Source organism: Papilio machaon, chromosome 2 (genome assembly GCF_912999745.1).
Source record: "Papilio machaon chromosome 2, ilPapMach1.1, whole genome shotgun sequence".
Classification (NCBI taxonomy): domain Eukaryota; kingdom Metazoa; phylum Arthropoda; class Insecta; order Lepidoptera; family Papilionidae; genus Papilio; species Papilio machaon.
Genome location: NC_059987.1, coordinates 1,531,620 through 1,666,511, shown reverse-complemented (window position 1 = coordinate 1,666,511; position 134,892 = coordinate 1,531,620). Strand labels below are relative to the sequence as shown.

Sequence of the window (134,892 nt, the reverse complement as noted above, 5' to 3'; positions counted from 1 at the left end):
ATGTGATACAATTATAGTGGGTTTTTTTAAACCAAAATGTCTCAACGGTTAAAAATTAAATGTTACCATTAGTTCTGAATTGTTTTAAACAATATATAAATTTATAATTTACTACTTATAGTAAATGTCTCTATTACTGTATACTCTCTTTCTATGCGTCTACTCTTCCGTCGATTAAAGGCAGCGGTCGCTTCACCATTTCGGCGAATTCAGATGGCCGCTTTCTCTTTGCCACCTTTTTAAAAAAAAACATTCCTTATGTTGTGACTTTCATTTCTTCATGCTGATTAGTCCATATTATGTGAGATATATTCGTCGATCTTTTTATAGGTTATGAAAAAAATTGTTTTTAAATAGTTTAAGTTCTAATTAGGGCATTATTTAATTATTCTTGGATGGGAAATGTTTCATGATTGTGAATATGACGAACAAAGCGAGCTAATTAATGTTAGGAACTTTTGAAGCATACTCAAGTATTCCGTTGTTACTATTCTATTGTGATTACAGTGCAATAATCATTTTGTATGGGCAAATGTAGCATTGCGAAACTTATTTGGAATTATAGCTGACAATTTTTTCTACTGAACACTGTCTTGTATTTTTTTTCTACTCTTTTAACATGATTTGATTTTTCAAATACATCCTAAATATTAGATTTAAAGATTCATTTTGAAGTTAAAACCCAAAAGATGTACTAACACGGTAATCAAGTTTGCTTAACAAAGGCTTAGAATAACATCACAGTCTACCTAAAAAACAAATTCTATTGTTTCAGGTTCAAAATAAATTCAGTGCTACAAAATTTTCTGCGAATGTCTTAAAGGGTAAGTTGGAGAATATGTTTTTTTTTAATTTAAATATGTTTTTTCTGTGTTATCTTACAAGATAAATCTTGAAATCTAAATTTAAATTTATTTTATATGGAGTAATAGAAAAAATCAATCAAATCAGTAATCTACATATTTTTGACCAATAGAATTTGGCTTCAAAAAAGTAATATATACCGTTCGCACATAATATTTAATAGACAAATAGAGTAAAAGCTAATTAGAGAAAGTACGCAATTAAAAAGAATTCAGTGGATAAAATGTGGTAAAAATAAAAGATAACAAATGAACCGTGTATCGAATGAGACATTGCAGAAGAAGCAATCTGGAATCGATCTCAAGGATTAGGTGAGAGGTCTGAGAAGCTTTAGTACACCGCTCTGAGATTTGCCAGCATTACTCGCAATCTCACAACTCATTTATGTTATGTTATTAGTTTCATATTGTGGTGTGTTTGTGTTTACACTAATGTTCATTTTCTCTATGTGAACTGTCACTTTCCGATTGAACGCTTTGAGGAACTAGTTACTTAATAATAATAAAGCGTAGTATTAAATATATACCTCAATTACTCTCCTAAATTATTACCGCTACTGTTTTGTTACTTCATTGTTTCCGTTGTTTTGTGAAAATTATGCAAAAATGTGTTTCTACAGAAAATCATTTGATTTTTTATTTACGAGTTATAGCTATTAAAATGTCCAGTTTTCTCTTGTTTATTAGAATTGTGTAATTCAATAAGAGTCAATGTCAATAATGATTAAGGGTTTCACATTCCAACCACGTTTATTGGAAAACGCTCGGCCTCGCATTCTTGTATTTGTTATACCATTCTGCCTAATGAAATGGACACCGCAATGTTACGTTTGTGTAAAATTGCCTATATCTTTTTTATGTTACTGCGCTACTTGAAGTGCAAAAATGTAGGCATACTACACACTATTGGCCTATTACAAATTGTTTATGTACAAAAGCTCATATTAAACAAACCAAAGTACGTTTTTTGCTGTAAAAAGTAGAAGTGTACGTAACATTTGAACTATACGTATTTATTTTTATTTTTGTATAGAGGGTTATGGCTTTCCATTAACCTACTTTATTATAATTCTGTATATGGCTGTTCAGTACCTTAATAAAATAAAATAAAAAATAAAAATAAAATAATTACTTATTACAATTATTCGTACTTCTTTCATTGCTTTAGTTTTATGTACATGTATAATTTTTATTGAACAAAGAGTTTGTGCATGTAAAATCTTTAATCCTCGTAGTCTTTTAACAATATGTTAAAATGCTTTCGGTGTATCACAAATTCTAATTTGTTCAGGTTCAAATTTGCGATTCGTAAATAATGTGGTCTTAACACCGTTAATCTTCACAGAAGATGTAAGAAATTCCTGAAATGGGCACTAAAATGTATTCAGACACCGGCAGTACAAACTATTTGAAAGTCATTAGCGTACATTTGTTGAGCTGAGGAAAATTCCAATAATTGCAAGAGCTTAACATTTTAAGCGGTTTGCAACTTAGCCAATACTTAACTCTGTGCTTAGTTCTTCAAAATTCATCTTTAAAAAATTAGAAAAAAGGAAAATTAATAACAAAGCATTTCACAATCTTCAATGTACGGTTTACATCTAATATCAATACGACATGCCCGCGAATAGTAATTCATGTCTCGCTTTCAAGTTAATTAATCTTTTTCTAATGTAAAACTTAGTTATATATTTGAATTTAGCCTACTTGAGAGCTTATGAGGTTTAAAAACAAAAATAAATAACCAACAGGTGCTAAATTACGTTAAAAAAAACTGAAAAATCTCATCGTTATGTACATAATTCGTAATTACTGTCCACCATTCTTGCCTTTTTATTATCATTAATTACAGACTAAGCCCAAGCTTACTCAGGCACGTATTGAAGATATATTTCATTACAAGCTTTTAATTAATACTTAGAGCGAAGCCTTTTTGACCCTAATATTAATGATAAATTCCTTCATCCAATCAGAGAATATTTTCAAACGACCTTGATACACTTTCAGACAGCTTCGTAAGTTTTTGGAAGTTGAGATGAGATTTAATTTGATTAATTCTCTGCGTTATTCAATTAGAATTCGCTATTAATTGATCTAAATGGAGTTAAAAATACATTGGTAGAATTGTGTATTATTCCTATGGCGCGAAAATGTTTTTGTAGAATTATTAATCAGTGTTGACGTAAAACATTATGTTGGTATGACCTTTACATTTTTTATATCATTCCGTTTTACATTAAATCATTTTTTTAATACTTCTAGCTGAAAATTTAGTAGGTACTATGATAGAAATACGCAATTAATTTAGTTTTGTTTTCTGTATTTTGTGGATTATAAATTTTAAGGTTTATAACACCTTGTGTGCTAAACCCTCGTGAGTTGGAAAAGGCCAGGGAGATAATGGTCTTGTAGATTATTAAGGATTAATATTTTAATCCAACGATGACACTAAATAAATGAATTGTGTCCTGGCAAACGTTGACGTGTCGGTTAGACTGGGTCTGAACCGAGCCGGCTGTGTCTAGGCTGCTTATAAAATATTCATCGCTTGAAACATGCCTAACGCTTGCTACTTCTATACATATTTTATGTAAATATAAACAATAATTGTAAACACATAACGTATGTTTCATTTATTGTGACATCTAAAAATCTGAGAGCAATATTATAAATAACTTAAATTGACTGCTAAGAGCTAAAGTGTTTTAAAATGATTATGGACTAATTGGTCATGATAAAATAAATGCAAGAATATACTTATTAAAAGTTTGAGTAAATCATGGTCACTCTAAATCAGTAGGCGGCGATTATCGTGCTTTGTGAGCTACATCAACGCTATATCGATAATTACATAGCCAAGTAAAACTTGCTAATGTTTCCAGGTGACAGTATCACTGGAATAGGTCATTAAATTGTAAAAACGAATTTCCTATAGGCAGATAAACTGGGAATGACATAATAACCACCTTTACGACCGTGTATTTTAGTAGGGGATAGTCCGATGAAATATTTTACGGTGGCTCTCCTCGTAGCCCGCGGCGCTGCCTTGCCCCCGCCATTCCTCCCCGCAGCGGTAGCGTTAAATTCTCGTAAATGTCGCTGTAAGCTCTGCTCTTCACTATGATTAAGAATTTATGAGAAGACATTTTAGAGAATACTTGTAAAATACAATAGTTTGGAATAATATTTTTAATCTATACTTAATTTTAAGATTTTATGTTAAGGAGAAAAAAAAAATAAAGAACGTATGAGGTTTTCTTCCTTTCTTCCTTTTTTTCTATTTTTCCATCTTTCTTTAAAATTTCCGAAGTAACATCAAAACTGCTTGTTATAGACACACTAGTTTTTTTAAATAAAAAATAAAGCAAAACTTTTATTCGCCTAGAAAAAACTGAGTTAATAATATGTTTTTTTTTTGGAATTTTTACTTTGTACTTACAGTTAAAAAAAGATACAATAGGATGTTGATCTCATGCGTCCTCATAGTGAAAGAAAATTGCGGAAGGAAAAGCACATTTCGGAAAAAAGATAGTTCGTGATATTTCGAAGACATGAAATATGGATGTATGTCTAAGGAAATAATATAGCATTTGTAATGCAAAAGATAGAAAGATACTATATTGTGAAAGTAAACTTGAGGATAGATAGTCCTTTGTATACCATCGTCCTATTTTCCGTGTAAATGAAAAAAGATCAAATGGGAACATCATTATACACACTGGCAAGCGCTAGCTTATTCAATATAAAAAGGAATACATATACTTTATTTATACACGTTGTAGTAGTATTTATAAAAAACCAAAAGTCAATTTTACTTGGTTCCTGTCTTTAAAGCTGAAAGATGATTATTTGTCTACGATAGTGCTACGTGAATAAGTTCTACGGAAGTTTTACGAAAACAAGTTATTCCGAAGCCGCTACGAAAGCTCGGTCTTTGGTGATTTTCATTTCAAACAAATTATCACTTAGATAAAAACCATGCAGAGGCACATAATTACGCGATTGATTTAAAATTCGTATCCGTTCTTACCTGCTTATAAAATTTATAAATATTTATCTATCCAACACTAGGGCTTTTCATTCAATCACCCAAGTATTACTGTTATGTATTAACAAGAAGAAAATTAAAATAATGAAATCTATACGTTCTTGATTTTACGCTACACTGGGTTGGCATCTGTGACTGTATTTGGAATACCTAAATGTAAAGTTCAATAAAACTATAAATACATATACATACGTACGTAAACTACAAATTGATGATATTAGGTGTGTATGTTGTCGAGCTTAATTTTGCTCGAGCCTCAGCTCGGGGCCTCTCGACGCCGGACATCGCTTATTATTCATGAGAGTGCAGCTTCGTTAACAATTCAACTGTGATTCCTTCTATGTTTTCTAATTTGTCTTGTTTCTTTTAACTAATTAATGCATTAAAATTAAAATTTTGCGAAATTCAAAGATATATGTGAAGTTATCCAATGCGCACTGGGCCAGTTTATTTAACTAAGGTACTAGTCACACCTAATTTAAAGAGGCTCGAATCCACTGGGTTGTATAACAAAACAATTGAAAAAAACGTACAAGAGAAGAACGTAACATTGTCTATGTGGGTTTCTTAAACCAAAATCTCCGTTTAAAACATGTTTTTACTTCAGTTTTGTCAAAAGGGATGATGATGATGTTTTATAAAGAGATTTTACTCTTAGAAATCCACAGTAAATAATAGTAAAGTTATGTTATTTTACTGTAGGTGTGCATGTTTATTTCTCGAACCATTAAAAACCTTCAATCAAAATTTTACGATAAAATCAAGCGAACAACACGCGACAAAATATAAAAAGGTTTAAAAGGTATGAGGATATTTTATCGTGTTAGCTGCGGTGGTGTGGGCGCCAAATGGAAAGGTTACAATCGATTATACACACAGGATTACCTTCGTGTTAAGTGAAAGTAGCTCAACTATAGTTAACATTTTTTACGCAACATTAATGATGTTTCTGTCAGATTTTTTGTAAAACGAGAATTGCGGTAATTAAGTAGAGAAATTCGAAGTAGGAATGAGAACAAAAATTGGTTATTATATTTTGTCGTAAAATTAGACAAAGGGTAATTCAAACATCAAATTTGTAATGTTTTTAATCTTCAAATATTATAAATGCAAATTTTAGTTGGATGGATGGATAGTGTACATGACTGGCCAGAGCCAGTCAAAGAGGTTTTATATATATACTCTTTTATATTGTAAAATGTCATCGACTTTCAATTGTTATTTTTGACTTCTTGCTAGTTCTTGCTTTGTGTGTTACTGTTACGGAATTATACATGTTTTTCGTACAATCTTTTATTATTTAACACCACAATACAGTTCACTCGATAACAGATAGTTTGAAGGTATTTTCGAAACGGTTGAACGGATCTTGATGAAATTTGGCACAGGTGTAGAACATAGTCTCGAAGAACACATAGATTACTTACTAAGTTTTTTTTACTACGCGCGGACTGATATGACTTCTATTTTTGTTATAAAATCGAGAGCATAAATTATGAATTTCATTCCGTAATTTTATTAACGCTTAGTCACTTACAAAACACATATGTACTGAATGTTACGATAAATTTAATATAAAATTACTTCAGAGCACTTTTACGTTTTAATGACATAACTTGAAATTGAGAAAATTGAGTAAGTTGATTTACGAGTGAAGATTGCCTCCAGCTCCCTCCCCTCTCTTAACCCCCTCAACCAGTCTCGATTATTTACGGCGCGATTGCTAGTCACGAGTTTATAAAGGTGATTGTAGCCTTCAAAATAAAAGAGTACCATCTTTTTTGTATCAGTTTTATCTGCCCACTGCTGGGCATAGGTCTTTCCCAACCTTCCACAGTACCTGCCTTTTTTGTATACCATAGTTTTATTCAACTGTCTACTTCCTTAAATATGTGTATTTTATTTTAATAAAAAATATTTAAATAAATATATTGTAAACACCCTGAACATTATACTGGGTTATGTAGATAAACGGCTACGAATCAACATAGTCTGCTATTCAGAGAATTAACCGCAAGGCATGTGTGCGGTTAACTCTAACTTCTACAATAGTAAGTTTCAGTTTAGTACAAGCCTATAAAGATGTAACTGTTTCAATATCTCTTAAACTAATCTCGCAATGGACTGCGCTTACCTTTGACGTAGTAAAGCAATAATACCACTTTCTAAAAAACAAAAAACAAATGAGAAGCCAGTAAAATGCAAAGTTATTACTAAATGTAATTGAAAACATTATGAAAATTAATCAAGACGACTTTCAAATTTGTATAAGTTTGTGTTTATTCAAGCCAACGTAGCATCGGGTAAACTAGAACTTTCCAGACCTCAAGTGAAACTTATGAATTCCAGTATTTGTTAAGAATACGAGCCGTATGCTTGTTTAAATACTAATTTGAAGCTTCCGTTGTATTCTAGATCTAAAATAAGACATGACAACAGAACAAATAATTTTTTTTACAAATGTTTATCGAAATATGAAAATACAATGATAAGAAAATCTTTAAATTTCTAGTTTGTCCAAAACATGGTTTTCAAAAACTTATGGTTTTGCGTCTTTGAAATTTGTTTTTTTTTTAAATTATCCAAAAATTAATTTTATAATCAACAAATTTGATATTTTATTTAAAATAAATATTTTTATATATAAAATATAGCAAACAATAATTTTAACAATAAAAAATTATTAAATAAACACAACGTATATAGTTTTGCAATTATTATCAATTTTAATTACTCCATTGGGAGTTAATGATGTGAGTTAATTGCTCTTCAGAGCTTTGATCGTGCGGCAAATAGTTTCAGGCAAATATCTGAATAGTACTATTAGCACTACTTCATTATTATATTTATTTTCTGCTTTTAATCTTAACGTTTTGAAATACATACTAATGAAAATAATAACTTGATTTGATTCTAATATAGAAAAATTACCTAAATAGTTTGTTGTATGTTGAGAGAAATATAAAGAGTCTGAACTATGATTAAGTAAGCTTCATCATCATCATCAAGCTTAACTCAGGCCACTGTAAAGTATAAAAAAAATTGGGAGGAATATGTATGTATGTATTGTGCAGGGAGTTGTTGGTGTAGGCGAAGGGCGCTGGGGGGCGCGGCGGGCGGCGGGCGCATGGCGCTGCTGTACCGGGCGACGCGGCTCAAGGACCGCGCCGACACGCACGTATTCACCTTTGTGGTGACGCGCTCGGCCACGCGCGAGCCTGACCGCGACGTCACCTCTAAGGACTTCTGCTGCTCGCACCAGCGGTGGGCAGTCGCCTTCAGTCGCACCGATGCCTCTTTAGGTAAATACTAACCCATAGGCATACTATGACTTAAAAATAATACTTCGTACATCCGAAATCCAAAAAAATCACTTTGATCACAATAGTTTTAGTAATAATGAAAGAACAACTTTGCTTTTTAGCATAAAGAATTTTATTTTTAGCATTTTGCTTTAGTTAGCATAAAGAAAACACTTAACGATGTTATAATTTAATATACTTACCTAAGCTTATTTAAATCTCAAAGTGTAATAAAGACGCATGTATGTCAAACTGAAATTTAATTCGTTACTTGTACTTTAAAATATTTCAAACACACGAAATTTTACCTACTGTTCTTATACGATCGATTGCAATAAGTAAAACATGATGAAAGTTTGTACATTACTTTAACAGGTGTGTATCTGGTATGGCGCGGTGCGTGCGAGGGCATGCGCGTTTATGTAGACTTCACGTTCACTCTGCTGAGCCGCGACCACTTCACTGCCAACGAGGGCTTCTCCGGCAAGCAGGTGCGGTTCAACGCAGGGTGCGCGGCGCAGGGCCGCGGCCGCTGCATTACGCTCGCCGAGCTCACTGCCAAGTTCGCGGATGCGCGTGGCGAGTTCCAGCTCGAACTCACTATGTCCAAGGTCCGCACGTTGTACTCATGCGAGTTGCGGGCGCCTCGACTCGACACACCGCCCATAGCATTCGCAGGCTTCGACTGGTCAGTGTCGGCAAGCGGCGGGAACAAGGAGCCTCTTACGCTGCGTCTGGTGCGTCTGTCCGGGGAGGGACAGCGCTGCCGGGTTCGGTATGCCCTCGCTTTGGGAGAGGGTGAACGGCGCTTGCATTCCGGTCCACTCGAGTGCGTATGCGACCCCGAGGGTCGAACTCCGCCCTGGAACCCTCGCCCTCCGTCTCGTATTCTACATAAGGGTGTTCGGTTGACTGTGGAGCTAGTATGGGCGCGCGCACTTGCGGAGCTGGCGGTGTCAGCGGCCGGGCGTGCGGCCACGTGTTACGACCGTGATAAGCAAGCATGGGCGCTGCGCTGCGACACTCACTCCGAGACTGTGCGCCTTCATATGCTGTACCGCGACGTGCACAACGTGCCGAGAAATCACTTACGCTACGTGAGCTGGTCGGCGTGGCTGGTGCGCGCGTCGCCTGCGCCGGGCGAGGCCGACGCCGACGAGCTGCCGGGCGCACCTTTCGAACACTATTATGCACAAGAGAGTGCTGACGAGGGTCTCATGATGGAGACCGCACTTCGAGTGGAGGATATTTCGCGAGCTGGGTGTGCCTTTCTGCATGCGGGCGGCGAGCTCCGCGTTCGTCTCGAGTGGGGCGACACCTATCTACTTTTCCAAGCTACATACCACGTCTACGACGACCTTTGTCGTTTGCACGCTCATCAAATGAGGTCGGTATAAACATATTACTGCAATCACAATTTGCATCTTGTACTTTTGCGAAATACTGTATCTAAGGAAATTTGCTAAACAAGTATATTTGTTGGCAGGCGCGAAATAACAGCGTTGCAGGCGGAGAACTATTCGCTGGAGCGGCAGCTATTCAGCTACCAAAAGAGCCTGGCGTACGCGCAGGCGCAGGCGGGAGAGCCGGTGGGCGCGGAGGGCACGGGGCGGCGCTCGCCCGCCGAACGCTCGCTGTCCACGGACACGGAGTACGCGTGAGGCGCGTCCGCCTGCCGCCGCACCCCGCACTGCGCCGGCTGTCTTCTCATGTGTTCTCCACTCTTCTATCTTCTTGACTGACTCTGACGTTTTTGAGCGATTTATCTATTTTTCTAAAAGTTTTACGGCGAGCCGCGCCTCGTCCGCACGCTTGCCGCCGCCCGCCGGTGTCCCCTGCCGGCTGACGCCCGCATTCTCGCCGCTCGACTCTATCGATAGCCGATTATTATATTCGACTACTTTTCTATTTATCTGTACATAAAATATATTTAGATATTATATATTATGTATATTTCTAACTTGGATCTCGAATTCATATACTGCAAACAGTCGATTGACGATTAAAAATCTAAAAAAGCGTAAAATCTTTTATTCCTTTATGTATAGCTTTGAATCATATTTTATATTTCGTTAGTTTTAAGCATTTTATTATAAAAAGCCTATCGGTAAAAGGGATTTGTAATTAATATTGTAGATAAAAGTAGTAAAATAGTAAAAATGTATATTTTCTACAATCTTCTTTACACTTTACGCAAATTATTTTATAATTACTCTATATTTAATTCACATTTATTCTAGATTTTAAATCTTCACAATCAATGCTTGTAGACAACAATATACAAATGAGAATAAAAATAGGATATATCAAACACAACAGTTTTCTTAATTAAATAAAAAACGTATACTTTTAACAACATGTTTATCGAATATTTTCATCAAAATTATCAAGAATTAAACACCAATATTTCAACGGAAGGTGAGTAAGCTTGTGGTAAGTATTAATTAAATAATGTACTAAACAAGTAATGACTAGAATATACGGCCACATGTTGACCATCGCTCGGAATTCAACTGTCTTGTTACATTACACAATATATGTATTTAATTATGCAGAACACGAGGTCAGTTAAGGTACATAACGACAGCTTTAAGACATTTCCAATGTTCCTTACATTCATATGAAATGTCTTGATATAAGCTTCCACGGCCTAAATTTCAAAATTAATAGTACAAATATTATAATCCAAACCGTTAGAAGTTGAAATGGTAAAGTAATTTATTTCTTTCTTCGATTAAACTGAAAAAGAAACGTAAATAAATTATGGAAAATGTACTAATCAAGCCTTGCTTCTTATCTATACAGTTTATTAAAATTTTAATTTTGATTAAAGTTAAAGTATCACTAAAAAGTTACAAAGGTTAAATTTTTTAAAGAAAATGCTACTCTTTAGTTTCTTAGTACTCTACTTCTGTTCTTATAGTCAAAGAGTCCTTAACATTTTATACTTTAGAACTAACCTACTTACGACTAAACTTTCAGCCTTAAGGAGGCTATAAAACTATTTATACAACTTAGTATTATACTTACTGAAGAATATTAGGGCAATGATATTTTCATTAGATTATTAGTGGCCTTAAATTCAATCTTTATTAATATATACTACCTTAAAGAAATCAGATTTTATATGTGTACTTTATACGTGTGTAATATTCTAAGATCATATAGGTTAGGTAATAAGATCGGGGTGCTTACATTTCTTCTCACGTAACCTTTTATATTAAGTTTACTCGTAAAAAAGTATTAAACAGAACTGAAAGTCGTGAATACGTTGACGGTAACAAAAGGCGTGTAATTCAATCGACTAACGAGCCGAGAGCTGTGAGCCACGAGCCGGGTGGGTGCCAAGTGCTTCAGCAAAACTAGTTACGTCTGTCGCCTCTTCAATATTCCTTTAATGAGCTCCGATTCTTTAAGTGAACTCAATAAACAAGAATCAAGTGTCCTTCGTTAAACAATAGTTTTGAATACGTGACGTCATTTATTTACTTTAATTCTGTGATGAAACAGACAAGATAGTAAATCAAATAAGTTCAGGCGATGAAATAAATTTGCTTGGTTTTTGGAAATTCAAAGACAATCTCCTGTACCTTTTGAATATTTTAACTTATCTATATGAACGTTAATAATAATTATCTATGAATTTCCAAAAAAATCATAAAAATAAATTGATATATTACTCGGTTACAAAGAAAACAGTCGTGAAAGCCATTAGAACCATTAGCGAGGCGTATGCATTAATCAGTAGTCTGTAAACTACAGTTATAAATTATTACAGACAGCTTTGAAAGTTGTCATAAACAAATATTCTATAAGACATATTTTTAGGTAAATGTCGAGATATTAGAAATAAACACACATCTAGAAACGTTTAATGTTATAACAAACCATCGTGCGTTTTATGTCTATTATTGTCATGTTACTGTTGTAAATGCTATAAATGTTATAAATGCGAATGTTTGTTTGAAGGTATCTTCAGAACGGCTCAACGGATCTTGATGAAATTTAGCACAGTTATAGAACAAAGCCTGGAAGAACACATAGGTTACTTATTACGTTTTTTTTTTATTTCGCGCGGACGGAGTCGCGATAGCTAGTATTATATATGCGGATATTTGGATGTATGGATAGATGTTTGTTAGAAGGTATCTCCAGAACGGCTAGATAGTTGTCGCAGAAATTTGGTATAGTTGTAGAACATTGCCCAGAAGAACACATAGATTACTAATTAAGTTTTGTTTTTATTTCGCGTGGACAGAGCACGGGCGACAGCTAGTTACTAAATAAATACCCATATACTTCAGCTAAAAAAATGGGCAGAGAATTATGTACATAAAATAAAATAAAAACAAGGACTAGGACCGCACTGTCAGAATATAAAAGACAACATCCTCTTTATTCATCGTGTCATGTTTGAACCATTATTTTTTTATAGAATATGTACTATTAGAATATTTGAATTGAAGTTTACAACGCAATTGCTCTATAATAGCGGTATGTCGTTCAATTTGCTTCTGTTAGAGACAAAAATCAACACTCTGCCGGTGTATCGGCGCAGTACTAGACATGTCAAATATCAACGCTTGCGTCGCCTCACTACAGCTATCTGTCACTTGGTTTTGGGAACTTTAGCGCGCAATACGCTCGAGATGATCTTGACTAATAATTCTCTAAAACTTCACTAATGCCTAATAGATAATTGACAGTAATTGACTTAGCATAATGTCAGTAAAATTATCAAAATTTGCTGTCAATATTGTTATTAAGTTATTTGACTCAATTATGGATTAAATTCCGAAGCTTTGATTTAGATTATGGTGTTATGTGTTCGGATTTCAATCGAGATAAAATAGTTTTTTGTCTAAGCAATATATGAATACTATTAGTAGTTAAAAGATGCTGTTGAATTTGCATAAATTATAAAAGTAGATGTCGCCCGCGACTCCGTTCAAGCAGAATTAAAAAAATCGTAATAAGTAGCCTATGTGTTCTTCTAGACTATGTCCTACATCTGTGCCAAATTTCATCAAGATCCATTGAGCCGTTCCGGAGATAACTTCAAACAAACATCCATCCAGCCATCCATCTAAAGATTCGCATTTATAATATCCGTAAGATTGCAGTTAAAGAAAAAGTAAAACGCAATGGAATAAAAATTATTAAACAAGCGGTCTGCTCTATCCTGTACTCAATATTCCTTTTCACATTTTGATATTTAAATGAAAATTTATTTTTAAGATAAAAAATATTATACTGCCTGGAATTGTCGACACAAAAGATTCCATCTCAGAAAGACATTTTCTCTCCTTTGTTTGAAGTAAATAAATTCCAATGATCCGTAACAAAAAGCTCCGAAATGTGAAGCTACATATTAAGAAGTACTTACCTAATAATCTCCTCATAAAAGCAGAAATAATATTTTTAAGAAATTACTCCGAAACCTTGATTGAAAATAATGTTACTTTTAAATAACATGTCTCGTGCGCTAGTACTTTTATTATTTAGTAAAACTATAAACATATTAGAAATAATAAATCTTAAAAAAAATCGTTCAGTAACATGCACAGATTTCAAACTAGCGTAAAATTTGATACCCCGTATTTGTGTATATGATTGTATAACAATGTAATCCGAAACAGAAATCGCTATCCTCGTTAATTACCGCGTTCGTTTTACATTCAGAACTTAATTAACCCAGTGTATAGTAAAATAAACAGTATTTTGTAATTTTGTGTATAACAACACTATATTCTTTGTCCCTCGGGACATCACGATGAGATTGTTTGCTATAAAACGAACCAGTCTGTATGAAATTTATATACTTTAATACAATTCATGATTAAAAGGAATAAAACATGTAAAAGTTTGGTATTATAAAACTTAAATACTTACCTAGAAGAGTTATTTGGTTGCGACAATTAAATCTATATATATAAAAGAAAGTCGTGTTAGTTAATCTATTTATAACTCAAGATCGGTCGAACTGATTTAGCTGAAAATTGATGGGGAGGTAGCTTAGAACTAGGAGACGGATATAAGAACTTTTTTATCTTGTGCATTTTTTTATTCCGCGCGGACGGAGTCGCGGGTAAAAGCTAGTTAAGTATATTTCTTAAGTCTATCAAAAGGTAATATTACGCACTGGTTTGAAAGTATCAAATTTATAGTAAGAAAAAAAACTTATGGCAACAAAATAACTCTCTCTCCAGCTTTGCTTCAAATTGTTTACTAAATTAAGAAACGTAAGAATATTAAATAGTCATAAAGAGTCTTCCCTAGCGTATATATAGAATGAGATGTACAATACTAAGGGACTCCCTAAACAACACATAAACGACTCTGAAAATGTCAATTAGACTAAGAATAGTTAGGCTATTAAATAGACTATCTGGACATAGTACATTTATAACAGTTGTATTGCAATAGTGTCGTATGTTAACACAAAGCCATTTATTGGAAAACGATCGCAATTCGTTTGTATTTTTTGCGCCATTGAGATTAATTTAACGGGATATAGGAACGACTGTGAAACATTGCGTGTAGTGTTTGGTTGTAAACATAAAAAAGCTTGTATTTACTTAATCGCTTGAAATTTTTAAATCGTATTCTGTATATTGTGTTTATAATTGGTTATTCCTCGTTTAAAAAAAGAAATAACATGATTTGTTTTATGAGTCCAAAGATATTAAACATCATCGTCATCATCATCATCAGCTCATTATACGTCCCCACTGAGGGGCTCGGTGGCTACCCTAAGTTAGATGTGACTAGGTCATAGTCAACCACGCTGGCCCAGTGCGGGTTGGTTGAATTCACACATATCTTTGAATTTCTTCTCAGATATGTGCAGGTTGCATCACAATGTTTTCCTTCACCGTAAGAACGTCGGATAAATGTACATATGTAAATCGAAAATCGAAAAACACATTGGTACATGGCAGGATTCGAACCCATGACCTGTAGATTGCAAGTCAAGTGCTTAACCAGTGAGCAAATTTTAAATATAATTTCTATTTATTTTGGTCGTAAGACGAATAATGAAACGCTAATTTCACAAAAATATTAAAACAATTTAAAAGCATTATATCGCTATTATATGGTATGGTTAAAAGCATGATGGTTGTGCTTTCTCAGTTAAGCGAAATATTAAATGTATACAAAGGCGGCGCATGACATTGTTAATTAGCGACTACCTGTGCCGCATACATTAGCTTGAGTCGGAGCAACTCAAAGAGGATTTAATGTCGTGATACATTCACACGAACACAGCGAGGCAAAACAGTAAACAGTGCAGTATTGCTAATGTAGCACAAGGGGAAAACAGTATACAGTTCCTTCTCTGGGTCTGCGTTCAATAAACAAAAGCAGTACTGTTCTGTACGACTGCTCTATATCATTGTGCTTTCCTCGTGTGAAACGAGCATCAGGAAGAAACGCCACGGTGCTATGCGAAGTGAGGCGACGCGACGACAGATTGTGTAATCTGAACTGCCTGCATAATGTTCCTCTGCTGAAAATAACTTAAACATTAAATTGAAGTGGTGTTTTACAGTCTTTTGTCTATTAGTATTTTGCATTTAGTATATACATTTCATTATTTTTTTGTTTTGGATATAATATATTTGGCCGTTTTTATTTGCGAAGTATTTTAAAGTAAAAACAATTTAGGGTCCAAGTTCTTACGTATTTAAAAACACAACTAGGATAATCGGAATAAGTGGAGCTATCATTTCTCACACGTGAATCATTTTTTCAGAAGCAGTATGAAAAATCCGTAAGTAATCTTCAGAAAATCGTTCTGAATGAAGCTTAACAGCTACTTACGAACAGACTTTCAGTGAATAGAAGATAACAAATCTTGTTAGGAGTTAATAATTGCTTGAATCGTCGACTATTATGTATATAGTTTTTATTCGATGAAAAATTAAATTCAAATACCTAATGAAAATATAGATTACAAAAACTACAAATAATTTACAGCAATCAAACCTCACAGACTATGATTGCGTGGTAAAAAAATAACACCGTAATACAAAAACTCTTTCGATCTTTTTGGCCACAAGTTGGAAAAAAGTATTCATAAAAAGTTTAAAAATAAACAAAGATTATTTTCTGGCACCTTCAACGTAAAATCTTTAATGGCTGAGAAAATAACTTAAAAGGTTTTATCCATTTAAATTCTTCCAGAAATGATATTTCTAGACAATGCTTCGAAGGAAAATGCTCTACTAAAAATTCATTGAATTCCAAAGACATCAGAGCGAAGTATTTGGACAATGAAAATAGATTTTTATCATAGCGCAGATTTATTCCGAGACGCTTCCTAAAGAAAAGACGAAAGGTTTATTTTTGAAACGCTTCTTTCGATCTACAATATAATTTATAGTCAGCTTCAATTACATTTTTGGCACAAAGATACAAAAATTTAATTAAAAAGCTAACGAGAACAAAAGTAGAAAATACACAGCTATATTTGAAAACGTGACTTGACGTGTCTTCACATTTCCAACATACAGTTTACTTTCTAGTAGAAATAAAAACGTACTTCTTATATTTCTAACAATTTCTGGTAGTAATCATTTTCTTCTTTATAATAATGTAACAAAGAACAAAATAACATCAAATTAGTTGGAGAGGATAGCGAGTGATGTTGACAGTGGGGATAAGCGAAACCATTATCCGTTTCTAATTACGTAAACATTGAGACGGAGCCTCTATTGGTGGTTTAATTAAAACGGCTATCCTGCAGCGGAGACGATAATAAAGTTATTTCCTAACCTGTTTATTAAATAACGTAATTTAAGAGCATAATATAAAATTGTAGTGAAATCAAAATTATTGAATAAACGCAAATTCATTTTATTTCCTTAACTAAGGAAATCCTTAATATTCATTACTAAATTACGCTCAACACAAAGCCATATAAGCTTGAGTAAATAATACCTAAAATAGATTGTAATTTTCCTTTATCGAATAACTGGATAAAATAATGCATTCCCTGTATTGGTATTTTTTAACATTTGTAAATAGAGAATTTTTCACTTCTTTTATCTTCAACGTTTTATTAAAATCTCTCTCACGTGAAATGCTATTCTCACTTTTATAAAATCCTCTTTCATCTTAAAGCCAGTATAAAATATTGCATACGCTGAACGGTTTTTTAATGTCATATAAGTTCATGCATTTAATGCACAGAAAGACGAGAACCTGTCTACTTAAGAGATCTAAATTTAAATCTTTCGAATAAGATGATTTGCTTAATTCTACTACCTTCAAAAAAATATCCATCCATCCATCTAAACTTCCGCATTTATAATATTCGAATTAATAATGTTAATAAGTATACCTCTCATGTATGTAAAAAAGTATATGGATTCGAACCTGGAGAAGCTAGAAACTTCTATTAGTGAGAGTCACTGTCCCGTTCTGACGGACAACTTCCATGAGTTCCTTGGGTTAGAAACTTCTATAAGAGATAGAATCGCGGTCCTTGGACTCTCGTTTATTCAGATAGGACTGTATACATATATGTTTTAACATAAATATTATGAAGATGGAATTTCACGTCAATCACTTGTTAAGCGTTTAATACGGTCAAATAAGTTGTATAATATAAATCAATGTCCCACGTAAATCTACGCTTAGCTCGAACCCCATTAGCAGCAAGTAGCTGCTAGCACATGATGTATTACGACCAGCCGATACAATGCCTATTAGTTAATCCCAATGATAAATGGTCGTTTAATCCATTAAATATGGTTTGCAGGTTAATTCCAAATTCAAAAGTGAGTATAGTAAAGTCACTAAATAATTTTAAAAAAAATATTTAAAAATGAAAAGGGAGGGAACAAAATGGGTAGGAATAAAACAGAGATGAAGTTTAATAACTTAATATTGCAGACAAACTGGATTATTTCCAAATTGAAGGAACCGCGTTTCGTACAATGTCTTGCATATTTTAGCTCATAGCTAGATCAATGTTATCACTTTTAATAGCTCACGCTTCTCTTTTGTTGGGTAAAATAAGGAAATCTTTTGTTTTCAAATTGAATAACCGACCTCACGAAAGTCGATGTTAAAGCGGATACCAATTAAATTAAGAAGATTCTGCTTTATTTTAATATCGCTGGTTCATTGTTTATAACATACAGACTTTGAACTTTAGAAACTTTTTTTATATCATAAGCAAACGAGTGAGCGGTCACCTAAATTCACCGAAATAACAAAACGACCGCTGACATCCATAATTGCGTTGAATACCTTTTATGTATAGAGGAGGGGACGCACAGAAAGAGGATATTTCCCCTTCCTATGCGTCTCTTCCTCCGTCAAATTCACTTTTCGTTACTATGGATAGTAATGAAAGGGTGGGAAGGTAAAGGGGACTAAAATTAAGCCCCCGGCAAGCACACTCAACAGATGAAACGCAGATGGAAAATATTCAAAAAATGTGTTTTGGCTCCACCTGAACAACATTTCAGTGGAATCGTGGAAGGTTGAATAAAATCTTAGGAAGAGAAACTTTCTTTAACAAAGCATTTGTGAAGATTTTCTTAAATCAATTTAAGAAGACCGTCCTCGTTAGATGGGATGCAAATCAATTCGGCCATACTTGTTATCCTCGCAAGGGACCAAATCAAGATAACTTCGTTCGTTATAAGAAAAAGTTTGAGTAACATTCTACAGATACATTTAGAAAAATGTTCATTTTTATGTTTTCACCTCAGTATTCTACGGTTAATTAAAAAATATAATTTAAAAGAAAGTCCTTTTTGCTCCTCTATATATTAATTTCAGATTTTCAGATTTCGTAATCTGAAGATACATATTTTAGAATTACACCTGCCTTGTAGTCATTTTAAAGAAAAGAACTCACAAAACTTTACCTCCATTATCGAATATAAAAAAAAACTTTAGTACCCAGTAAGTGTCTATCATTTTATAATTACAATTTCTCAAGACTGTAAAGTTGCCTTTATATATTAGCGCATGTTTAACTTGTGTTTAATAGATAAGATAATGTAATAAGATTCTTGGAAATATATTACTTCGTGAGTTCTAAACTTCAATAGTTTTGTAGGTTTATGTTCCACGTCTGAATATTAATTAGAAAGTTTTACTACTCTATAGGAGTTTTTATTACGATTAAAAAAAAATCGGAATTGTAGCCTGAGGTAGCTTTAAAAGTGCGTCAAAATAAGTAATATGAATACTTTTTTATAGGTTAGTAAAAGAGCAGCAGTAATGCACTTTAAAGTAGAAATTAATTTAATTTAGTAGTTCTAGAAGCTGAATGGCTAAACCGAGTACTGAAAGCGATACACAAAGGAACATTGCCTCAGGTCGCTTTCAACGTATTTAATACTTCTTTTCATTTATTTTTTAAATCCAATATCCTTGCGGTCAGAATGAACTCTGTACTATTTTGAAATACCTTTTTGTATGCTACACGTTTAATTACTTTTGTAGTATTTGTAGCGCAGATTGTAATAGTTATAGCGGTGAGATTTTAGTTATTATTTCTTTTTTTCTAATTTTATAGCAGACTCATTCAAGGTTGTTGTTACATTTTAAGATGAAATTATTAACTAGATACATGTATATTAGGTTTAACTATACATAATCTTATATATATAAAGTCGTGTTAGTTACACTATTTATAACTCAAGATCGACCGAACTGATTTAGCTGAAAATTGGTGGGCAGATAGCTTAGAACCAGGAAAAGGACATAGGATAATTTTTACTCCGTTTTCTATTTTTTATTCCGCGCGGACGGAGTCGCGGGTAAAAGCTAATATTATAAAAAGGAAAGACTTGATTATTTGTTTTTATGCATTGAAAAGGCTCCGAAACTACTGAACCGATTTGAAAAATTTTCTGTTGGGAAGCTACATCTCCGAGTGACATAGACTATATTTATTTCCAGATGTATTAATTCCGTGCGGACGAAGTTTCGGGCAACTGCTAGTTAGTAATATTTTTGTGTACATTGACCATAAATTGAAAAGATACACACAGGATTAGGTACCTGTCATAACAATAACAACGTATCGTACATTTAATATCAAAAGTATCACAAGGTACAGTAACATGTTCTCATAAAGTCTAATCACGGTATAGAGAGAAGACATTATTGAAGATTTTATGTGATTTTTACGACTGAGTATACGGGAGTGAGGAAGCGAATTACCTAAGCTCTTAAACAACTTCTCATAACAATTTCCCTTCTCTATCTCAACAAGATACACACCCGCTCAACTTGATTTGAAGTACCTAGACCATAAAATTACAATGTACGATAAGAAAGAACTTTTTAAAGAAGATTTTCTATTTTCCAAGCTGTTCTAAAAATTGAAATCTCGTATAATAGAATAATTTCACTTTATATAAAGTTAAAAGTCAACTGTTTTTAAATATAATTTCAAACAATTTGTAGCTTTATAAATTAAATTTTTAATGAGTACTGGCCTAAAGTATTCTATTTAAAAAAAAACTGAAGTTTTTTATTCGAATATTAGAACATAATTTCTCGCTTAAGTAAAAATTTTATTTCAATAATCTTTAAATACTAGTAAAAAATTAAACATTTCGTAACTTTAACAGCAAAGCATAAAAGTAACTATAAAATGGTATAGGAAGAAATTACATTCCATGATTGTTTGAATGTGAACAATCTACTAGTTAGAACACAAACTAGTAAGAACAATTTGTTCTAATGTTGTTTTCAAACAGTGATAATGTAATTAATATTGTTCTTGTTGTTTGACATTGTATGTAGTATATAGTCTTCAGTAATCTATACCTTTACTATCTGTCGCGAGTGACTCCGACTATGTTGTATATCTGTGCCAAATTTCATCAAGATAAGCTACCACCCTACCTACCGTACGATCTACTAACATCCATCCATTTAAACTTTAGCATTTATAATATTAGTAAGATTACAGTTAAAGAGAAAAAATTGAATATTTCTGTGCAATAAATTTAAAAAGTTTGGTTGATTTTAAATATTCTTCCATGGTTAAATCAAAATAATCAAAGTGATTCTATCAGTGGGCTTAGCACGAATATTTGTGACAATCGCCATCGTATTGTCATCGTCAATTATGTCAAAATTAGTATGAGTCCAATGCCTAAATAAATTAAAAAAATAGTATGAGATTTTTGGTGTATTTCACGCCCGATAATCCGCTCACCGCCCACTGTGGACTGCATAAATTTTATCGTTGACGATAAGATGTCGATTGTCACAAATATTGCAGCTAGGCCTACTGATGAAATCGTTGCCAAGCGTAGCCTTATTCTTATTAAAAAATGTTGTCATTCTAAGTTTATCCAATAATCCAAGCGAGGCTAGAATAGTTTGTTATGGTTAGTATTTTGCTGTACATGTATGTACAGCTTTGTTTTATTGTTCTTTGCTGTATTGTTTAAAAAAATGTGTGACAGTTAATTACAATTTCAGAGAAAGGATACACGTGTTTATTAAAGTCCGGAATGTGAAAGCAATCGAATGTTAATTGCATCATCAAGTGCTCGAGGCCAATAAAAGACAACCGTTTGTGTAATTAGGAACGGATTATGACTTAACTTATCCCCTATATCAACGTTTATTCTAACGCTGTTATTATCTTAGCAAATGTTTGCAATCTCATTGAATTTTATTGAAACGTGTGTGTTTGTAATAAGTATTTACTAAAATAAATAAAAAGCGTCGGTGGCTTAAGTACTTGACTTGCATTCTGGAGGTTCAAATTCCGCTATGTACCAATGTGATTTTCGATTTACATAAGTACATTTATACGCCGTTCTTACATTGAAGGAAAACATTGTGATGCAACCTGCACATATCTGCGAGGAAATTCAAAGTTATGTTGAAGTCAACCAACTAGCACTTAGCAAGCGTGGTTGACTATGGCTTAGTGATGACTAGGGGTGACTAACTTAGTGTAGACGCCGTGCCCCTCGGTGGCGATATATAGTGAGCTGATGATATGAAATTAAGGAATATTTTCGATTTTTTTTATCATATGAGAAAATGTTAGTGTTGTGAAAGTGTTATTAAAATGCTTAGCGTTAGTTATAATAACAAAAAAAAGATAACTTACTTTGGCCTAAATGAATTCTAAATTATAAAAAAATGAAGGAAAGGAAAATTAGGAATGTTACAACAGTATGAGTTGCTAAAGTTATTTCTGTATGTTGTTTTTTTATGTTAGTGGTTATGGAATATAAAAGGCTAGTTTATTTTCGGGTAAATTACTTTCTCACGAACTTAGAGCTACTATAATATAATATGAAAAATGAAATGTAACATTCCAACCCTCCTAGCGTGAAACGACCTGCCCTCTTTTTATGTTCATATAAATTTTTTGACCTTTAGAAGAGCATAGAAAATTAAGTTTATCAATTTTATTATTTATAAATAATTTTTAATCGCATATAATTTCAGTGAATAACATCATATTTAAATTATGTTTCTATTTGATAATGTTCTCATTTGATCTTAAAAAAAAATTATCATTTTTTTTAGGAGAAGGGGGCTAACGAGCTGATCGCATAATATTAATTGAACCGGTTCTTATGGACATCCCCAACTCTAGAGGAACCGTAGATGCGTTGCCGTCGTTCAATGTGTTGGTAATGGAAAACTAATTAAATATAATTAAATAATTAGAAATTATATCAATACTACGTTTATAATTAACAAGTTGATCTCGTCGTAGAAAGGTATAATTACAACATCCCTTCCCAACATTCAAAGGTGAACGTAAACCGAAAACTTTTACGAAATTAAAAAGTTTTAATTAAAAACCTGAGCACACTTAACGTACCTTTCATTTTTAAATAAGGTTACTTAAACATCGTAGCTTCAAACAATGCCTCAAATTTTCGGTCTGCGGAAATAAAGTTAATATAAAATTGTGTGTTTTCCGCACAATTTTTTAATGAAAAAATGTCTAATTAGTGAAGCAGAGTAACCGTTACAAGCGGTCACATGAATTCGCCGAAATGGCGAAGCGACCGCTGGACATAGAAATACGCAATTGCAGATGCGCTGCCTACGACGAAGGAGGAGACGCACAAAAAGAGAATATTTAACCTTTCTATGCATCTCCTCTTCCATCAAATCCACCTTACCATCCTTTCTTTATAAGAAAAGGGTGGGAAGGGAAAGAGGACTAAAATCAGACCTCCGACAGCACACTCATCAGACGAAACGCGGAATTACTTCCACTTCACGCCTGTCTTCTATGTGGTCGTGATATTTCACCGGGCGAGCCGGCCAATTCGTACCACAGATGTTGTTGTTGCTGGCGTCTACCACTGTTGATCTGATCAATGTTTTGGGAACATAAAAAAACAAATGTACATCTGTACCCATTATTTATGCAAAATGGTACAGCTTCTGTGAAATAAAATTTATTGTTGTTTATCGATTATTTCCTATAATAACACTTGAATTATGCTTGTTTTCATTCCATTCGTAATGTATCAATAATAAACAATGTCGATGCTACGAGAGCTCTACAGCCCGTAGCACGTAGCAGCTCTCATTACTTAATTAAGTTCAAGTGTAGATGTATTCAATGATAAATATGTATATGGGTAACTTAAATAATATAAATATGCACATATATTTCCTTCTCGGATAATATTTTGTTTTAAAAGGAATTGCATTTATTTAAAGGTTTCTCATAAATATGAAAAAAGTATCCATAAAAATACACAAAATAACACTGTTTAATATTTAAAAATTAAAACATATTTATTAATAACTTTAAAATAAAAAGAAGCTTTAAGTAAAGATACACATCTGCATTGTACGTGGCAATGATTACCTTGAGATAATTTAGTTTTATATTTGAACGTAAAATAGCTAATATAGTAAAGAACAAGTTTGTATTAAACAGTATTTTTGCAGTGAAAACTGTTACATGAATTGGTGTGGCAACATGTTTCAAAAAAGCGCAGTGCGTGCATTAACAATGTTATTTACTTTGCTCTCTATTTACATGACATTGATTTGTTAATTTGAAATGTCAACAATCAGCAATTTGTATAATTTAATTGACAATTCGTACAACAAATAACGGAAATGTTACATAACTCATATTTTAATAATAAATTATGATATACCTTAAATCATAACGGATAGTTAGAATTCTTTTTACGATGTCTGCGAAACAGATAAAAAAAAATCTGCCGTCTTCTCACCCCAATTTAAACTCTCAGAGTTTAACAACTTCCAAAAGTGACAATAAGTACGGCCATTACTTTTCGGCGGATACGAATTTTTGCCAAGATACCTTTTGTTTTTATCCTTTTGAACTTATGTAAAAAATATGAACGAAGAAATATTACTTATTTCTCAGTGCTTTTGACTGAAACTTCACGCACTTTCTTAGTTTTATTTCTTTTTTATGCCAGTGTTATTTTTAAATAAGTTTTTCGCTATGTAGTCAAAACTGCTTATAGTGACATCGAAGAAATCGGCGCTATTCAGTCGCAATAACTGATAGTCTTAATAACAGATATGTCTATAGTTTTTTCTATAAGGCGGATAATATAAAGTAAACAAATTGTTCGCTACAATTAATACTGCATTTTAAAATAATTAACTGGTTTCTACTGTCTTCTATATATTCAAAATAAACACGTCTCTTAAATAACTTCAACACAAACTCGAAGTAAACAAATATAAATTTTGCGAGTGAGATGAAAATTCCAGCTAAGATCAATATCAGGAGCAGGTATGAAAGTTCGCTCATAAATTGCGAGACGTGTCTTGGGAAACATTGAAACACTTAGGAGAGCTTAACGATGCATGGAGCGAACTATATTAAGATCCTAATACTTCATAAATATTTCTTTATTTTTTTCTTTTTAACGTTTTTATATATACATATAATTAACTTGATGTAACTTAAAGAGCCTGTTATTTTCCGGTTTATCGAACGATTTATGATCGATCCACTGCTTGATTAACTTAATCAGAATATTAACATAAACTTCATATATTTCTGTGCACCAAACTAGTAGTATATTTGAATATTTTTATTGCCATATGACTGTTAGTAATTAAGGTCCAAGGTTCATTATTATTAATTAAATGACCACTATAAGTTCTGCAAGCCGACCCACATTGTTAGGAGCACGTGCACTCTTTATTAGACCGTTAGGCGGGATAACGAGCTAGGTTCATACTGGACATTCTAATTATGCTACCGGTTACATTATAGTGTTGTTGAATTCTCAAATATTATTATCAACTCTTCTAGTTAATTAATTGAGGTATTATAATAACTAACAATTTTACCGACCTTATTCTATCAGTGAAAGAAGAAAAAAGTTGTTTTTTATACTACTCTTCTATTTTAGATGGCACTAAAAGAAGAAATACTTTCGGGAATACGCAGAAAAGCAGAAAGTCTTAAATAAAAAGTCAGATAAAGGTAAACAAATAATTTCCTTAATTAAACGACCATCAAATGAACACTAAGAATTCTACGAAAAAGAATGAACCTATAAACAATTATAAACAACAATGATTAGTGATTTTGCCTTGATGAATATAAATCTGAGAGCGTCAATTGTATGTTGTTACAGCTTACAGTTAATATTTTATAAAATAATAATGTAATCTCTTGTGCGCATAAATAGCAATTGACTGGATGAAGAATTTCGCACAGCAGCGCTTTTGGCACATTAATCTCAGAGAAACACCGACGAGGAAATTAAACCTAGATAGAGCCAGGCTTGGCGTGCTTTTTTTTTTTACTAATTTTATCAAAACATAATTGTGAAATTTTGTTCTGAATTTATGAAAAAGTATTTTTAATAGTTCACTTTCATGCATTGTTGGCGAATTATTTTTGGGCGTTTATGAAGCTGGCTTGTCATCATATTTTAAGACTTTAAAGGCTTGAAGTTTGTCGTCCCTTGCTAATATTACAGTAAAATTGCATTGCCGTGACACTTGTTTGTTATATTGTAGTGCCTATTACGTAGCTGAAATGATTTGTTTTAAGTTATTTAACAAATTATTCAAGTGCTAGTAAAGGTTGGATGATTCCATTTCACAGAACATTAATTGCCGAGTCGAGTTGCCTGTATAAAATTAATTGGTTCGTTATTGTCCATTTATTTTTATTAATTCCGCATAAATATGGCGAACGGAAAAACTGATGAGGTGAAAATGATTTTCTGCTTTTTAATCATTTTCGTTTTCAGACATGATTCATAAAATTTTTAATTGGCGGTAAATACGTATGAATATTCTTAATATGTCATTCAATTTAGTATAATAATTATGTAAATTCTTTCATTTAAATTTTCCTCATTTAATAGTATTTTAAAATAGGTACTTTTTATATAATGTTCTTGACTGGGAACTTTTAACAAGAGAATGAAAAGATCGATCGAGATATTTTTTTCGAGGATTTGCTCTGATTGTTGAAACAGGCGCATGAAATAATATGCACAATGTTCTTGGGTTATTTACTATAACATTGCATCATTCCAGGTTCAATCACAGAAATTTCTTGTAAGCATCTACTGTATTTTATTTATGTATCGTTTTAAATGAAGGAGCATAACAATATTTTTCTAAATGTAAACCTGAACCTAACTGCAACTTCTCTGGAAAAAGACTTTTAGCAAACATATTATTGAACTATTTACTACCTCATTTTCGTACAAGCTTCGTGTCGCTAACGTAAGAAGATGAACGGATATTACCCATAATTCTTTGATAGAACGACGAGATCAGTGCTAAAGCGCCTTTGAAGCTTTACGTTATAGACAGTTTAATACAGAGTGATATAGCAGATTTATTTAGATATTTTATTTTTTTAATATGTGTTATTAATATTAACGTGGTGTTTATAAAAGATTTAATAGGATAATTTTTTTTATTAATTATAAAAAATATCATATTCAATATCGATTTTCCACAAAATCAACTCTCAATTATTGTAAAAATTTGAATCCATAAATAATTATATTTCTATTTTGGGATTATGAAAGATCATTAATTATTGGTCTAGTAAATTAATAAATAGCGTATTTATAGCTTGTAGGTAAAATAGAATTATCCAAAATTAAAACACATAATGATCAAAAGAATCATTCGATTTTATCGATTCGATTGGACTTTTGACATTTAAAATTTATTTGTAGGGCAAGTTAAACAGAGAACGTCAATGTCAAATGTCAGTGTCACAGTCACGTTTTTTGAAGTGGTGTTATTTTATGGGTTATTTTACTAATTTCGTAAACTAGTTATATAAAAACAATGGCCCAAGGAAAACTGAAAGTGAAAAGTAAATTACCATCCGGTGTTAAAGTCAAGAAAAATAAAGGGAAAGCGGTGACAAAACGTAGCAACGCACCAGTTCGGAGTAAAAACAATGCTGTAGAAAAAAATAAGATGAAGGCAAAGGTAACAAAGATGGTGAACGCAGTGGCTGAACAGCAACTTAGAGCATTAGCTACAGACACGCCTAAGTTATCTGATGCGCAACAAAGGGTGGCAGCAGCTCCTACTGCACCTGTGCCCTCAAAATAACCTAAATATTAAGATCCAACTTGTTTATAACCAAAATCGAAATTAAAAAAAACTGTGTAATTTTTCAAAATGAAAATGCAATTTAAAAAAATTGTCCAAATTATATCTAATCCTTGGATGATTGTTTATATAGTGAGCATGTAATTCACTAAAATAAGCAGGAAAAAAGTTAAAAATATGCTATAAAAAGAATATAGCTGACTGTTTCTTACACCTGTACATGTTGAATTTGCAAATAATACTAGCTGTCGCCCGCGACTCCGTCCGCGCGCAGTTAAAAAATGGGGGGGGGGGGGTTATGAAAAATAGATGTTGGCCGATTCTCAGACCTACTGAACATGCTCACAAAATTTCATCAAAATTGGTCAAGCCATTTCGGAGGAGTATGGCAACGAAAACTGTGACACAAGAATTTTATATATTAGATAATGCAAGTGTATGTCTTACAAGTGACTATAGAATTGAAAATTATAAGCATGTTACGTATTGCTACATAACTGAGTTGTTTCCAGTTGGGCTGATCAACATGTCAATCAATGTCATGGTCCTATAGGATTTTTTCCCCGTTATCAGCAATAGAGTCCATATGATCAACAAATATCCATGAGTAGGCTTACCATAATTAGGAAGAACCAAACCGGGACGCAGAAGAGAAAGAGGCTCATTTTCATTTTGCTTTTCGCTTAGTGTTTTTCATATTTGAAATGCAATCAAAATTATTATGAATTGAAAATGCGGAATTATATTGAAAAAAAAAACGGCGCGGGGGAACGATTGGTTGGGGTGTCAGTGCTGTTCAAGTTTGACCAGGACGCCAGGACTGGGATCTCAAACCGGGACTATCCCGGTCAAACCGGGGCGTATGGTAAGCCTATCCATGAGGCTGATTGTTCGGTAGATCAATTGGTCCGAGATACATTTTCCATTGAGTTGATTGAGTCCATACATCAAACAAAAAAATCCCATTGGTCCGAGTGATTAGTAGTTTGATCTGTCCAATGGGAAACACCCCATAACTTCAATAGAGACAAAAATATGTTTATAATACAAGTGTTAGCCCAGAAAAGTTTAACAGCAAAGTGAGTTATATTGATGTATGTAACATATAGTAATTTTGGAACAATTATTCAAAAACAATAGTTTTTACACCACTTTGATATTCCTCTGAACAGGATCTTGTCCCATATATTGTATACCGTTTTTACCTTGGAGTGCTTTCAAGGATCAATCTATGTAATGCAATATGCTTACACTCCTAGTGTTAAAAGTTAATCTTTGTTTATATTAATAAGTAATTTTGTGTATTTCATTAGGATGTAAATAATAAAGTCAAATAAATAAATTATGTTTTTCATTTATGATGTTTATATAATTTTTTGAACTTATTTTATATATTATTTTTTGCGAAATCCAAACATTAGAAGGTATTGCGCACAGATTTTATAATCAAATAACTTTCAGTAATGTTATGTGGAATAGTGGTATATGCATATATTGTTTGTCTTTCTATTAAGTTGTTTGAGCTCCAATTTTTTTGATAAAGTTACATGCGCCATGGCGACATGCTGACTGATATTGTACAATAGAGTGAAAAAATGTTAATTGTGATAATCATGTTTTTTTATGAACACTATATTACTGTCGTTTTTGATTTTGACATTTATACTAATATAATAGATTACCTTACTGATATTATAAAAAACTTGAGAGGTGTCAAGGGACACCCGGATGGAACGAAGTTCCTTTAGATTAATTAGTGAAGGAACCAATGTTTGTTCTATGAATAAAAAACTTAAGTCTTCACAAGAAGTACATTTTATTTCTATGAATTTTCGTTATAACGACCATGGCAACGACGTGACAATATATATATTGTGAAGTAGCGCTCATTTGTCGTCAACATACTTACTATAGCAAAAAGTGTCGTTACAACTTTTCGTAAGAATTTTTCCGTCTAGCCCCCTTTCACAACGCGCGATAAGGAACTTCGTTCCAATAAATGTAAATGTTTAGATTGATGGATGGATGTTTGTTACAAAGTATCTCCAGAATGGCTGCATTGATCTTGATGAAATTTGGTATAGATGTAGAACACAGTCTGGAAGACCACAAAGGCTACTGTTCATTCCAATGATATTTTATGTACGTATAACTTTTTTAAATTAACATTTAAGAGGCAGATAGTAATTTCGGTTCTCAAAATTTACGTATTCACGCATACAGGCTGTTCGTTGAAGTGTATTCCTAATATAGACATTTTAATTTATCTGATGACGCATAAAAAAAATAAAAGTCTTGGTACAGAAAAACCTCGGCTAAAGAACATTAAATCAGATTTAAATGGAAAACTTAAAATTATATAAAGACTTCAGCTTTAAATATCAAAAAAAAAACCTTCATAAATATCCAATTGCCATTAATTCAAAAATACGGTTATTTTGTCCAAACGTAACGGTATTGTGTTACATCAGAACACATCGATTGGCGGAACCAATTCGTTTACGTCGTCCATTAAAAATAAGTTTCGCTGCGAAGAATTACCCAAATTTATATTCACACGGCTTTTGCTTCAAAACGAAAAAATAATAATAAGTAATTTGTACTAATGATTAGAATTTTTTTTTAATTCGCGCGTTCGGAGTCACGGGCAAAATCTATTATTGAATAAATGTACCTTCCATTAATTATTACAACTGAAACTTATCGCGAGTTTCAACTGCCGAAATACACAAAGATATATTGTTATCTCTTTCATTCTCTTAAAAAACAGAGATAAAAATATTTTACAGGTGTTATGCAATAAAAATTTAATACAATAATAGAACCAGAGCTCCACTGTATTTTAAAAAAGTATAAAGAAATGAACAAATATTTGTGGATATACAAAACATACAATAATAATCAATACATAGTATAAAACAAAGTCGCTTTCGCTGTATGTCCGTATGTATGCTTAGATCTTTAAAACTACGCAACGGATTTTGACGCGGTTTTTTTTAATAGATAGAGTGATTCTTAAGGAAGGTTTGTATGTATAATAAATGCATAATATAGTAGAGAAACACTGATAAATTTAAAGTTTTCTAATGTGATGTCGTAAATAAGCACGTTTTTTTGCGCTTATATTGCAAACGCTGGCTGAACCCTACGAGATAGACCAAAATAATGTACTACAGTATTGTTCACCTTAAAAAGTTCAACAAAAAAGTCCGCGATGGTATATGTCTATCTCTTAGGGATAACCCAGCATAACCATTTTTATTCTTTTACGAAGTGATTTTAAACAATACAGCATTAATCCTTATCCATTTAAGTACCTTAAATAAATTGTGCATTTATTCTGTAGTAGGTATATTTTGCATTGCACCCGTGCGAAGCCGGGGCGGGTCGCTAGTAAACTATAAAAAGTAATCAAAATAAAACTAATGACAAAATAATGTCAAAAATTAAACGCGACATTGAACAACGCTAAAATGAACTTGTGGTCAAAATATTACAGTAAATAAAAAGTCCCTTTTGAGTTAAGTAAAATTTAGCGTGGTTGGGTCTGGTTTTTATTAAAAATTTATAATACCTGCATATCGTATTTATGTATGTAACATATTCAAGGTAATGTCGCACGGTGAGTGAACGGACATGAATAGTGCTGTCCTATGTAATATCGATAGTTATTATTGTCGACAATAATTTAAATTAAACATGACAAGCTGACTTATAACACGGTCTTTAAATATTTTACTGTTTGAAATATTCAAGCGAGTAAATATATTATTTTAGGTAAATAATAACTTGCAGTGGAACTCTATATGTTGACAAATTCATGCCCTACATAGTGTACTGCTATTATTGATAATTATGTTATGCATAGTTGATTAACGTAATTTGCCCAAGTTCTGCTTATTAGCCTAATTGACTACAACACGGCATCTTCCATCTTAGTGCCGTGTTTCTAATCAATGCTTAACATCCGTTAATAATTGTGTTATTAATAAGATATAATGTAACAGCCTAATGGAACATATAATAATGTATGTTACATTGCTGATTTGAAAAATGAGATGAGAAAAATGATGTATTTTATTCCAAAAATAGTAAGATGAAAAATCTGCAGGGAATTTAAAAATGTATTATAGTAGTAAGATAGCTTCGTGACTTGATTAATTTTATTTGGTCATAATTTATGATATGACAGACTGGTCGATATCTACGCCGGTAATTTAAGATAAATATCTAGAATCGTAACGAATGTATGTAACTTTTAATTCACTTCATTACTTTTGGAAATACAATGACTATAGCAAATTTAATTTACTTGAGCTCTATTTTTGGAAACAAAGTCGCCTTTATTTTGATACATATTTTTTTTATAGGATAGCTAATTTTTTTAATCTATTTTGAGGCAATTAAATTACTGTCACCAAAAAAATGTATGTACCTATCATAATTTGCATCTTCCTCATAGACTTTCTGTATTTACTTGCAGGTGTATAACTAAGCAAACGTAGAGGTAATCGAATGTTCAACATAATATGCAAGCTTCGTAACTAAGCTTTGCAAGATATGTTTCTGTTAGAAGGGGCATGTAGTCTAGAGCTCTACTAGAGTAATCTACGGAGGCTGTATCGTGCCAACTGTTTTTGGCAATGCCACGTAATAGCTTCAACATTGCAGTGCATATCGTATTGTCGTGGCTTAAACAAACAGTTTGTCTCTTGTTGACATATTTAAATAAGTGGAAAGCTATAATATTAGTTATAAAGTAACTGCCTACATATGTAAGGTCGTCTGCTTCGAACAGGTTTTTCTGTCTGAGAATTTGAATATTATAATAATAGTCTGGGCTTTTGACCTATCCAGCTAAAAAGAAACTTGTATTTTAGAACGAATTACAAAATTTATCATGCGTCTATTTATACTGTAACTTCTTTGTGGAGGGCTGTAATAGAGATATGAGTATGAGTATTTTAAAAATTTATCGATGTGAACGGTGCATCCCTACTGCAACAGGACATGTGGGTATCGAGGGGTGAGGGGAGAGGGGATATGCGCCGATTTCTCCGAATAAGATTAATAAATTCAGGCGGGGCGGGGGACACCGTTCGGCTAATGACACGCCGCTGCAGATATTTTTTATCGCGAATTTAAAACATAAACTGGTTGCGGCGGTAGCTCTGACTTCCCCCGTCCCATGCCCCGCTCTCCAGTCCCCCGCAGCCCGGAGCCTGCACTCTGCATAGTTCACCGCTCCTGTATGAGCAGACGCAAACACCTTCATATGAACCAACTCATTTTATCAATGAAAACTAAATTATGACAGCCCTAAGTGATATGTTGACTAAGCTGTCACTCTCAGAGGAAAATAGGTTAAATAGAAAAAACAATTACACTTCAAATAGGTTTTGGGAATCCGCGATTAAAAAAGGTAATGGGGACGATGCTTGGATTTGATAGATTTCTATGATTTCAATAGTATTAAGTAAAGTTAATTAAATAAACAATAAATTTACTCTTCGCCTAGGTTTATCAAATTAGCTCAAATGAACATTGAAAACAGTTGCCAGATGCTTTGTTGTTAGATATTAAATTCGACCAAATAAATGGAGCGGTGACAATCTTTGTCGAATACTAAACATGCTTTAACCCTAATAATAGTATTTTACTGAACTAATCAAAATATGGTAATTAAATTTGCCTTTAATAGAATATGGAGTGAATGGCTTACAATATAATTTTGCCACTTTTTATAAAAATAAAAACTTTCTGTCAATCAAGCAAAAAATAAAATATCACCTTTAAAACATTCCTGATGTGTTTGCGTTGTGTAAGTGTAAATAGTTTGATGTCGGTGACAGGCACCACGCAGTCTAGCTTCAGGCCTACCAACATTCCTGTCCACAATCCTTCACTATAATTCCCGTCGCGATCACCACTCAATCAACTTGCAATTAATACTGTGCTTGTAATGTTTTTCTTATTACTTTCTGCTAGCAACCAACGCGATTTACTGTCTTATATATTTTAATCAAGTGAACTAAATCATACTGATTTTAACAGTTACCGTGAATGGTTTTGTGTTGCCGAAACACACATGCACAGCACAATATGACAATATTATGTTATTTTTTCTTAGACAAAACAGACAGACAGTTAACTTTTTTTTTCATGTGACTTGCGATGAAAACACCAAGCTTGTTGCACCAAGCTTGATAAGTCAGTACTTACATAAGATAGTCATCATCAACCTGCCCTTAGGACATACCTACGGAGGGTTTGTAAAGTATATTCTACTTTCTCATACATCTCTATCATCATTTCTGAATTTACTCCCATTTTCTGCATATCCTCTTTTACACAGTCCATATACACTTTCTTCAGTTTTCCACTACCTTTGTAGGCAACCACATTCAATCTAACTTTCTTATCTATGTGATCATCATCTCTACGCATAATATGTCCAACTTAGTTAAGTCACCTTCGTTTACTTTTCTTTAATCTTGTAAGTGTTCAATAAAACGCAATCAATTGACCCAATACACAACCGGATCGGAAAAATTTACGTCATTAGATGATCTTAAATTCTAGAGGTATCCTTATAACTTAACTTGGACTTCGGAATACCGCTGCGTGTCTTTGCGGAGCGGGATTTACATATAGCATAAGAAAGCCTCGGCGATCAGATGCAGCCGCAGTTTAACGGTGCTCAATGCTGAATGCGACTATTTATACGCAGCGGCCTCTAACGGCCACACGATTTATCTATCTCCCTAATGAGCGTACTGCTGCTTATCTTTGTGTAAAATTTTTGCTTACATTTGCTCAATGCGATCCAAGGTAATAACTAGTTTAGTGTAAGTTTGTGTCAAGAAATGTTAAATATAATATTATGGAAGAAACAAGCTTGCAAATGGTGGTAAAATGTGATAATTATAATACAAAGTATTCTTACTAATGTAAGATGGATATCAGATATGAAAAGAGACCATACATCACTAATAAGCATAAACTTTTTAACTCTACTCTGGAAACTTTGTAACTTCATGTCCGTTTGCTATTGGAACCGAACACCGAGCGTCCACCTCTATACCTAACCATCCGCATCGTTCAATGTCTGATACAATTAGTGAGCTATTCATGCAACTGCCCAAGAATCGCTTTATGGCAAATTAAAAACAAGAATTTGTAAACGGCCAGGCAAGTTGTAAAGTCACCCAACAGCTTTACTTACTTTTTGCTAATTGAAATAACTGAGCCCCGTTATTTATATTTTAAAGCAAGTGCTACTGAGACGATATCCACGATCAGTAACTTGTCATATCAGTTGAAAATACTTTGAAAAAATGAAATCAAAATTTTTACTTAAAAATAAGCAAAAACTGGCTTCATGTTTTGTTTTTTTATTTTTTTATTATTATTTTGCATAGTTCAATTTAAACGTTTTATTGTTTATATTTCTAATATGGAGTTGGTAGTTATGGTTATTTTTCAGAAAGAATGGGGAGATCAGGTTTTTGAAATGCTTTGCCTTAAATTAAAACTCGTTGATGTCTTTCGTATGAACATGTTTTAACGCTCTTATTTCAAGTTCGAAATTTAAAGCTCGCTACAGTCATACATGAATAGAATACTTTATTGTTATTAACATGAAATAAATTAAACCGAAAACTCTGGTCGTTTTTTTATTAGAAAATACATAAACATATCTCATACTTTTCAACAAGTAATTACCGTCTGGTCCAAACGTCGATGAACGATGACCAAAATCGTAAGTTAAAAGCTCACGCCACTATAGATGCTAATTTACGAACGGCCGACCTGTGCGACAGCGGTGGCGGCGGCGGCGGCAGCGGCAGCGGTGCTGATATCGACGGGCGGGAGACAATAAATCCGGTTCTGAGTGCAGCGGGCGGGTTGCAATTAAACTAGTGTCGCGACGAGTTCGCGACCGTGCGAAAGTGAAGCGGCGGGGAGGGCGGTGGGGCGTGCGGGGAGCGGGCGAGAAGGCGGAGGGCTCACAGAACTGCACACGGTGACTCCAGTCAGTGCGCTGACGCCGGCGCATACGCACGCGCCGCGAGCCGCGAGTACAATATTGAGATGTCGTGCTAGCGCGGCGCGCCCCCATGGTGTACCCCGAAGCCTCCCGCTGGGGCGCGCCCGACGCGATAGCGCCCCTCTACGATGACGTCTACCGAGGTCAGACGATTTGCAAAACCTACCTACCGCGAATTTTAACCTCCTTTGTTTCTGTGCTCTGAAACCGCTACACGTTGCAACCTGCAAGGACAACTTTTAGGGTAATATACGGCCAATTGGATTTTAACTAAACCTACAAAAGCTTCGAGCTATTGGAGTATTTTACCCTAAAGCTTTCTGAAAGTTGTGCCGCGTACGGTCAGACACACTTTGAGCTTAAAGCTCAGCTGTAGTATTTGTATACCTGTTTTCCCGTTGCCGCAGACTTTATCAAATGATATATTAAAGCATAATAAGGAAGGGGGGAAAATACTACTTAATTTACATTTGTAGTTGTATTTCTGTTTAAAATCTTATTATTCCTAAAAGTTACCAATAACAAAATGAAACGCATTATATAAAATTAATATACAAATTTATAACTTTAATTCGTCTGACGTGAAATGTGCGAATCGGGTTTAAGTTTTTTTATTAATCTTAGGTCTTTGACCTCCATTATCAGACTGTCATGAGAGATACAAAAAACAACGACATCGGTACCTGCCGGCTAGTGATTCGGGCATTTTATTTTAATAAACACTTTTCGACAACTTTTTTGTTGTAATTTGCAAATAGTTTTATAATGGTAATTTAAAACGTTACTACATCGGTTTTCTATTAGAACTTTTTTTGTTATAATTTAGAGCAGCTAAGATCAGCTGAACGTAACGAAGCTTAATAAGCCTCACTTTGAATATAACGAAATTGGACTATTAAATAATTAAATACGAGGTCTTTGCGCTTTGCGCATGCGAATACGTTTTGTGCGCGACTCGAGTGACTCATCTTTATGGATTCGCTTCTCGACTGTTTATTTATATTTATGTCAAGAAGTCTCAAAGCGCTAGCCTTTCTTTGAAACTTTAAACAAATGTATTCATATCGACTTACTTATGTTCAATATAACTAGGTTCCTAGGAATAACTTTGTAAATAAATATTGGACCAAAACTATTTTTATTCGGACATTTACGAAGCATATTCGAATATTTCTTATAATAAATATTATACCTATTCGTAAATATAGGTTTAATGGGGGATTAAAGTTTTGTCATCGAGGTCATCATTTTAAATAAATTTAGGGCGTCGTCTCTACTGATGACATACAATGAAATCAACTGGATTTGATGAGTGAAAAAGTATATAATACCTAAAATAATAAATATTTTGGTAAGCATATCTGTCATAACAATAAAAACAAAGGAGTAAATTATGAGAAACTATCATTATGACTGTAATTCGTCGTTTATATAATTTATTTTACTCCTGAAGTCTGATAGGGATTTTCCGTTAAATTCTGTTGTGAACATTAATAACTATATATTTTATGTGGGGATTAGGTTGCGAGTCATCACATGAAATCGCAATCAAAACGTGCTCGGATGTTGAGCATCGAAGGTCGAATGTTTTCGAATAATATTAATGTTAATGTGAACAAAGAGACGGCAGCCAACATACATACATTGTGTTTCGTCTTCTTATTGGAAAAATAAACAGTCAAGTATTTTATATTTACTATAACGTTAAATATCTTACTTCTTACTAATATTATAAATGCAAAAATTTAGATCGATGGATGCTTGTTAGAAAGTATCTCCAGAACAGTTCAACGGAACTCACTGAAATTTAGCATAGAGGTAAAGATTTTCTTGCAATTCCGCGCGGACGTTGTCGCGGGCAACAGCTAGTTTATTATAAAAAGTAATGTATTTTTCAAAGAATAGACATACGTTGAAAAGAAAAACAATTTTATCGTATCTAAGGTCCGAGATTGTTATTATATTATAACTTTAAAGTTTGAACGATTAAAGGCTTTAACCGTCGAAATCAGAGGCAGTGAGTGTAGAATTATTATGAGAAATATAAAATAATTTACAGTTAATGTATCCATTTGATGACTGTGAGTGCAACAGTAATTATTAAAGAAAATAACTAAAAACAAAGGAACCAACTTACTGACACCTTATTACCCACCCATAAATGGTGGATCTTATCAACTGAGGTTATACATTTACATATTTACATAAATAAAATAAATCACACAGTAGTTTGTAACTTTTATTCGATTACTGTCGTGTCTGGAGCTTTTGTTTATTTGAAATGATAAAAAAATATTTTAGTAAGTTATTTTTTATTCAAATAATTTCAATAAGTACTAAAGTACGGTACGGTACGGTAAGGAAGAAAATCTTTAACATAAATGTGATCATATGTCACTTACTTTTTAAGATTTTTTTTAATGAAAAATGTCTCGTAATTTTAAATAGTCTATTTTGATACTGTGAATATGCGTTAATTTCCAAGATAATTTAATTGTACGATCCAAGATAAAGCGATGATTCAGTATATAACTATTTTTACACATCGTCTAGTGTATTTTCCGATCTTCCGGCCAAAACGGTCAGTTTGTATTCGGAACGCACTCGACATGCTTTTGTCGTCGCGAAACGTGTAACGAATGTAAAATATTATCGATTATATGCAGCGGAAACTGACTGAGAACGATAATACTTTGGTGAACTTTGAACACGAATCTTTTATAGCAACGAGATGCGAATAGACAAGTGATTCGTGTAAAACGACTTTCATTCATACATTTATCGATAACAAAGTTAAATTTAATAATCCTTTAATGTGTTATAAATAAAAGAATTTCCTTTCGAAGGCTTTATTTAATTCGATCCCATCGTAAAATTATTAATAAAAAAAATAATTAAAAAATAATCTTTTGTGAAGCTTCGGTACTGACCAGTGAACAAAGACAATATGATACATTTAGCGAGACTCGAACGGTTGTTTTATTGGTAATTGAGAAGCTAGTCCGAGCTTTAGAAGTCAATTGACATTTGAAAATTGAACTGTCTTAAGGAACACTGCCTCTTTGAATTACGTCGCTTCACAATTGATGTAAAATCCCCGTATTGGTAGGAAATTACCGCATAGCTTTAAATGGTCGCCTTACACACCGTTTGCTCGAACTAACGGTGTCATTTAAATGGTAATATCGAGTCTAAATAGACGTTCTTTTGATGTTTATTAGTTTTATATGTGAGCTAAGAAGGTGTAATGTTAAGGCTTTTAAATAACACTATAGATTTGCATAACATTAAATATTTTATAGGACGCTATTATAATAATGTTCCTTAACCGCCTTTGAGTGCTGAACATGTTTTTTTAGAAAAAAAAAGTCAAGATATTTCTTAGTAAAATTATTTAATAGGGTTCCTGAGACGAAAATCTCCGTTTAAAACATATTGTTATCTCTGTTTTGTCAAATATTAAGACAGGGATGACGATATGTTTTACCGTCGTAAAATCTCTGTGATTTTGGTCTCAAAAACCCACGGTTAGACGAAGGCCAAGCGTGCGATCGATTTTTTGCTATAACCTATTTTATAATTGTAACCAATACACGTCTTTGGAAATAGAATTGTATCGACGTAAAAATGCGATCAACAAAACATCTAGAACGTTCTAACTTGAAAATGTTCCTCGTTCATATTGCACATAAATCCGCGTCTCACAAAATGGGTCTTAAATAAATTTATAGCACGTCGCTCTGAGCATTGCTACTTCAGCTGTCGCCGCAGGTTGCGGGGAAGGGGGAGGGAGGGCACCGTTAGTAAGTTCACCGTGCAATACATAGGTTGAACGTTCACACATTGGTTATAACACAATGCGATTTTCCGTCAGCTGCCACTGCCGAAAAATCCATATACCGTCCTTCCTCTCACAACCTTTGAAAAAATAGCAACAGATATATTTTTTCGTGGAGGTTTTGTCGAAACTGATGGTTAGATTTTCATTTTTCCATTTCCTTATAGCTTTATAAATCTGACAATGATATTGAAATGAAAAAGTGTTTAATGCAATTGTAACTTTTTAATCTATAATGTTTATGGCCAGCGGTCACATCGCTATTTTAGTGATGTCAAAAAAAGTATAAAAAACAACGAAGCGTTTCTCATACACTCTCTCTTCTTTAATTACATATTTCTCAAATTTATCACCATCTATTGTTCTTTCCGTTTCAACTCTCATGTCATTGACACTAAAAGGAAAAGCAAGTAAATTGATATCTTTTATTTTAATACTTGTAAACATGTAAGTGGTGGACTCAGGTTATTTATAGAACCTGCAGACCGCATCGGACGCCGCGGGTAGTACTGTAGCGCGCATATTTTTACACAACATGAAATTTCACGCTTGTCGACCTGTCTTTTAGTTTACATACATTATATTGATCTGTTATTTCTTTTTTTATTTAACCATCTCCTCAAGCGTATGCTTTAAAGCTTTATAAGTAAACTTAAGCGGTCCCTTAGTGCACGGTCTATCATTCTCAGTGTGGAAATTAATATTTAAGCTATGTTATTGATAATGAAAATGTATTTTGATGTATAAGAAAATGGGATATTTTTTGTGAATTTCATATTAATTAATAACACATGCTGTAAATGGAAAATACTTGAGATTTCCAGTTAGTAATGCACATACTCGTATAAATAAACCGTGTGAACCCTCAAGAATACAAACAGGTTTGCCAGTACTAAGCAAAATGGAAAAGGATAATCTTTACTTGTTCCACAGAATTTTCGTCTAAATTATTTGCTTTCATTTTGGAAACTTAAAAACATTTGTACTAGTATTTTTAATTATAGCAAGTGAGGCTATGTTAACTAGGCTATAATTTTTTATTTATTTGTATATGTATCTGAGAGAAGCTGGCAGGTTGATAGTATTTCATATAAGGAGGTAATATTATATTATTTCTTTCCAAGTGAATGGAGCTTTCGCATGAAACCTGTTCCGTTTTTAGTTCCGTGAATCTAGAAAGTGTCGTTTCGCGTTCAAGAGAAATTAGATTGCGGTGATGAGGAATGTTGTTTGATTTATCTGTTTCTAATTAATATTATAAAACACTAATGACCACTGTAGCCTAGATACTAAGATAATTTCTAATCCATCAACACGCAGACGCCAAATAAACATAATGGAAAACTGATTTCTATTTTAAGCCACTTAGTAATAAGGATGGTTTTTGCACAGACAAAGTGCAAGTATATTCAATTACAATATAACAATTACATGGTCAAATTATAATTCAAAGTAACTTACCTACAACGAATTAATTCGCGTTAACTTGTTTTCTATATATAAAAAAGAAAGTCGTGTTAGTTACACTATTTATACCTCAAGATCGGTCGAACTAATTTAGCTGAAAATTGATGGGGAGTTAGCTTAGAATAAGGAGACGGACATGGGAACTTTTCTTTATTTTGTGTGCATTTTTTTTTATTCCGCGCGGACGGAGTCGCGGGTAAAAGCTAGTATCTATATATATAAATGAAAGTCGTTTTAGTTACACTATTTATAACTCAAGATCGGTCGATCTGATTTAGCTGAAAATTAATGGGGAGGTAGCTTAGAACTAGGAGACGGACTTAAGAACTTTTTTTATCTTGTGTGCATTTTTTTATTCCGCGCGGACGGAGTCGCGGGTAAAAGCTAGTATTAGATAAATATACAAATCGGGTTATTTCGTCTATCTCTACTAAGTCTTAATAACTAAACTATTAGCACTCCATATGAAGTCAAGGATCAATTAATACAAAACAACTTGTTAGATGCTCAGTTATCTGGCATATCCCATGGGTTGAAACTTAGACCGTTTGTAGTATAACTCTTGGAGAGTTAAATGGCCGGGAGCACGTAATATCGCGTCTAACTTTCTTTGTATAGCCTCGATACGTGTTTCAGAACGATTTCGTTTGATCAGAAATCAGATTGGAAGCAAATTGATTAAACTTCTCTGGCCAATTTAATTTAGCACACTACGATGATTTGTCGTTTTAAAATAAGACAGAGGTTTGAATTAAATGTTTTTTTTTCTTTAATTAAATAGCTTTAATAATATTCTTATTAAAGCTCCAAATAAACGATAAAATGTTTTGTCAAACTTTACGTATTTGATAAATTGTTCTACGAGTAAAGAATCTAGCTTAGCTTAAAGCTTTTCAATATATTTAAGATCTTAGAATAACTTGACCAAATAAAAGCCTATTTAAATAAGTAGTTTAGTTTTTTAATCAACATTGCGTTGTGATCCAGTTTTTCATTTGTTTTTCATTTTTGTTTTCATTGCTGCATAACCTGTGATCAATTTGCAATATCTAGTTTTGTGAATCAACAATCTTTATACAAATCATTGAAAGAAATTTACCATAGGGTCAAAGAACACATTAAAAAGTTTAATCTTTGACAAATATTATTTGTGATGACAAGCAAGTTGCGCTAATTGATGAATTAATGTCAAAGAGCGCACTCGACTATATTTAAATTGACGAGTCTACAAATCAACAAAATTTTTTGTATCCGTTTTGTTACATCCGTTTTACTTTTATAAATATTACCAAGTGGCAGATAATTGTTTAAAACTTTTTACATACACAAATGAAATTTTTATGACCCAAAATTCGGTTTATTTGTATGTGAGATTATTTTGTCAGTGTAACCGATAAGAGAAACGATTACGTATTGCTGTGACTGATACTTTGTCGTATTTTTTTTAGGTTAAGGACATTGATGAAATTTGTATCATTACAAACAAAAAATAATTCCAAAATTGAATATCTCTTCAACGTATTAAAACACTTTCCAAATATAATGAGTCAGCGTGACGACGCTCTTTTCCAAGTATTTTCGCACGAAGCTATTTGCGGACACCAATTTGTTATTAAAAGCTTTTATTACGCAGCGGTTATTTTTCTTCTTTGTTATACGAGTACTTAATCGTTATTGAAATATATTCCACGTTGTTAAAGATTGTTGTGATTAAAAACAAAGTTTATTGATACAAATAATTGACAAATGCAACAGATCTTGTTCACCCACGCTTTGATGATTATTGTTAAATTACTAAAAGTAATCCAGCCGGCTTCAAACCTAACTACTACTTCAGCACTAATATATTGCATTAAAGAATATATTATGTCCGTTCCATTACGTATAACTTCTTCCATATACTCGATTCGTATTCCTTTTCGGGATTTTTTCTAATAATTACTTCTGTTTAGTAAACTCTGGGTCAACGTAACCTAATTGTCCAGACAACTTCATTCATAAGTTATGTAATCGTACAACCAAAAATAGTACTTATTGCGTTAAGTTTATGACCGCGGTCAAGGTTTATTATACGAAAACTACTTAAATATTTAAGGCACTCACCTTCAATGAGAACATCGGACACGAATATTGTGATAAGCGGTAGCGGAATTATATGCGACGAAATATACTACCGACTGATCTATGTAGTTAGGGTTGCCAGGTCGCCAAACCTGCTAGCCGGACAGACCAGCCAGTTTGGCCGGACATTTGGGTAGAAAGGTCGGACACCCTATATTATTTAGGATTTTGTCTCAGTATTCATAGGTACACTCTCGTTTGGGAAATGTAAAAAGCCTATCAAAAGCCGGAAAACCGTTTATTTTGGCCGGACACGCAATCAAAAAGCCTACCTATGTCCGGCTTTATCCGGACGCCTGGCAATGCAATATGTAGTGATTAAGATTATTTTTAAAACTATTCACTTAGTGAAATCTAAAAGCATAAAATATATTTAATGGTAGAGTTATAACGTTTCATTAATACTGTATTAATAAGTGACAATCACGAAAAATAAAATGAAAGGAACAAAGCGAATATTTACCTATTTTAAAAGTGAAATGTAACTCTTCTCGGATCACGTCTTCGTCTGCTATAACCTTATGCCCTGGAGACAATGATAGCTTTAACAAAAGGCCTTTTTATTTTACTAACGTCGAAAAAAATGCGTGAATTCGACTGTTTCAATTCTTTTGTTGCTTTTATTACTCATGTTTGTAATTTTATATGCCAAAGTTCTAATTTACAACGTTTGTTCAGCATATTTTTGTAATTCTATTAACATTCGTATGAATTTTACTCTCGTGAAAGAAAATTATAAAAAAGTCTTTTGCGTAAAGTTAGAGAAATGTACGCTTAATTCTACAAAAAATGTGAGTGAATAACTCGAAATTTATTTTATGTTTTAAAATAAATATGTGCTTGGTATGAATGTGCCGTCACAGGTTACATAATTTTATCGCTTTAGTTCGGTGGTAGCATTTTCAAAAATAAGGTGGATGTACAGATTTGTAACAACTATAGAAAAATAAAAGTTCATCTTACACAGATTTAAAGCTTTAATGAGTAGTGGAAGGAATAATCAGAGCGGAGAGTGAGGTAAAGGAACCAATTTGGTTTTACGGACTACGGATGTAATTTTTGCCATTTCCTAACTTTGTGAAAAATATACGGTGCGCATAACTGAATATGGTGTTCATAGACCTCAAAAAAGCATACGACAGGGTTTCGAGGGACGTTCTGTGATGAGGTTTAAAAGGAATGCTTGGTAACTATATATATATATATAACTTCCAGGATTTTCGTGGTCTGTATTGTCGAGCCAATGCACACGTCCGATGCACTGTGTGCGAGAGCAATTGCTCGGTGTCTAAATTTACTATTATTTGATATAATTGTAATACGAAGTCGAAGACGAAAATATATTTTGTTCAAGATAATTATTTTAGTCAAATTGTAAACTTGAAATTAGAATAAGAACAAAGAACATTTTTCGTTCTTTCTATAATTTTTACCTTGCCTTAAATAAAGGAGTCAAAACTTTAATTGACTTTAATAACTTATTTTACTTTATTGATGCTTAGGATTCGACATTATTCACGTTGAAATATTCTTAAAAGTATTGTTAGTATATTTCACATGAAATAAAAGAATTACGTCGTCATGTCACATGTAGTAGCTAAAACTTTTATAACATAGGCTTATAAAAGTTACGGTACAAAGTAGAAATAAAATTGGTTATCTCTTTTCCACTCGACAAAATTACTTCCGAAGTTTCTGTTGGAAAGGAAGCACTTATTTTATATATTCTTTTCACTTGTAGGCTTTCAGCGTTACGTTTCTTATATGTGAACATTTCTTCAGAATTATTATTTAGGTCGTTCGTGACAATTATGTTACTGCATAATGTAGCCACAAAACTCAGCCATTTTTTAGTGTAATTACTTTTTATAAGGTTCATCATCATTAGCTCACTATACGTCCCCACTGAGGGGCTCGGATCCTACCCCAAGTTAGGGGCGACCATGCCATACTCAATCCCGCTGTCACCGTTCACTGTTCACCGTAAAAACGTCGAATAAATGTACCTATGTAAATCGAAAACGACAAACACATTGGTATGGTGGGGTTCGAACCCAGGACCTGCAGATTGCAAAGTGCTTAGCCCCTGAGCAACCGATGCTCCCATAAGGTAGCTTGCATATAAGGTTGCTTTAAGTTTATAGTTTAAAAATTATGATACGAATAAGTTTAAAAATAAAATTTATACATTTAATAAAATTGGAGTGTCTGGATTGTGAAAATCGCAGATCTACTCAACAAATTGACACTTTAACTGTGGTATTTAGTCGTTAATTAGCCACTAACGGAGACCCTTAGAATACATTTGTTATACTAATTCTGAGTTGAAGCAGTTAAGACACGCTTTTAATTAAGTGTTGATATAATATGTGTTTGTGACGCAGACGGCGTGATATCGACGGTGAACGTGGTGGAGGCGCTGCAGGAGTTCTGGCAGGCGAAGGCGTCAAGGGGTGCGGGGGGTGCGGGTGCGGGCGCAGCGGCCGGAGCGCTCGTCATCTACGAGTCCGTGCCCGCCGCACACCCGCCCTACGTCTGCTATGTCACGCTGCCCGGCGGCGCGTGCTTCGGAAGTTTTCAGGTACCCACCTGTGCTTTTAAAGTTAATCCCGTTTAAATGTGGTATGGTTTCGTAAAATTAAAATCGTCAGTAGTTCACTGACTATTTGGTGGGCGCGCTTCTAATTAAATTTAATTTTTAAATTTCTAAAATCTTCAACTAATTATGAAATTTTGCACAATTTGAGCAAGACTTGTAACCACTGTGTCTCTTACAGAATTGTCCTACAAAAGCGGAGGCGCGGCGGAGCGCAGCGAAGATAGCCCTGATGAACAGCGTGTTCAACGACCACGAGTCGCGGCTCATTTCCGACCACTTCATAGAGAAGGCGGTGGCGGAGGCACGTGCCTCCTTCGCCGGTGCCGGGGACAATGCGCACAGCCAAGACACTAACGCCGGCATCGCCGCATTCAGGTGAGCTTCAACTGTAACTGTACTCAAGATATTTTCTTAAAACCTTGGTGTCGTAATTTTGTGGCATAGTTACTACTTGTTATTTTCAAGGCTATTTCGTCTTCTGCTATGTTCTCAGACCATTAATACAAACAATAGTACAAGTGATGATATTGTGTCCAGGTTCATGCTGGAGGCGAACAAGGGGCGCACGATGCTAGAGTTCCAGGAGCTGATGACAGTGTTCCAACTGCTGCATTGGAACGGCTCGCTGCGGGCCATGCGCGAGCGCCAGTGCTCGCGGCAAGAGGTCGTCGCCCACTATTCGGCGCGCGCGCTCGATGATGCCATGCGTGAACAGATGGCGCTCGAGTGGGCTGCCAAGGAGAGAGAATCTGTCGCCGCAGGGAATGGCGGAGTATTGCGAGGGGAACTCGCCAGGTAATTATAATCCTATTTTCTGTCCCAACATCCCCATCGTAGCTGGGTTTGCACAAGCGCGACTGCTTGCTCACTTAAAACTATTCACGTACAGATGAACCTAATTTAGACCTTATGTCCTCCAGTGATGTCTGTCTCATCACATCATGATGTGAGTCCATCATGATGTTTTGCAGGCAATAAATATGGAAAAGTGTTGCTAACTTTAGATGTAATCTGAGCAGTTTAAGCCACCTTTAATCATTGAAAAGTAATCAAACGTAAAAGATGTAGTGTCGTCTCTAGAGTTGCAGATAGAAGGAAAGGTGTTATCTCCGAGATGATAATAAAACGTTGGTTTGATAGGCATTTTCAACTTGCTATAGATGAGTAATGCAATGAGCCAATTGAGTACTGTTTAAGGAGATTTTACATATTTTTGGTGAAATGGCATTAAGGAAAAAGAAGAATTTAAAATATAGAAAAAAGAACACATTCTTAATGTCATTGTATTTTTTAGTTGTCTTTTCTATTCATGTTTCTCAATATACGCTTCTACAAAAAGTTAATTTTATTTTAAATGTGTTTATCACATACAAGTACTTTGATGATTCGGATTGTATTATTCCTTATTATAGAATTTTATTTTCAGTTTTCTGTTAGCCTAATTAAAATGTATCAATTTTGCACGCAAACCGCCACCCGGATAAAGATCGGGCGTGCTTTGAATAGCAAAATTGCTATTAATACGTGCCAATTTATTTTACATCCTATTAAATAAAATTCATTGCGTAGTTTTGCATAACTTGGCAATTTGTCTTGTGACTTGTTAAATAAATCACAGAATACGATATTGTACATTTTATTCAGGTATTTACTTATTATTTAGAAAATGGCAAGTAGAAAAAATACTTAAGTTTGACTCTAAAATCCCAAATATGATAACAAGGTGTTGACATTCAATTTCATTTCTTATTTTCGGTTTTCCCTATACAAAATGAGAAGGACGACTATTGACTACTAGTATGTTTTTCTGCATTTTTGTTGTTTTGGTAATGGACACTGACGATTTCATTTGAGTATTGGTGTGTCTAAGTGTGGTGTATGTTTAGGGCGGAGCGGGAGTTGCGTGCTGCGCGGCTGGCGGCACGTGAACTGCGCTTCCCGAAGGAGAAGCGCGACATACTGGTGCTGGCCGCGCGCGTGGCGCCCCCGCAGCCACAGCAGTGATCTCATCACGCCACGAGCGATACTAGCGCCACTTGCGACACTAGCGCCACTCAACTGTCGGTCGCGTTCTACCATCAACTTTTACATTTACATTAACTCTGTTATTTAAGTATAGTTTTATAGTGTAAGAATTTTTGTTGTTTCATTTTTTATCCTTATTACCCTTTCCTTTTTGACGTCAGTGACGTCACGTCAGTAAAGAGCTATTATCATGGTCCTAAAAAGGATTGAAGTTAAATTTAATATTGTTTTAATTAATAAAATCACACTAATTATAGCAGACGTATTGATAAAAATGACGACTTTTACATAAAATGGACGAAGATCTATGCCATATATCATTGGAATTCTTCACGTCACTAAAATAAGGCTATGGAATTATCGCTTATCGGCATTTCGCAGAATATACCGCTGAAAACGAATAGCGACTAATATTTATACCTACCCTATTCAGATCCTTATCCTATTCTTTATGAGGTCGGCGCACCAGGTCTTGGTTCCCGAAACCGATCATTCGCCACAATTTTTTTTAATTATGTCACTTTTCTTCACGCAATTATCCATCTCTTCCTAAGCCTACAATGTTAGTTTTGGAACATAAATAGACTATAACTAAAAACTAAAAATAACTAAAAACTTATAAGTTAAAAAAATACGAACTAAAAATATACAAATAGCAAGGAAGTTCATTTATACCTTTATTTCGTTTTAAAGTAGAGATTCAATTATAATACTAGTTATAGAGAATCTTTCTTCGAATATTTTAATCATCATGTGTAATGTGTGCGACATTTGTCAGTATAATTATCTTTCACAAGTGTCAAATCAGAAAACCGAAACTGTACCAGTAGTACATCTATTTTATAGTATGGTTTAGTTCGTATTGTCTCGTATAAATGTATACGTTAAATGTCTTTGTCTGAAGGCAATCCTATCCATACGAACGGCGGCAGACGATGGAACAAAGAAAAGTTTAAACCTCACCGGAGCAGAGTGACCACGTCTCTCAAACTATCGTTAAACGGACTTAATTATAACTTACGTGCTACAGATTGTTAACACTTAAGACAGTTAACTGTGTAAACAAAGATAACTTAAACAATAAATAGTGCAAGTTAAATAATATTATCAAAAAGTTTCACATGTTTTAGCGATTGTTCGAAGCACTTTATAGCTACACTATCTGCCGGCCGTGACTCCGTCCGCGCGGAATTACAGACTATGATCTACATTTAAACTTTTTAAATCTAAACTTTCGCATTTATAATATAACTACCTGTCCCCCGCAACGCCGTTCGCTCGGAATTAAAAAAAGTATTAAATAATTAGTTTGTATGTTCTTCCAGACAATGTTCGACATCTGTGCAAAATTTCATCAAGATCCGTTGAGCCGTTCCAGAGATACCTTCAAACAAATATCCATCCATCCAAACATTCGCGTTTATATTTTTCGTAAGATAAGATATGATATAACACAAATTATATTAAAAATATACAATACCATGTATGTATGAATATTGTAATGCCACAAAGCTGATGTAATAAAGTTTGGGAATCAAAGTATATTCGGTTCGCCGGCAAAAAGTCGACTCATCAATATGCGATTTAAGATCAGGTACTCGTATGTAGGGGAACTGCTTAACACCTTAGCTGCGGCAAGTAAAATCTTAAACCTTCGTCTGGTGCGGCGGCGGGCCAAAGTGTGCCCCCAATGATTTTTCCGCCAGTGCGTGGCAGGCCTTTCTCGACCCACCAGCATAAGGTTAGATTAAATCGCTATAACTTTGCGAAAACATAAAATAGGTTTGTACTTTTTGGACTGTTAGAATAACCTTGAACCCACCTTCTTTAGAGTTGATTCGCCCCGGGATCTGCCAAACAGGAAATGAGAAATGAACCAGGGAAAGTGGCGGGTCGATATCGACCAGCACCGCACTAGAAAGCATTTTTAGTAGTGATGGTAAAGACAAAAATAAGGAGATATCGAAAATAAAATAGAATTGTAGAAAAGAAATGAAAAATAGTTTATTTAATTATTTATTTATGCTTGTCTTTAAAACATTTCGCACAAAGATTTTGTGTGCACATCCTATTTTTTTTTTCTTGAAGGAAAATATCTATTTTTTTCTTGAAGGAAAATATCTATTTTTTTTCTTGAAGGAAAATATTTCCTCACTGCTGTACACTATCACTTTTGTCTGCCTCGCAAATTAGTTTATTTTCCAAAATTTGTATTTTTCTTTTGTTTCCTGCCATCGTGCGTCGTTAATTTTACGAAAAGAAAAAACGCGACGCCGACGTTCAGTGAGATGGCTCAACACTAACTAGCAAAGCGGGGCGCTCCGTGCGGTATCGGGTCGCCAACCGCCTGTTGGGACGGCGGGCCGCGATAGACCCCTGCCGCACCGAGTTGATATTTTTCACCATCAGTGCGTGGTAGGCCGATAAAGGCCTGCCGTGATTTTTTATGAGATAATCGTACCGCACCAGTGAGAGGGACATAGTTTTCTTCGTCCGCACCAGCTGAAATTCCGCGGCAGGTCGATCTGGGCCTGATCCGCAGTGAACGTGTTAACATAAGAAGCGTAATATACGTGAGCGTCTCGTATAAAAACAAAGTTTGATGTGAAAAATTTTACGACAAACAATTCCATTTCTAAAGTCGTTTCACTCATATTTGGAACACGGTCGCTTCAGACTTCAGACTTACAATATTTTTCAAATGATATCTAACTTACTTTATCTTATTTCAAACTGAATTATGTACGTTAACTTATGTATTTCTTCATATTGATAAATTGATCGTGGGATTAAAAGATCAAACGGGTCAATTTAGGTTAGAATAAATTTGTTTCATGTTTTCATGAAATTGGACTGATATTCCTAGATATGTAATATTGACATTTCTAACTATATCTGATGAATAAAGCAAACGATGCAAACTGTTTTTAACCGACTTCAAAAAGAAGGAGGTTATCAATTGAGAGATTGTTTTTTATGTTACTTTTAAATGCATTTTCAGTGTACTACCAATTCAATTAAATTACTATCTTATCTTCGTATCTTCTAAATTCAACTAACTCTAATTTTTTTTTAGAAAGTACAACTAGTAGTAGACTATAGTCATCGTGTTTATACCTTCTAACGATATTTTAAAAGAACTCTTTTTACATAAAATTTCCACTAGGATGGATAGTCAACACCTATTTAAATACTGACTAGTGTGTTAGGCACGGGCAGTGTTGCCCATTGACACGCCGTGTGTGAACAGGTGTGCTTCCGGAAGCCGTCGGCGCAGTCCGACTGTATTGACACGTACCTGCCCCTTCCCGTTCCTTTCATATACCTCTCCCCCCTCAATCATTTTTCCGACAGACCCCCTTTTTCACCTACTGTCTGTAGTCAACAAAGAAATTAAACACATGTATCAATAGATGGAGCAACCAATTTATGTTTAATCTATATATATAAAAGAAAGTCGTGTTAGTTACACTATTTATAACTCAAGAATGGCTGAATCGATTTGACTGAAAATTGGTGGACAGGTAGCTTAGAACCAGGAAACGGACATAGGATAATTTTTACCCCGTTTTCTATTTTTTATTCCGCGCGGACGGAGTCGCGGGTAAAAGCTAGTGTTTTATAAACAGCAGGTGAAGTAGCATTTTTTATTCATCATTTTTGTGAGAAAATGTTCAGAATGTCCGTTCTATAAATGGTACATTTGAATCTCTTTTCCGTAATTATATTCATACACTAAGAAATATTGGCACAATAATAAAAAGAAATACTAGCAACAACATATTTGGTAATGTTTATGTTTCGAGAAAGAACGATATTTTCAACAAAGAACACTAAATTTAAGAGTTTTACACTTGACCGGCTTATTTTAACAAGCGGTGGTTTACTTTGTTCCGTGCGATTTTAATGAGAGTTTAGTGAGCTGGTTCGCGAAACTAAGGATACCTTGAGAGTCGAGACTGTCGGCGCGCGCCGCGGCCTTGAAGATTCCTATTAAATGTAAAATGTCTTCGACCGCCGGCGAATTCTAGTTGATTCATGCTCTTAGATAATGATATAATTTAAAATTGATTGATAAAACAAGAAATACTCTCAGAACTCCAGACAAGAATTATATTTGGATATCTTAATACGTTATATACCTAACTTTGAATTATACTTCGACTCTTCAAGGTGCTTGATCTATGTTGGTTCTTCTATATATTTATTTTTTTGCACATGTTATTTAACGATACCCGTGTAATTGTTTATCAATGTAAAGTAACAGACAAAAAATGGTTTCAATCTGTGTAAAAATTGCTAATAAAACGCTGTGTAAATGATTCATATTTTTTTTTATTTTACGTTACTAAACACCACACTGTTTTGTTTGATATTTGACGTGTTTCCAGAGGTTTGACTTGTTTGATAAAAAGCTTGAAAAACATATTTGAACGTTGTGAACGTCGTGGAACTTCTACGTAATTTTGCAACAAAGTAAGTCAAATGCTCGTTCATTTGACCTCAAACACGGGTGGACAGCAATTAAGAGACAAGACAAGGTGACAAACCAGGGCTATAGCACAAGACAATTGAGCGGCCAATTAGGGCTGCGAATGTGTGCGCTTTCTCCACGTCCCGCGGCGGCAAGGGGCAAGGCGGGGGTGACGGGTGCGGGGGGCGCGGGTGAGCGACGGGCGCGTTAACCCCTGATGTCCGAATGGCATCACCAACAAAAAAGCCCATCAAGGTCCAACAGAAGATTGCAACTGCGACTCCGGAGACAATTTACCAGTTTTTGTTTGAAATTTTAATGCATTTTCAGACGGTCAAAAAAGGACACGATTCTTTATGCGACAGGTTCACTTTTATGGTTTGAGAAAAACGAGCTTTCAAGTTACCGGGTGCTTTGTTACCTTTCTACATTATGTATACGTATATAATGAATGTTAGTTATTTATTAAATAAATATATGTATTTTAAAAAGTTTTTTTTCCTTCCTAGCCCTCCCCCGACGCCCTTGTGCTTTTATTATCATATTAACCAAATGTAACTTTTGACATAGTTTTTACCGTAACGTATAGAAGTATTTCTATCTCTCTCTAACATAGCTATGTTAAGCGTGAAGACTTTATTTACAATTCCGTGGAAAGTGTAATGGAAATGAGATTGGCTTCGGTTCACAAATTGAGTGTGTTAATCAACGCCTACGGTTTACATTACACGTTTTATTTGATTCACAACAAGCTTGCGTGAATTAACTAAGTTTGTTCCAAACTCTCGTCTTTATGTGGCCTTTACTTACTATTTGGTCTGTTAAATGCTTTACGTGGATATAATTAAAAATTTTCAGATAAACGCTATTTGCCTCAGTGAATTCAAAAGTTCTAAAGTTAAATTAACTTAATTCAATGTATTCCCTTATAAAAGCTTAAAAAAGTATTACATTAATAGTAAAGCAATTTGCGTTTTTGGATAAAGTGATCACAAAGTAACAATAGAACCTATGGTCTACAAAATCAGAATCCAACCTCTCTAACCATTGAGTAGTAAGGGCTTCATTAACATGTTTATATATTAACGCAGTACAAGTAATTTGTCTTGAGTCAACTCAGTATCTGTATAGGCTTTGTATACACACCTTAATTTACAATGATCAATCGACGTCGGCCTTCGACGTCACATTACGTAGTCACTAAAAGACATGAACAGAGTTCTATTCTAAGTCGTAAGAAAATATGGATGGGTCCTATGTATAAGGGCTAAAGTAAAACATTGATGATTTTTACTTTTTTATGTTAAAAGTTACCACTTAGTTTTAGTTAACAATATGCGCTAAACAAAATACACATTTACAGGTATAAATGTGTTTTTTTTTTTTTGCTGAAGTAAAAGGGCCTATGCGGCCTATTTTCCTACATGGTTGAAACTTTGAGAGCCTCTCCTGTAAAGTTGTCAATTTGCACATAGGCCCTTATTCGATTATTTAATACAAGTAAAGCATCAGCTTAATGTAATATTTATCTGTCTCTACTCCAGTGGCGTTAAAATATATACGAAGTAATGCTAACGAGTTACTTCAATTTATATTAAATCATTACTTGTGTTATATTCATGAGTGAGTTATTTTATCTGTTTGTTCCGAGTGCAGAGAAATCGCTAGCGCTGTCCACGCAGCAGCGCTCGTGGGCCCGTGGGCCCGTGGGCGTGGGATACGGCGAATGTTATCCGCCGCCAGGAATTAATGTATCAGGAAGACGGAATCAACATTAAGATTACTTACACAGTACAGTACAATCATTTGATATTAGCGTGGGTGATAAGTTTGCGACTTCAATGTTTTATGAGTTTATATTAGTTTATTTTCTCGAATATGATTAGGATTTAAGATTTTATGTTAATATGATAAAAAATAATAATAAAAATATTTGTTTTCAGAACTAGATTGGAGTTCTCCATTGGAAACAAAACTGGCTTTTCTATTGGGATGGGGTTCTCCTATATTCGGTTAAACAAAGCAAACAAAACATTTATGGAACATGTTATATTTTTTTGTTTAATATTGGCACATACATCTATATGACTATAATACGTTATGTAACAATGGCGAGCGCGCGAGCGTCAGATAAATTGGCAAATATAATAAATGCGAGACAAAAAGTCGTGTATCGAGTGACGGGCGGCGGGCGACAGGCGCAGGCCGTCGGGCGGCGGAAAAGTCGGCAGACGGCATCGTTATCACATCGTCAATATTCGTCAAATTAGCATGAATGCAAGGCGGCTGGGTCGACGACCCGGTTGGGACGTGGGAGCGGCGCGCGCGCACTTTTTGCACCCCGCTGTCGCGATGCCGCCGAGCAACGAACAGGTAGCAGCCGAAAGCCATCGCCGCTGTCCGCCACTGCTCGCAGCGGACCCGCTCCCCCCTTTTGTGGTAGCGCTTGTTTACGCCTTTCCGTCCGTGTACGTAAATTTCGATAACGCGAGCAGATTTTCTGATCCTTCCAAGTTTCTTGCCGGTTTTGTTACCTAAAACATTAATTTTAAGAGTTAAAAAAACTTTAATCAATTTACAATTGCTTAATTGACTATAGTGGGTAAGTTGATTATTTGAGTTGCATTTACAGAATTCGTACACGGTCTTAGATTATTAACATCCAATATGGAAAGGCCAATTAAACAATTTTTCAGTTATTTCAAGTCGTTTAGGCTCTTACTAAAAGCTCTACTAGACTGAACTATAACAACTGTGGCCTTGAAACGTGACTTACGAGTAAGTAATACAGATTGGAAAATCATTATTACCAAACACACAACTAAAATCAATGAATATTCATATTATGAAAATGTATAAAACATTTTGTTTATGAACCATCGTAAAATCGAATAAGCGATTCGTTTTTGTTTACGTACATTAAGACAACATTGCGGAAAATTTATTCGAAAACTTTACGGCACTTTTGGTGTTAATTCAATTCTCTGATCGGAAGAAAACACATTTTTTATTCACGTAGCGTTTACGGAGTTGAGGACCAATCAAATTAAGGCACCCCTATCGCGACCCCGAAGGCGAGGGCGCGGCATTGATCTGTACACACAGACAGATAGACGGTACGTCTGTAAGTAATTGCTGAGATGAGACCATTCCTTAAAGATTTCACCAGATGTACTTAACTGCGTTCATAAAAAGTAATAAGCACTCGACCTCAGTTTATTACTTAATTTGTAAATGAATTCACTTGTCATATCACAATGTTAACACAAATAAACATCAAACGAATAAATATCAGCTACAGTTTTTCCAACCGATACAAGGCATAGACAATTTGAAGAGAAGAGACTAAATACTCAAGCTAAACTAGTAAATTCAATTCTTTAAATTACTTGATAAAATATTAATAAAATTAATAAGCTATAGGTGGGTCAATTTTTAAACTTTATTAGAAAGAAGCACTTGACTTTGTAATTAGATTGTAGCATGTTTCTGGATAAAACTCAAAAGAACAACACATATTTACATTAAATGAAAGTGACGACACAAACAGGCGTTTGTAATAAAAACAACTGTGCGCTCGATACTTGAATATGCAATCATTTACAGCGAAATTGGGCCCTGTTCAATCTTCACTTCCAATTTCAATATCAATTTTCAGCGTGCACAGGCGCTTTTACATTAACGTGCATTAACTTAAATACAACAGTTAACATTAAAATCTATTAAACAAATATAATTAAACGAAATAAGAAACAATGTCAAAAAATATCTTAAGACAAAAAAAAACTATAATCGATTCTAGTTTTGATTTCTTTAAAATTTCGCTCTTCACTTGTTTGGCACTTTTTCGAAAACAATTGTTTCAAAAATAACAAATGAAAGTTTCTGTGCTTAATATTAGGTCCTTACATATGAAATTGGCGTTTTGTATAGGAGGAACAAAAAGTCGAATATTTTTTAATATAATATATTTAATTAATCAAAGTATGAACCATTATTTTCTATGCACTTTTGCCATCTCATAGGTAGTTCATTGATCCCTTTACTAAAAAAACCAGTCGGACGGGAATCAATAAAATCTTTGAAGGCGATTTGGACTGCCTCATCGGAGTTGAATTTTTTCCCTTGCAAGAAGTTATCCAAATTTCGAAAAAAATGGTAATCTGTTGGAGCAAGGTCCGGGGAGTACGGAGGATGTCTTAGACTTTCCAATTGAAGCTCTTCTAATTAAGTAGCCGTCTGTTGCGCAGTGTGTGGTCTAGCGTTGTCGTGAAGCAGCAGTGGCGAGGAGCGATTGACCAGCCTAGGTTGTTTAGCCGCTAGCTTTTCCATCATGGTTTGCAATTGCTGACAATAGACATCAGCCGTAATAGTCTGGCCAGATTTGAGAAAACTGTAATGAACAATACCGGCACTAGTCCACCAAACGCTTACAAGTAACTTTTTGGGGGTTAATTTTCGCTTGGGGCAGGATTTGGCTGGCTGGCCAGGATCCAACCATTGCGCTGAGCGCTTCCGATTATCGTAAAGAACCCATTTTTCATCACAGGTAATGATTCGGTTTAAAATACCTTCATTATTGTGCCGGTTTAGTAATGTAACGCAACAGTCGACGCGCGTTTGCCGGTTTGCTTCAGTCAATTCGTGAGGTACCCACCTTTCAAGCTTTTTAATCTTCCCAATTTGCTTCAAGTGAATTAAAACAGTTTTATCACTAACATCGCAGCCTGCAGCTAACTCGGACGTGGTTTGCGATGGATCCGCTTCCACAATAGCCTTCAACTCTTCATTATCAACTTGAGTCTCAGGCCGTCCACGGGGCTTGTTCTGCAGATCGAAATTTCCAGAACGAAAACGTTGGAACCAAAAACGAACTGTGTTTTCTTTTGCAACACGACCGCCATACACATCATTCACCCTTCGAGTCGTTTCCGCAGCACTAGTGCCACGGCGGAACTTATACTCGTAAATAATGCGATATTTTAAGTTTTCCATTTTGTAAAATGAGTGACGCAAACAGAAAAAAACAGAAGAAAAAAAACAAATAAATGACGGTCATTGAACCACAAATACATGAGTCTATAGCTGTACAAATTTGAATTTGGAATTCCTTACCAAAGAGGAGAATTTCGTGATTAAAGTGGCCAGTACGAAAAACACCAATTTCATATGTAAGGACCTAATATTTCATAACTTTCGGAAAATGTATGAAAAGAAAATCACTGCAGCGCGTAATTTTCTGAGCAAAAGAAATGGTTTAACTTAATGATTGAAGAAACAGTAAAAAAGTAATAACAAATTCGAATTCATTCATTTAAGTTTTCATATATTTTTTACGGTTTACAGACTTAAATTATAATTTAAAAGGCGATTTTTACATGATATGAATATGTTAAAAAGATAACGAATTTATATTTTTAGAGCTAAAAAAAAAATACTTCTACGCATTACTTTCCACGCAATAACTATATTTACTAGTGGCGATATTTTATCTTATAAAAATGTGCTTATATTTATTCTTGATAAGTTTGAGATGAAATATTCAACACAAGATTGTTGAATTACAAAAATAAATTCAGGTCAAGAATTTTTTTTTTTTTTAAGACAACATTGTTTTCTTTGTATTTATCCCTTGCAACTTGATTCTGCACTTAAAGTTAGGCTGTGTATCTCGCGTGTAAGTTGCATCAAGAATACTAATCAACTTTATCAACATACAGCGCAGTAGCCTTATCAAGTAGCGATGTCGAGTGGCATTTTAAAACACGTAAGATGTGAAAACAGGTAGTTAATGATCGAATTGCAAATTAAAATATATATATTACGGTATTATTTAAAAAGCTTTAAGCTAATACAATTGGGCTAGAGCGAAACAATAGCAGATTTAAATCGGAATGACGACATTTTCTTTGTATATGTTTGCCTACATTTCTGCAAGCACCTCTTGTAGTTTCAAATTATTAGAGTTAGTGGAGACTAAGTTACGAAAACCACTTTCACATTATTTTTCTTTATGGTAAATCTGTTATTGTCTTTGTCCTGTAGATGCGTAGAGGGGGACGCAGCGGTATAATTCGCGGCCGCGTCCGTACTTTCGCGCCAAACCTGTTATTTCCCGCGCTTGCCGATACAGATGTGTTAGATCGCAGCTGCAATTGAACGTTTACGTCGACGCTTCGAGAATTTTACCTGTTTATTATAATATCGCCGACGCTCGCTGTATTTGATAGATAGATAGTCGGAAGCCTTTGAAGCTTTATATCTAAGTTCTTCTTTTCATTAGAAAATTTAAACAACCATTCCCTTCTATAACGTTTTATATTCTGCGCTTTATATTATTATTATTAATTGAGGTCGGGACTATAAGTGAGGTCCCTTATTTGTCATGCTTATCTATTAAGTCAACCTTTCATGGTTAATTGCAACATGAAAATAATACCCCGAAAAAATTAATAATTACAATTTTTTAAAACTTGAGAAAGAATTCACTCTGTGTCACGACACCTTCAGAATTGTTTCCAGTGTTTAAACACATTATTTATAAGTAGTCACCATATTTGTGTTAATTAAATAATTAAAGTTGGAAACTACGTCCTGTTCTTTTGCATCGCATAAAGTTTCCTGTCCAATTACATAAAATAATTACGATACTCACCCGGCAGCCGCCAGTCCTGCAACCGGAAGGGAACAAGGTAATTTGGCGGCGGATTTTATGGCCACTAGTCAGGCGTAACTCTAACCAATTCCATTTCTTAATAACCCTCCCTTCCCAGCCCCGCATCCCCCGCATCTCGACCACTGAAATTGGTATACCACAGCCCAGTTTTCAGGAAGTAGACGGTATTGTGTTTTAAATGTATTTGCTTTGTCCGTTGAAAAGTTCATTTGAATATAGAGTGAAAATGTTTTTCTTTTGTTTTGTTGAATTTTTAAAATCGAACTATACGTAGAACCACTGGCCACGACGAACCACACTGAGAGTTTTTCGTTACTTAAGGAGCCCCCTTAGTAAAAATGTCTACTAGTTCTAACATTACAGACTTTCTGACTTAACTTTGAGCGTGGCAGTAAGCCTTATTGATGTTTTGAAAAGTTAGCTTGCGTCACAACTTAAGTCTTCTTTAATGCTTGTAGGTTTCTATTTAAAATAAATACAACTTCCGTTGTATAATGTACATAGAAATGGACTCTTTAAGTAACTATCATTAGGTCTTTGAAGAGTTACCGAAAGTGATACAAGACATTACTGTTGAACGGAAACTGTTAATTGCCTTAGAAATCGACCGCGTGTCCGCATTGATTTAAATGATCGCCTCGCTGCCAACATAAACGGAATAGCTTTCCCGCGGCAGATCGATGTAATGAGCACGCGTAAAATTGTTCCACCATCATAATGGACGAAAGGTGCCAACATTACAAAATAATAATCAAAGAAATTTATAAGTTGTCCATTCATTATTCTGTCTTTTTTGTTTGTGCTCTCAAGCCTCTATGATTGTGAACGATAAATTGACGATATAGGGTGTTTTTCCATTATAAAAACATTTTATAACCTGAAAATTACTGGGATAAAGTAAAAATCTCCGATTGGTATTAAAAATTACATAAAAAGGTAAAAATTTGATGATCAATGAACTCGAAGATAATTTCAAAATTCCAGCAGAAATTTGTAACATGACGTAAAATTTGGTCCCTCAAAAATCCGTACACTTTATGAAGAAAATTGTGTTAAGTAACCCAAGGTTATGTAGAATATTTAAACTTTGAAAGTGTTCGTTTTTGTCGTAGGTAGTCGTTTCCGAGGCGCTGTAAGTATTTTCCAGGTAATTTCTTATAGCATTAGTGAAAGTAATCAATCATTATGGACGGTCGTTCTTTACCTTTTACGTTGATTGCTGTAACTCAAAGGACATAGGCTTTATCATAATCACATGATTAGAGACGCTTTCACCTAATAACTTTGTTCTCAATCGCAATAAATGGTTTCTAGTGCACCTTAAATTACCTTCGCATTTAACTTTGTCAAGAAGAATTGGAGTAACTTTTACTTCACACTTTTCGATATTGTTTAAAAACTTGATTTAGAATTAATGTAGGATTCTTATTAATAATTTAGGTTTAAAAAATAAAAGTATTAAGCAATAGTTGTCCTCTGTAGTTTTGTTTTAACGCTTGAACAAGCTAAAACAAACGAAAAGAGTTTTAAAGAGTTTTTGCGAAGTTTGTTTTCTTCCTGATTTATTTGTTCAGCGGTATCGATCGCATCGGGAAAACATTCCCTTGAAGAATAGGGCCAGCGGAACACCCTTCGACCAACCGTAAATCAGACAAGGAAAAGGTTACTGATTACGATTTAGAAAGATTAATGTTTGACTTTAACTCCGCAAGGAATTTGCCATGTCGAACCTCTCAAATTATACTCGAAATGTTTTCTTCTGATAACAAATTTTCGTCAGACTAAGAATAGACATTTTTAGAGAAAATTTGGTGCGTTTGAACTAGGGATTGTTTGGACAATATTAAATTATTAATTGAAGTCGTCAAAATAAATTGACCTGACTTGTGAGAACTTTTTTGATGATTTTTTACTTATTAGATAATATTAACAAAGGCTTTTTTCTTTCAAGAGCGTCGGTGGCGTAATTGTTAAGCGCTTGACCGTACCAGACCGCTATCTAAAACGGCCAGGTTCGATCCCCGCTATGTACCAGTGTGTTTATCTATTATCAAATTTTATATGTACATTTGTCTGAAGAGGAAAACATTGTGACGCAACCTGCACATATCGGAAAAGAAATTCAACGATATGTGTTCTGAGACCAAAATCTCTGTATAAAACACACCGTCATCCATGTATCTGTTATTTTTGACAAAACAGTGATAACAATAAATATAAGGTTTAACACAATCCACTTTAATATTATATACATTTATGATACTTCGAACAATTCAGCATAATTTTTTGAAAATCCTCGTATCTCACGGCAGATTATAATAAATGTTAATTTCGCAACGTATGTTTCATTTTAACTCAATTTTTATGAAAATGTCGCGCTTTCCGCCACATGCCTCGTGCCCTGTGCCCCGCGCCCCGTGCCGCATGCCTCGTGTCTCGTGCTTCGTGTCGCAATTAGGTTAAGTGTACAGAATCACGTATGCTTTGCGTGAATGAAAACTGAAATTACAATTTGAATTAATAATTATTCCACTGGGATATATTTACGTTTATTACAAGTGTACACTTGAAATAAACGTAAATTTGAACGAATTTTTAATTATGAATTATATGTAGAAGAGTATAAAAGTGATAATTGTCGACAATATGTACAATAGATATTATATTGAAATTGTTTTCAAATGCTAAGATTTCAATAACAATCATGACCGTTAATCATTTTTTTTTTCACAATAAGACCACATGTGAAACCTACATAGCCTTATCAAATTAAACAACATAAAGGTATAAGTCACAGCACACAAAACAAAGTCAAGAACCTTTAAATAAATGTGTTCCTAAAATCTTCGGCCAAGATCCCGCACACTTGTTACAATATTATCTTAAAGAATATTCATATTTTTTCAAATATTTTACTGAACGCCAGAATAATGGACGGCGCCAGACAGAGTCGGACTAGGAATCCAGCGATTTAAAAAAACATACATAAAATAAAAAATAGTAAAAAAACAAGCTTCAAACATGCAACAAGGCTACTGCCGAAATACATGTAAAATAAAATGTGATTTGTCGGATTGTCAGAAACAGATTTAACAATGAAATTGATAAAGTTATAAAATCCTTTTTGATATATTTTCCCGAAGAGTCCGTCCCCCTGTCGGTAGTAGGGCTTAAACGTTTCACATTTCATATTCAAATATTCCAAGCAAGGAATAACAACTGCTTTTGAAAAAGTAGCATTATAGTTAAACGTTGCATACAATGTTACGTTAGTACGGTTCGCAATTTACATAACATCAAGATTTTGTCTGACTCTGTTTTACTCTTACTACTCGTCTCTAATAATATTTACTTTTAACAAGGTATGAAAGTAGAAATACTTGAATATATATTTCATGCCGCTTTTATTGTTGTAACCAAGAGAATATTATTTTATATTAGAATAGATTTATACAGAACTTTTGTTCCGGTCACGAAATAAAGGTCAACAAATTTACCGCAGAATTTCACTGCCCTGACATTGACATTAATTAATATTTTAATCTCTATTCTTTTAAATATAATAAAAGGAATGACAATACGTATAGTACAAGTATCAGAACAATGGAATTCTACGCTTATACGTACATGTTAAGGCATACTCATATATTATTTATGTACGAACTGATTTGATTGTTATCCGCATATACTATTTTGTAACAAATAATTCGTTTTATCGGATGTGTACAACAGGTTACCATGCACAGGCAATGTATGGTAACCTGTGTACCGATCACATATTATTCGCTAATCTTTCCCCAGTTAAAAGTTTTGCACAATCTTCAGAAGCGTTAACATCTTGCGCCGATACTTGACCTTACTTAACAGTTACTTAGACCTGTCTAACAGGTGTTACCATGGTAACCGCGACCGGTGTGTATTAGTGTCGTAAAAATAAGTGGGCGTCGTTAGAGACATGGCGCGGAAGCACGTAGGCGATTATACTTAGCAGTGTCTCGTATGTGCCATAAACGAGAAATAGCCAACCATGTGGCTTAGTACGGTTAAAGCATCGCAATAAGACAGCTGAGGCAACTATTTTTGAAAGAGATGTTCTGTGAACTAACTGTGTGTGTGCTAACTTGTCTATACTACATGAAATGAAATGCTGAGGCGCTGTACTACGCCATCTAATTCAATGCTACATACTAATTGTAAAGACTTAGGAATTATTGCAATGTCTCGTATTGCTAAAGTTGTTGTCTTTGCCAAGAAAATATTTGGAGATAGTAGACAATGGTTAAGTAAGTGATCGTACTATCACAAGTCGGGTAAGATCGTAGTCAATCTTTGAGGGTGTAGCGTCATGAAAGACCTTGAGTCGTAATTATGATAAAACAAAACACAGACAAACACATTTTTTTTAGAATGACAGAACATTATATGGCGATGCTTGAATTCGAAGGAATATTAAAATAAAAATTTGTAAAGGAACGAATTCCGCGGTACATTTTATTAAGAAACAAAAGACTTTCCTCCGTCCGGCGGCAGCGCGCGTCCGCGACGTTTTTAATATCGTTTTATTTAAATCTAAAACATTCTTAATTGGAACGCTTCCTTTGTGTGAAATTTTATACTCCAGTTCACTTATTTAAGCTTTAATAAATATATTTGAGATACATTTACACAAGAGAACGTTTGGTATTCAAATTGCTTAAAATATACAGTTAATAAAAATTAAATCAATAATGCAATATAAAAAGAATTAAATAATAAGACATTGGTAATATTTAAGCATTATTAAAAATAAGTGTAACTAAAACAGCAAAGCGCTATTTTGTAGTAGAATGAAAATGTTCCCCTAACATAATTTAACGGTACGAAACAAATTAACGTTTGCTTGCTAATTTATGCACCAGTTTAAACTAGACGCCTCGTGGTCTCACGAACAAATTGAAATAATTATTATTGCTTTAATTCTTATGCAGGTTTTATATTATTTGCTATTGTTTTAAATAGTTGAATTTTTCGTACTCATTAAATTTTAAATTATAGAATTAAATCTAATATTATAAATGCGAAAGTTTAGATGGATGGATGATTGTTTGAAGGTATCTACGAAACCAAATTTGGTACAGATGTAGAACATAGTATGAAAAACCACATAGGTTACTTATAAAGTATTTTTCATTTTCGTGCGGACAGAATCGCGGGTAAAAGCTTGTTACTTATAACCTTAAATTTAAATATGTTCTTAATCATAAACACGTAGAGTTTTTGCAGCCGTGCCTATTTAACTATAATGGATTCGTAAAAAATAATAAACATGAAGCAAAAACAAAATGCAAATGTCCGTCGATACGTTGTAAACAAACACGTTGAAGATTTTGGGCCGCGTAACGTGACCCAAACATAAGTGCGGTTCAATTATTCGACGTTTCGATATTTGGAGTGGCGGCTTTTTCTGGACTTAACTTGAAAGCTTTCCAAGGCCTTTAAAGTGAGCATCTTTTCAGTTTTCCGGTTAAAGGAGGAATGGATTTGTTTCTTTCTGTCGTCATTAAAACGTCCAATTCAATGCACATTAATTATTGCCCTTAAAGAATTCGGAGATATAATAATAAAAAAGTGGATTATGAATTGTTAATGTCGTTTCTTTGAAAATGTAATCGCCTCTTCATGTTTTATTTAATACTTACATGAACCAATGTAACTTACATATTTTATTCAGCGTATTTTATCTGAACGCGGTTTGAATTAAGAAATTTAAATGGAAATTATCTTCAACAAATGTGGAGTTGAAAAATCAAGTAAATTTTTTCTAATTAACAATTAAGATATTAATTTATACTTATTAAATTTAATATGACCCGAGGATTTAGTGGACATGTTTAAATGTACCTATAGACACTATTAACAGGTATATTATTTTGGTAGATAGGTGGGTATGATGTTGATTTAAATATGTAAAATTATGTATTCACCTTGACTAACACTCTGCCAAATTGTCTCGATTTATTACATACATAAGGCTTCCGACTTTCTCTTAATTACTGTAAATGGCACTATTCCCGCCGCCGCCAGTCGTATTATAATGAGGTCTAAATAATTGACGTCCAAAGAGATTATGGAAAAATACTAAATGTGATTATTTTACAATTTAATTCTTTACTGAAATAATCAACATAAAGGATTGAATCGATTTCCACAAGTGAGATGTCAATCGATACGTATTTTTCCTCCAAATTTCCATTTAAGTACAGTAAGCTGAGCTTATCATTTTCTATTTATAAATACATCGAAATTATGAATTCTCGCCGCACTTAGACGATAAATTATCACAGAGGGAAAGCTTTTAGTGTAGATTAGGATTGATAATTCTACACTTAGCGATTTAAGTAGTCAATTAACAAACCTGATTATGGAAGCAGGGCATGACAGTCTTTCATTCATAATACAAAATTATTTAATGTAAAGTTATAAACATTTATGTTGTCAGGGCAGTGGAGACAGTACCGTCTCAGTCACGGAGTCATGTTTACCAAGCTCCCGGCCGGGATACACAAACAAGCCCGCTACTAAAAGCCGTGCCCGCTTTTTTTAGCCGCAATCGCCTCAATAACGTTGGGGAAGAACATGTAAAACTTTGTGTGTGGTCTATTGTACTTAGAAATAAACCATCATAAGAACACTATTCATAGTTAAAATCCCAAACTAGACGTCACTAAACAAAATAATTTATCCTATATCTGTCGTACTCAATTGAAGTTATGTTTACATCAAAATTATTATTGGAACGAAGTTCCTTATCGCGCGTTGTGAAAGGGGGCTAGACGGAAAAAATTCTTACGAAAAGTTGTCACGACACTTTTTGCTATATAACCATGGCAACGACGTGACAATATATAACGAAAATTCATAGAAATGAACTGTACTTCTTGTGAAGTTAAGTTAAGTTTTTTATTCATAGAATAAACATTGGTTCCTTCACTAATTAATTGAAAGGAACTTCGTTCCATCCGGGTGTCCCTTGACACCTCTCAAGTTTTTTTTTAATTTACACAACTTTGTTCACCTTTTTATTTATAGAAAACTTTCATGTGCAAGAATACTATGTTGCAATTAAATTTTATCAAGAACCAATAAGTAATTTATCTTCGTTCCTTTACTAACAGAGCCTAAACAGCTAAACAGCTTAGAAGTGATAAAGGTTTAGATTTATAAACCTATATTAAAGTTTATAGCACAGGTTGTAAAATTGTAGTGTTGTACATTTTAATTACAAAGTTGGAACTTCTAGAGAATTCCAGTATTAGTTGTAAATGTTTTCCATTGCTGTGGAATTACAACGAGAATGAAATTTTACGTTCACATAAAGTTTCTTTATGTGAATGTTGTGCAAAAATTTTATCTATATAGTAACCGTGAGAAGGTGCATGGAAAATAATGATCGTCGTAGGCAATTGTTCACGGCATAGTCCGCACGTAAAAGCGCAACGCACGTTATAACGCAGTCATTGGATCCGTGACAACAAACTGCGCTTTGTTTGTATTTTTAAAATTGGTATTAGGGTACATCGACACATTAATTTGGTAACCATTGATCTAATAAAACACATCCTATTAGAGAATTAGTGAGTTTGGTATAGAAATGAATATCAAAAATTAATATGAATAAAAAAAACCCTTTTCAGTGTAAAGTCACTAATAATTAGTAAATAAACTAATGCAAGCTCAGCATTTTCCACTGGTTAGTAAAAACATGAAATAGTTATGTTCAAATCTAGGCGAACGTCATTCCTGTAGCAATCCTCTAGCTAGAACGTAATAAGCCAAGGCGTACGTCGAATTCCACGAGCGCCGCCGTGCAATAGTAAATGCCTCGATCCATTCAGCTGATGTTACGTGATTCAACTACAGACTAGAGCAAAAAAGTTTAGTACTTTCAGTTTGCTAAGTTGAAATTGTTCTAAATGTCATTCATTACATTTACAATTTGATAGTAGAGTTAAATGCTTTACTGTCAAATTATAATGAATTCAATGCAAAGAACGGGTTATCCGTGTATCCAAAACCAGTGAGAAACTCTGAAAAGAAACCATCATCATGTTTGCTTTTTCAATTATACTAAAAATCAAAATCCTACTCATCTTAAATTCACCAAAATGTTTTTATCAACTTGTTATACGAGGCATGAGCGGTAATGAAGTCAGAGGTGCTCCATTTCGAGTAGCGAGCGGCGACGGCGAGCGGCGAGCTTCCAAGTTGTCAGGAGAGGTCCCGCGTCCCGTATTATAATTGGAGCCTTTTTGCGATTTCGAGAACTGCCGCGCTGCGTGCGCGCATGCCGGGGACAGAGGAGGAGAGGCTCGCGACGGAGGGGCGGTCTGGAGGTGCGGGCGCGGGGGGTGTCACTGTGCAAATGCACTCGTAAACCTGGCGCGAGGTCAACGCACCCCCACTCCGCGCCGCCGCGCACCCTCCTTGTGTTACATTACTATGATACGTTTGTTTCAATAGAGACTAGATTAGACGCGGCGCTGCGCCGTGTGCGGGTGATCTCACTTATCGTTGTACCCCATTCATAATACTGTTTTTCTTTATATTTTCACGACTGCTTTATTTGAAAATATGCGTGAAGATTTTTCGTAATACGTACATCGCGATCTTTACTGGTTTATTGTTAGCTGAAAAATCGTACTTCTAGTAGTATAGTGATGTAAAATATGTCAATCTTTTAATTATTTTGTTCTATGGAATCATTAAAAATTATGATCAGGGTAATAATTACAAAGTTACAGTTTGTAAACAATAAAATTGAGAATAAAACAGAAATTTTAGAAGAGATTAATCACCCTTCTTGCAAAGAATTCAAGCCAAGTTGGTCGTTAGAGGGCGCTTTTAAAGCGGCAACTTTTCCCGCGCTTTCTAACAACCCGTGGCTCATGCCGACGACGACCAACTTTCCTTCTTCCTACTCCGCACATTATACCCATCTTTAATAATAATTAATTAATAATTCATTTATTTGCCATAAATAGGGTACAGTTATTAAGGTGTTACCTCAATTCCCTATAAAAACTCGTCAGTCTTTCTATCTAATAAGGTTTGTGAAGCACAAACTCATTTATCTTAGAAGCGAGAACTAAAAACTGGCTATACCATGAATAGTTAAGTTAACCTGACTTTTCCGAAGAATAGCGCAATAAAATACTAGCTCAATGTAATTGCGTTTTTTTATAATAAAGAAAACTGTGGATCGTACTAAAATGTGTAGAAAAATTTAAAAAATATTGAGTACTTGCTTTGGCCAACAAACATCCATCCATCCACCTAAACATTCGCATTTATAATATTAGTAAGATAGTAAGAAGAAGTTATTAGAACAGGATTAATTAGATTTAGTTATAGAAAATATCTTGTGAGTCATTACACTGACCTGTTGGAAACCAATTTTCGGTTTTATCAAGATTAGTATACCTAGTTACAAATTTTGATAACTAAAATTTACTTTTACGCAACAAGCTATAGTTCATTTCAAATTTTGTAATAATGTGTACATCATGGATTGTTCGTTCCTCTTATTAAGTTCATGTCAATTTGAAGTGACATACGTCGTCTGTTTAAAAACAAAAGCTCGAGAGAAGAGCTACGTTGCTAATACATTTAACAGCGAAGTGGAATGAATTGTTCCCGGACTTGTGACGGAATACCTCCAGCCTCCAGCACATTAACGACTGCTAAGTAAAAGTTCAATTTCCCATGAAAGGAATATTGTCGTTTGCCGTTCACTTAGCCGCGAGTGCTAACCCTAAGGCGTGATTCACACTCACCCACTAATGTACTTGTCACAGTCTATATACTACACCTCGTAACAAGATTCTTATTTTTTATAAAAAAAATTAGATTTTAGGCATACAATTTAAGTGACTATGACAGACTGCATACTAGCATCTAGTGTTTTAAAAATTACAAAAAGATTGTATGTGTACATCTGTGAGTTATATGGGTCTTTGACAGCAAGCTGAGGTGGTGTGCACACTTCTTAAGACGCAGGTCGTCGAGGAGTCAAATAATAGAACGTGTATTGTTTCCCGTGCGGGCATTCGCCCCGACATGGCCGACAGGGTCGACATGCGTTGGCGCACGCCGTGTGAGCGGGCCCGACACCCTCGCAGCGAGCCTATTGTCCCCGCACAGGCGCTACGCAGCCTCTGGTCGCTATGCAGTCATGTTAATTCATTCACACTCTATTAATTTGAATGGCAATATTCAAATATAATTTGTTACAGATCTAAAGCAATCCCACACACTGACACCGTATTGTTTGTTATAAACTCATGCAATCATTATATCTTAATATAGAATTAGAAATAAAATTTTAATAAGTACTAGTAAAGATGTGACTTAATCAACTACGCTTCATACATATGTTAACTGCTCCCCATAGCTTATCGCCGCCTAATTTCTAGTTTAAACTTCCTTGCGGTGACTCCTTGTGTACGTAAGTGGCTCCGCTGGAAATGTCCGTGTATATTTTAAGAGTCAACAGTGGCGATGTCGGCGGTGGCTGGCGGCTCACACAAACGGCAGCTTTCGAACCTTACTGTGCAACCTTGATCTCAGAACACGGACGGACGTGTGATATCTTTACATAAACTGGCGATACCCAAAGCTTCCGTTGCTATTAATATTAATGCAATTAATTTAATTAATTAATTCAGAAACTTGTTGAGACATTAACAGCCAACTAATGTGACGTTTACAGTGCAATAAATTATTATCCACCATAAAATATACTTAGTTGTTTACCCCAATGTCCTCATATTTCTAATCAATAAATAAACAGTTACTTCAAGACTTCAAACTTTTGATGTTAGCTAATTTTCATGTACATAAAAGTGAAATCGAAATGAGAATAGGAACTGCAAAGAAAATGAAAGCAGGAATGTTAATACTATCTCTAGCTAATTGTTAAAATATTTACTAAAAGAACGAACTAACCATCGTTTTATACAAATATTATAAGTGTTTTAATTGAGAAAATTAGATTCATGGCATGTTATTAAAACTTTAAAAATCAAATGCTACGTTTTAAAAAGCGCCAGGAAATTTGTTTGTTCAAATACCGAAAAGATTTTTGTTCCGTGTTCGACGCCATTACAAATTTAATAGGCATTGCACACGGCGCCCTCGTAATGATATACTTTGCCTACTATTTTCTGTCAGTTATTGCCTACTAGCAAATTGTAACATCTATTAATTTCCCCTAACATGTATTTATGACTTTTAATATTGTGCCTGAACTTGTAATTCAATTTTTCATAAAACCTAGCTCCTAATCAGACTGCTTTTAAAGATTCAGTAAAAGTTGAGGAGCACAAGATCGCAACTATTAAAATAATTTGAAAAGAAGTAAAAGGTAGAATTAAATGGAGAGTGTGTAAAAATAAAGTGTACAAAAAATAGTTACAAAGATATTTTCGTTAAAAGATAAACTGATAAAAAACAAGGTTGGATTGGCGCCAAGTTTGTCACGTACCAAGTCGATTATTCGGAATTGTAAAAGGCCTTAAAGGAAAAATATTTTTGCGGCTTTTCCGTAGCCCATAAGATCGCGACTTTTTTCTCATTACTTTTGAAATATTCTGGCAAATGGTACGTGATATGTTTTAAGAATTATTGATACATCATGGTGATGGCTTATTTATATTATTTCTTATTGTTCTCACTTTGAAGTTTCCAAACCATCATACTGAAATGTTAAGTGAATTGCAGGGTAAGACGGCTCTGTGGGTGCAACGCGAATGGGAGTCAGGCCCTAAGGGAAACAGACTGATTGTCGCACCCGAGCGCCGAATATGGTTAAAATGGTTCTGGAACGGTTTTGTTAAAACATACTATTTTATTTCATCAGCAACACAATGTGACAATAACAGTGTCCGATATACATTTTTCATTGCAGTTTGTTCTCCATTTTTCCTTTTTTTAATGCAACGCCATCTATCGCAACACTTTGAAACCGAGGTTACTCATGGGTTATCGTTACTATTGCCATCGCGAAGTTATCGCCATCTCTCGCACGTTACAAATTCTTTCAAATTTGTCATTGAACTCATAATTTATTTTGTTTTGATATCTCATTCGTTTTATTGAATTCTACTCGTCATATAAATTCTTGTAATCTTGGTTATTTCAATTGAAAAATGTATACTGTTAATATTATCTCAAGGAAAGGTCACTGATGTCAAAATGACAATTGACAGAAGGTTATTTTTTCAAGTAGTTCTGTCGTTCGTTCTCAAATTCTGTCAGTGTCAATCTGTGCGAGTGTTGGGGAGCGATTGTCGATGTCGCGGCGTTTTGTATTCAAAATTCGATTGTTTATTATCGCGATTTTATAAAATAACGCCGTGTATTAATAATGAATTTCACATGAAAGTATATTTTAGAGCTAATACGTAATTTTCATAACGTTTTCTATAAATTATGAAGTCTCTTCTATTTCTTTAATTATGTTACAATAGTGAAAGATGGACGGAAATCTCAGTCGTTAAAAAAGCGTGTAGTTTCGATGAATATCTTAAAGGAATATGCTTAAAATCGAGAAAAATTAAGGATACTATATATTTTTGTAAGTAAAGACCTTTATTAAACAGCATTTATGACAAAATAACTAAAATATTTTACACCAACTTCTCGTAGTTTAGATAAGTTCTACGTACGAAATACATCGATCATCAATATTTATTATCTCATGCCAAATAAAATATCCTCGTTATCGCATTGTTATGTTTACAAGCCAAGGGGCTTATCTAGATTTTTATAATTGCAGTTATTGAATAAAAATAAGGTAATGCGTAAATTTTTCTTTAATTTTCAAATAGGTATTATTTATTTATTAAACATTATGTTATAATATATAGATTTAATTTTTATTATATTATGCTATGATATATTGTTTCATATTTAAAAGAACAAACCTCTATTTACTAATTAAATTTGTAGAAATTGAATAGAACAATATGTGTTACGGTGTAATGATAGATAACAAAAAACTTGTGGTAAATTTCACAATTAAGAGAGAAAAGGTTTCCATTATAATAAGGAAAAGATAATGTAAAATGCAAACAAATTATTGTCATATTTTTAGATGTATTTAATTTTTTTTTTCTATTTTAAAGGTATGCACATTTAGACATGGCCAGCAATGAATCCAGCGTTCGAGTTGCAGTCAGGTAATTAATTAAAATACTAGAATATATAACAACCAGTGCAATATCCTGGCCTTACCCGAGTGAAAACAAATAAATATTGACTTTTATTATCTACTACTGATAGCCAATTGGTCAGAATTCAACCGTAAATTTTTTTTTTCTTTTTTTTTTTAAAACTGTTTATCTGGAGAAGCAGTGCATAAAGCACTTATCTACATTAAATTGTATTGTATTACTTTCCTTAAAAAGCGGTACAAAGTTTTTGATTCATGTAATAATTAATGCAATGATTGGAGCACAATTGTAAGTATTTCTTTAAATGATTGTGTGTATAATTCAGTTCATTTCTCATGTTGTAAAAATATAATTTAGAAATAAATGTTTGTTTATATGTAGGTTGAAATTGATATGTAAAAAATGTCAACACACTTGACATATTATGAAAATTTAGACATATGTATTTAAATGTCGCCGCCTACGCAAATATAATATTGGAATAGGGTAAAAATATTCTTGTTCTTATAATTTTTTTTAACAGAAGGGATATTAAAAATTTCCTTTATAAAGCCTCATATACCAAACTTAAATTGTTATTTTAACCTTTTGTTATTTTTTTTTAAGACAAAGTTCATTTTATGTGAAGTGCAAAAAGACGAAAACGTTTGAAAACATCGGTAAAACATATTTTGAAGTTTACAGCTCTTAACGTAAGTGAGGTTCGGCATTAGCGCGACAACTTTTGTTTGTATGGAAAAGCTTTTGGCTTCAAGCCTAAAGAAATCTTCATGTTAACACTTAAGGGTCGTTTACGAGCGGTTTACTTTTAGCTCCAAAATGTATTAGTGAACTTTAAACGGTTTAAGTTCGCAAAATAAAATGATTTGATGCGATTTAAGTTTTCTTAACCATAGAACGGCCAGCTAGAAATACCACGACCACACAGAAGACAGGCGTGAAGTGGAAGTAATTTCGCGTTTCGTCTGATAAGTGTGGTGCCGGAGGCCTAATTTTAATCTTCTTTTCCTTCCCACCCTTTTTTATATAAGGAAAGGATGGGAAGGAGATATGGATTTGATGGAGGAGGAGATGCATAGGAAGGTTAAATATTCTCTTTTTGTGCGTCTCCTCCTTCGTCAATTGGTGGTAGGCAAGGCATCTGCAATTGCAAATGTCTATGGGCAGCGGTCGCTTCGCCATTTCGGCGAATTCATGTGACCGCTTGCTCGTTTGCCACCTTATAATATAAAAAAACGGAAAGATAAACGCTCTAATTCTTTAAATAGAAATATAGGTTAATATAACTGTCAACGCAGCTAATTTTATTCTAATTGAAATGTGTTATGATTCTTGAACAGCAGAGCAACCGTTCTTTTATTAAATAAACGTTCTTTCGTACTGTCTGTCTCTGAATTGGCGGCTCGCGAATATTGATTTAAGAATGTGTTTGTGAAGGCGTAACAGAATTGCCGATTTGCCTCTATTTGTGTCGGACTGTTGACATTTGTTACATCATTGCTACTTTTAGGCAATTGAGTTGATAAGAGCGAAAGTTATTTGAATTATAGACGCAACGTACGCGGTATTTTATACATAAATGAAAGTATTAGACATTGTGACACGAATGGGTAACTTAAGAAATAACTCACCTAATGATACATGTAATACTAGTTGTCGCTCGCGACTCCGTCCGCGCGGTATAAAAAAACGTAGTAGGTAAGTAGCCTATGTGTTCTTCCAGACCATGTTCTACATCTGTGCCATATTCCAGCCAGATCTGTTGAATCGTTCTGGACATATCTTCTATCAAAAATCCATCTATCCATACATCTAAACATTCGCATTTATAATATTAGTAAGATTACATTAATATAGCATTCAAATGCTATCTAATTTTTCAACTTTGGTTTGGCTTGTATCAAGACTGACGCATACGTCTAATGTCATTTTATTTCATAAAATTATGTTCCATTGTTAACTGCCTATATAAAAATTGAAGACAACCTCTTCTCTATCTACAACACAACACGTAATAGACGAGTTGTCTTGAATTTATTGTGGATCTGAGTGGCTTTCTCGTATGCTATACCGAATTTTAAGAGTAAAGTAATATTTGATAAATCTTTCCCATAATGTTACAATAGAGCACGTACAGTAAATCGAGCTTATGTTTTTTTTTCAACGAGTTTAAATTATCATTCGCCTATCCCTATAATAAAATTTGCTTAGGTACCTACTGTTAGCTGCTACTCGTATAAAAATATTAAACACATTAGAACTTACGTTATTCCTAACTTTCCATAGACATTTCAGCATTTGTTATGATAAATACTAAATTGTCTATGGATAGTTTGACCGCATTTGCGTGGCATTTGATTTCGTCAATCAGTTTATTTGCGCGGAAAATGTAAGTGTTAAATGTGTATTTGCGTTACGTTTGACTAGTTGCGGTGATGTAAATACTATTTGTATAGCATTAAACTGTTAATATATTGTGAAAATATTTTGTTACTAGCTATCGCCCACTACTCCGTCCGCATAGAATAAAAAAATATATAAGTAGTCTATGTGTTCTTCCAGACTGTGTTCTACATCTATACCAAATTTCATCGAGAAATATGCAGCAGTTCTGAAGATGCCTTGTAACAAACCTCCAAACATTGGCATTTATAATTTTAGTACACGGTCGGGCAAAGCCATTACAAATAACACAAATTGCGTAAAATCACTAATCAACTAGCTACTGTAATATTTAATTGTAAAATGCATGGTATGGGTTTTTTATTATTGACTAGCTGTTACCCGCGACTCCGTCCGCGAGGAATAAAAAATAGAAAACGGGGTAAAAATTATCCTATGTCCGTTTCCTGGTTCTAAGCTACCTGCCCACCAATTTTCAGTCAAATCGATTCAGCCTTTCTTGAGTTATAAATAGTGTAACTAACACGACTTTCTTTTATATATATAGATATGTGATAAAATTGAATTCGTATTCTTTCCCGTTCTATTAAATTAAATCCGCTAACAGTACCTGATATATTTTCTTGATCTTCCCATAGCTATGTAAAAGGCAATGTATCCGTTATATGTCCGAAGAGCCCTTGCATTTCTCTCGTAAAGTCGACAGAACTGAGAAGTGTTAACTACGCTTTTGTCACATATAAACGACTAGATAAGGGCATGTTACGCAAGTGAAATACATTGCTTTACTTGTACGGCGACTAGACTCGTTTGACCATAGTCGAGATTGAGACATCTGAATAAAGCCAATAATGCCTTTGCCTTAAACGGTGTAACAACGCAACACTTGCTTTGTTTGCATTCGCATATATTAAATTGTATTTCCTCGACTTATTTTAATTATGCATAAATATTTCTATCTTTAATGATATGAGTAAATAGCTTGGTATTTGTATCGTATCACAATATTTTGTCGATTTGTTCATTTCTTATTATTCAATTGTTGACATGACTATATATTAAATAAATAAAAATATTATTAATTGTTAACCTATGAGTTCAAGCGTATCGTATTCCGCATACCTTGTTTGTTATTTATTGGAATTCAATTGTTTGAATAAATCGTCGAGTCGTTTTTTTTATGTCAACGTATTTTTTTTGTCGTATTTTTATATTTAGGAAATAGCAGCTTTGTAACATTTACCCAACAATATAGGTTGAGACACATTTTCCGAGATATTTATTATGCGAGAAGACATCTATTTGACTTATTTTTTAATTTATACCATTTTTACCACCTCATCTCTTTATTTCCGGACGTTAAATGAAATTTGACACAGAAATTTAACTTAAAATAACTCCTCCGAAACCGACATAACTTCCATAATGTTACAAACGTAGTACAAGTACAAGGTTACGCTACAGACTTCAAAAAAAGACTTCTATTTATATTATAGATAATTTCCTAACGCCAATACAAAGGTAGCTAACGAGAAAGAAGACGTTAATACGGTAAGCGTTTCCTATTCAGCATGTTCTGACAGACATCGACTTCTAAGCGCTAATGAGTTAGTCGTGAGCTACTCGTCTGCGCTTTCGACTGAAATGGAACACTATAGAAATAAAGACGGCAAAAAAACGACCAGTTTCCGTTGAAATAGCTACCGCATCTTTGGAATTATGAAGGAGCCAAAATTAGGTAAATAGCATCACGGAATATGCCTATTACAACCCTTGGCGCCATTGCGTGCGGGCTCTGTGATTACTTCACTAACTACAAACTTCGAAGCACCAATTTGTTCAATATTGTAAGAGAGGGGTGAATAAAACAAATTGTGAGGAAACATATTAGGCATATAAGGTACAAACAAATCTTATCTATATATATAAAAGAAAGTCATGTTAGTTACACCATTTATAACTCAAGAACGGCTGAATCGATTTGACTGAAAATTGGTGGGCAGGTAGCTTAGAACCAGGAAACGGACATAGGATAGTTTTTACCCCGTTTTCTATTTTTTATTCCGCGCGGACGGAGTCGCTGGTAAAAGCTAGTTATCAATAAAAATACAAGGTTTAAAACAATTTTGTTATTAAATTTTTGAAGAATATAGAAATTTATTGGATTCACTGTTAAATTATACAAAAAAGAGATTAGTATTCCTTTCCACAAAAATTCAAAAAATCGGAAAGATATCTTTCCCTATTAAACGTGTTTACAATTAATTAAATTCTTTTGTTAGTTTAACCAATTTTAATGTGCATTTTGCGTGCTCTAAATTAATGGTACCAGGTCTATCCTATATATTTACATAACATGAAAGTCATGATCGCGATACCCTATAAAAATCATCAGAGAATCTTATTTGGTTTGCTTAGATATGTTCGATACATTGTTTACGTCATCGTGCGCGCGTTGCATTATTCACTTGTATTTATTGTTTACGATTCACGTGGCCGATGGATGGACGTTCGTAGCGTTTGTCAACTTTGTACACGATGATTTTACGAGTGTTATATTCTACGCTAAGACGTCCTAGAAGTGATCCTTTTAAAATCTTTTGCTAACTTAAAGCGGTTTCTATAAAATGTAACTGCAGGTTTTCTACCTTAACATATGCACACAATCTATATTTTTATGAAATAACAAGATATCTAACTAATATCATGGTAATATCCCGGCTATTTAGTTCATTCTATCTTACTAATATTATAAATGCGAATGTTTGGATGGATGGATTGATGTTTGTTTGAAGGTATCTCCAGAACGGCTCAACGGATCTCGATGAAATTTGGATATAGATCATAGTCTGGAAGAACACATAGGGTACTTATAATGTTTATTTTTTCCGCGGTGACGGAATCGCGGGCGACAGCTAGTTGAAGTATGAGACGTAATAAAGTGTAATTAATTTTTCTTAACATCTTGATATACTAGAATGAAAACATATTTGATAATACATATGTTTAGGTAACAAACAAGAGTAATTTTAGATAGGGATTTCATTGTACAATTTTGTAAAAGACATTGTTCTGTCTGGCCTAGTTGCTCGCTGCAGCGTAGCAGACGAGCTGTTAAACTGGCCAGTCATGAAAGAACGGAGATGCACTTGCCCTCATGTTCCAAATTTAATAATTATTCGCTGAAAAATGTAGTGTAGTTGGTCAGGTGAGAATTTGGCGAGAGAAAGTAGATTAAAGTATTAGAGGTTTTTTCGTTATGATGTTTTTTTTCCTATGGTTAGTTGTAAATTTTCTATTCTTTTCAAAAGTACATAGTTTATTAAAATTGTTTAATTAATTTAGATTTAATTTGGGCTTTGAAAAGATATTCTTTTTTTGAATGTAATAAATGCAAAATTTCCATGCAGTTATTCTTCCATACTAACGTGTTAGGTACACAGACTTGCATCTTTGGTGATTACATGTCACACGTAACATTGAAAATGATTGATAACTACTGATATTTTTTATAATTCTGTTCTATTATATAGGTGATGAACGTAAACTCAGTAAGCAAGCACTTCTTTTGTATCTGTGTCATCAATTATTATTGTTATTACTAATATTAATCCTCCATTTATTAATAGAGTATTGAAGAAATGTTATTGAAAATCACACCTATTATATGATTAATTTCGTACAACAATAAAGCAAAATAAAACCAATAAAATTCAAGCTATTTAAAAACATTCATTCATTATTAAATTTGACCTTAACACTTTCATTAATTTAAATTTAATACGAATGTAGAATCCTCTTTTTAAGTCAACAACCGGCCTTGTATACAAAGATGGCCACGTCAATTAATATTCTGCCAATTTCGACACGTTTATCATAATAAAGAGATATAATAATATAGCGACGATTTCAGTCTTCCTGTCGCACGCTCGTTATGCGGAAAGGGCCCTTGTTGCGTGTCATACGGTGTAATAGCGGCCGTGCATCAAACCGGCTCGCAGCTGATTGCCATGAACCCTAGTCCTGCCCTTTGCTCCGCCGCATTTCACACCGAGACGTAATTACAGCCTCAGAGAACTTTGATAAACTTTGTTTTAAATTTGAAATTGTTACTGTTTACCTTTTTTATCATCTGGTCTAGTTTAAAGTAATGTTTGTCCGTCTTCGTAAACATTAATAACCGTATTTAATTTTTTACCACTGTAAAGTTGCTCAAATATGTATTTTCATTTTTTTCATTAAAAAAGGACGTTTTCCGAACGTTTTAAGCATTTAATTAATTAATCAAAAACAAAAGTTGTTAGGAAATCTATTCTTTCCTTCTGTAGAATAGTTTTTGATCAATAAAAGGTATTTCTCTCTAAACTCTATCTGCATAATCCTTACACTTCTAACTTTAGATTCGTGAATTGTTTGAAAATTTCATGTTCGATTAAAGATTACACATCTGTGTAATAGGAGGTCAATAATTTGCGCGGCAACTTGTCGCTGCTGCACATTAATATTGATTTATTTTCAGTTTCTTGTACAGTAAATCAAACTCATTTAAGTTCAATTACATTACATAACGCGTGTGGTCCGATGTCCTTCTTATTGATTGTCATGTAATCGGAGCCTACCCTAAGTTAGGGGTGATTAGGCTATAGTCAACTATGCTGGCCAGGTGCGGGATGGTTGACTTCACATATATCTTTGAATATCTTCGCAGATATGGCCAGGTTGCATCACGATGTTTTCCTTCACTGTAATAATGACTGGTAAATTTACATATGTAAATGGAAAAACACATTATTACATGTCGGGATTCGAACCCAGGACGTGCAGATTGCAAGTCAAGTGCTTAACCCCTGAGCCACTGACGCTCAGAGATTAAGGACTTACGTTGCCATGTAACATTATGTTAAAAATAAATGTTTGTTCATAGTGTCAGTTTTACAATTATGATTATCTGCAATATAAAGCGTAAGAAACATCTTTCAATTCTTTTTTGAACTACTAGAAGTACAAATTTTACCTTACAAACACGAGTAGGTAAAAAAATAAGACATTGATATATATAAGTAATATCAAATAGGTTTTGGTATCTAAATATTTAATGTTGTCGCGTGGGAGCTCTAACTATCGATCGATTGAAAGTAACGATTGTACGGTACAGTCACTAACATTGGTCATTAAGCATAATAGTAATATCAAGATAGATGTGCTGTCTCAATATATTTGGAAACAAGAATACTTAGGATATTTATGATAGAATTTCTGTAACTAAACTTGCCCGCGTACCACAGGCGATAACCTTATAGATCTCGGCTAGGTCGAAGGGGGCCAGCTACCATTAATATGATCTTATTCGAAGTAGTTTTTATATGTATTTTGCATTATTTGTATCTCTATCAGGGGTCCCCCTCTCCCCCAGGCGACGCACATGCATATAGATAAAAATACATGCGAAGTAATTGTCTTCTAGATACAATAATTGAAGAAAAATCAAGTATTAATTGTGCGCACAAACAAGTTTCTTCTATCTATATGGTAACTGCACTAACTACACCTTACCACTAAAATAAAATGGGAACTGTTCATGTTCTACTAGTTCTATAGGAACTCTTACTTCAATTATGAGTAATTTTACATTCTAAAGGATATTTTCTATATATTACAAACGTACCATATGATTTATGTATGCGATTGTACATTCTACGACGTTTGCGTCACATTATTATCTATTATCAATTTGGTATTATAGATCTTATGCTGCACTATATAAAGAAGTAATTCGTTTATCTCGACTAATTGTTACAAAACAACAGATTAGGTCGTTCAACTTTCCTTTAGATGTTGTAGTTTAATTAAGCGTGCAATTGTTTTTATCACAGTTTATATTGTTTCCGAGGTCAATCTTCACAAACAAATTAGATATATTTTATCTGTTTTTTGTCGATTTAGATTAATTACCTAATTTTTTATTCATTTACTTTTTTGTTTTGTTTTCTTACGTATATATTATAGTACCAACATTGATTAAAAAGGCCTAACATGAAATGACCTTGAGAATTGAAGTAGACTATATAAGAAGACTAGCTTTTACCCGCGACTCCGTCCGCGCGGAATAAAAAATAGAAAACGGGGTAAAAATTATCCTATGTCCGTTTCCTGGTTCTAAGCTACCTGCCCACCAATTTTCAGTCAAATCGATTCAGCTGTTCTTGAGTTATAAATAGTGTAACTAACACGACTTTCTTTTATATATATATATATACTAGCTTTTACCCGCGACTCCGTCCGCGCGGAATAAAAAATAGAAAACGGGGTAAAAATTATCCTATGTCCTTTTCCTGGTCCTAAGCTACCTGCCCACCAATTTTCAGTCAAATCGATTCAGCCGTTCTTGAGTTATAAATCGTGTAACTAACACAACTTTCTTTTATATATATAGATAGATATAGATAGATAGATAGATATGTACGAATTCTAAGAAAAATCGAACACTAAAAATACCAAGAAGATTGATTGGCAATATCCTTGTTACTGATACTGTTAACTGCCAAATAATTCAAAACAGTTTGGGGTGATTTTATTGATATTAAAACATTCCATTGATACCTAAAGAATTAAATGATGTAAACTACACTTATGTCCACCTATATGTCTATTGTATGTATTCCAAACATTTAAATCCCATTCATAACTTGTGGCAAACGATTGTTTATAGGTTAACAATCCCACGCTGTTACGTCAAAAAGTAGTGGGCGATTCTAACAAAACTAAGCCACCCACGTACGTTCTACATAGCCTTAGGCAAGTACTTCAAAATGTTTATATTAAGCGTAGATAGATAAGAAAAGGTGATGCTTGCGACCTCTACTGGACGATATTGGTAAATGGTAAATTTTTGCAGCGATCCTTTGGTGAGGCTGTTTCCTTTCCACTGACAATAATGGTTACAGGAGAACATATTCTTAATATCGTGTAGATAGACAAATTTAGCTTTTGTAGGTGATGAAATCTATCTATATATATATAAGAAAGTCGTGTTAGTTACACTTTATTCCGCGCGGACGGAGTCGCGGGTAAAAGCTAGTTATTTATGAAACAAACTTTGATTGTGCAATGTTCAGTAATTTGTTAGGCGGTAAATTGTACGATATTGTTTCATTGCAGTTAATTCGGTGGATTCCTTTTGTAACAGAGCGATTGCGGTGGAATTGTTGCGCACTGCGCAGTGCCTTACTATACTTACACAACACCCTGTGAACGTCTTTAGTCATAACATAGGTTATCTATAGCCTATATATTGGGTTTGTGAATACATTCGTCTAGAAAACTTCTTTCCTTTATCTTTTAGATAATTCTCAATTAAGTCTTAGGTTCTTTTCATAATAAACCACTTTTGTCAATGAGTTTATTTAACGTTTACGTTTTTTACTAAAATTACGATGAAGGCAGAGTTGTATTTAAAAACGTAATAAACGTAGTATTGTTGTATAAACACGTTTATAGGAACAAAGGCAAGTTGCCGGATTGTTGGGATAATAGTGCCCGTTGTTCGTAGCCCGTCTTCCTCATATCTGGTGTACATTGTGGCTTAAAATAATAAAGTTCAGCCAGTCGTGTAAGTAAAGCTTAGATCGGGAATTATATGGTATAAGGGAATTGTGTGGTATATATATAGTATATATATATATATATATATATATATATATATTAGGGTGGGTCAAAAAAATCAACTATTTTTTTTTTTACAATTAATACGGAAAAATGGGTTACTAGGCACCTTAAAAAAATTCTCACCAAATATGAACTCTTAATTTTAATAGGAAGATCCTCCGCGTCGCAGTTTTTCATTTTTTTCTCAGTCCAATAGAAAAAAATTCATTCCTCATCATTAATTGGTCGTACAGAAATTTTTTTTTAAGAATTTTGTAGGAAATTTAATGCTCTACAAAAAAGGTATCTTATGTTTTTTCCGTAAACCTCACCATTTCACTAATATTGAAGATTTAAGATTGATTATTTTAAGTCAAATTTCACTTTTGTTTATGAATTTTATAACTCGACAAGAAATGGCTATTATTGAATGCGCAATAGAAATTTTTGTAGCAAATTAACTGCTCTATAAAAATGGTATCATATGTTTTGGCGATTATTTTTTTTATTGATAAATGATTAACTAAGCGATAAATAATGTACAATTTATTTTTTTAAATGTAGATAAAAATACTTACACATAAAAAAAGCTTGAAAAACATTTTGAAGTTTCTCAGTTGATAAAAAAAAAATTTTTCGTGTAAATTTTCTCAAAACTGATAGATTAAATTGAAATTTTTCGATTATTTAATCAAAAACTCTTAAAATCGGTATACATGAAAGTTTGATGATGAATATCTTTTGAACGCTTAATTTAATCGCCAAAACATATGATACCATTTTTATAGAGCAGTTAATTTGCTACAAAAATTTCTATTGCGCATTCAATAATAGCCATTTCTTGTCGAGTTATAAAATTCATAAACAAAAGTGACATTTGACTTAAAATAATCAATCTTAAATCTTCAATATTAGTGAAATGGTGAGGTTTACGGAAAAAACATAAGATACCTTTTTTGTAGAGCATTAAATTTCCTACAAAATTCTTAAAAAAATTTTTCTGTACGACCAATTAATGATGAGGAATGAATTTTTTTCTATTGGACTGAGAAAAAAATGAAAAACTGCGACGCGGAGGATCTTCCTATTAAAATTAAGAGTTCATATTTGGTGAGAATTTTTTTAAGGTGCCTAGTAACCCATTTTTCCGTATTAATTGTAAAAAAAAAAATAGTTGATTTTTTTGACCCACCCTAATATATATATATATATATATATATATATATATTATTATTAAGAAAATTGGAGTGTATGTACGTAATATAGAAAAAAAATGTATTAATTCTTGGCGAACATGATTTATTATAGAGTCCGTGTCTGTTCCGGGTAATCTCCAAAACAGACGGACACTGATATTGACTGGAACGTAACTTATGTATGCGGGAATAACTTGGCTACTTTTTTCATTCCGCGCTGGAGTAGTCGCGGGCAACCGCTATTATTACATAACTTTGTAAAGTAACTAATTATAACTAAGGTCGTTAAATAGTTACAGTTAAAAAAAAAATGAAAAATAGATGTTGGCCGATTCTCAGACCTACTGAATATGCTCACAAAATTTCATGAGAATCGGTCAAGTCGTTTCGGAGGAGTACGGGAACGAAAACTGTCACACGATAATTTTATATATTAGATATATAATACTGAAAACACACGTCATCACGACAAAATCTCCCAAGTTCTTGAGAACTACATACAAGGAGGCTACAGCAAAGTTGCTCTCATTAGTCGTAACATAGCTTTGAGCTGTCTGTGTCTAGTGGCTAAGTCCCTTTAGACGTGTTCAATATAGTCTTAGGTTTTCCAGTAGTGGCTGAAATGTTTTATATTCTAGAAAAAAAAAATTTGCGTCTTATGTCGTAGTAACAAAAACGAAACACACTGTTGAAAAAATGATACAATAGAAATCTTTCAAATATCATTTTTTTATATAGAAGTCACGACTTTCTAAGATACAGTTTCTGGCTTACGGTTTTAATTATTTTTTTTATTCGTATTCCGGTTTTACGTGTAAGAAGTGATTGCAAATCAGCCGATGTGGGCACATCGCGTGCTGTTAGCGGGGAGCGCCGGCTAGCGTGCTCCATTGTTTCCTCACGCAATCAACATGTTTTAATTTATTTTAGGATATTCCCATTTTAAAATAACAAAAGAATAATAGGAATCATATTACCGTAAACTTGAATCACTATATTGTCCTGAATTTTAATTTAAAACATTTAAACATTACGGATGATTGAATTACTAAAATATCTTGAACAAAATTTCTTATTATGTAGCCATTATGGATTATGTTTTTTTTCTGCGTCCTAGAATATGTTTGTCTGGATACTGGCAACACTTATTGCTACCTAATACAATGTCTATGTGGCAGCGAGTCTGATTACACAAAACGCGAACGGCTTTTTGCGGCATCAGCGCCAATGGGGTCATGTTGTTTATGAACTAGCTTATGTACTTCTGTAAAGAGAACTGGGTAAATAGATGTACATATTCTGTACTGAAGGAACTTTACTTGTGAAAGTACCTATAACTTTGTAAGACACTTCTTTCGATCAACTTTTTTATTTTGTCCTGAATACTTCCAATGAACATAGTCACCGTTGTTGGAACTCCGTACATTGGCCCTAGCGAATATAAACAAAGGAGTATTACGACGTCGCATTATGGACTGGGCGCTTTGCTAAATCTCTAGGCGTAGTGCGTGTGCAATGCGCAAATATTGCAACACTACAAGATTTAAGTTCTTGTGTAAGTTATAGATTAAAGCTTAAGAACAATAGTGATAATCCAGCCACATCGAGTCGTCTTATGATTTTCAAGATTTATCTGCTTGTTTAAGCTGTCTTGTGTGATCGTTTGAAATTGAACGTTGCCATTGATTGTATCTCTAACATATTTACTAGGAAGCGTTTAAAGTTAGATAATATAACTTGACCTATATTAAGTATCCATCGCTAAGATAAATGTTTAGCGGAACCAGATGTGGTTTATTTTGGTGAGCAATGACGCACTATGTGCTGCATGCGTCAGTGCAGGCACAATGACCGCGCCGCTGCAGACTGCATGTCGGCTGCAGCCACGCCTGTCAGCCATGCACGACTAAGGTTGATTATTCCTAATATGTTGTGGATGTGTGTGTGGATGGATTGTATATTTTTTAAATCTTGAATTCATATTCTGGAAGTTTATTATAAGGAAAGTAAACTTAAATATTGCTTATGTACTTTATATCTGACTATTAAAAACGTAGCCTATCTTTTTTATATTAGGTCCTTACATATGAAATTGGCGTTTTTCGTACTGGCCACTTTAATCACGAATTTCTCCTCTTTGGTAAGGAATTCCAAATTCAAATTTGTACAGCTATAGACTCATGTATTTGTGGTTCGATGACCGTCATTCATTTGTTTTTTTTCTTCTGTTTTTTTCTGTTTGCGTCACTCATTTTACAAAATGGAAAACTTAAAATATCGCATTATTTACGAGTACGAGTTCCGCCGTGGCACTAGTGCTGCGGAAACGACTCGAAGGGTGAATGATGTGTATGGCGGTCGTGTTGCAAAAGAAAACACAGTTCGTTTTTGGTTCCAACGTTTTCGTTCTGGAAATTTCGATCTGCAGAACAAGCCCCGTGGACGGCCTGAGACTCAAGTTGATAATGAAGAGTTGAAGGCTATTGTGGAAGCGGATCCATCGCAAACTACGTCCGAGTTAGCTGCAGGCTGCGATGTTAGTGATAAAACTGTTTTAATTCACTTGAAGCAAATTGGGAAGATTAAAAAGCTTGAAAGGTGGGTACCTCACGAATTGACTGAAGCAAACCGGCAAACGCGCGTCGACTGTTGCGTTACATTACTAAACCGGCACAATAACGAAGGTATTTTAAACCGAATCATTACCTGTGATGAAAAATGGGTTCTTTACGATACTCGGAAGCGCTCAGCGCAATGGTTGGATCCTGGCCAGCCAGCCAAATCCTGCCCCAAGCGAAAATTAACCCCAAAAAAGTTACTTGTAAGCGTTTGGTGGACTAGTGCCGGTATTGTTCATTACAGTTTTCTCAAATCTGGCCAGACTATTACGGCTGATGTCTATTGTCAGCAATTGCAAACCATGATGGAAAAGCTAGCGGCTAAACAACCTAGGCTGGTCAATCGCTCCACGCCACTGCTGCTTCACGACAACGCTAGACCACACACTGCGCAACAGACGGCTACTAAATTAGAAGAGCTTCAATTAGAAAGTCTAAGACATCCTCCGTACTCCCCGGACCTTGCTCCAACAGACTATCATTTTTTTCGAAATTTGGATAACTTCTTGCAAGGGAAAAAATTCAACTCCGATGGGGCAGTCCAAATCGCCTTCAAAGATTTTATTGATTCCCGTCCGACTGTTTTTTTTAGTAAAGGGATCAATGAACTACCTATGAGATGGCAAAAGTGCATAGAAAATAATGGTTCATACTTTGATTAATTAAATATATTATATTAAAAAATATTCGACTTTTTGTTCCTCCCATACAAAACGCCAATTTCATATGTAAGGACCTAATATTATCCCGGTGGAGAGGCGCAGACTGCGTGGCGGCTGTAATGACTATATCCGGCCTGTCTCCCTTCTTGCGCTCTCACTCGATTCTTGTCATAGATATTACGAGCTGCATTAGTTCTAGAGCACAATATAATATGCCGGTTAGTTAACTCCACGACTATGAAGAGTTAATGAAGAGCGACGTGTGCAAGAACTCTACTGAAGGATGTTTATTGAATCTTTTATAGTATTGTAATACAAAATATGTTAAATACTAGTTATCTTATAATTTTGTTTTTGCAGTAAAATTTCATAAGACGCGAATTAATAAATTAGAAAATAATCGCATGATTTTATCCATTGGTTTGTTTTACAATATCATCGCTCCTTTTTTAATTTAATAGTTTTTTTAATTTCCCGCCATTATTCCATTTTTAATTTGTTAATAGTTTTATTAATGTGATATTGTGTAGAAAAGGAGAAATTCTGCCTTTTTGTTTCCTCATAAAAAGCTTAATATAACGTACGTCGCAGCATTACTTGCAGTTTGCTATCTAACCACATTTTCTTGTATGTTTTTGTGTTTACCGTTAGTGTCGTTAGAAAATAAAGACTGGCCGTTATTGTCATTAAAAACGTTATAAATAGAGTAAACTTGAAGCATTAGGTGTACATACAGTTTAATTTTAATATGTGTAATTACATAATTCTAGTAATGTTTCTTAGGTGATTTCGAAGTTTCTAAAAATAAAAGATGCACCACAATGAACTCGTTAAACGTTAGTCGTGGTTTCTAAAACTAACTAAAAGAACATAAACCTTTTGTCCTAACAGAGCTCACTCGTATAGTTTATTTAAAGCAAGTCACAGGAATAGGAAAGTGTTACGGTGACGCACGAGTCGTTGGACGCGTTTACACTATTAATACGTAGGAAGTAAAAGTTGATAATTGACTGCACAGAACTAACCGCATAATTTAATTGAGACTGCAGTCAAAATGTTTGTATTAATTATTTAGGACAGTCTGTGGTAATTGTAATTTCTTTATATACAGCTGTCGCCCGCGACTCCGTCCGCGTGGCGTTATAAAAAACTTAATTACAATAAAAAATAGCTGTTCTGGGTGCACCTTAAAACAAACATTCGGATTTATAATATTAGTAAAACTGAAAGGATGACAGACCTTAAAATTTAAATTAGTGACACCGAATTAAATATAATAAAAGACAGCTTGGTGCTACCGACAATATGTTATTTTTAGGTCAGTTGAAAGCAGGATATAATCTGGCCAGTTCCTCAATCTTCTCTCCATCTATCCCAATTGAGTGAAGTGTCGAGTTTAAATTAAGCATTTATATGTTTCAACAAACGTACAGATTATTATCGTGATATTTTAGCTGAAAATAAATGATATTATGAATGCAAGTATTTGTTAAACAAAACGAGTCTCTACGAATTCAGATGAGCGTATGTTAAACGATATATTGATGTAACCAACAAGAAGCATCGTCACACTTGACTGGCTCTTGTCTCTACTTGCATCCGTCGGTGTATGTTACATATTTGCAGATAACATAGAACTGCGGAAGACAAATGGATGGACATTTATGTAATTAAATGACATGGTTGCCGCTTTCATTTGAAGTTTTGCATTGACTCTAGTTAAATATTTGCATGAATAAATCAATATGTAATGTAATGTTTTACGAATAATAATGTCCGCTATCAATTTTCCTAAATTTTCTACGACTAAATAAACTAAAAGATGATAATAATCTTTGTTTAATTTCACCAGAATCCGTCCACAAACCCCCGGCGAGGTGGTGGAAGGATGCGGGGTGTGCGCACGCGCGGGTGGGGCAGCGGGCGATGGCGGCGTGGCGCTGGGCGCCGAGCGCGCCTTCACCTTCGACTACGCGTTCGAGCCCAGCGCGCCGCAGGAGACTGTCTACGAGACCTGTGTCAGGAAGCTGGTGGAAGCCGCACTTGATGGATACAATGCTACCGTGCTCGCTTATGGACAGGTTGGTTATGAATTTGTACTAATTTAATCAAAAGTCATTATGCAATGAGATTTGGAGCAGAGAAGGAAGCATTTTGGATATATTAAAAATGCGTAAACTGTTACCTACTTAAGGTAACAGATTAAAAATAAAGAATTAGTTAATAGTATTTGCACTAGAAATCTAAAAAAATATCCCCTATTTGAAGCGATTTAGTGTATTTTCATCAATTTGGAAAAAAAAATATTAGTACTGATCATGATTATGTCCTCCGTGGTTTAAGTCGTTAAAGATTCGAACAGTTAGTACTCCGGCACTGTAAGACGACACCATACGGGCACATTGACGCAGTGATCCGACAGGATGTGTTTGTGGTTACGATCATTCACTTGTCGGGTAAATTAGATAACTATGACTTTACTCAAGAATAACGTAATTTTGATGCGGGCATTCAATAACTAGAAGCTCTATCGCTATTGTTAACCAACGAAAACAAAGTTACACCATCATATATGTATACTTTTTTAAAAGTTAGATAAAGTTCGGTGTCAGGCATCAATCAGTTTGACGAGGAGCTCCTTGCCATTTAATTTCTTGCGAGAAATATCCGTTTTAGACAAATTATGAAGGATAAGATCTTAATTGTTAATTAATTCAGACCAAACGGTGTAATTTAGAGTACCGTTTGCCTTTGTCCGCATGTGTCCGCCGACCTTTGGCTCAATTCCGCTGAAATAATAAATGTTGTGCAGTTGTTACGTCATAACGTCGGTCATATCCAGAGGTCAATAGACCAAAATTACACGTGAGTAGGTTAAATAAGTCTATCCATTTAACCAATTCTGAACAAAACGTACAACTTATATTATTATAATCACTACATGAGACTGCTAGATTGAGGTAATTCGATTAAAAATTTGATTGAGAAGTTTATCACTATACTCCGAATGTACTAGATACCAATAAACAAAGGACTTATTTTAATTACCATATATGAATCAGTTACTTAACTTACGAATTATTCATCAAAGTTGTTTACCAGGTGTGGCGCCTGTAATTATTCTACATTTATAGTCTATAGCAGAGCGCCAATGGAAATAACACAGCATGGAAAACGTCGACTATCTCACGCATCCTATCGATTATATGCTAATACTTTGGAAGATCCTGGTTTCATTCAGCACGTGATGTAATTAACACGACATTAGCCCCATAAAAATCAAGGTCTATCTTGTTTACACTCGATAATTATGTCATCCTTAAAGAATTCAAGGAAATCAAAATTTTATTTTCAATCCTTTGACTCTACTTCTACAGTTTTGTCGTTTTGTCGTTTTACTTAATAACTTCAACTTATCGTAAGGCAACTGTTTACAATATGCAGCTGCACTATGACAAAAAGCGTGGTATCTCTTGCGACTAGGACGCACATGTTGTGGGTTCATTGACTTGGTTCCTGTACTGTAGCCATAATAAAATTATACTACCGTATTTCACTGTCACAACATACCCTATCTTACTGTACCTGGATCTAGGCACATACAAATTTTATGTGAATAGATAGACAAATGTAAATCCACAATGGAATTGATTACGTAGTTTCTAGTATGTTTTAGTTTACATCTTTAAGTTGTAATCCAGCGCTGGATTCGGTCGCCGGACTGAGATAACGTAAACTTGACATTATGTACAATAGTAGAAACACTATTTTCTAGATAATAAACATGAAATTAGTAATGTATATTTGCACTTAAAATTAGAATAAGAGAAATCTGTAGCTTCATTTCTTCCTATGTTGTCATTACTAAGCGCATGTTCACCTAAATCTAGGACAGCTTAGATAGATGTTCAAACAATGAGTCGCACTTCGTTTCCACTGCTGCAGCAACTTGGAATGACAAAACTTATACAAGATTTTCGGTATAATGGATACACGCATTAAGCAAACGCAGCATGAGCAAACCTCGGTGTCAGCTGTCAACGCGTCTCGCTTCACGCACTGTAAACAAACTTCAACATATTAACATTCTTCAGCAAAATTAATTCTTATGCACAGAGAATACAGTTTATTTTTACTTGCTTAATTTTTAAGTCAAATATGCATAGTGAGTTTGATAATTATGAAACTTAAAACTGGTACATAAACAGTTATTAGTTTTCATTGACTAACATGTTCTAGGCTGTTGATTTATTTATATAAAATTGTATCGTATTTCTTAGAGATCAATGTAGCATTGTTTTATTAATACCGCTGTCATGTAGAACTTATTAAATACAATTTAGAAAGGACGGATGTTGCATTGCGATATTTTTTAACTTGAACTTTATTCTAACAGGGTTTGGATAGTGGATAGTGGCTCTACGACAGTTAGTTTATTAAAACGATTTGTCGTGTGTAACCCACATGGATAATTAATTATGAATATCGTATTGAGTGAGAGTCCCTTCACGCGTCTGCAACAGACATTGCATACAAACTCAATCGTCTTTTCCATGCCAATAAGTCATAACTGTACTATTAGCATAATTATACCATTACTTTTGTACTAACAACGGTGCGATACCGAATTTAAATAATACTTTTATGGTGGGCCTCAATTAAATATATTTCAATGCACTCTGACACAAAAAAAAAAAACAGTCAATAAATGTTTATATCAATTTGACTATAGAATAACTTTGTGACGAAATGAACTGGTTTCTATAATTTTTAATACGCACTTGTTTTTATTATGATGGAAAGCAATGCAAATCAATTTTTGTTATTTTTAATTTTGATTATTGTATGAAACTTTCTAGAATTATCATTACTCTTTTAAAAATCTTCACCTTATACGTGTGAAATATAGCAAAAGTTTTCTTAAACATCATATTTGAGTCCCGCAAATGTAACACAAACAGTCTTAAGTTCCAATCTAATATCCTCAAATATGATTGCACATATGAAAAGGGACTAAGATGAGTAAAAGTTGTAATATATTAAATGACAGGATCAATATGCAAGATATGTTACTTAAGAAGTTGGTATGCTCTATATAACGTGATTGCGAGTTGTGAGGTTGCGCAGGGCCGGACACCAGACCTCACTTGCCGCGGGTGTTGGGTTACCTGTACTTGTTTACAAACGCACCGAAGGCCACATCCGTCATGTACTTCGTAGTTAATTAATTCATTGTAAACATGAATATTAATGTTTTTAGTTTAGTTTAATATTGTTTTAAAAGTTTTAGAACACCCTTTTTATAATGAAAGATGTTTTTCCTATAGTTTTCTACTTTGCATCATTTTATGTGTTTTTATAGTGCTAAGACTACGCCTAGGTTCTTTAAGAAACTTGAAATATCTCGGAATGAGGAAGTTGCTGTTCTTATCTTTATTTTGTCAGAACCCTTGAAATGCTTTTTAAGTTCGCATTAACATTTATAAATATTTTTTACAAGTTGTTGCGGAAGTTTATTGGCTGATTCTTAATTGAAAATTCGAATAAAGAACTAATTAAAAAAAAAACCTGCGTATTATCTTTTACAATTATTAAGGACTATTTACAAAAAGGTAGGTCTCTTTCTAAACCAACAGAAAAAAAACAATACTGGCTGATTTAATTGTGATTAATCGTATACTTATCATAAAAATCGTATGCCAAGTTGTAAGATTACCATTTTATGTGTTCTGCAAACACCATTTGCGTCGTTAACCTTTATGTCGCTTTGTGGGTGGCTCACTTAACCCGAAATGTTCGTTATGCAAGTCGCAAGGATAACGTTCGTTTTAGTGCCCTTTAGTTTAATGTACTTTAGTATGCCAAGACTAAATTTAATGTGTTAAAGTCGTATGAACTATTTATTTTACTTTTGGAATAAATTTAACACGTTCGATGCCAGTAAAATTTGCTTGCACAAAAGTGAACTCGCCAGGCGAATCGATGGTACAGGGCGTGTTAAAGCATCGTATTTCGTATTCTTTTACTTGTAAGATCTCGCAACGAGGAAAAATTTCTTAAAACATAGCGAGTAAAAATACATGTACAGAAATTATTATTAGTTGCTTCTTTGATATGGCAAAGAGATATGGCTCTCGTGTACGCATGAGTATGCGTTATACGAAAGGGTGAATAAAAGATGGGTTGCGTAAAGGAAAAGGGCGGCTTAAATGCTAGACTACTTCTTAACGATTCGTAAAATGTTTAAATACCTTTAAGAGCGTTGTAATCCATGAAATGTTTCATTCTCTGTATGCAGATGTCAAAGTCGAAGAATAAGAAAACTGAAAACCCAATTATTATTTTTTTAGATTGGTACATTGAACGAGTATAATGTTTTCACATCACATTAGTTATTAACTTCATGTTGGTACGCTAATCAGATAATTCGTGCGGTAGCCTCGGGAACAATTGGTCGTTATTTCGACCTAGTTATTACAAATAACCTAGACATTTAATCTACCTAATATAGACAATGCAGATTTGGATTCTATTGTAGATTTCTATTTCTTAGATTTGGGACCTAGGAATAAATCTGGGCTATTGCTTTCTTCGCTCTACCATCACGATGATTACTAAAATCTAAAAAGTTTTATAAACCCCAAAAAAAGAGCTATATGTCCTTACATTTTTGTAATAGGCCACGGTAATGACTCGCCGTGTTAAATACGTATTCATTTAAACGGTAATTAAACGCGTGTTAAGGTTGAATTGTGCTCCCACACACGATGCCACTGTACTTATACCATTATAATTTTAAAACCGGTTTTTGTTTTTACAAAGTCTTGAAAGACATATTATTATTTATTACGCTTATTCCTTTATGAAGTTCCATCACAGATGTTAAAAATATAATAGTTCGTTCATCGTGAGTATATGTTATAAGGTTTTTAGTTATTTCCTTTTGAGATAATTTTTGCTTACTACCGCGAAGTAGATATGCATCGATATTAAAACCGGCATTTGTTGTACGGTCAACCTGTAGACTATGTTCAATCTACGAAGAACGTACTCAGGTATAATTTCTAGAAAAATTATATATTGGTACTTCGTAGAAAAAAACGAGCGGCAGAGTATTCTAGAAATTCGACTCTACTCTGCGGTAATTAACCTATTATGCTGGTTGACTAGAAAGGTATATTAGTGTGTCCTGAAAGAAATAACCTATGCAAACTACTCTTCAACCACACCCGTTACTTTTTTGTATTAATCCTTCAGTTTTAACTGAAAAGTCTAACTGTCTGACTCTTTGTGTGGGCAACAATTCAGCCTAAGTAAGAACTAAGTTTACTAAAGTTTGGTTTGCTAACTGTGTTGATGTTTAACTATCTTGAAAATTAAACAGTTATATTAAACAATTTCATGATAATTACTAATAATATGTACATGCACATCTGCGAGGCGGATATTGTATTGGATTCCTTTGCTGCCCACACCATAGTACGTAGTTGAATGTGCTGTATAAAAAAATAACCATAGAATTCCACTGCTGTGACACTTGTATTAATACATATTGTCATCCTTTTTATTCTCTTGAACAAAACAGAGACAACAATATGTATTACAAGTGCCACGGCGTGGAATTCCACGGTTATATAGTGTCGAAACTCAAACGCCGACAGCTCGGACGTGCGGGGGTTGTTTTGTCGCCCACGTGCCGACCCACCGTTACTTCTTAATTATAACATGTTAATCACTTTACCTCTCAAGTACCAAACATTTGCGTTTTCGGCAAACATGTAATGTAAGCAATTTATGACTCTCGTGAACATTCATAAAAAGACGAACCCGTTTAGATTACCTGGAAGGCAAATTACTACATAGCTTGAACCTAAAAATTAATTTTAGTCTTAAAAGATTATAAAATTTTATTTCATTGTTGATTTGTTAATTTAAATAAATCATTACATCAATATTCTTGTAATTCTTGCCATCAATGAAATAACGATGTACTCGCTTGGTAGGTTATTTTAAACGATCTCATTGCATTATACACATTTATGCATCTCACTACTTAATTATGAAGTACATAGAGGCAATTGCATATTATAAAACAAAAGAATTACGTACATTTCCTGTCGAATTCTAAGCAAATAAGTGAATCCAGGTCAAAACAATCATGTCAAACTTGTGTGTATCGAATGATTGCAGCAATTGTCTTGGACAGGTGTGCTTATGGAGGCCTGGTAGTTGTTCGACCTTAAATATTTTATTAAAGGATTTGAGTAGGCGAACTCGATTATTAATTTAGTATACACAAGTTTATAGTTAATGGGAGTTCAGAAAATATTTGATACTTGAATTACATTTACATTTTTGATATTTAAACAGAGATTTTTTTTTTCAAAATTACATTAACAAAGAATTATTGTTATTTAAACATTTTAACAGTGGTAGACGCCAGCAACAACAACATCCGTTGCACGAATTGGCCGGCTCGCCCCGTGAAATACCACGACCACACAGAAGACAGGCGTGAAGTGGAAGTAATTCCGCGTTTCGTCTGATGAGTGTGGTGCCGGAAGCCTAATTTTAGTCCACGTTCACTTCCCACCCTTTTCTTATAAGGAAAGGATAGGAAGGGGAGGTGGATTTGATGAAGTAGGAGATGCAGGTTAAATTTAAAAGAAGGTTAAATATTCTCTTTTTGTGCGTCTCTTCCTTCGTCGACTAGGGGTAGGCAACGCATCGTCAATTGCGAATGTCTATGGGCAGCGATCGCTTCGCCATTTCGGCGAATTCATGTGGCCGCTTGCTCGTCTGCCACCTTGTAATATAATATTTAAAAAAAATGTTCTAAACTATGATATTGTAGTAGTGAGTCGATTAAGAAAACCATACAAATGACATAAAGTAGTCTTCAAAGCATTAGCTAATTGTATTCATACTCACGACTTTGTATTATTTTTAGAACCGATTAAAGAGTCTGTTAAATGAGAATAACATTACCTTTTTGATACATTGATCGTTTTCTATCGACGTCATAAATCCTTAATTCTATGTTAACCGGTAATGTAATCACATTTTGCTACATCTTTAATGGGTCTCTAGTAATTAAAGACGATTTGCATGTAAACATAAACTGTAGTCGATTCCGTGGTACGTAGGTCTGTCGCCTGCGTCTGCTATGACGCGATTCAACGACTTGTCCTATTGTTTACAGATCATAAACAATAGCTCAATACTTCTGTTGTAAGCTTATCTTAAATCTTCAGATAGTTATGAAGGATGTCCGCCAGGTGTCGTTCCAGTTAGTGCACCTAAGTCAATGCTAATCTAAGTAGTTATGTTTCATCGATGTTCGTCATACACTAATACCGGTCAAGAATTCAATCACAAGATTCCTACACATAAGATAAGACTATTACGATTAAGATAGATTAGATTACATAGTAACCAAAAAAAATCTTCATTCAAGACATATCTAATAAATTTAGAAAAGTCTAAAATAGTCATGTTATCACAGATTTCAGTAATTACATAAAAATTGTAAATACGGGATAGTATCGGACAAAAACTTTTTTCAAAAGCCCTGTTTACAATTTTAATATAGCATAAGTAGAGCATAAGAGAGCATGTACATACATTAGCGTAATGTGGATTAAAACGGTGTAACTTCAAAGGAACTGTAAAAGAAAACAAAGATAAGCTTCGTGTGCTTACATTTCATTATTTTAACTTATGTTACAAGAAATAAAAATCAACTACAAGTCACTTTTTCTCCTTTCTTACTTTAAACTCTACAATTACACAAAAAAAGTTATATTTTTAAAAATTCGTTTAAGTTGCTCAATTTTTCGGAGGCCTGTAAATAAAGAAATCCAAATCCAACGGCCTCATCGATCACTGAGGTCATTGTGTGGCCTCGAATATTACGTATGTTATTAGATAAACGCCTTCAGTTTACTTCATTAGAATTTTAGCACTGGCATTTCGAGGAGCAACGGTTCTTGTTGTAGGAGAAATCATTTAAGGTAACTTGAAATGTTTAATTGGTTAAACCCAAAACTTACAGATGAATCGGGAAACTAATCTTTATTTGCAGTCAGTTAAAATTGAAAATTCTTAATAAAAAGTGGTGTCGATCTTGAATTGGATTTGATCCAACTTAAATATTCTCATCGTTTTTTTTTATTCACGGCAATAATCTAAGTAATGCAATTTACATGAGTTCAAGTACAAAAGTTATTGCATAATATTCCAAAAACAAAAACATCAACACCCAAATATATGTCAGAATTTGCGTCCAATCTATAGGTTGCTTTTTAGCCGACTTCAAAAAGAAGGAGGTTATCAATTCGACTGTATTTTTTTATTATTTTTTTATGTGTGTTACTGCGAATCTCCGCCCCTGGTGCTCCGATTTTGATAAAAAATATTTTAATCGAAAGGAAGTGGTTGCAGATGGGTCCCAGTTTTTTTTTTTTTTAAATAACTAGAAGACTAGTAGATTTTGAATTTAGCTTCAAAATTTGTTGCAAAAATTAGGGACATTTTTCCTTTCAGCGCTTATTTAGAAGTATACTTATTAGGCAAATATGTGGTAGTTCGTTGTTGTCTTCTATTTACGTAACTAGGAATTCAAATTCTGGTCTACATACAGGGTGTTACCATAACCGCCAATACCGTATAAGGTCGGTGTACTGTGATGCATGTTGCTGTGCAGGAGTTTCCTACATATTAACACTGTGCTATTGTGACTCATAACTCATTGTGTGGCCCCACTTGGTCGTACAGTAGGCACAGTCGCCATGTCTGTACCAACTTTGAGTTTGCTTTCACTCGAATTTGGTGATGTTCGTCTGATTTCGATTCACGATTGTACTTCATTATTAATATTTTTATTCTTTGATGGCGACTTATTTAATAGGCTTTTAAAACCAGTTTTAAGAGTACATAAAAGAGTTTTTAATATTTGAAGTTCGAGAGCCTCATTTTAAATCTGGATACTTCGCGTTAAGATTTAGTATAGACGAATTGTAATGGTAAAATAAATTTTGGGGTTAAAAGACTAAAAATTTGTGGAATATTTAACTTACATGCAGACGTTAATCGTGAACCTCCAGTAGGCAAGGGTGGCCGTACCCCATCAAAATACACTACGAGGGTGCAAATATTGAACGAACTCACCCTCTATTAATTCTTTTAATTTCATTGATTTTCCATCCACAAGGGACTTTACTGTTAATAAATAATGAAACCAATAATACGTAATCAATGAATACACGAATCAATTTAAACCTAGACGTTCTTTTTAAAGTAAATCTTAAAGGCGTAACTTCATAGATACTTTTATTAACTGTAATTTCATTTTTACTATAATATTGTATCGTTTTGCCGGAACTAATGAATTGACGATTTGAAGCTCGCTTTGATTCGCTACGATATAGACATTCCGAATTCGTTTATATACTTTTTGCTGTAAACCTTTTTATCCTACTTAAATGTACGAAATATATTTTAAATTAGGAACACATTTAAAACTATGATTTTAATAAAACTGTAATGAAATTATCACATTCCTATTACCGTGAACGTAAAACACGTATTTGTTGAGACATAAACTTGGTATGTTAAAATGGTAAAAAGGACGCAAGGTCGCGGTCGTAATCGTTTAGGTAATATTTTTATACGCACAGCTTAAAATACCTTAATTACGTAATACTGGCGGATCCAATTGACAAGCGTTAAGAAAGATTTGATTTATAGTCAAAGATATCTGGCCCGGTAAGAGAAGCGCTGCTGTCGCGGTTGATACTTTCTGAAAATAAAAAAAAAAACTTGATATTATAGTTGGGTACGAAAAGAATCTTGTCCACCAGGTCATATAACTTTGTCGGTCTATAATTTTTGTATAAATATGGATGGAAAAAATCAATGATATATAAGGCAAGTAAAATCTGGGCCTCAATTTTTTTAGGATAGTTTTTTCGTAGTTAAAACTATCTCCGATGAAACTTATTGAAACCAACATCTAAAAAAATGTCGTTAATCGCTTATGCTTTCGACTATCGCCGAATATACGAGTAAGATCACACCTCAGTGACGTCACAGCGAACACGCGTTCATGCCGTAAGCGGAAACGCGAAGCTGCACTGAACTTGTCGCACACAGCTGGGGACGATCGATCATTGCCATTTCTGTCACAATTCTGTACTTTGATGATATTTGTTACTACACTTATAAATACGACTTACGTTACTTGGTTTACAGAAGGGTAAACAGATGTTACGAATTTTTTATGCAAGTTAAGAATTATTCATAAGTAGAATTGCAAACAAATGGTAATAAAATTACGTATTCCGCACTGGTTTATCATTGAAGCGATACCATTGAAGTCCAATGTCACATGCATTGTATGCGGCTTGCATCTTAACTCTGATATAATCACCAGTTTCGTAATCTAAATGACTCACATTAACACAAAGTCTTGGATAAATAACTGATAACAGTATGACTTTAAATATTTAAGGCGCCATCCTTGTTAGAACACGCTGTATTTTAACAATCACGTAAACACTAATTTAAACTCTAAAAGTAACATAAATAAGAGTTAAATTAATTTGAATGTATTAGTTACTTGGCGTTTGTTATTTGGACATATCGCCATGTATGGCTTTATCGATTCTAATCTCTGCAGTGATAAAATGTGGGCAGGCATGAATGATAACATTAGAGCCAAATATGAAATGATTAAAATTGGTTTTTCAATTTATTTAAATTATGCGCATTTTAGTCAAAAGTAAAAGTGGCGCCACTGATAGTCAAAAATACAAAACAGAAACCTCTAATAATGATGAATTTAATATTATTTTAAATGACGATTTATTGTACCATTTCGAATCGTCTTTTTCATCTGTAAAAAGTTTTTCTTAAAGTCTCTAAGTTCTCGAAGTAGGTAAACAGTATTTTAACGATGTAACATGGGCTAACATTATTAACGACTATCAGAAAAATATCTTATGGTAATACCATCCTTTTTATAAAATTGAGGAGGGGCAGGTAATAAGGTATATCTTCAGAATTCAGTAGAAAAAGATGACATCAGAGACTAGTCTCTAAATAAACATATGGACGAATTGAGAACCGCCTAATTTATGAAGTCTCTGTTAAAAACTACGTATAAATGAGTGGCAAAAAATGTGTATGTATGCATATTAACACTATGTTTAATTAGTTATCAGAAATGACCATCGAAGGATCGTATATCATTGCATTTCTTTATCTAGAGTAGTCAATACCTGGGCTATCACATGATAATTTACAAGGAAATATCGAGCTAATTGATTGAAATAATAATAATAATAATAGCTAAGCTAATGAATTGATTACATTCTATTGTCTAATGTTACCTAGAATTTGAGTGAGGACTAACATTCTTATTTATAACTAGCTGTCGCTCGCGACTCCGTCCGCGCGCAGTTAAAAAATGGGGGGGGGGTATGAAAAATAGATGTTGGCCGATTCTCAGACCTACTGAATATGCACACAAAATTTCATGAGAATCGGTCAAGCCGTTTCGGAGGAGTATGGCAACGAAAACTGTGACACGAGAATTTTATATATTAGATTTTGTTCCAAATTTAAATTGGTTGCTAATTGTGATGACAAAAGCTCACTTAGATTTTCAGTAACAAGAGTAACAAGATTAAATCTTCACTTTAATATTATTGTACTAGATGCTTCCGTATTGGCATAATGTTGGTTGCGCTTTAATACCCAAGTCAAAGGCTTAGAATTAGATTCCTAATCGTACAAGTCTTTAAGGAAGTCAATAGTGGCCACTTAGGCGTATCTGTAGGTCTGTTTGTCCGGCGTCGTGTTGCGCTACGTCCTCGCTTGAGTTTGCATTGCATATTAGCGAATCGTGCCTTACGTTATTACTAAACAAATATTATCTATGGATATATTCCATTCCATTCGATATTTGTTACAAAAATTTCATGAGATTTTATTTAATATACTTTGTAAATGGAATGTTTTATTATTTAAAACTATTCGTTCTATTTTTTACAAATTTTCATACCGGATACTTACTTCTCTTGATATCATTTGCGTAATTTTAACAGAAGATAAAATGGAAAGTTCAAAAAATATAATTAACATACTAGCTGACTGCATAATTAATAAGGCCAAATAAATTACATTACATTTAAATGTTTATAAAAACGTTAAAATATTACCTTAGAGCTAATTATCTCATTTAAATTAAGCTACCTTTAAAACAAAATAACCATGATTAGTAATAATGGAACCCGCGTAACATGGTACATAGTGATTAGCGTATTTAATGGTGTCATAATGACATTCTGAAATTATTAACTTAAAAGTGACTACTTAAGGCGCATGCAAAAAGTTGTCACAGCAGCAAAAACTTTTACTTCCCACAAAAACCTACAAGGTTAAGATAATTGCTTTAAGACATTTAACATTTAAAATAAGCATCGCAATTTAAAGAAGTTACAGCTATTATTATTATTACTATTGTATTTATAAACAGCAATAAAATAAACGGCAATAAATCGTTTTTTTTTTTATAAATTCAAAATACTGTACACATAATAAGAAAGGCGTTATATCAGAAAAAATAAATAATTAAAGAAGCTAACGTCAGTCGACATTCAGTTAACCTCCTATTCATATTCGAAAAGATCATTAAATTAACGCAATCCAGTGCAAGTTCTTTTCCTAAATCAAATCAAGTGTACCAAAATATACTTCGATATAAAACTTCACGACTTTATAATCGCAACGCAATGTTAATCTGAGATTGATTATAACAGCCCAGTCATTTTATATAAAAAGTTTGCATGAAACAATGCGGTGTAGACCGACGTTTGTAATTGAACGTCGCGATCGATAAGCCCACCAAAGCCCGTGACGTGGAGGGAAATCCGTATCGTTAGCCAACAACAAAACGACCGGCGGAAACTTGACAATTTGTGGGTGCATTTATGAATATTTTAACCGATACTTAAGCACATTTGACACGCATTCATCTACTGCAACTTCCATCTTGACAACAATTTATTACAAGACTAGTTTTACTATTTTTTTTATGATGAATAAACCAGGGCTTGCTTGGCTTTGATAATTTTGTCAACTTCTTAAATAATCTCAACACCAAATATGGCAAGGCCCTGTAGACTAGAAAATAGTCTAATGAATTCCGTAAGCACAGATAGTGTTACGAGAATTTCTGTAATCTAGTCTATTGCATGAATCACACCTTTCATGGTAGAGTGGGCATCTGATAAAATTCCTGCTATTGTATCCAGTGCTTAGTTTCGCATCACTATACCGTACTTTCACTTCACTCATTGTGGCCTTTGCTATCAGATTGAAAGTATGTACATCTTCTTATTATACTTTGTTTACATTTCTTTTGTTTTAACAATTGTAATTCCTAAGTCTCCACGTAGATTTCATTGCCGGCATGCCTCAGTTATGTGAATTTATCCCAAGTACTAAATTATCATTTTAAACGAAAAATTACAAGTTTATATTTAGATTTCATCTATTCTGTTTTAACAAAACTATAGTCAGTTTTGTATTCGTCTGGCCAAGTTCATAGAAAATGCAAAGAGCATAATTTGTATGTAGGGCCCGTACCTTTCCGTACTCGGCATGTTGGGCACGCGCGCCGTCACAGACGCGCGGACGCCTCGCATAGAACTTTTTGCTCCCAGCTTTACCACGTGCCTATTATTTATTGCTCCTGTTGACAATGCCTTTATTGAATTTTAATTTTCTATCTAGTTTAGGCTGAGAATACATTAGTAATGTCGTTAAAATGTTTAAAGTATGGTTTTGCTAGAAATAGCCACGCTTGGACCTTCCTAAATGGTAAAATATAAATCAAGTCTAAGAAAACATACAAAAAGTTGCTGATTTTGCAAGATCTTCATTTACAGGTGACGTTTAAGTAACTTTTTTTACATAATTTTATTTTAAATATATTTTTAATTTTCTCAACAGACAGGATCTGGAAAGACGTACACGATGGGCAGCGGTTGGGAGGGCGAGGGAGACGGGGATGAGGCGCGGCGCGGCATCATCCCGCGCGCCATCCGGGATCTGTTCGCGGGCGCCGAGCAGAGGGCGGAGGCCGCGCGTGCTCAGGGCCAGTTGCCGCCAGAGTTCTCAGTACAAGCCCAGTTCATAGAGTTGTACAATGAGGATATTGTTGATCTACTCGATCCTGCCAAAGACCCCTTCGCTAAGGTGAGAGAGAATACGGGTTTTACAGACTTACTCAGTGTCGTTCAATTATTTCCCATTTCTTCCATTTAAAGAATAGAGACTTAAAGTGTTTTTTGTGCTCTCTTAAACCTACAAATATGATATTTTCCATTAATTGCCAATAGGTATTCATTGAATATTTTTTAGCCCAGACACAACCTTTTGGTAACGTTTGTCGGCAGGGAGCACTCAGGATAACAGAAGACGGTTGTGGTGGTGTGAAGGTGGTAGGGGCGTCGATGCGTGCGGTGCGAGGCGTCCGGGATGCACTGGGAGCACTCCACGCAGGCGCGCTTGCCCGAACAACTGCGGCCACTAATATGAACTCCTCGTCATCAAGATCTCACGCTGTATTCACACTGTTACTAAGACAACGACGATTGGCCACGGATCAGGATACAGTGGACAAAGAGGCGGAAGCGGACGCGCCGGAGCAGTACGAGACACTCACCGCAAAGTTCCATTTTGTAGATCTGGCCGGTTCCGAAAGACTTAAGCGAACAGGTATTCTTCACGTTATTTTATGGCACAATAGACTGAAGTTTAGGGATCATTATTTTGCTCTTTTCTCACTTTATGTTTTCGATAATAACATTACGATTTAAAAAATCTATTTTCTAAATAGTTAACCTCTCAAAAACCTCTTAATTTTTATCGACGGTGTTTTTAATTATTTTTTTCTTAAATTCTACAGTAAATATCAAGAATCCAAGTAATATATTATTAGTCTGTACAGTTCTTTTGATTTGAAGTCACACGACTATTTCTTCATCACATATTTGACAAGTGATATATTGTTTCCTGGTCACCTTTTCTCAGAATCGTTTAAAAGAACATCATTCTTAATCCTATTTTGGTAGTCTCGAAGTAATAAATTTAAAACCATAATGGCGTAACAAAGACATTCTATTTCAGTTGTAACAAAAAATATTCAAAAATAACCAGTGACCTAAGGCGCCAGTTTCGAAAGAGTATTTTGTTATTTAAATGCAATCTGTGGGTTGAAAACAAAATGTAAAAATATGCATTTGGACAAAAACTATGTTCTAATTCCATGGTCACAATATTGATTTGTTTGTTCGTTTGATACCTAACATATTTAGTGTCGCCTTGTTCACATTCATACCTACCAAAAAATGAGGTGTCATCATCATCAGCTCACTATACGTCCCCGCCGAGGGGATCGGAAACCTACATTAAGTTAGGGGTGACTAGGTCATAGTCAACCACACTGGCCCAGTACGGGTTGGTTGACTTCACACATATCTTTGAATTTCTTCTCAGATATATGCAGGTTACATCACGATGTTTTCCTTCATCGCAAGAACGTCGGATAAATGTACATATGTAAATCAAAAAACGAAAAAAAAAATTGGTACATGGCGGGATTCGAACCCAGGAACTGCAGATTGCAAGTGAAGTGCTTACTAAGCTTTATTTCTGCTTACCCAATTTTACGTGTTTAACAGGTGCAACAGGCGAGCGGGCTCGGGAAGGTATTTCTATTAACTGCGGGTTACTAGCCCTCGGCAATGTCATATCGGCTCTGGGAGACAAGTCCAGGAAAGTCCTTCATGTGCCCTATAGGGACTCCAAGCTTACGAGGCTGTTGCAAGATTCTCTTGGCGGTAAGATGAATATATAGGTCATTATCTATTATTTTATGTATTTTGTTAACTACGTAATTTGCATTCATGAGCTTTATATACGATACTTATCTTTACTATAATGTTATAAAGAGGAAAGATTTGTTTGTTTGGATTGAATAGGCTTCAAAAATACTGCTTGATTTGAAAAATTCTTACACTATTGGGTATGTTTTTTTAACTAGGCAACAGCAACACAGTAATGATAGCATGCGTGTCTCCAAGCGACCGCGACTTTATGGAGACGTTAAACACGCTGAAGTACGCGAACCGCGCGCGCAACATCAAGAACCGGTGCGTGGTCAACCAGGACCTCACCTCGCGCACCATACACCAGCTGCGTCAGGAAGTCGCCAGGCTGCAAGTGGAACTCGCCGAGTATAAACAGGTGCTCAACTCAGTAGAAGCTCTATTTATCTTAAACTAGGAATTATTAGGACTTCTAAACTAACCAAGCGCGGACGGGTTGACTTCACATATATGTTTATTATTTTATCTTTTTTATTTATTATTTCTTATCATCCAGGGTAAACGTGTAGTGTCAGAGAACGGGGAGGAGGGCTGGAGCGACGTGGTGCAGGAGAACGCGATATTGACGAGCGAGGTGGAGTCGCTGCGGCGGCGAGTGAAGGCAATGCAGGGCACCATAGAGCAGCTCTCCGCCAGGAACAGCGAGCTGGTCGCCGAGAAGGCGCTGGGCACGTGGGCGCCGCGCGACTCCAGCCCTGACGCCACTGACTGCTCGCTCACCACACTTGTACAGGTACATCATTGTGTCAGCTTTTACCATACGGATAAGGATATAGTAAACTATTACTTTTAGAAATGGTAATAAATATCGAATAGTATCCCCCATTATTTATGTCTTTAGCACCCAAGAGACTTCTCCCCAAGTCTCTAAAAAATGCCTTGCCCCCCCCCCCTTTCGTTGATATTCCACGTAGTTTGGTTAGTTGGCTAGTTTTAAAAAACTTTATTTCTTAATAAGCAATTATTTTTGTTTTCGTGACCAGGGTTACGTGACAGAGATAGAGGACCTGCGCGCGCAACTGATGGAGGCGACCGCGTTGTATGAGGCGAGCCGCAAGCGAGAGGCGCGCACGAGACATGACTCGCAGCAAGACCCCGCCTCCATACTCGACGACGCCAAGAGGGAACTCTACAAGGTAACAGATTGTATACAAAATCATTCATTTTTACAAAAAAAAACATAATGTAGGTAGTTTGAAAAATTGTTGTAAGATGTATGACAATTTTAGAAACCAAAATTTGCTTATGTTTAGGAGAAAGAACTATTGGCTCGTAGTATGGGTGAGCTCGAGTTCCAGCGCAAGCTGGCGACGCAGGTGAGCGAGAGTGGGGAGGGGCGGGAGGTGACGGCCGAGGGGGAGGGGGAGGAGAACGGCCAGCCCATCGGCGAGCGAGAGCGCGCGGAGGGCGAGAGCGCCGGGGACTCCGAGCCCTCCGACCACGACGACGAGGACAGATCTGATGATGAGAGGGACGAGGAAATCGAAGCAGAAACCGCCGGTATGTTGCAGATCATTTACTTAGAACACTTTCTTTTATAAGAGCAACCGCACTCAGAGTAACGCCTTTTGTCACTTAGAGGAATTAATATGAAATTAACACTAAGGCGATAACTTAAAGACTCCGAGTGTGGCACTTAATGGCTGTATGTACAAAAATGTAATAATATATGACGTGTGTGCAGGTCAACGCATGCTGACGATGCAGCTGGCGGCGCTGAGCGAGGACATCGACACGAAGGCGCGGCTGATCGAGCAGCTGGAGGCTTCACAGCGGCGGCTGGCGGCGCTGCGGGCGCACTACGAGCACCGCCTCGACACGCTGCACCATCAGATCAAGGCCACCGGCGAGGAGCGCGACAAGGTGCTCGCCACGCTCGGTACGTACATGCCACCGCCAACCACACTCAATTCTGAAACAACTTTATCTTCGCGTATCGTGTTTGTGCCTTGTTGTCGTTAAATTTGTAAAAATGTTTTGTGTATTTTAGCTGCGCAAGCGTCGCCCCCTAGTGAAAAGTTAAAGCGCGTTAAAGAGGAGTACGAGCGACGAGTGTCGGGCATGGCGCGCGAGTTGCGGCGGCTGCAGGCGGCGCAGCGCGAGCATGCGCGGCTGCAGCGCGCTCAGGCCGCCACTGCGCACCAGATACACGCGCTGCGCAATGATCTGCTCAACCTCAAGCGGGACAAGGTACCGCCCCCAGCACACTGCGCCACACCAACCTCACACTGCCCCACACCCACCTCACACTGCGCCACGCCCACCTCACACTGCGCCACATCCACCTCACACTGCGCCACACCCACCTCACATACATAAAACAGACAACATATTTCAGAAGAGTCCATTTAGTTTTATATAAAAACACATCTCGCATGTGCTCTTACATGTTAATGTATTATTTTAATAGACATATTGCTTTATTTAAGGTGAAATTAGTGCAACGAATGCGAACAGAAGCAAAGCGACACGCGCAAGCGGAAGCAGCTAGAGCTAAAGAGGTAGGTCATCCTTTTAGCTTTATTTCCAGGTCTTTTTTCTTGTGAGTATCAAATGGAAGGGTTGTTTAACCCGTATTGTAGTGATTGTACAAAAATATGTGATCCACTATTTAGTAAAGGTAACCTGTATTCTTCATGTGCTCTGTGTAATTGTACATTGTGTAATTACGTAAAGTATGAATTGACTTTAAAAAAAATCAATAATTAAAAAAATTAACTGAGCTGTCTCTATTTTTTGTTCATCTAACTTTCAGGTGGCTCAGTTGCGAAAAGAATCTCGTAAGAACGCGAATCTAATACGGTCATTGGAAGCTGAAACTAGACTTAAGGAACAGGTATCATAATATGTTCTGTAGATATTTTATATGTTTATATATTAATATGCAAAGATACTTGGTATATTTTAACTATAATTTCAGGTTTTAAAACGTAAGCAGGAAGAAGTATCGTTGCTAAGGCGAGGTCATCGGGACAAACTTAGCAGTAAAGCGGCAGGAAGAGTTCATGGTAATGTTTTGTTCTTTTTTAAAGCGTATTTTTAGATACAGAAATATAATGTTAAAGTAAGGCTATAAAACAGATGGTACGCGGAGTCGTTCTCGTATCTCAAGTCGCGAGGCATGGGCTCGTATCGAGTGCTGGGTGTCGCGGGCGAGTGCTGCGCGCGCCACGTTGGCCGAGCTGGAGGCCACGCTGGAGGCGCAGCTGCGCCAGAGGGACCGCGCCGCTGCAGACCCAGCCGGGCCCGACTCTACCGCCCTGCTCGCCTATCTGCGGGAGGCAATCGCCGACACACAGCACCAGATCATGCAGATCGAGGTACTCCTTGTTATACTCTACAATTGTCACAGTCCTAAATATCTAATAGTTTTTTTTATTGAAAAATATCATGTATGGTTTATAAGTTAAAAAAAAATGTGAGCTGTCATGGGACGCCTGGCAGATGTGAAACATCATGTGTGTACAAGTAATATGCATAAAATATTAAATAATATAATTAAATAAAATAAATAATAATAATGAAAATGATAATAATAATAATATATACCTCAGTACAGTGTGGCGACCCGTCGCCACACTGTACGCTCTACTACTCATGAAATATATATATGTATACCTTAGTATACCTTAGTATATAGTATGGCGACGAGTCGCCACGGCAATCGTCGCCACGCCAACAATTCGGTTTACAAGTGATCCTATAGATGTTTCACATCAATATTTGTAATAACTTATTGAGATTAATGTTCAGGAGGAGAACGAAGAGACGGAGCTGTCCCGTGTGTTGGAGCAGGTGAGGAGCGCGGAGGCGGGGAGGTACGCGCTGCAGCGTCTGGCCGCGCTCGCACTGACGCACGCGCACGACGCAGCGCGCACAGTGCGCATGTTGCGGGACACGCGCGCACAGCTCGCTGAGGTTAATACTTCGCATTATTTACTTTGAAACATTGTTTAAATTAACATAAACTGAATCTTTAGCTTTTGTTACAGATGGAAGAGAAAAACGATCGTTTAACAAATGCTCTAAAGTCATCGAATGCGAACGGAGATCAGAACCTGAACCCGTGGGGAGTGCCGCCGCCCGCGCTCGCCGCCTTGCTCGCACACGTCTCCTCCGGCACCTCCACCCGCTCCGTCTCACCTTCTGACAGGTAGATATACAGAGACAGAGAAACAGTTAACTCTATTTGCTAATAACGTTTCTTATTAGCGGTCCCGCGACTTCAGCAGCACAGAATTTAAAAAGAGCAAAAAAAGAAGGCTAAAATATTCCCTCACATATTAGCTAATATGAAGGTAGCTACCTTCCACTGCGGTCTTGCGGACAGACAGACAGACAGAAATAATAAAAAAATGATTCTTCGTTATCAGCAACGGAAATATATCGTACAAATATTACTTTACTTATTTTTTTTCTCAATATTACATACAGACATTCCAATTTTATATATATACTAGCTGTCGCCCGCGACTCCGTCCGCGCGCAGTTAATAAGCTTATATGACACGTTCGTAGATTTACCATAGCAGCGCCATCTATTGATTACTTACTCAACCCAGTCGAAAGGTATCGACATCTGTTAGAATCATTTGGAGTTAACAGATAATTGTGACTGTCAAATAATAACAGACAAATAATTAGCAATAAATTAAAATTGCGACTATAATTTGAGATTTAAACTATCCTACCTCTCAAGTTGGATCGAACTGCACATGGTGTGAGAATTTTATTATAATCGGTTAAGTGGTTTAGGAGTCCATTGAGGACAAACATTGTGACACGAGATTTATATATATTAAGATATAATTTTATTTTGATTGCAGTGCTTTGTTAGAGCGGCCGCCGGTGAGCGGAGTGCGGGAGTCGTGTACTGCGCCCGCCTCACCTCCAGACGACAACAGCAACTCCCCCTTCCATCGTAATACGTACGTAATTACTAGTAAAATGTCACTTGGTTATAAAAAGCAAATTAATTTTTAATTTGATGTTTGTAGAGTAAGACGTGGTTCGGTACGTCTGCGTGATCTGGGTGTGATCAGTCGTGATGAAGACCCCATGTCGCAGTCTATGGTGGAGCACACACCGCCACGACCTGCACCACTCAGCCGTGTGCCCAGTGCACCTGGAAGTCTGAGGTCAGTCATGATCTAGTCAAATCTTCAGCCTTTTATAAAAGGCTATATCATCAGATAGCCTTTTATTTGATCATAAAGATTGATTCATATGAAATTAAAGATCTGTTTTTCGCGATGAAAAATTTAACAATGATTAAATATGAATAAAAAAAAAATTGATAAAAAAATCCAAAAAGTAAAGTGAAAATGCGAAAAACTAAAAAGAAGTAAAAATTTAAAAAAATATACAAAAAAAGGTTGCGAGGTGCGCACTGGCTACACATCCCCGAGGACGGTGTTGCCGCAACAATCAATCTACACTTAGAAAACTAACATAATTAAATTTTTTTTAGTGCAAATTAGGTGTCAATGGCGATCTTTGGGGGAGGCCTATGCCCAGCAGTGGGCGTAACGAGGCTGAATAGATGGATGATGATGGTGCAATCGTCACATGGAATGTCGGTTAATGAGAATTTAATTGAATTTCAGAGGTCTGACGCCGATGAACTCTGTGTCATCTCCGCTGACGTCACGCCGACCTCCGCCCGAGAGCCCGCGTCCTCTGCGACGTCAGCACAGTCTCGCAAAGCCTGCATCATTGTGAGTACAAGCTTTATTCCGCCTTATCTTACTGCTTTACAACGTTACATTTCAACATTTTATGTCCAACACATGTTGTGACAGATGACAGTTTACTTGTCAAAATAACGCCATCTAGTGGTAATTTTTTTAATGTTTCTGCATTTAAAAAATTCTCAAAAGCATTTTAAAATGTTTTTTGTTTCCGTATTATTAAACTGATCTCACCACTCCTATTGATATTTATAACAAAATTTTTAAATGTTACGTGTAGTAGTTGTAGGAATATGGCACTTATTTCTTTGGTAATAAGTTTTATAATGCAAGTATCGGCACTCGGCCGCCTCGCTACCGCTCTCTGCATGACAGCTTGGGTATATGTTACGTAGTAATTATTGCTACATTTAAATAATTAAGACAATATGAGAACTAAAAAAAACATAATATTTATTATAATGAAGATTTTTCTTTTAAAAAATTACTTTATACCATTTTTATATTGTCTTAATTTTTTTTTCGAGTAGTTAGAAATTTGATAAATATGGGTTTAGTAGTGGAAGATATTTTTCAAAATATAACCGTCAGTCATGTGTGCATTGCTTGCATGAATTTTTATATTATTTTGAAGCATTAAATAAAATGTAAACGAATAAGTATTGTAATTAGAGGAAAGATTTCGTGACGGATATACAAATTGCAAATACATACAATAAATCTAATCGATAATCTGTTAATTTTACGAGACTCGCACTATTATTGAAAACGTATTACATAGTGATCGAAAATTACATACACAACGGAAAACTAACAAAACCACTACGACTTAGGGTCCTTCAAGAAGCGAGCATATCTCTTTCTTAAAGGCCGGCAACGCATCTGCAATTCTCGTAGTGTTGCGGATGTCCATGGGCGTCGATGATCACCTCGGTGTTCGCGCCGCTCGTTTGCCCCCTTCTCATATAAAAAAAAAAAAAAAAAAAAAACAACGGAAAAACAAAGATTTGTTGGCCGAAAATGTTTCGTTCTGGCAATTATTTTTTATAAGTTTTCCCTAAATATCACTTTTCTTTAATTTAATTTGAGCGTCGGTGGCTCAGGGGTTAAGCACTTGACTTGCAATCAGCAGATCCTGGGTTCGAGTCCCGCCATGTACCAATGTGTTTTTCGATTTACATATGTACATTTATCGGACGTTCTTGCGGTGAAGGAAAACATCGTGATGCAACCTGCACATATCTGAGAAAAAATTCAATGATATGTGTGAAGTCAACCAACCCGCACTTTGCCAGCGTGGTTGACTATGGCCTAGTCGCCCCTAACTTAGGGTAGGCTCCGAGCCCCTCAGTGTGGACGTATAGTGAGCTGATGATGATCCCATGGCAACGCTAATGCACACATGACTATAGAGATGGTTAGCGTTAGTGGGGGGTGCGTGCGGGATGCGTACGGGGTGTGAGCGGGGTGCGTGCGGGGTGTGAGCGGGGTGCGTGCGGGGTGTGTGCGGGATGTCTCACTGAGGTGTTACTTGCAGCCTCCTCACCGACCTCAACATTGTCGAGGACTGAAGCAGCGAAGGTCCTACGCACTGAATGACAACTGTACATTGCACCCAAATATACACCTTATTACGGAGGTTTTAAAAGCTAGTTTTAATCTGGTGTTGGTCTGATGTAAATATAGATGTTGTTTTAGATTTTATTTGGTAGATTTTAATGTGATTTATTTGTTTATTAAGTTGTTCTTTTAGTTATTAAGTGTTCAATATTTTTATTAAATTAAACAAGCTTGTGATATCATAATCTCACAAAATAGTTAGTAATAGTCTCACAACATAATTATGTTCTTGTGAAATGACACAATTTTTCTAGAAAATGCACAATGTTTAAATCAATCAAAAACACTTTAATATGTCTACTAACTTAAGTGTACTAAATTTAAATTTTTAGTGTTTTTTTTTTTATTTTATACTTTACATTAGATAACATAATAAGTTTAAAGTTACTAATATTACTACTTATGAAGAAAACTTAGTAATGATTTAATGAATTGTAAATAAAAAATAGCATTTATATACCAAAGAACTTTTTATTTTAACTCTTTTTTTTAATTATAAGACAGTCATATAAGGTACATATAGTCTTAATAACTTACTTAAGAATTATATTGTACGTACGGAGTTGTACGTAAATACAAAAAATAATACCAAGTTTAGGGAAATTAATTACTTTTTAAAACTACGGCTAAAATGGTTTTAATGGTAGTGGTAAATGTAGAAGAAGACCAAAGAAAGTATGGATGGATTGTGTGAAAGAGGATATGCATAAGAAGGGGGTAAATTCAGATATGACGGCTGATAGAGATGTATGGAGGAGTAGTACATACTGTGCCGACCCTTCATAGGGATAAGGGCTAATTTGCGTGAATGGTGACTCTTGTTATAAAATGTTGTAAATTACAGATTAATTTGAAATTAACATCACAGATATAATATTAGATTGTTTTTAATTATTGTAAATAATCTTCTAGTAACCTGAGATACAATCTCAAGATGTTTGTTATTCGCATGACTTATCAAGTAGTGCATGCATTTCTATAAAAAATATGTCTGCTATGTTTAACAAAGCTATATATATGTAGGTCTGTATAGAGACAAAGGTAATTTGAAAGCACTATACTACACTTTACTTTCTGTGGCATATTTTTTTTCTATCTGTAAAATTTTGAAGTGTGTATGTCCATTGGTATATGACGATTTTTTTTATTTGATAAGTTTTTTCCGTGATGTTTTATTTTACGTGACATGAATAATGGTAAGTTATTTTAGTTTTTTTTTAAACCATGTTGTGTTTTGTCATTGATTTCGCTTTGTGGTTGTTTGTGACGTGAAATTGAAAACAATATAGTTATCAGTTTGGATCGTAATTATATCATCAAGTTAACAACATAATAAACATATGCATTTGTTAAAAAAAAATGAAACATTCATACAATAATGGAATAGTCAACGGACGAGAATAGCATTAAAACGCATCGTACTAATATACATTCTTGGGATTTCACTGGTTAAATGTCTTTGTCCAACCTCTCATTAAAATGTATTAAGTCAAATTTACTTGCTACAGTACTTTTTGTACGATTATGATATCACGAGTTTTTCGATATATTGAAGTAGATAGCTGTCAAATTCGTTGATAATAGTAACAGAGAACAAAGGTTGGATGCAAGAAAATTTACCAGTAAATAAATTCAAAGATCCATGCAGGCCTTGTCATCTTAAACGATTGCTGGTCACCAAATATACAACTGTGGGCGACTGTTACACCACATCCTTCTCTATTTCCAGATGTGCCGTGGTTAATCGCAACCCCGCCAGTTACAATTTTGTGGCAATCTTTGTTTTCGTGCTATTGTTTTATTTAATATATCATTTACATTCTGTTTTTACTGATTACTTATTCATATAGCGAGCATCAAATCTTTCTGAGACGTTCGCACGCATTCATCGTTAATACTTTTGAGTCAAAAACGCTTATTTTAATTTACTTATTACTTTTACATATAAACATTAAAACACATAACGTACATCGGAATGTGTCATAATTCATTGTTCTAACCCGGTGTCGATCGTCCGTACCGCTTATCTAACGCCTGCGCCCGTGCGACTAACGCAGGGAGACGAGCGCGTGCGCAGGCGCAGGGCCGGGCGCGCTGGCCACGCCCCCCGCCTCGCCCGGCGCCGCCCGCCGCGCGCGCGACGACGACGTCTTCCTGCGGCTGGCGGGCGCCGCGCACGACAACTCGCCGCAAGGCGTCGTTCGAGAACTACCATTGAAAGTAACTTATTTTATTTCAATTAATATATATTAATGTTAGGATTGTATATAAAATGTATCGTTTGTTTTAGCAACGCGTGAGTATCGGAGGTGGGGGCGGGGGCGGCTCCGGGGCGTGGCTGCAGTGCACGCACGTGGCGGAGGGACACGTGGGCGCCGCGCTCTGCCTCGCCGCCACGCACTCGCTGCTCTACAGCGGCGGCGTCGGTAAGTTCGAACTTTTTAATGTACAGAAGTCTAAAGTAACTCTAAACGCCAAAGTAGCGCTTTACAACATAAAGCTTTGTCATCTGTAGATCGCACGGTGCGTGGCTGGGACCTGACGGCGGGGCGGGAGGCGTGGCGCGGCGGATGCGGCGCCGCAGTGGCCGCGCTGGCGGCGCCCGGCCTGCTGCTGGCCGCCGCGGGACCCGCCGTGCGCGCCTTCGACACGCGGCTCGGCACGCCCGTCGCCACTTTGTGGTATGTACAACTATACAAACTGACTCTCTTATACACATACAATTACTTGGTGTTACATTACTTGTGATTCATTTACAGGTCTTCGGGGGGTGTGGGTCCTACGGGAGCGGCGACGTCGACTCGCGGTGAGACCGCGGTTACAGCACTAGCGGCTGCTGACGCCCATCGCCTCTACACCGCCGCCGGTGACCGCCTGCGGCTCTGGGACCTTCGCATGTAACTACTACTGTTCATCATATATCACATGCTACTGCTGGTCTTACTACAAGCGACTGGTTATATTTACGTGTGTAATATACACAGGATGGAGTGTGTGAGCAAGTGGTGGTCTGGTCACGCGGCGGCGGTGATGTGCCTGGCGGCGGCGCGCGCCGGCCGCGGGGACCGCCTGGCCACGGGCTCGCGCGACCACTGCGTGCGACTGCTAGACCTCGCCCCCAACGACACCGGTACACAACCGCTTATTATATCATGCTCTAGGTATACGGGTCGTTCCAAAAAAATAGTTAATTGAAATAAATTGTATGTCAGGTTCTTGGGAGATCAGCACACGGCGGTTGCTGGAGCCCCCGCACTACGACGGTGTGCAGGCGCTGCTGCTGACAGGCGAGCATCTGTACAGCGCCTCGCGCGACTCCGGCCTCAAGTGCTGGAGTCTCGCAGACGGCACTCTCGCACATGTCAGTACACATCTCATTATATCTCCCAACTACTGATCTTGAAACTATGTCAGAGTATGACCTTGAAACTATGTGTGTATTCCAGAGTGTGATGAACGCGCACAAGGGGTGGGTGACGGGCGTGTGCGGGGCGGGCGCGGGGCGTGTGGCGAGCGTGGGGCGCGACCAGACGCTGCGCCTGTGGAGCCCCGCACTGCGCCCCGCAGCGCACCCCGCGCCGCTGCCCGACGCCCCGCACGCCCTCGCGCCGTACCGCGCCACCGCACTCTGCACCGCCGCCAGGTAAACCTCACACATACACACAACATTCATACACATTTATACATTCATACATAATTTATTGTGCAATAAACTCAATAACTTTGTAAAAGGTTATTAGTGACATGAACTGAATTTTTGTGTCTTTTTTTTCCATCCATTTTTGTTAGTCAGTATATTTCTGTAGTGTCGCAGATCTTCGCAGGTTTAGGTAAACATTTAAAAAATGTAAAAAAGTAAACGTCCTTTGATGTCGTTTTACTAAACTCATTGTATTATGTGACTACGAGTACACGTTGTTTGAAAGAAGACGGTGTCATTGTTCACGTGTAAGTAATTAACGTGTGAGTGTGTTGCAGCGGCGGCGAAGTGCGTGCGTGGCGGATCGTCGACGACCAGTGACCAGGTGCTCACACAAACACACAGACTAACAGACAGACTGAATTTACATTAACAAAAAACAAATTCACTATGTCGACTAACCTTTGCGCTTCGCTTTACTATAACAATACGCTTGTTTATGGTTTAAACGAACGGTACAAAATTTCATGACGTTCAATGTTATTACAATTTTATTTACTATTCTATTTTACATTTTTCAAAGAATTTCTCTTATCTTTAAGGAATCAAATCCATCTTACTAGTATTATAAATCCAAAAGTAAAAAAAAAACGGCTGACGGATCTTGATGAAATTTGGGACAGACGTAGAACATAGTCTGGAAGAATACATAGGCTACTTATTACGTTTTTTTTAATTCCGCGTGGACGGAGTCACGGGCGACAGCTAGTAAGGTACACAGTATTAAAGTTAACACTAAAACTAACTATCATGTACACACACCTGTAAAGTTCACGTAAGTACTGTATATGGTAAGAAGCCGGCGACACAGCTTGCGCACGCGTCGTCGCCGCTCCACCACCCGCCGTTAACTCACACCTCATGCTTAGCTAATTGAACCTTATACACATCAACATAAGGTCGTGTTTTCATCACTCTCTTTTATCTTTAACACTTAACCCTTTATTATAACCTAATTAGCAATGCTTTGATTAAATCCTATCTCTAAATAACCGTCACTTGCTAGTTTTCTTCTATTTTTTGTGTATGTCACAACTGTTATTAATGTTTAAATATATTTTTTATTACCTTTTATTATTTATCTGTTAAATTTATAGCACTCGAATTAATATTCAAAGAAGGATACCTCAGTTTGAATATTATATTTTTAATCGTATTTCTTCCAGTTTTCTTTCCTTAAACTTTTTTACTTTCTGTGTCTAACTTCACTATTTAACAAACAAGGTTCTGATGAAATCTTAGTGCTTTCGATGTTGTACTAAATATCTAGATCGTGTTAATTTTAGATCATAGTGTTTTCATAAACATGTCGATGAAATCGTCCATGACTAGTAGTTCTCTGTAGTGATCCTCATAGCACTAGTTCTTCACCATTAGTTTCATTATGCTAGTATTACGTCTACGATTTTTTTTCTCTTTGTTACTATTCTGATGTTAAACTTTTTCCTTATCCAAGTCCGTTTCGTCTATTACTTTGTATATTGTTTGAAAATAATAAACTATAAAGTAAGGAAGGATTGCAATTTAGTGTTTGAGAATACAAAAAAAAAATCCTTTGATGTTTTTAGGTAAATCTTGAGCTTATGTCGTTTTCCTTCATATTTTCGTTCAATGCACTTCTATTGGCTCTACTAACAAAAAAAAAAATCAAGCAACGTATTGCTCTTTTATGTATATTTTACGAAATATTCTACAACAATATTGATGTTTTACAGTGATGGTCGCATTCGTATCTGGCAAGTGCGGCAAAGCAGGTGACAGCGCGACCTCGCCACCAGCCCGCGCCGCGCCTGGCGGTGACCTCCGCACATCGGACACCTCGCACCGGTACGTGACTCTGACGCGTACCAATACGTGTCCTTAATGCGTACCAAAACGTGCCCTTGACGTGTACGACCTCGTACCCAAATGTAGACGTGGCACGTGCACGTAATTAAATGTGGGGGTGGCACGTACCCGTACTCAAATGTGGTCGTAGCACTAACACGTACCAATTTCTATAGCGCTGATGCGTTTTTAATTTTGCGTTATTTATGTAAAGGAAAGTAAAATTGTGACTGACACTGGAATATACCAATATTGAAATTTAAAAATCTAAAATGTGAATGCAAAAGAGCAATTGCCTTTTGAAGATTAGGAAAAGAAAATAACAGTAGTAATAATTCTTGTAAACTAAACAGTTGTAAAGACAAAATTCATTCAATATCCAAATATATGTCAATTATTAAACTTGAATGCGTCGTGTATTTATGATGTAGGAAAACTTTACTCATTTGTGTCATTGTGAGTTTCTAATTTGACTTAGCAATGGTTTGAATCCATTGAAATCCTATAGAAATTGTTAAATTTAGGCTTAAATGTGTGATAGCAATAATAGGGAAGCTATTTTTAAAAAAGCTTTAATAATAACTTACTGAACCAATTGTTAGCAAGCAAATAATTTCGAATATAAAATTATGAAATAATAGTGCTTTAGCGTGAATATGTATTATTAGTTAATTTTATGTATTTAACTCAAACCAGTGTTTCCCATCTTGTTTTATTAAATTTTCCCAAAATAACTCATACAAAATTGTATGACTACTGCAAAAAAAATAATATAATTTTTTACACTGGAAACACTGGTCTTAAATCAATGTTTAAAGTCAATATCTATGCACAAATTATTTTTAAAAAGTTATATTTAAAATAAAGTATTTTTTTTCTGTCAATGTATGCAATGAAAAATTGATTAGATAGGAAGTTAGTCATTAATTACTTGACTGTTTCTCTTATTGACAATACGTTCAACTATAAAAATTAGATATGGCATAATGTTTCCTATTTCACTAAATAACCGTAGGTTTCTGAGAACCAAGTCTCTGTATGAAACATATCGTTATCCCTGTCATTATCTTTGAAAAAACAGTGATAACAATATATTTTAAATGGAGATTTCGATCTCAAAAACCCACATTAAGTCAGTATAAATTGTGAAGATCACTTTTGTAACAATACTCTGTGATTAATCAATTATATTTTTGTACATTCCAACGCTACGGGTAGTTGTAACTTTGTAATCTCGTGTTTGTAGCCATGGTGTTGCCAACACTTAAAATTAAAATATCATTTAAATTACGTTTCAGTGTTGTTACTTTGCTTATGTTTTTTTTAAATGTTCATGTCACCGATCGATTGTGAATTTAATGAATTTATAATCTCACTAGACATTTTTTTTCTAGTTGTTAGTTTACATCGTATTATAACTGATGAAAATTACAATCTGCTGGTGACGCATATCTTAAATAAAATATTAGGTCCTTACATATGAAATTGGCGTTTTGTATGGGAGGAACAAAAAGTCGAATATTTTTTAATATAATATTTTTAATTAATCAAAGTATGAACCATTATTTTCTATGCACTTTTGCGATCTCATAGGTAGTTCATTGATCCCTTTACTAAAAAAACCAGTCGGACGGGAATCAATAAAATCTTTGAAGGCGATTTGGACTGCTCCATCGGAGTTGAATTTTTTCCCTTGCAAGAAGTTATCCAAATTTCGAAAAAAATGGTAATCTGTTGGAGCAAAGTCTGGGGAGTACGGAGGATGTCTTAGACTTTCCAATTGAAGCTCTTCTAATTTAGTAGCCGTCTGTTGCGCAGTGTGTGGTCTAGCGTTGTCGTGAAGCAGCAGTGGCGTGGAGCGATTGACCAGCCTAGGTTGTTTAGCCGCTAGCTTTTCCATCATGGCTTGCAATTGCTGACAATAGACATCAGCCGTAATAGTCTGGCCAGATTTGAGAAAACTGTAATGAACAATACCGGCACTAGTCCACCAAACTCTTACAAGTAACTTTTTTGGGGTTAATTTTCGCTTGGGGCAGGATTTGGCTGGCTGGCCAGGATCCAACCATTGCGCTGAGCGCTTCCGATTATCGTAAAGAACCCATTTTTCATCACAGGTAATGATTCGGTTTAAAATACCTTCATTATTGTGCCGGTTTAGTAATGTAACGCAACAGTCGACGCCCGTTTGCCGGTTTGCTTCAGTCAATTCGTGAGGTACCCACCTTTCAAGCTTTTTAATCTTCCCAATTTGCTTCAAGTGAATTAAAACAGTTTTATCACTAACATCGCAGCCTGCAGCTAACTCGGACGTGGTTTGCGATGGATCCGCTTCCACAATAGCCTTCAACTCTTCATTATCAACTCGAGTCTCAGGCCGTCCACGGGGCTTGTTCTGCAGATCGAAATTTCCAGAACGAAAACGTTGGAACCAAAAACGAACTGTGTTTTCTTTTGCAACACGACCGCCATACACATCATTCACCCTTCGAGTCGTTTCCGCAGCACTAGTGCCACGGCGGAACTCGTACTCGTAAATAATGCGATATTTTAAGTTTTCCATTTTGTAAAATGAGTGACGCAAACAGAAAAAAACAGAAGAAAAAAAAACAAATGAATGACGGTCATCGAACCACAAATACATGAGTCTATAGCTGTACAAATTTGAATTTGGAATTCCTTACCAAAGAGGAGAAATTCGTGATTAAAGTGGCCAGTACGAAAAACGCCAATTTCATATGTAAGGACCTAATAACCAATAAATTATTTTCTGTAATAAATACAGTCAAAATCTGTTATAACGACATCGAAGGGACTACTCATATTGAGTTGTAAAAACCGATAGTTGTAACAACCGGTGACAGGTATTAATAGGAAAGATATGTAATAACATTCAGCCAGGACCTTTGATTTTGGCAGAGCTGGGCATTAACTCGTTAATCCGTTAATCGTTAATTAACGAAGTTAATATTTTGCTTAACGGATTAACTTTTAAGTTAACTTCAAAAAGTGTTAACGCTTTTGTTAACTTCCGTTAAACTCAACTTCCGTTAATAAAAGTCCGTTAATCGTTAAATTAGAAACTTGGAGACGTGCTGTCATTTTGTTTAAATTACGCGCCACGCCACGCTCGTAAGTTCAGCTATGTTGGGCAACTGTCGGCGACTCGAATGGTAAACGAACGAATTGATAATTGATATATGTGAAGTTCGCGTGCAAGTGTGATGCATCAGAGCGTTCGGGAAAGACGTGACCAACAGAAAAATAAGGTTCGAAATAGTATATTTCATTACGAGTATATAAAAGCACGAGTATGTAATAGCCCACATTCGGAACGCTCTTCGTCCCTGCAATACGCCACTCTTTGAGCAACTGTATTAAAACACTTTTTACTCGTGCTTTTTCTTTAGCTTTTCCAAACTCGTGCGTTCTCTTTCCCAACTGTCAAAATAATGTCTATTAAAAGAAAAAACAACCGCGAAGTTTTTACAAAAAAAAAAATCATTGAAGTTTTTATGATTCATGCAAATATTTTTAAAAAAGAAGCTCCTAATTTGTTACAATATCAGATTTAATGATTTGATTCAATGAATTAGGTTAGGTTTCATTTTATATTTAATCTCATTAAATTTCATTTTCATTTCATATTGATAAAAATAATCTACTGAAGACTTGGCCCTTTGCCTTCCCAGAATGGGTGAAGAAAACAAAAAAAAAAATCTCTGTTTGTATTCTTTTACGGTTGGCGCCATTTTTCAAACATTTTAGTTAGTTGAGTTTATTGTGTTTTTAATATTCTATTAAATTGTTTCATTTTTCGCAACTATATTAAAAATAGTTGTTTAGTACACGTGCGGAATTGTCATTACAACTTATTCCAACTGTCAAATCTCACCTTCGGCTGCGCCTCGGCTCGGGTAGACATTTGTCGGAACTCTTTGCAATGACAGGCTTTCCGCACTCGTAATGAAATATACTATAATGCATTCATACTTGTCTCTAATACTAATGTGTTATAGAATATATAGTCAAATTACTATTTTAAACAAGTGTCGCCACAATAAGTGTGAAATTAGTATGTACAATTTTGGTATGGTTAACTGTTAACGATTAACTTTAACTTGCGTTAAATTTTCGTAAATTTAACGCTTTAACGATTAACGAAGTTAATTTTTTAATTAACGAATTAACGATTAACGAAGTTAACTTTTCGATTAACTGTGCCCACCTGTGGATTTTGGTCAATTTAACCGGTATGTTGTTCTAAACGATGTCGCTATAAACGGTTTTGACTGTATACACATAATAATTTATGCTTTGGATTAGGTTAATGAAATTGTAGTTATGAGTGTTGGAGCATTATGGCAACATTATGATTGACCTTAAAGTGACTTTGTCCTTTTTTATATTTTTATACGAGAGTAAAATAAAAATATGAATCTATGTAAGGATAGAATCTCATTACAATTTTGATCAGCTTTTTTTTATTTCGGGTGACGTCACTTTAAGGTTGATTTTGTGTATGAAAATTGTAGTAAACAAGATTTTCCAAAATGTATGGCTATGAATATTTTTTGCAGTTTGTTTTTCCTTTCAGTATTATTGTTTTCATTTTTTTTTGTATTTAAGATAAGTTGTGTGTTCATTTTCCTATAAGTTTTAATGATTTTAAAGTGCAATTATCACAAAATATTAACTAAAATGTAATTATAAGTAAAAATGAAGATTAATTGAAATGAAGTTATCTAACAAATTAAGTCGCAAAAATTTTAAAAAAATTTGAATGATTTAATTTTATCAATAAATTTTTAAATAAAAGGTAATTTAGGTTCTATTAAATAAAAAACAAAACATTCATTTGGTCATTACTTTTATTTTTTTTAAACCTAATCGTGAGTTTCCACTTTCACAAATTGTTAGCTTTATTTTATTGACAATGTTGTGAAACATGTGTTGAAGTGTAAACTCAACACCCATAATACAAAAAAACTTACATATTGCTGTCATTTAAATTAAATTTAGTCTTGAATGAATAAATTTTTAAAATAAACGTTTATCGCAACATTATAATGAAAGTGTAAAATTTATTTTATTTTGCAGAAATGAAATCGAAAAAAAAAATTAATATTTAAGTTTTTAATTTATATACTTTATACACACATGTTATATATCTTTTAAAATATATTTAAACATATGAATGATGGAGATTTACAATACGTTTTGTTGAAAATAATTTAACTTTTATATATTTAATTTTTCTCATGCACCGCATTATTTTTTATCATTTTTCAATATGTAATTAAATTCTTAGAAGCTGTTGAAATATACTCTTGATACAAGATTTTGTTTTATTTCACTACACAAAACCTATTCATTCGATACTGACTTTGTTTGTTCGTAACACTATTATTTTTAATCTTAATAATATTCAATACTTTGTCAGTATTTATATTTTGCATGTTTGTTGTGTTTCCTGTGATAGAAGGCAGGGGGCGTGGCCGGGGAGCGGCGCCGCCTATCTCTCTCCCGGTCTCGATCTCTCTCCCGTTCCCTCTCTCTTTCCCTCTCTCGATCTCTTTCACGAAAACGATCACTTTCTCTTTCTCTAGATCTGGATCTTGAACGTGATTTTCGATCACTGAAAATAGAATATAAATGAAATAAAAAAAAATGAACAAAAACCTGAAATACATAAATACTTAATAAATAAATAAATACAGTAAAGGTATCATCTATACAATTTAACGTAAAAAAATTCCTTATCTCACCTGTGACGATTTCGCTTTGGCGGAGGAGATAGACTGGGCTCCCTGGATTTCTTCGATTTCTTAGACGATATCCTAGAAACAAAATAATACATCCATACATACATACATGTCAATTTCTTATAAATGACTAAAAACATAAATGCAAAATGATATATAAATGATTAAGAAACTAACGAGTAAGTGTCGTCGTCAGCGGGCGAGCGGCGCCGCGCGTCCGGAGACTCGCGCACCTCCTCCTGCGCCTCCTTCGCTTCTTTAGCCGCCTGCAAACAAATACATGGTTGAATATTATATCATACATGTAGCTAAAAATAGAACTAGAACAATTTGACAATTGTTTTCTGACAAATCTAACTTCAGTTCCGGTTACCTTTTTAATGAGCTTGCGACGGTAATGCTGCAGCTGCTGCTGTGCAGTAAGAGCGGGCTTGCGAGCGCGAGCACCCGACTCCAGCTCGTCCCCGTACCGCAGCACGCGCACCTCAATGTCGCGCAGCACCCGCCGCGGCAACGACAGCTCCTCCGCGCCCGCACCTCCGCCCCGAGGGGACTCCGCCCTACACACACACCTGTATAAGCTCCGCCCCCTTATGTTTTATCAGCACAATCGCCTACAAAATGATTGGTCTTATCACCTGTCATGTGTAGGCGTGAGCGTGGAGTCGTGAGGCGAAGGGGGCTCGGGCTCGGGCTCCGGCTCGGCGGTGGCGGGCTCCACGCTCTCCCAGCGCGACGGTACGAACCCAGCCACGCCCGCGCCCACACCCGCCCCACCCGCGGCCCCGCCCCCCTCCACTGTGCGCTCCGCCTCGCCCTCCAGCGGCACACCGTCGATGTCTTCCTCAACTGTTCAATCAAAGAACAACACAAGTTAGAAAAACATATAACATAGTCACATTTATATGATGTAAGCAATGGTCGTGTACCCGGCACACCGTCGATGTCGTCATCAGGTCTCCGGGCGGCGGCGAGGCGGCGCAGCGCGGCCCCGTCCAGTGCGCCCTCCCACGACCCCGAGCTGGCGGGAGAGCGCGCGCCCGACTCCCCGCCTGAAGCCTCGCCCTCGCCCGCACCACCCTCCGACACACCCTGAACACCTGCACTTCCACCATCTTCCTGCATAGAACCAAGACACGCTAAGATAACAAGATTTTACGAGTTACTGATCTAACAGAAGAACCCCGTACTCAGACACTTTCGAATTAGATTGCTTAATGCGTACCGAAAGTTCCGGTCAAGTCAGTGATAAGACTGTACCTTATCGTGTCCGAGGAATATATCGTTGATGTGCAGCAGGAAGTCTGTGGGGTAGACAGCCCAGTCGGCCCAGGCCTGCAGCACGCGGGCCACGCGAGCTCGGAACCCCTCCTGCTGCAGCCGCGAGCCCATGCGCAACATGGCCGCCCGAGCCGCACGCATTATGTCAGGCAAACGGCTCTGAAACCTAGCGCGATACATACTTATGTTAAAATAAACGTACATATTGTACCGTTGTGGGCGTGGCTCGTACGTATGTTACGATATACATACGCGCTGCGATATGCGCTGGCGTTGGTGAGTTTTGCGCCGGCGTTGTGCAGGATGTCAGAGAGCAGGTAGAGTCTGGCGGCGCGGCGCGGTGGTGCGGTGTTATCGCCGGCGAGCGCCTCCGCCAGGCACTGCGCCACCTCGCCCGCAGCCTCCGCGTGCTCCAAACACCACGCCATCACCTCCCCCACACTGCTGCGCGACGGCGTCAGCGCACGGATCAGCTCCTCCAGCCGGTCCCGCTGGCTGACATCACATCACAACATCAATAAGACTCCAGTTCTCCACACGAGTGTCACTCCGCGTGTCAGTGAGCTGACCTGTTGGAGAGTGTGCCGCGTATGTTCTCCTTGGCCTCGTCCTCCTCCACCAGCTCGTCGGGCATGCCCGCCGTGTACAGGTTCATCACTGGCGGCCGCCACACTGACCCACCTGCGCACGCGCAATACACTTTTTATACACTGTTCTAAATAAAAACATTCATATTTTATTTCTCACCAGCTTTTACCCGCGACTCCGTCCGCGCGGAATAAAAAAAATGCACACAAGATAAAAAAGTTCCTATGTCCGTCTCCTAGTTCTAAGCTACCTCCCCATCAATTTTCAGCTAAATCAGTTCGACCGATCTTGAGTTATAAATAGTGTAACTAATACGACTTTCTTTATAAATAGATAATACCTAAATATTTAATAAGTACAAATGTTTTCGAAAACCAATTTATTTTTCCTTAATTTTTTTTACTTTATCTTAAAAATATAGCTGTTTAGTTATTACATGTCACTTTATATCACTATATTCAAGAATTATAGTCTTTTTGCATACCATTGAGTAGAAAGTTTACCTTCAAACATCCTAAAGTCGTGCAGCGCCCACTGTTTGGGCGAGTCTCCCTGCAGCATGGAGAACAACTTCCAGCGATAGTAGACATGCGCCGGCGACTGGTTCTCGAACAGAAACCGGAAGAATGGGTTGTTCAGTTCCCGGTTCATTATGATCGCCTCGAACATCGGACCTTCGCGGATCACAAACTCCACCATGCGGTGGATCAGCATCAGAATATTCCTATAAAATGCTTTATCTTGTAATTAAGTCAAGTCAAACAGTCAACTCGATAAGTCAAAGTTCACACGGACATCGACAACAATATTAAAGATATTTTTTTTTATATTGGTGATTTGGTATTTACCTTTCTGTAGGCACCACAACTTTGACAATAGATTGTGACAGTATCTGAAAAAAATAAATAAAAAAAAACTTAATTCAATATCAAGTTAGATTTAGTTTACTAAGGAAATGTTGATAATAACCTGGTCGTATAACTTCTTGTCTTCTGGTTCGTGTGGATAATAATCTCCGGGTCGTATTCTCGGAATCTGAAAAGAATTAAAAAAGCTTATTATTATTATTGACTAAAATAAGGGAAAAAAGGCAGTAGATGCAGACTAAGTTGATAATTAGTGCAGCGATCAAAGTGTTATATGACCTTGGAGGCGAGATGTTTTGGTGGCTGAGCGTTGAAGGGCAGTCCTGAGGGCGGCGGTGGTTTGCTGGGCTGCTGCAGGGCGGGCGGGATGTAGATGGGCACCGGAGGGATCACCACCGCTTTACCCCACCCTAGCTTCATCTCGTAGTTCATTATCTCCTTACCTGCAATTAATATAACCTTTTTATCTAAATAATAGTCACAAATAAAATTGTATTATCAATGTTAACAGTCTCAAAATTTATGTTTGTTAGAATGTATCTCCAGCACGGTTCAACAGATCTGGATGAATTTGGCATGGCTATAGAACATAACATGGGAGAATGCATAGGCTACTTATAAAGTTTTTTTTTTAATTCCGCGCAAACAGAGTCGCGGGCGATAGCTAGTGTACACATAATTAAGGAATCATATTAAAAAAACATCATATATTTAAATTAAGCCTAACTTATTTACAAAATAAAATATCTTGAAAGTAGTTCTTATTGTAAAATAGAGAATATAAAAACAAAATCTTATCACCATTAATACAGCGCAGAGCTCGCTCTCCGTCTTTCCGCGACATGAAGGCAACAAATCCGCAGTTACGTCCGCGCGCTTTCTCCTCATCAGAACGCGGCCACATTATCTTGATGCTGGCCAGAGGCCCGTACCGACCAAAGATCTCCATCAGCTGCTGCTCCGTTATCTGAACACAATGCAGCAACATTCTCATATCACTTCATCATCAACAGCTCACTATACGACCCCACTGAGGGGCTTTGTGCCTATCCTAAATTAGGGATGACTAGACCATAGTCAACCACGCTGGCCCAGTGCGGGTTGACTTCACACATATCACTTGTAACCATCAAACTCATGCCAGTGTCTAGAGGAATGGACAAAGAATAAACAGTCCACTCTAGATTCAAATATCTATGCATCTATGCTGGTCTATTTCTTATGCAATTAATATCTTTAGTATACAGTGAAGCTGGATAAGCGAGAGTCCAAGAGACCACAAAAAAATTATCGACTACAGAAGTTTCTTGGTCGGTCTTCAGGACAAGACTCTTGCTTATACAGGTTTGATTGTCTTTTTGTAGTCATTTAATTGCAGGTATTTTATTGTTGAACCATCAGTAAAATTAGATACTTAATTTACTGCAATTAATACTAAACATCTCGTAAAATATTATAATGTTTTCGTAATTTTCACTGACCTTTGGGTTGAGATTGCCAAGATAGAGATTAGTGGTATTTGGATCCCCAGTATCATAAGAGCCGATATCAGGTATAGTGTCCAATGCAGGCTCACCAGCGACAACCCCACGCTCGCGCAACACATTTTTATACTTATGCCGCTCTGATCTCTCCTCTTGAATCCTGTGAATTTAAATTGAACAAATATTTATAACCTTTTCAAATAATGTACCTTTTATTAAATTAAAAATACAATTGACAAACAAGAATGTGGGCTACTAAAAACTGCTTTTAATGGCAGTACTGATTATTAGTTACATCAGTGGAACTCTACTATAATTATTAAATTAAAAAAATAATGAGTTAAATGTTCAATGGCACCGACTCAGTACTTTGTCGTAAGTTCACTTCCATATGATAAATTCATAGTGCCTTGGATTGCGTAATTTTATTCAGTATGTAGGTCTAATGTTAAAATTAATACAGACTGTCTCAATTCCTCTTTGAATAGTTCTAGATTGCTCTTCTTTTTATCCTTGTTAAGTTTGGCGCGAGGTCGCAGACCAGACTCGGGACGTGGTGAGATTTGCGCAAGACTGCGCAACACCTCCGCCTCTGTGCTCTGTTTCTTGTCATCCAGTCGAGACACTGGCTTGTACAGCTTTCCTCGCTCTGATGTGTCCTCCTCTGATAATAGAAAGCAATTGTTAAGTTGTAATTAATTTATGTTAAAAAATCCTTTTAGTTTCTTAATTCTGCTAAAATTGTTTAACATCAACTACAGTTGTCCCTGGATAAGTTAGAAACCTCTAGAGCAAGAGACATTGTCAGGTCCCTGACGACTTCCATAAGCAAAAAACTTGTGTTAGAGAGAAACCTATATAAGTGAGATATCACGGTCCCTTAGTCTCACTTATCCAGATTCAACTGTATTACTATATTAGATTCCAATCAAAACTTTAAACCAACTAAAATTTATGCTAAAACTCGTAAATTGATAAATATTTTGTTAAAACATATTGACTTACATAACCATATAACATTAGCTACTCTTATTTCACATTATCACTTCACTATATCTCACAATTATAATAAAATAGTCAATTCACAATTATAATAATAGGAGCGTCGGTGGCTCAGGGGTTAAGCACTTGACTTGCAATCTGCAGGTCCTGGGTTCGAATCCCGCCATGTACCAATGTGTTTTTCGATTTACATATGTACATTTATCCGAAGTTCTTACGGTGAAGGAAAACATCGTGATGCAACCTGCACATATCTGAGAAGAAATTCAATGATATGTGTGAAGTCAACCAACCCGCACTTGGCCAGCGTGGTTGACTATGGCCTAGTCACCCCTAACTTGGGGTAGGCTCCGAGCCCCTCAGTGGGGACATATAGTGAGCTGATGATGATAATAAAATAACCAAAGATGGTAAATAACAATGCCATGTATGGATTTTCGACATACCTCTGTATCCTTTAAACTTTTAAAATCAATAGGATGAAAGAAAAAAGCTTAAGCCTAAGTTCTTGTTCATATCTGACTTGTGGAAATTTCAAATATTTGACAATGTATGGGAGTGTGATGTTAAAGTAAGTTTTACCAGTTTGAACCAGTTGATTGCACCCTTAAGTATGATATGATATAATTATGACAACTGCTTGAGTTAATAACAATAGAATAATCTATATATATATATATAAAAGAAAGTCGTGTTATTTACACCATTTATAACTCAAGAACGGCTGAATCGATTTGACTGAAAATTGGTGGGCAGGTAGCTTAGAACCAGGAAACGGACATAGGATAATTTTTACCCCGTTTTCTATTTTTTATTCCGCGCGGACGGAGTCGCGGGTAAAAGCTAGTTTAATTATAATGTGGAAAAGAAAAGGCAAGTAAAAAGCTGCAGTATAAACAAGTTGTGATTTCCCCTCTTTGGTGATAGTTTGCAATACCATTGAGAATTTTACTTAGTCAAGTGTTATTTTAAGCTGAAAATCTTACTTCTTGCTCCTGCATCATAAGTACCAGCTTTAACCCACACCTTAGATGTGGTGCTGGGTACTTCTTGAAATGTCTCCACAAATTCTTTAAATACCTGGAAATAAAATTTAATCCAGCAATTTAATACAAAATCTGTTGTTTCCAGTAAAACTAATCAAATGAAAAATATACTTGATTACTAAATGCAGTCTGTTTGCATCAATCCCCTATAAATAAACTTGATACTACAATTTTGTTTTATTTATCAACAACTCACACCTTTATGTATTAAATTAGACAATCCAATCCAGTATGACAACTTACATGAGCAGCCGCTTCCTCTTCTTCTTTCTTACGAAGCTCCTCTAGCTCTTTCTTAGATAAATTTCTGGTACCCATTATACCTTAAGTTAAGGATCTTAAAACATTTACATGAATATTAACCACTTTTAATGTTGAGGAACCTTTCCCTTCAATCCAAATAAAATTTACTCAAAAGTACAACTAAATTAAAACATCGCGCTGACGAAAATCACGTTATTTCACTCATATAAGTAATAACTTAAATAATTTAAACTTTATAATATTGTAAACAACTAATTATAACCTCAACATTTATAAATTATGAATATGAAGTGAAGTGAGCTGTGAGTTAAGTGAGCATAGACTATATTAAAGTGACTCTTGTCAAAGAGTGTAAACAACAGACTATTGTAATTGAATATATTGGTGTTACAAGTCATAAAATTTTACAGAGTCAAAATTATCAAAAACGATCATGAAATAACAAGAGGAAGTAAAGGTTAACATAAATATAAATACTCAGTAGTTATTAAAAAAGAAAAAAGTCATGTAAACCAGGCAGAATTTATCGACATTAGAGCATTAAACAAATAGTAAGCCTTTGGTTTATTAAAATTCATACTTTTAGTTTCTAAAGAGAAATAAAGTTTTTTGGATAACCTGCTTTGAGTAATTAGTCCATAATATCTGTTTATTGCGAGGTCCTCTGCGTTCATCAAGAAACATCGGCCAGATCTAGTTATAGAACTTGGAAACATCTTTTTCAAGATATCTATATATATAAAAGAAAGTTGTGTTAGTTACACCATTTATAACTCAAGAACGGATGAATCGATTTGACTGAAAATTGGTGGACAGGTAGACCTCCGTGAAGTTGGCCCCCTCACTTTCATTTTTTTAACTTTTTTTTACGCAAATCGTTTGAGAATCGTTTGAGAGGGTTTGAGAGAAAAGAAATATCGTTTGAGAGTTCCTACTTTCTCCGTAAAAACAATTTCAAATTCTAGTGTTAAGTTGGCCCCCTCACTTTACTTTTTTTTATTTTTTTCAATGCGAATCGTTAGAGAGTCGTTTGAGAGACATTAAGAGAAAAAAAATATCGTTTGAGAGTTTTTACTTTTTCTGTAATAAATATTTTAATTCTGGGCATCGAAAGTTACAAATCGATTTTCTTTTTTTTCCGAATTAAATATAGCAATCATGCACTTAGACGATTCAAATTTATTGTGTAGGTAAAGAATGGTAAGAGAGTGATTGAGAGAAAAGAGAAATCGTTTGAGAGTTAATACTTTTTCAGAAATATATATTTCAATGTCGGAATCGAAAGTAACAAATCGATTTTCATTTTTTCGAATTAAATATGGGAATCATGAGGATAAACGATTCAAATTTACTGTGTAGGTAGAGAATGGTAAGAGAGTGATTGAGAGAAAAGAGAAATCGTTTGAGAGTTAATACTTTTTCTGAAATATATATTTCAATGTCGGAATCGAAAGTAACAAATCGATTTTCCTTTTTTCCCAATTAAAATAGCAATCATGCACTTAGACGATTCAAATTTATGGTGTAGGTAGGGAATGGTAATAGAGTGATTGAGAGAAAAGAGAAATCGTTTGAGAGTTAATACTTTTTCTGAAAAATATATTTCAATGTCGGAATCGAAAGTAACAAATCGATTTTCCTTTTTTCCGAATTAAATATAGCAATCATGCACTTAGACGATTCAAATTTATTGTGTAGGTAGAAAATGGTAAGAGAGTGATTGAGAGAAAAGAGAAATCGTTTGAGAGTTAATACTTTTTCTGAAGTATATATTTCAATGTCGGAATCGAAAGTAACAAATCGATTTTCCTTTTTTCCGAATTAAATATAGCAATCATGCACTTAGACGATTCAAATTTATGGTGTAGGTAGAGAATGGTAATAGAGTGATTGAGAGAAAAGAGAAATCGTTTGAGAGTTAATACTTTTTCTTAAATAAATATTTCAATTTCGGAATCGAAAGTTACAAATCGATTTTCATTTTTTCGAATTAAATATGGGAATCACGAGGATAAACGATTCAAATTTACTGTGTAGGTAGAGAATGGTTAGAGATTGATTTAAAGAAAAGAGAAATCGTTTGAGAGTTAATACTTTTTCTGAAATAAATATTTCAATTTTTGAGATTTGTAAGTTTTTGAAAATCGATTTGTTACTTACGATTCCGAAATTGAAATATTTATTTCAGGAAAAGTATCTACTCTCAAACGATTTCTCTTTTCTCTCAATCACTGCCTAATCATTCTATACCTATACAAAAAATTTGAAACATCTAAGTGCATGATTGCCATAATTATTTCGGAAAAAAAGGAAAATCGATTTGTAACTTTCGATTCCGACATTGAAATATATACTTCAGAAAAAGTATTAACTCTCAAACGATTTCTCTTTTCTCTCAATCACTCTCTTACCATTCTCTACCTACACAATAAATTTGAATCGTCTAAGTGCATGATTGCTATATTTAATTCGGAAAAAAGGAAAATCGATTTGTTACTTTCGATTCCGACATTGAAATATATATTTCAGAAAAAGTATTAACTCTCAAACGATTTCTCTTTTCTCTCAATCACTCTCTTACCATTCTCTACCTACACAGTAAATTTGAATCGTTTATCCTCGTGATTCCCATATTTAATTCGAAAAAATGAAAATCGATTTGTAACTTTCGATTCCGAAATTGAAATATTTATTTAAGAAAAAGTATTAACTCTCAAACGATTTCTCTTTTCTCTCAATCACTCTCTTACCATTCTCTACCTACACAATAAATTTGAATCGTCTAAGTGCATGATTGCTATATTTAATTCGGAAAAAAGGAAAATCGATTTGTTACTTTCGATTCCGACATTGAAATATATATTTCAGAAAAAGTATTAACTCTCAAACGATTTCTCTTTTCTTTAAATCAACCTCTAACCATTCTCTACCTACACAGTAAATTTGAATCGTTTATCTTCGTGATTCCCATATTTAATTCGAAAAAATGAAAATCGATTTGTAACTTTCGATTCCGAAATTGAAATATTTATTTAAGAAAAAGTATTAACTCTCAAACGATTTCTCTTTTCTCTCAATCACTCTATTACCATTCTCTACCTACACCATAAATTTGAATCGTCTAAGTGCATGATTGCTATATTTAATTCGGAAAAAAGGAAAATCGATTTGTTACTTTCGATTCCGACATTGAAATATATACTTCAGAAAAAGTATTAACTCTCAAACGATTTCTCTTTTCTCTCAATCACTCTCTTACCATTTTCTACCTATACAATAAATTTGAATCGTCTAAGTGCATGATTGCTATATTTAATTCGGAAAAAAGGAAAATCGATTTGTTACTTTCGATTCCGACATTGAAATATATATTTCAGAAAAAGTATTAACTCTCAAACGATTTCTCTTTTCTCTCAATCACTCTCTTACCATTCTCTACCTACACAGTAAATTTGAATCGTTTATCCTCGTGATTCCCATATTTAATTCGAAAAAATGAAAATCGATTTGTTACTTTCGATTCCGACATTGAAATATATATTTCAGAAAAAGTATTAACTCTCAAACGATTTCTCTTTTCTCCCAATCACTCTCTTACCATTCTCTACCTACACAATAAATTTGAATCGTCTAAGTGCATGATTGCTATATTTAATTCGGAAAAAAAAGAAAATCGATTTGTAACTTTCGATGCCCAGAATTAAAATATTTATTACAGAAAAAGTAAAAACTCTCAAACGATATTTCTTTTCTCTTAATGTCTCTCAAACGACTCTCTAACGATTCGCATTGAAAAAAATAAAAAAAAGTAAAGTGAGGGGGCCAACTTAACACTAGAATTTGAAATTGTTTTTACGGAGAAAGTAGGAACTCTCAAACGATATTTCTTTTCTCTCAAACCCTCTCAAACGATTCTCAAACGATTTGCGTAAAAAAAAAGTTAAAAAAATGAAAGTGAGGGGGCCAACTTCACGGAGGTGACAGGTAGCTTAGAACCAGGAAATGGACATAGGATAATTTTTACCCCGTTTTCTTTTTTTTTATTCCGCGCGGACGGAGTCGCGGGAAAAAGCTAGTTAATAATAGAAGAAAATTAAACTACAAACGCTTATTGATTACATATTTATTGAAAAAGTATACATCAAAATGTTTTTCGATGTAAAATTAAAAAAATGTGTGTTTAATGTTTTCATTTTCTGCATTAGTTATGTATTTCTTTGCATGGAAGAATTATTTATTCGTATCATAATTCAAACTAGTCGCAATGATATTTTTTTTTTCATTTCATTGTTTTTGTAAAATTTTATAAGAAACATAATAATTGTTAATGATTCGTGTAAAAAGCAGTATTAGCCTCTGTATAAAATTCAAGTATGACAACAATCATGGCTAATTGTACTCAGCTTGTCAACTTCAAAAAATTTATTTTAGAACTCGTCTTTTTTATTCCTACATACAATTATTTTATTATACAAATTACATATACCATTCAACACTTAGCATTAAAATATATAAATAATAATACAATTATATAGCAACAAAATAATTATTTATTACCTACTAATAATGCATTGCTGAATTAAAGGCGCACCATTATATTCGCCATCGACACTTATAACAAAATAAGCCTTGAAATTTATAACCAAATAAACGCTAATTTAAATGCAATAAACCCAAAATTTATTATAAAATGTGTCAAAAACAAATTTAGCTGAATACACTTAAAAATAATTTCATAATTTTTAACATTAACGTATGTTTTAAAATATAAAATACTGAGCTAATAGTTAATCTATAAAAACAATTTCAAAAAAAATATAAAGTAAATTTGTACCTTACAAGTGGCAAAACTACGAATTATGTACTCCGATTGGCTCAAAAGGGCAAGAACCCAGAGCTGTAAAGATTTTTCATCTCCCAGTCCGTATCCCATTCAAATGGGGTCGGGCGTCAATCAATAGCCGTAAGGGTTTTTATTAAAAAAAAAAATTTCAATTAATGAACGAAACTTTGCGCGTTGTTTTGACAGATGCT

General features: G+C 35.0%; 5 protein-coding genes across 5 annotated transcripts; 4 read left to right on the top strand and 1 right to left on the bottom strand.

Moving 5' to 3' along the window:
* Positions 1-784: 784 nt before the first annotated feature.
* LOC106719029 lies at positions 785-10,112 on the top strand. Its single transcript, XM_045683891.1, has 4 exons — positions 785-824; positions 7,986-8,213; positions 8,589-9,600; positions 9,700-10,112. The coding sequence occupies exons 2-4, from the start codon at positions 8,039-8,041 to the stop codon at positions 9,872-9,874; spliced, it is 1,362 nt and encodes a 453-aa protein (XP_045539847.1). The 5' UTR covers positions 785-824; positions 7,986-8,038; the 3' UTR covers positions 9,875-10,112.
* A 17,312-nt stretch (positions 10,113-27,424) lies between these two features.
* Positions 27,425-27,839, top strand: LOC106719043. Its single transcript, XM_014513285.2, has one exon. The coding sequence runs from the start codon at positions 27,513-27,515 to the stop codon at positions 27,783-27,785; it is 273 nt and encodes a 90-aa protein (XP_014368771.2). The 5' UTR covers positions 27,425-27,512; the 3' UTR covers positions 27,786-27,839.
* A 7,961-nt stretch (positions 27,840-35,800) lies between these two features.
* LOC106719041 (protein limb expression 1 homolog) lies at positions 35,801-47,995 on the top strand. Its single transcript, XM_014513284.2, has 5 exons — positions 35,801-35,978; positions 45,646-45,842; positions 46,039-46,235; positions 46,398-46,655; positions 47,747-47,995. The coding sequence occupies exons 1-5, from the start codon at positions 35,906-35,908 to the stop codon at positions 47,862-47,864; spliced, it is 843 nt and encodes a 280-aa protein (XP_014368770.1). The 5' UTR covers positions 35,801-35,905; the 3' UTR covers positions 47,865-47,995.
* Positions 47,996-71,340: 23,345 nt separating this feature from the next.
* Positions 71,341-117,835, top strand: LOC106719015 (kinesin-like protein KIF21A). Its single transcript, XM_045681817.1, has 30 exons — positions 71,341-71,648; positions 72,199-72,252; positions 88,622-88,850; positions 102,787-103,032; positions 103,233-103,554; positions 104,520-104,678; positions 104,882-105,084; positions 105,223-105,459; positions 105,710-105,862; positions 105,980-106,226; positions 106,411-106,605; positions 106,717-106,916; positions 107,156-107,227; positions 107,482-107,562; positions 107,647-107,734; positions 107,808-108,046; positions 108,480-108,644; positions 108,707-108,879; positions 109,552-109,653; positions 109,723-109,863; positions 110,332-110,442; positions 114,102-114,255; positions 114,326-114,461; positions 114,551-114,716; positions 114,795-114,932; positions 115,020-115,165; positions 115,248-115,396; positions 115,482-115,678; positions 116,014-116,060; positions 117,451-117,835. The coding sequence occupies exons 2-29, from the start codon at positions 72,215-72,217 to the stop codon at positions 116,054-116,056; spliced, it is 4,530 nt and encodes a 1,509-aa protein (XP_045537773.1). The 5' UTR covers positions 71,341-71,648; positions 72,199-72,214; the 3' UTR covers positions 116,057-116,060; positions 117,451-117,835.
* A 4,992-nt stretch (positions 117,836-122,827) lies between these two features.
* On the bottom strand, positions 122,828-130,079 carry LOC106719017 (U2 snRNP-associated SURP motif-containing protein). Its single transcript, XM_045681012.1, has 18 exons — positions 129,838-130,079; positions 129,535-129,628; positions 128,012-128,210; positions 127,544-127,706; positions 126,864-127,029; positions 126,342-126,505; positions 126,166-126,231; positions 126,045-126,088; positions 125,700-125,920; positions 125,178-125,289; positions 124,861-125,103; positions 124,576-124,774; positions 124,257-124,446; positions 123,966-124,176; positions 123,701-123,887; positions 123,505-123,593; positions 123,331-123,402; positions 122,828-123,200 (listed from the first exon to the last, which is right to left on the bottom strand). Exons 1-18 carry the CDS (start codon positions 129,910-129,912, stop codon positions 123,002-123,004), a joined length of 2,694 nt encoding a protein of 897 aa, XP_045536968.1. The 5' UTR covers positions 129,913-130,079; the 3' UTR covers positions 122,828-123,001.
* Between the last annotated feature and the right edge of the window lie 4,813 nt (positions 130,080-134,892).

Bases quoted from the DNA above. Each gene is read 5' to 3' on its own strand.
- LOC106719017 (XM_045681012.1), bottom strand. From the start codon at position 129,912: ATGGGTACCAGAAATTTATCTAAGAAAGAGCTAGAGGAGCTTCGTAAG. The intron at 127,707-128,011 runs GTCTGTATTAAT...TTAAATTCACAG, and splicing joins TTCAAAGAGGAATTGAGACA to GATTCAAGAGGAGAGATCAG. The intron at 123,201-123,330 runs GTGAGATAAGGA...TTCTATTTTCAG, and splicing joins CCAAAGCGAAATCGTCACAG to TGATCGAAAATCACGTTCAA.
- LOC106719029 (XM_045683891.1), top strand. From the start codon at position 8,039: ATGGCGCTGCTGTACCGGGCGACGCGGCTCAAGGACCGCGCCGACACG. The intron at 8,214-8,588 runs GTAAATACTAAC...TTACTTTAACAG, and splicing joins TCGCACCGATGCCTCTTTAG to GTGTGTATCTGGTATGGCGC. The intron at 9,601-9,699 runs GTCGGTATAAAC...ATTTGTTGGCAG, and splicing joins TTGCACGCTCATCAAATGAG to GCGCGAAATAACAGCGTTGC.
- LOC106719043 (XM_014513285.2), top strand. From the start codon at position 27,513: ATGGCCCAAGGAAAACTGAAAGTGAAAAGTAAATTACCATCCGGTGTT.
- LOC106719015 (XM_045681817.1), top strand. From the start codon at position 72,215: ATGGCCAGCAATGAATCCAGCGTTCGAGTTGCAGTCAG. The intron at 103,033-103,232 runs GTGAGAGAGAAT...GTTTGTCGGCAG, and splicing joins CCAAAGACCCCTTCGCTAAG to GGAGCACTCAGGATAACAGA. The intron at 106,606-106,716 runs GTACGTACATGC...TGTGTATTTTAG, and splicing joins CAAGGTGCTCGCCACGCTCG to CTGCGCAAGCGTCGCCCCCT.
- LOC106719041 (XM_014513284.2), top strand. From the start codon at position 35,906: ATGGTGTACCCCGAAGCCTCCCGCTGGGGCGCGCCCGACGCGATAGCG. The intron at 35,979-45,645 runs GTCAGACGATTT...TTTGTGACGCAG, and splicing joins CTACGATGACGTCTACCGAG to ACGGCGTGATATCGACGGTG. The intron at 46,656-47,746 runs GTAATTATAATC...GTGTATGTTTAG, and splicing joins TTGCGAGGGGAACTCGCCAG to GGCGGAGCGGGAGTTGCGTG.